This window comes from Excalfactoria chinensis, unplaced genomic scaffold, assembly GCF_039878825.1.
Source record: "Excalfactoria chinensis isolate bCotChi1 unplaced genomic scaffold, bCotChi1.hap2 Scaffold_85, whole genome shotgun sequence".
NCBI classification, from domain to species: Eukaryota; Metazoa; Chordata; class Aves; order Galliformes; family Phasianidae; genus Excalfactoria; species Excalfactoria chinensis.
Genome location: NW_027315717.1, coordinates 273,020 through 414,366, shown reverse-complemented (window position 1 = coordinate 414,366; position 141,347 = coordinate 273,020). Strand labels below are relative to the sequence as shown.

The following is a 141,347-nucleotide window of genomic DNA, read 5'->3' as shown; positions in this document are numbered from 1 at the left end:
GTGGTCATGGGGATGAAATCAGACATCTTCCGTGCAAGGGCTCAATGACTTCCACTCTCTGTCCTTTTTACCCCATCATGTTTGATAGAAGTAGTCTGCTTCTGGCCGCCTTCTTCCATTTAGTGTGCAGGATGCTCTTTCTTTATCGTAACCGCACAACCTACTTCATTGTGGGCCCACATACCTAACTTCTAACTTTGAGTTGTACTGAGGGCTTCATACCTGGACACAGTACTCCAGATAGGGACTCACAAGAGCACAGTAGAGAGGGACAATCACTTCCCTAACCCTGCTGGCCACCCCTCTCCTGATGGAGCCCAGGATACAATTTGCCTTCCGGGCTGCCAGAGCGCACTGCTGGCTCATGTTAAGTTTCTCATCCATCAGGACCCCCAGGTCCTTCTCTGCTGAGCTGCTCTCAAGGATCACTCCTCCTAGTTTGTACAGGTGCCTGGGTTTCTTCCAGCCCAAGTGCAAAACCTTGCACTTTGCTGTGTTGAACCTCATTTGGTTCACACAGGCCCAACTTTCATGCCGGTCAAGGTCCCCCTGAATGGCATCTCTCCCTTCCTCCACGTCTACTGCACCACTCAGCATTGTGTCATCAGCAAACTTGCTGAGAGTGCACTCAATTCCATCATCAATGTAATTGATAAAGCTGCTAAATAGCACGGGTCCCAAGACAGACCCCTGGGGCACACCGCTCGTTACCAGCCTCCACCAGGACATAGAGCCATTGATCACCACCCTCTGTCTGCAGCCTTTCAACCAATTTCCTATCCATCGAGTGGTCCTCCCATCAAAAACATATGCTTTCAATTTGGAGATGAGGATGTGGTGGGGAACCATGTCAGAGGCCTTACTCAAGTGCAGGTAAATGACATCGGTCGCCTTCCCTTTGTCAACCAATGCCATTGCTCTATCATAGAAGGCTACAAGATTGGTTAAACATGAGTTTCCCTTGGTGAAGCCATGCTGGCTTTCTCGCATCACATGCTCATTCCTCATGTGATTGAGGATGTCGTCCAGAAGGATGTGTTCCACAATCTTCCCAGGCACAGAGGTGAGACTCACTGGCCTTTAGTTCCCTAGGTCCTCCCTGCTCACCTTCTTGGATATGGGTGAACTACAGGTGAACTGCTCTGCCTGGATAATGGGTGCACAGAGTGGTGTGTTCACAGCCCCACAACAGAAAGCAGCTCTGAGAATTAAACCTTTTACGGACCTCTCTTCAACACTCTCCAAGGAATTCTCTCACCTGAATGGCTCTTGGGGACAGAGAAGGGAGGAAAGAAAGGAAGGGGCAAAGGAGATGTGAATTCCATCCTGACTGAGAAGTTTGAGTGAACATATTTTAAAGACCAGGTCATCACTCAGAGTTATAGTTTTCCAAAGGGTGGAGGGGCATCAGGTCCACTGCTTTGGCTTTCTAGCCAGATTTCTAGGTGTCATGGTTTTGTAATTTTTGCTATTGGTATTCCACATCTTAATATCATGTGGAGCACAGATGTGCTCCACACTTCCCTGAGGAGCACATGGGTGTGTGTGTGCTTCCAAGCTGTGCAACTTCAATTTCAAAGTAGGCTTCTCAGTCTTTGGAAAACTTTCTCTCTCTCTCTTTTTTTACTTGATTTATTAGCCTCAATTTCAATTAGATTTTATTAAATTTTGTTATCTTGTATTCCAATATCATAGTTAGTAAAATAAGTTTTCCTCCTTAGATTGTTGCTGTTTCTCTGTTAGCTTCCTTGATCCCAGCTCCCATCTCCCTACCCCTTTCTCTTTTTCCCTTCCCATTTTTTTTTGGAGGCCAGGGGGGCCCATAGGCCTACTGTTCCCTCCCCCATTTACCCCCCCCCATCACGGACATAGATTGATCTAGGTAACTCTGTGACAGGGACGTTTGCCTTTGATAGCTGAGACTTTTATCAGTTTCACCAGCTCCTTCAGCAGATTCTTTTGATCGTCCTAGTCTTCATCAGGTGTTTCTGATACTGCCACAGGTTCATCACGATTAATCACCAGGGACAATTCCTCCTGCAAGCCATCCTGGCTCTTCTCCATTTTATCTAGTATTTCTGTCATTTGGCAGATGGCAAGTATGGAGGCATGGGATGGTGGTAATTTTTGTTCCAATTTTTGAAGTGTTAGAATCAGTTCATAAATTGGGGGTCTTCTGTCTAGGTCTTCAAATCTATTAGTAGTTGCTACCAGAGAAATGGTATACCTCTCTGGTCTTGTTCTTGTATGCTTCCACCATATTTCCATTGTACTCGTCACTCTCTCAGGATCATGGTCTTGGTGTGGATCATTAGAAACAAATGTGGGATCTATGCCTTTTTCTCTCAAATACTGGATGCCTTTCTCAACAGTATTCCATCTTCTCAGCCCAGGCTCCAGCTCGACTTTGAAAGGATATCACAGTATCACAGTATCACAGTATCACAGTATCGTGCGAGTTGGAAGGGACCTTAGAGGTCATCAAGTCCAGCTCCTGGGATTCGAGCCCTCTGTGTAGCAGAGTGGCATTTCTGCCACTTATGCCATGGGGGGGATTCGAACTCCGGGCCTCTGGTGTTGCAAGCAGCAACTTATACCACTGCGCCACCGGAGGCACACAATCTTTACCTAACACATATCTTTACTTCACAACCAAGAACATTCTTTCCCAGAGGGTTGTGACTTCACCCAGACATCTACTAATCCCTCTGTCAATAGCTGAGTCTTGGGCAATGTTTCCTACTTGATGAGCTTCAGTACTATTTGGGGACACATTACTGGCCCCATTGTCCCAACATCAAAGCAACCAGGCGACAACAGTTTCATGCGGGTATCTCATAAACTCCTTTCTTGTGCCTTGGATTTCAGTCATTTTCAGGGGTTGGCAAATAGTGGTAACAGTGACTCCCTACCCATCACTCTGCTCTCCATGCCTCTTACTTCTCTCTGTTGCCTTTCTGGGTGCGAGTTTTTGAGGAGGGCCCCTCGCCTGGATCTTCCTCTTCTTCCTCCATTTCTTCTTCTTTCTGTTCCAGACATGAGGACACCTGTTTCCATTTCAGGCCTTCCACAGGGGCAACTAACACTGATACTGCTGCCGCCTGAGACTGACCAAGATCGACTTGGAGGTTTCCCGTTTTGGTTTGGGTCTCAGTTTGGAAAATCTCTCTCACCATAACAGTATTATACGGAGTTCGGTAAGCACAAGCTAAGCCCCAAATAAGTAATTCCTCCTCAGATCTTTCTGAGCTGCACCATCCCTTACTCAGATACTTGCTTCATTCCTGAGGGTCCCATGGGTGTTCAAGAGTAAAATCCCATGACACTGGGTGTCCCCACACTTCTAAGCTCTCTCCTAAACCTCTCCATATTCTGCACCACTCAGCATTCTCCAATTTTGGAGAAGGCTTCCCCCACAGAATGTAAATTACAATTACAAGGAATGCATTCAGGGAGACTGTCAACATGGTACCTAAGCTGGCACCCTGAACATGCATAAGGAACTGGGATGAGTACCTGGAGACCAGTCCAAACACTGTATTGTCAGTTACATTAACTAGGATGGAGAGGGACCAGGCAGGTATCTCCATCCATGCCCTTAACTGATTATAGGTATGTGCAACTCTGACACAGAACATGAGGAGCTTAAAAAGAAATCAGCAAGTTCCAAGGAACATAATGGTCCTTAGTCCTCTATACAATGCTCTTAAGATGAAGTAGATGCCCATAGTTGCTTGCATTCTCCATGAATAATTGTCGCGGGGTTACCCCTAAATGAAAGTCCATGGCTGGGCGGCACAGGCCCCAGGAAATTAAAAAAGGAGAGAGAAATAAACAAAGGGGAAAATAATAACAACAATAATAATTAAATAAAATGGAAGGGGTTTGCTGTGACCTGGCATGTGCTGACCACACGCTGTGGGAGAGGGGAAAGGGCAGAGAGTGAGCAGATAGTTTTAACAAAGAGAAAACACAGTGGCAACAATCTGAGGAGGAAGGGTTATTTATTAAATGTAACCAAATCAAACAAAACAAGAGAGAGAAGAGTACGCAAAACAGAAGTCAAACCACGATAGTGCAAGGGTAGCACGTGCTTTTCTGCGCAGGGAGTGGAGACAGCCAGAGGCAGAGAGCAGCTGGGATCTGGTCTGGAGTCCCACCCTTCTTAATCTTCATGCCAAATCCTCCGAGGATGCATCCCCTTCCCCCCCCCAAAAAAATGCCCCAAACGACGGTAACACAGAAAGAGGACATTAACTCTTTAACTTCCACTGTTCTGCATGATGATCTGTGGTGGAATAACGACAACAGAAATCACAACACCACCACACAGAGGCACTGACAGATGTGAACCTGAAAGCACAGACCCCAGCCAGGAGCCCAGGGATGGCCTGTCAGATGTCAGGAAGTCAGCGCACAGCTTGATGAACAGCCGTGTGCTTCCTGCTGGACTGTGGGTTTCTGAGAACATCCAACCCCAACAGCTCCAGAAATGTCTCACACGAAGGAGAACAGACAGAGTCACTGCACGTCCTTTATTCTGTTAAGATACACAGAGATCCTGGTTCATTATGTACAGTGCATTTGGGCTACACTACAGAGGCACAAGCTAAAGAGTAATTGACTTGAATAATGTTGTTTAAGTGAATAGCATTGCAGTATATATATATATATGTATAAAAAGAAAAAAGAATGAGTTTTAATAAATTACAGTTATAAAAACTGATCAAAACAAAAAGAAACAAAGAGTTTGCATCAGTAAAAAGCATGAATTCAAAAAGAAGGGCAGTTCAATATTTGTGAAACATATTTTGTCATCATTTTCCTCACTGCATCCTTGACTTCCTGGCTCCTCATGCTGTAGATAAGGGGGTTCACAGCCGGTGGTACCACAGAGTACAGAAGTGGCACAATCAGGTCCATGGATGTGGAGATAAATGAGGGGGGCTTCAGGTAGGCAAAAATGCCAGTGCTGAAAAACAGGGAGACCACAGCCAGGTGAGGGAGGCACGTGGAGAAGGCTTTGTGCCGTCCCTGCTCAGAGGGCATCCTCAGCACAGCAAGGAAGATCTGCACATAGGACACCACTATGAAAACAAAGCACCCAAAGCCTAAACTGACACTAAAAATGATAAGCACAACTTCCCTGAAGTAGGAGCCTGAGCAGGAGAGCTTGAGGATCTGGGGGATTTCACAGAAAAACTGGTTGACAACATTGCCTTGGCAGAGAGGCAGTGAAAACGTACTGGCAGTGTGCAGCAGGGAATTGAGAACCCCAGCGCTCCAGGCAGCTGCTGCCATGGTGGCACAAGCTCTGCTGTCCATCAAGGTCCCGTAGTGCAGGGGCTTGCAGATGGCAACGTAGCGGTCATAGGACATGATGGTGAGAAGGGAACACTCTGCTGAGATGAGGAAGAGAAAGAAAAAGATCTGTGCAGCACATCCTGCGTAGGAGATGGCCCTGGTGTCCCAGAGGGCGTCGACCATGGCTTTGGGGAGAGTGGTGGAGATGAAGCCCAGGTCGAGGAGGGCCAGGTTGAGGAGGAAGAAGTACATGGGGGTGTGCAGGCGGTGGTCGCAGGCTACGGCTGTGCTGATGAGGCCGTTGCCCAGGAGGGCAGCCAGGTAGATGCCCAGCAAGAGCCAGAAGTGCAGGAGCTGCAGCTGCCGCGTGTCTGCCAACGGCAGCAGGAGGAACTCGCTGATGGAGCTGCTGTTGGGCATCTGCTGTTCCTGGGCTTGGAGACCTGCTCAGAGCACAGAAGATAATGACCACTACAGATTATTCTCAGAAACTCTGTTCCTGCTGTACTATAAAAGTTCTCCTTTTCCCTTTGGAAAAAGTTCATTTAACTCCAGCTTCAACCATCTCTTTAGGAGTAGAAGACTAGGCAGTTCTTAATGTCTTCACATATTCTAATCATATCCCAGCCTCCTGGATATTTTCCTCTCTATTCCAGCAGCTCCTCGTGACTCCAGCCCCAGCCTCTGTGCAATTTAGTTTTTCTTAGAGAAATCAGCCTGTTTTCAGGACAAGTGTAGTATTAATGTCTGCAGAAAACAGCGATAGGAAGGAGAGGCTAAATGCACATTCTGTGCATTCTGTGTGACTGTTCACAAAACAACCAAAGGATTGAAGAAATATTTGGGAGTCTCAGAGCTGTGCTCAAAATTGACAGCCCCTTTTAGATTTCCGCAAACAATCCTTTTTGCCTTCCAGCAGAACAGGAAATGGAAAATCCCTGCCTTGGCTCTCCTCTTGCAAAGAACCCTTAAGAATATCCTGCTGTGCAGTGGAGCTGAGATCCCTTGCCCCAGGCAGCAGCTGTGGCAGCACAAGCCCCTCTACCGGGGGGCTCCTTCCCCCCACTCGTCTCCCCGCAGCACCCTGGACAGCTCCCCGGGCAGGCTGAGTGCTGAGCCTGGCAGGCGGCAGAGTCCCATAGCCGGCACACAGCCCCTGGGGCACAGCAGGGACCCTGCTCTGCACAACAGCCCTGGGCACCCGCCTGCAGCCCCACATGCACAGCCTGCAGCCCTGCTGCTACATGCAACCCTCAGGGCTGTGCTCTGATGTTGCAGCATGGAAGCCCTCAGCTGGAGCAGAAGGCTTTTTCCGCAATAAACAAACATGCAGTGCCTGCAGCCAGATCTGCTATGGGATGTCCCAGATTAAGTTAACCCTCTATGAAATGCAGCTGCACGGTCTGCAGTGAAACTTACCTTGTCATGGTCTGTGGGCAATGCTCCTGCAGTGAGCTCACAGCCTGCTCACACCGTACACATCCTGCATGCTCTCTCCCCTTTCTCTCCTCTCCTTCCTTTACCTGCAGGCTGTGCTGTGCACTAGAGCTGCTCCTGGGCACAGCTGTCTCTCTGCAGCCCTGCCCATTTTTAAGAGCTCCCTGTGTCCCAGGAGCCCGGCCCAGCTCAGCAGAAGAATATGTCATGTTTATCCTTCCCACTTGTCTCCCCTGAGATGTCCCTGGATCCTCATGGCAAACAGCTCCTGAAAGACAACAGCATCATGACAGTACATTAAAATCTGTTGAATTTAACACCAGATTTCTAGTGGTCAGTGACTAATTCCAGACATGTGGTGAGTCCTCCCAGAGAGTGTTTGCTGAAACTAAAAGGGAACACAGACAAGGACAAAGTATCATTGAATCATAGAATCACCATGGTTTCAGAAGACCTTAAAGAGCATCCAGTCCAACTGTTCACCTGCCACCAATAGCTCCCACTAATCCATGTCCCTCAACACAACATCCAGTCATTCCTTGAACACCTCCAGGTCCGGTGACACCACCAACACCCTGAGCAGTCCATCCCAGGTCCCAAAGTGCAGGACATGGCATTTGGCCTAGTGAATTTCATCCTATTGGCTTCAGCCCAGCTCTCCAGCCTGTCCAGATCCCTCAGTAGGGCCTTGCTAACTCCAGGCAGATCCACACTCCCAGTCAATTTGGTGTAATCCACAAACCTACATAGGATGCCCCCAGTGACCTCATCCCTGACATCAATAAAGATAGTGAAGAGGACAGGCCCCAGCACCAGACCCTTGGGGAACACCAGGGTGGCGCACAGGTAGGTGTCCATCTTGAGTATCTCCAGACAAGGAGACTCCACAACCCCCTTGAGCAGCCTGTTCCAGTGCTCAGTCACCCTCACTGTTAAGAACTTCTTGCACACATTATGCGGAACTTCCTACGCTCCAGTTTCTGTCCATTACCCCTTGTCCTGACTTCACACACTGCTGAAAAGAGCCTGGTCTTGCCACTTTGACCACCCACCTCAGATATTTCTAGACCTGGATCACGTCCCCTATCAGTCTTCTTTTCTCAAGGCTAAGCAGACCCAGTTCACATAGTTTTTCTTCATAGGGGAGATGCTCCAGGCCCTTTACCATCTCTGTAGCCCTTTGCATCACTCTTTCCAAGAGATCTGTGTATTTTTTTTATAATGATGAGCCCAGAACTGGTCACAGTACTCCAGATGAGGCCTTACCAGGACAGATTAGATGCGAAGGATCATCTCCCTCGACACCCTGGCCACCGTATTTTGTATGCACCCCAGAATGCCATTGGACTTTTTGGCCACAAGGGCACACTGCCGGCTCATGGCCAACCTGTTGTCCATCAGGATACCCAGGTCCCTCTCTGCAGAGCTCCTATACAGCAGCTCATCCCCCAACCTGTCCTGGTGCATGCAATTATTTCTTCCTATGTGCAAGAGTCTACACTTGCTTTTGTTAAACCTCATCTAGTTTCTTACTGCCCAGCTCTCCAGCCTGTCCAGATCTCACTGAATGGCAGCACAGACTTCAGGTGTGTCAGCCAATCCTCCCAACTACATATCATCAGTAAACTTGCTGAGGGTGGCCACTATCCCCTTGTCAAGGTCACTGATAAAGATGTTGAACAAGACCGGACTCAGCACCAACCCCTGGTATACTACCCAGGAGCTACTTACATGACTCCAACTGTACTCTGCACTGCCAACAGCAACCCTCTGTGCTCTGCCAGTCAGACAGTTCTCAACCTACCTCACTGTTTCCTCATCTTTCCCACTCTTCCTTATCTTTGTTATAAGGATATCGTGGGAGACAATATCAAATGGCTTGGTAGGTAGACGACATCTACCGCTCTCGCCCCCATCCACCCAGCTGGTGACAATGTCATAGAAGGCTGTCAGGTTGGTTGATCATGACCTCTCCTTTGTGGACCCATGCTGACTCCTCCTGACAACCTCCTTTTCATCCAGCTGTCTGGAGATGGCTTCCAGCACAAGCTGTTCCATCACCTTTCCAGGGACTGAGGTGAGGCGGCCTAGCCTGTAATAACCCAGATCTTCCTTCTTGCCCTTTTTGAAGACCGGAGTGACACTGGCTATCCTCCAGTCTTCAGGCACCTCCCCCATTCTCCAAGACCTCTCAAAAATGATAGAGAGCGGTTCAGCAATCACCTCTGCCAGCTCCCTCAGCACTCATGGATTCATCCCATCAGATCCCATGGCTTTATGAACATTGGTGTGGCCTAGGCGCTCACGGACCACCTCTTCCCTGACTAAAGGCAAGCCTTCCATTCCCCAGGCCCTCTCACTGGGTCTGGGATTCCTAAGGGAGAGCTTTTTCACTGAAGACAGAAGCAAAGAATGCCTTCAGTATCTCCAGCGTCTCAGCATCCCTCATTACCAGAATACCGCCCTCACTTAGTAGGGGACCCACAGTCTCCCTAGTCTTCCTTCTATTCATAACATACTTTATAAATAAATAAATAAATAAATAAATAAATAAATAAATAAATCTTTTTTATTTTTCTTTTTTAATGAGTGTCAACCAATTTATGTAATACTATGTTCTGTTTGCAAGGAACTGTGTGAGAGAGGTGGGCCAATCTGTGCTGTTTCTGGTGTTTATAACTGAATAATACAGACCCTTAATGGAAAAGTTATATGGTAGTAAGGGTGTATATGGATCTAAAAAACAGTATTGTTTGACAAACTGTTTTGATGGTATAAGAAAGTGTAATTGTTGATGGCATATGGAAATGTACTTGAGGGTGTGTGGAAGTGTAAATGAGGGTACAAATAGTGGAATAGTTTACAGAGGAAAAAAGGGATAAAGTGGAAGTGAGTTTATCTGCACTGACATGAGAGCAACTCCCGTCACCTTTCCCCTGCGAGCAGATCAGAGCAGAGTCACAGTGCCCATGTATCATGTAGTGTTATTCTGCTTACCAAATGGAGGAGGTCACAACAGAAGAGGCAAGCCTTCCTCTCTGCTCCATCTGTGGCATACTCTAAAGTTCAAGGCATTGCAAAGCTATGGCACATGTATGTTCTTTCACTGATGACACCTTAATTTGCTCTGGACTCTCATTTCAATTGCAACTAAATAACTCTGGGGTCATGCCCATTGACAGGAAGCTGGCAAATGTCTCCTTGTAAGGAAGAGCAAGAATGATGACATGGGCAATTATGGACCTGTCAGTCTCACTCCAGTGCCTGGTAAAATGATGGAGGCAATGGTGGTGGGAGTTATGGAAAAACAGCTGAAAGACAATTCTGTCATTGGTCGCAGCCAACACAAGTTCCTGAGGGGACGGTCCTGTTTCATCTCAGGTCCCTTTATGACACGGTTATCCATTTAGCCAACCAAGGTAATCCAATTGAAAATGGATGAAAACCTTAAGGAATTCAGTAGAGCTTTTGATACTATTTCTCACAGCATCCTTCTAGACAGAATGTCCTGCATGCAGCTAGACAGAAATAGAACGTAGTGGGTGAGCAGTTGGCCACAGGTCAGGCCCAAAGGTTTACAGTCAATGGGATCCATCGGGCAGGTAGATGGTCACTATCTGGGTTCCCCAGGGCTCCATTTTAGGGCCACTTCTCTTTCATGTTTTTGCAGATGACCTGCATGCAGGACTTGGAGTTGTTCTGAACAAATTTGCTGATTGGAGGTGCTGTTGCTTCCAGTGAGGGTGGAGAGGACTTGCAGAGAGATGTGGACAAGTCAGAGAAGTGGGTACCAGTTGGTCCTAAGCACCAAGTGCATAAAGCATAACAAGAACAAGTGCCTGATTGTGCACCTGGGTAGGAGCAACCCTGGACATACACACTGACTGGATATGGGACACTAGAGTGTCTGACTGAAAAGATTGGAGGTCATGGTCAGCATCAAATTGAACATGAGTCAGTGGTGTGCCCAGGCAGCCAGGAGAGCCAGTGGTCCATTGGAGTGCATCAAGCAAGGTACTGCCAGCTGGGTGAGGGAAAGGATTGTCCCTGTCTGCTCTGCATTGCTACAGCCACATCTGGAGCACTGGGTGCACTTCTGGGCAATGCAGAACATAAAGGACATCAAACTATGGGAGGGTGTGCAAAGGTGGGCACTGGAACTGAGAGATCTGAAGTTCACAGTTTCACTGGGATTGACTGCTTGTTCAGACTGGGCCCTTCTCAAATCCCACATCCTGTGATGAGACACAGGACACACATGGGACATGCACTTCATAGCATCCTTGCACGCCATGCAGAGCCTGGGATCTTCTGTCCCCATGTCTTTCTTTTAACATCATACAGACCTCCATTCCACTGCCCCAGGAAGGATCCTTAGTCAGCATGAGGTTCTCCCTGCCAAGTGTCTGGGGATCAGGGCTAGGCCTGTCTGCTTCATAAGAAAAAGCAGGGGTTTCTCAGCATCAGAGCCACCATGCCAGTGCCTTTGCCTGCCTGTACTCATGGCTTCCAATTTTCTGCTCTAACAAGTCCCTGGGGAAGCTTGCTTGTTAGTGTCCCTCAGTGGCCCATTAATACTCCAAGAAACTTCACTGTTACTTCTGCCTTTGTTTTGTTGAGCACTTTGTGCAGTCTTCTCTCTGCACTGGAGGTTGACAGACTCGGCTTCAAGTGCCGCCTGGGGCCCATTATCACCTGAAGAGCCTCCTGAGCCTTGTGCCTTCCTGACATCATCTTAAGGTATTCAGAACCAGTACAGCAAAATAGAGAGCAATATGGAGAGAGCTTAAAGTGGCCGAAGCCAGCAGTCGTTTACTGTTTATTTATTTATATTTGAGTTTAAACAAGTCATTAAAGCAGCACTGTGCAACTGGTATCAATCCGGAATGTTCCCAATGAGTTCTATTCTGTTACTATGTGGGCAAATGTCCTCCTCAACCTCCCCACCCTATTTCTACTCACATTGGCCCCATGGGACTTGCATCCCTTTTTTTCACATCAATCTTCTCCTCTGCATTCACCCGCTCAGTGTTAAAATTCATATGCACCAGCTCCAACTAGCTTTTCACAGAGAACCAGAAACACATGGTCCATGAAAGAATTCCTTTTGTTTTTGGCCAACAAACAGCAGGAAAAGTGTTGCAATTGAATGAACACTAAAACACAGTGATCAACTGCATGCCATGTCCATTCCGCTTCTGTTGAGGTTTGTCTTTCACTGGGAATATTTGTACAAGAAATGAGTTAGACACAGTCATGATGCTGTTGACTTTCAGGAGCTGTTGGCCGTCAGGACCCAGGGATATCTCAGGGGAGAGGAGTGGGAAGGATGAAAGTGTCATCCGATTCTGTTGTGCTGGGCTCCTGGGACTCAGGGAGCTCATACAAATGGGCAGTGCTGCAGAGAGACATCTGTGCCCAGGAGCAGCTCTTGTGCACAGCACAGCCGGCAGGTGACAGAAAGAGAGGAGAGAAAGGGGAGAGACCTTGCAGGATGTGAATGGTCTGAGCGGGATGTGAGCTCAGTGCAGGAGCATTGCTCACAGATCACGACACGGTAAGTCTCACTGCAGACCGTGAGCTGCTTTTCATAGAGGGTTAACTAAAAGCGGGACTAAGTGTGGATAGTTCTGAAGCAGAACTGGCTTCAGGCACTGCATGTTTCTTTTCAGGGGAAAAAGACTTCTGTTTTAGCTGAGGGTTTCCATTCTGCAGTATGAAAGCACAGCCCTGAGGGCTGCGTGTCTCAGCACAGCTGCAGTCTGTGCAGATGGGGCTGCAGGCGGGTGCCAAGGGCTGTCCAGCAGAGCAGGGTCCTTGCTGTTCAGGGGGAGATGTGTGAGTGGAAGGAGTCCCCCGGCAGGGCTTCTGCTGCCACAGCTGCTGCCTGTGGCAGAGAGATCACAGCTCCACTGCACAACTGAATGTTTGTAAGGGTGCTTTGCAAGAGGAGAGCCAAGGCAGGGATTTTCTATTTCCTGGTCTGAGGGAAGGAAAGAGGATTGGAGGGAGAAATCTAAAAGGGGCATTCAAACATAAACACAGCTCTGAGGCTCCCACATTCTTCTACAGTCAAATGCTTGTTTCGTGAACTATCACATAAATATCCAGGAGGCTGATATATGATTAGGAAAAGAGAAGGAATTAAGAGCTCCATAATCTTCCACTCCTTAAGTGATGGTGAAGATCATGAAAATAAATTCAAGCTCTGGAGTTAAATGAATATTTTTCATTTTTCTGTCATTCATAGTGTAGCAAGAGGAGTGTCTCTAAGAATGGTGTGGACTTGTCATTATCTTCTGCACTCTGAACAGGACTCCAAGCCCAGGATCAGCAGATGCCCAACAGCAGCTCCATCAGCGAGTTCCTCCTCCTGCCGTTGGCAGACACGCGGCAGCTGCAGCTCCTGCACTTCTGGCTCTTGCTGGGCATCTACCTGGCTGCCCTCCTGGGAAACGGCCTCATCAGCACAGCCGTAGCCTGCGATCAGCGCCTGCACACCCCCATGTACTTCTTCCTCCTCAACCTGGCCCTCCTCGACCTGGGCTGCATCTCCACCACTCTCCCCAAAGCCATGGCCAACGCCCTCTGGGACACCAGGGCCATCTCCTATGCAGGATGTGCTGCACAGCTCTTTTTCTTGTTCTTCTTCCTCTCAGCAGAGTTTTCATTTCTCACCATCATGTCCTATGACCGCTACGTTGCCATCTGCAAGCCCCTGCACTACGGGACCTTGATGGACAGCAGAGCTTGTGCCACCATGGCAGCAGCTGCCTGGGGCACTGGGGTTCTCATTTCCCTGCTGCACACTGCCAGTACGTTTTCACTGCCTCTCTGCCAAGGCAATGTTGTCAACCAGTTTTTCTGTGAGGTCCCCCAGATTCTCAAGCTCTCCTGCTCAGCCTCTTATCTCAGGGAAGTTGTGCTTCTCTTTTTTGGTTCCAGTTTAGTCTTTGGGTGCTTTGTTTTCATAGTTGTGTCCTATGTGCAGATCTTCAAGACCGTGCTGAGGATGCCCTCTGAGCAGGGACGGCACAAAGCCTTCTCCACGTGCCTCCCTCACCTCGCTGTGGTCTCTTTCTTTCTCAGCACTGTCTTTTATGCCTACCTGAAGCCTCCCTCCATCTCTTTTCCGTCCATGGACCTGATGGTGGCACTTCTGTACTCGGTGGTTCCTCCAACATTGAACCCTGTTATCTACAGTATGAGGAACAGGGAGATCAAGCACGCTCTCAGGAAGGTGTTGCAATGCACAATATTCCAGCTTCCATAAAGTGCTAATCTTCCTTACACAGTTCTCTGTTGTGGTTCTTTGTGTTTTATGCGCCTGTGATTGTTTGATTGCAGATGATACAGCAATCTGCAGAAAAATGTTGCAAATTATTTCACTTCTATCCTGCCTTCTTTCTGTTTTCTCACTCCAAGATCTCGTGTAAACAATGAATTGGATTCCCTGAACAGGTTAAGAGATAAATAAAAAGCTTTCAAAGTTGACTTTCCCTTCGCTCTTCTCTCTTCCTACCTTGTATGTGTCTGGTTCAGGTACAGCCTTAGCCACAGACAGCTGCACAGTGTAATCCTTTCAATCCTGCTCCCTTTATAGTGCCACACTGCTCTCAAGTCCTCACATATGTGCAGGCCTGAGAGGTCTTGCGTGTATCACTAAAGTCCTGTTTTCTCTACAGCAGCACTCTGGGACAGCAGTCAGTAGTCGGTAAAATGAATGGCTGTGCCAGGACTGGTCTCCTTGCTGGCACTGTCTTGGGGTTATCTAGATCAATCTATGTCCATGACAGATGGGGCAGTAGGCTTGTGGCCCCCTTGGGCCCCAACAAATTAAAAGGGAACAGGGTGGGCAGATGGGAGCTAGGCTCAAGGAAACCAACAGAACAGTGGCAATGACCTAAGGAGGAAAACTTGTTTTACTAACCATAATATGTGGAATACGAATAGAAAAACTACAAAACCATGACATTCCACACCCTGATTCTACATCATTACATCATGCTTAGAAAACATATCTATATACAAATAAACAATATTTAAAGTGCATTTCACACATAGGCCTGTATATATCTATATACATGGAATTACTGACTGCACTCCCCCAACATCAGATTCCCTTGTGGTACACATTGAACATGCCCATCTTTCTGCATTACCTACCAAGTGTACCCTGGTCCCTGGGCAAGAACAGTTCCACGGACAGGTTTGCCATTTCCAGAGGCTGGAAGGACCCAAACAGCTTTTCCCAACACGTTCTTTACATGTACAGCATGAACCTTATCTCCTTCTATAGTGTGTAGGGAGCTAGATTGGCTAGGACCATCACGATTGACAGATCCTCTAGTATTGACCAACCAAGTGGCTTCTGCCAGATGCTTCTCCCAGTGTATAAATGTTCCGCCACCCATTGCTTTCAACATAGTATTCAACAACCCATTGTATCATTCACTTTTACCAGAAGCTGGTGCACGGTAGGGGATATGATAAATCCACTCAATGCCTTTGACCCAAGTATTTCTAAGGTAATTTTTGAAAGGTGTCCCATTTTCAGACTCAGTTCTTTTTGGGGTGCCATGTTGCCACAGGACTTGTTTCTCAAGACCCAATATGGTGTTTTGAGTGGTAGCATGGGGTACTGCTTATCTTTCAAGCAACCCAGTGGTTGTCACCACCATGGTAAGAACATAAAGCTTACCACTGCGAAATCGTGGCAAGGGGAAATCATCAACCTGCCACGCCTCCCCATATTTATACTTTTGCCATCGCCCTTCATCCCAGAGAAATTTCATTCTCTTGGCTTGTTTAATTATGGCCCATGTTTCACAAGCTTGAATAACCTGAGCAATAGCATCCATAGCTAAGTCCACCCTTGGTCTCTTGCCCACTTATATGTTGAGTCTCTTCCTTGATGTCCTGAAGTCTCATGGGCCCACCGAGCTTGGAATAATCCACCCTTGTTCTGCTAGTCCAAGTCTGTTTGAGCCACCTCAGTTCTGGCAGCTCGATCAACCTGATGGTTATTTTGTTGTTCTTCAGTAGCCTTACTCTTAGGCACGTGAGCATCTACATGGCACACCTTTACAACAATATTCCTTATTCGGGCAGCAATATATTTCCACAGTTCAGCAGCCCAAATAGGTTTTCCCCTTCATTACCAGTTGTTTTGTTCCCACTGCTGTAACCAGCCCCATAAGGCATTTGCCACCACCCATGGGTCAGTATAAAGATGAAGCATTGGCCACCTCTCCCGTTCAGCCACATCTAGAGCTAGCTGAACAGCCTTTACCTCTGCAAATTGGCTTGACTCTCCTTTGCCTTCAGTGGCCTCTGCAACTTGTCATGTGGGACTCCATACAGCAGCTTTCCATCTGCAACGTTTCCCTACAATATGACACAATCTGTCTGTGAATAGGGCAAATTTCTTTTCATTTTCTGGTAGCTCGTTGTATGGTGGGGCCTCTTTAGCACGTGACACCTCCTCTGCAGGTGATGTCACAAACTTTTTACCCTCAGGTCAGTCCATGATCACCTCTAGGATTCCAGGACGGCTGAGTTTCCCCATCCGAGCTGGTTGTGTGATTAGTGAAATCCACTTACTCCAAGTGGCATCAGTAGAATGATTTGTGGAGGGAACCTGTCCTTTATAGATCCAATTTATTACTGGCAAGCGAGGTGCTAGAAGGAGCTGTACTTCTGTACCAACTACTTCAGAAGCAGCCCGAACACCCTCATACACGGCTAAGATCTCCTTCTCAGTTGGAGTGTAGCGCTCTTCAGACCCCTTATACGCTCGACTCCAAAATCCCAGGGGTCGGCCTCGGGTCTCTCCTGAGGCTCTCTGACACAAACTCCAAGTGGGACATTTCTCTCCAGCAGCAGTGTCGAGGATGTTCTTTACATCCTGTCCCGTCCGTACTGGCCCCAAGGCCACGGCACGGGCTATCTCTTGCTTTATCTGCTCGAAAGCTTGCTGCTGTTCAGGACCCCATGAGAAATTATTCTTTTTTAGTGTCACCTGATAGAAGGGGCTCACAATGTGGCTGTAGTTTGGGACATGCATTCTCCAAAAACCCACTACTCCCAAGAAAGATTGGGTCTCTGTCTTGTTGGTGGGCGGAGACATAGCAATGATTTTGTCAATCACATCTGCTGGGATGTGACGACGCCCATCTTGCCATTTTATACCTAAGAATTGAATTTCCTGGGCAGGCCCCTTCACTTTGCTGCGCTTAATAGCAAAACCAGCTTGCAAACGAATTTGGATTATTTGCTTTCCTTTCTTGAAAACTTCCGCTGCTGTATCACCCCACACAACAATATCATGAGTATACTGCAAGTGCTCGGGAGCATTACCCTGCTCCAAAACAGCTTGGATCAACCCATGGCAAATGGTTGGGCTGTGTTTCCACCCCTGGGGTAGACGGTTCCAGGTGTACTGAGCACCTCTCCAGGTAAAAGCAAACTGTGCCCTACATTCTGCAGCCAATGGGACGGAAAAGAAGGCATTAGCAGTGTCAGTGGTGGCATACCACTTGGCTTCTTTTGACTTCAGTTCATACTGGAGTTCTAGCATGTCTGGTACAGCAGCACTCAATGGTGGTGTGACTTCATTCAGACCGCGGTAATCCACCGTCAGCCTCCATTCTCCACTGGCTTTACGCACTGGCCATATGGGACTGTTAAAAGGCGAGTGAGTTTTGCTAATCACTGCCTGATTTTCTAGTTGACGAATTAACTTGTGAATGGGAAGCAAGGAGTCCCTATTGGTACAGTACTGCCGTATGTGCACCACTTTGGTGGCAATTGGTACCTCTTGGTCTTTTACCTGGAGCAACCCCACAGCAGAAGGATCATCTGACAGATCAGGTAAAACTGACAGCTGCTTAACACCGTTTGTCTTAACAGCAACTATCCCAAAGGCCCATCGATACCCCTTGGGATCCTTGAAATATCCCATCCTGAGGTAATCGATACCCAATATACATGGAGCCTCTGGACCAGTCACAATAGGGTGTTTTTGACAGTCTTTACCAGTGAGGCTTATTTTGGCCTCCAGTATAGTCAACTCTTGGGAGCCCCCAGTCACTCCATAGATATGGATTGATTGTGTCCCTTGGTGACTTGAGGGCATTAGGGTGCACTGTGCACCAGTGTCCACCAGGGCCCTATATTTCTGTGTTTGGGATGTGCCAGGCCACCTAATCCACACAGTCCAGTATACTCTATTGTCCCTTTCCCCCCACCTGGCTGGGGGCAGGGCCCCTCTATTGGTTACTTTGGTTGCTTGCAGCAACTGGAGCCTTCCATTTTTTGGAAGAGTTCACCTTGGTGGTGGATCTGCCTTGTAATTCTTTCACTTGTGCCTGGACTGCAGAAGTGGGTGATTTATGCCACTTCTTCATATCCTCCCCATGATCATGCAGGAAAAGCCACAAGGCACAATGTACGGCCTTACTGTTGTCATTTGCTCGGACATGAGGCTGTCCCCTTTTTATGACTGAGATATCTGATGATACAGGTTGGGAGGAAATCACGTTGTTTAGCTCTCCCAATAGGCACTCGTGGGAATCCTGGTCCCCATCATCTGGTACCACCATGGATCCATCAACAACAGGCACGGTAGTCAATCTATCTATAATATCCTTTTGTGTATCCTCCATTTTGTTTAACCTTTCAGTTACCTTGACAATGGCTGAAATATAAACTTCAACTTCTATAGAGCTTACAAATAACTCAAGATCATGAAGTCTACCAACCAGTTCATTCAAATGGGGTCTCCTTGCCTCTTTGCCATATATTATTGCAAGTGCACTGGCATGCTTTTCTGGTTCAGCCCTTGTAAATGCACGCCACATATTTTGCGTAACATGGATTGTCTCAGGATCATGTAATTGGTCTGGGTCATTATGAATGAAGTGGGGGCTGTGTAGCATTTCCACCAAAGCATTTTCTCTCAAATATTGGATACCTTTCTCCATATCAGTCCATTTCTTTTTCTCAGGCATCAAGTCATCTTTGAAGGGGTATCTTTCTTTTACTGCTAACAACATTTGCTTCCAGAGGGTGTAGGTCCGATCTTGGCATGTGCCAATACCTCTGTCCACACCTGAGTCCCTGGCAATGCCACCCAGTCAGCGAGCTTCATTGCCATCATCATGGTTTTGCAATGTTGTAATTTTTTGCTATCAGTATTCCACATCATAACATCACGATAAAGCATGTATAATTTTGACGAATGTGCTGTGCACAGAAAGAAGACTGCATGTCCCAGAGAACATCACTGTCAGTCATATGACACGGACTCTATATAATCTCACTTCAGTGCTGGACTCGCTCTCTTGGATCCTTCCAGCCATGGGGGAGTGTGTGGAAGCGTTCCAGCTGTTTTGCCTAGAGTTACAGTAGGCCTCTTGGTTTCGGGACTCATTCTCTCTTATTTTACTTGTTTCGTTAGCCTTAATTCCAATTATACTGTATTATTCTGTGTTATCCTGTATTCCGACATAGTATTTAGTAAATAAGTGTGCCTCCTTAGATCGTTGCTGCTGTATTTATTTTCCATTTCCCTTTTTCCCTTTTCCTTTTGGGATTGCGGCCCTGCAGGCCGTCTATTCCCCTGTCATGGGTGCAGGTAGATTTTAGGTTAACCCACGACAATGGCTTTTGTTCAGTCAGAGGGAAAATGAGCTATAAAAGCAGAGATAGGAAGGAGTTAACCAGCTTCCATTTGATGTGGGATGAGTCAATTCCTAAAAAAGCTGCATTTGCTGGCAACAGAGTGTATCAGGATGAGATGCAGAGATCGGGGGTGACTTCATCACTGACACAGTCCCCAGCTGTGGTGGCACTTGATGTAACAGCTACTTTAGCACGGGTTTGACTTGAGGCTTGTGGGCAGTCCTGTGGGCTTCAGTATGAAAGGCAGGTCCTTCCGTGTTGCTCGCGTTGAGGAGCAGTTAGGGACAGCCAGAAATAAGCTGTAAGCACCTTAGCATCTTACCTGGTGTGGGGAGCAGCCTTAGACCCTGCTGCACAGATACTGAGGAGGAGGCAGGGGCTGTGTCTTCTCATAGCAAGCAGAACCTGTTGTTCTCTCTCCTGCGTAGCTGTGGCCAACACGATAGCTTTGTCAGCTCTCACATGCAGCAGTTCACAACCCCCTCTGATTCACCAGAGCAGTCTTTCAAAGGTCTGTAGTGTAAAACACATCACCCTAAAGTTACAGATTCACCTCTTTGAAGAGATTTGTTTTTCGCATGGTCCCATTTGCAATACAGTTCCCCATATGACAGCAGGCTGAGCAGTGCTTACCATATGACAGCAGGCTGAGCAGTGCTTACCATACGAGTGATGCTATCTAAGCACATCCAAACCCATGATTGCTTCCGAGCAGACATGGAGAAATGGACATCAACAAACGCAATTCTGGTTTGCCAGGAAGACCTGGTGTGCAAGTTCTAACATGTACCACACAGCAGGCAGGAGAAAAGAAACTCCAGATTAGCTGAATTCCTTCTGCAACCAAACCTGTGTATTTGAAGGAGCCTGCTTCAGCACACAAGTGTTTGCAGGAGATCAGTCCTCATTGCTCAAGTGTTTGTCACAGGGAAGCAGAAATACGCTTTGGTGACACAGCTTCTTCATGGTTCAGCCTACAGTTTTGTGCTTTCTTGGCACCTGAGTGATGGATTGCTCTTTTCTGAATGAATCTCTTCTCAGAAAGGCCTTCCATGCAAGGGCTCTGGGGCTGTGTTAATCCAAGAAGAATTTTATAGAGCAGCAGCTATGGTTCAAGATAAGGACTTGACTGAGCAGATAAACAGAGTGAGAACCAAGGACACCTCTAGGAAAAGAATGAATGGCTCGTGGCTTTGAAGAGGGGTTTTAGGGTTGTTATTGCAGCAGCTTTTCTCCAATTAATGTGTGTGATTTTTGAACACCCTCGTCTGTCTGCTGTAAAAGTATGTCTTTTCGGGCAATAAAGTTGGAGGTTCTGATGTGCTCATATTGAGTCATGTCATCACTTCCCGCCTGTCTGGTATAGTGAACTGACTAGATTTTGGGACCAAACTCTGGGAACTCCACAGCAAGTGTTGCCCAAATAGGGACCCAGGATTGAAGGTCAGCATGTTCACAAAGTGTGAATCAGACAAAGAGCAGATACGTCAGGGGGCAGAGGCGCCTAGACTGACTGAGAGGGGTCTGCATGGTCCGGAGGACAAGTGGAGGATGCGTCCAGAGGATCTCCAATTTGGGTACTGCAGGTGGTGGGACGCGGAGCTGCAGTGCACCATGGAAAGAGAGGTAGCCCTAAGTCTTTTACAACACTTTTTAGAAAAGAGGGGAATTAAAAGGCTTAAGCATGTACCAGGGCTTATAGCCTTTGGGGCTGCAAAGGGTGATTTAACAATGACAAATCGTATATTAAGGTAGATGAATGGAGGAATTTCTGGGACTCTTTATGGAACTTAGTAGTTGATGATGATAAGACAGCAAAGAAACTGATGAAGCCATGGCAGGAGGTTATAAATAGTTTAAAAAAGTATAACGTAGAACAGCAAGAAGCTAGTGAGAGCAAAAGCAACTTGGACGATGGTGGGAATGGGAAAGTGTTAGAGGAAGATAGTAAAACCTTGAGAAGCTGCAGGACTTGGAACTGCATATGAAGGAGGCATTGGTCTTTCCGAGTGCTCCACCGATGTCTTCACAGCCCCTGTCTATGCTGCTTCCCCGCTCCACATAGCGATCCTCCATCTTTGCGTTGGTCTGGTTACTAAAGACGCAATATTGGTGGGACAGTGGCAAGCTGTGTCTCAGCTCGCTTGCCTGGTGATATGCAACCTTCAGGGAGCTGCTCGGTCGGAGCATATCAAGGATGGACCAGCCACTCAAAGTTTCCTCCAAGAATGAGGGCTTAAACATGTTACAGGCATTGCTCATTCTCCCATGGGACATGCTATCACTGAGCACACTCATCAAACATTGAAATCAATTCTTAGAAAACAAAAAAACAAAAAAACCAAAAACAAACAAACAAACAAACAAACAAACAAACAAACAAAAAAAAACGGGAGACACACCTCAAGAAAGTTTATGTAAGGCTTTGCTTGTACTGAATCTTTTGAATCGTGACCATACAGATACAGATCATGGATCATCATTGTGGGGCCTCCCCAATGCTCAAGGAGTGGCCAAGGGTTAATGCTTGGAATATGGCCACAGGACTTGGGAAGGTCCTTTACCACTGATAACTTGGAAGTTGTGGATATGCTTGTATTTCCACAGGGACTGGCCGTATGTGGGTTCCAGCATGATATGTTCGGCCTCATCTCAAGGCAGAAAATAGCATCCAGCCTTTATAGTAACTGGAATTGTGTGCCTCTTACAGAGTGGTATTGCTTTGTAACTTGTTGTGTTATAGATAATATTAGTAATGATTTGACATATTGTGTGATTTTCAGTGTTACCAGGGCAGTCACAAGAATTAGAATTTTAGGCAAATTTTAGCATTATCTAGGATGTGCGCCCCCAGTGGCGCAGTGGTATAAGCTGCTGCCTGCGGCACTGGAGGGCCCGGGTTCGAATCCCCCCTGTGGTGCAAGGGGTAGAAGTGCCACTTTGCTACACAGGGGGCTCGAAACCTGGGAGTTGGACTCGATGATCTCTAAGGTCCCTTCCAACTCGCACGATACTATGATATGTGTGTTTTTTTGTTTTGTTTTGTTTTGTTTTGTTTGTTGTTGTTTTCTTTTCTATGTTAGTAATAGATAGAATGTGAATTAATCAGGATTTGATGTAATCAATGCTAGAATCTACAGGAATAGACCTTTTAATAGCACTTTTAATGTGTTAGTACTGCTCGGCTATGATGTCATCAGCCTACTAATTAGGTTTTTACTAAATTTGCAAAAACAAAACCTGGAAAGGAATCCCGGGCAAAGGGACAACCCTGTATCATAGAATTAATGCTTCTCAGGGAGCTGGGTGCACTTGGTGGGTGATGCAGAAAGATGGGGATGTTCAATATGTACCACAAGGGAATCTGATGTTGGGGGAGTGCAGTCAGTAATTCCGTGTACATATATGTATACAGACCTGTGTGTGTAATGCATTTTAATTATTGTTAATTTTTATAAAGATATGTTTTCTAAGCAAGATATAGTGATGCAGAATAAGAGGTGGAATGTCATGGTTTTGTAATTTTTCCTATTGGTATTACACATATCATAGTTAGTAAAACAAGTTTTCCTCCTTAGGTCATTGCCGTTGATCTGGTTGTTTCCTTGAGCCCAGCTCCCATCTCCCTACACCGTTCCTTTTGCCATTCCTATTTGTTTGGGGTAAGGGGGCCCATGGCCCTACTGTCGCTTCTGTCATGGACATAGATCTAGATAAGTCCATGACAGTACCAGCAAGGAGACCAGCGCTGACACAGACGTTCATATTGCTGGCTACTGACTGCTGTCCCAGAGAGCTGCTGTAGAGACAACAGGGCTGTTGTTAAACACACAAGACCTTCAGGCCTGCTCAAATGCGAGGACTTGAGAGCACTGTGGCAGTGTAAAGAGAGCAGGAATGAAAAGAGCATGTTGTGCTGCTTTCTGTGGCTGTAGCTGCCCCAGACACAGGCAAGGTAGGAAGAGAGAAGAGCTAAGAAAAAGTCTATTGTGAAAGCTTTTTATTTATCTCTTAGCCTTTTCAGGGAATCTGCTTCAATGTTTACAGGAGCTCTTGAGATGAGAAAACAAAAATGAGGTAGGAAAGAAGTGAAATAATTTGCAACATTTTTCTGCTCAGATTGCTGTATCATACACAATCAAACAATCAAATATGAATAAAACATAAATAAAAATCACTGGGAATCATGTGAGGAAGTTGTGCCTATATTGAAGATAGAATATTGCATACTGCAACACCTTTCTGAGACCCTGCTTGATCTCCCTGTTCCTCATGCTGTAGATAATAGGGTTCAGTGTTGGAGGCACCACTGAGTACAGAACTGCCACAATCAGGTCCATGTATGGAGAAGAGAGTGAGATGGGCCTCAGGTAAGCAAAAATACCAGTGCTGACAAACAGGGAGACCACAGCCAGGTGAGGGAGGCACGTGGAGAAGGCTTTGTGCTGTCCCTGATCAGAGGGCATCCTCAGCACAGCAAGGAAGATCTGCACATAGGACACAACTATGAAAACAAAGCAGCCAAAGACCAAACTGACACTAAAAATGAGAAGCACAACTTCCCTGAGATTTGATTCTGAGCAGGAGAGCTTGAGGATCTGGGGGATTTCACAGAAAAACTGATTGACAACATTGCCTTGGCAGAGAGGCAGTGAAAACGTACTGGCAGTGTGCAGCAGGGAATAGAGAAATCCAGCGCCCCAGGCAGCTGCTGCCATGGTGGCACAAGCTCTGCTGTCCATCAAGGTCCCGTAGTGCAGGGGCTTGCAGATGGCAACGTAGCGGTCATAGGACATGATGGTGAGAAGGGAAAACTCTGCTGACATGAACAAAACAAAGAAAAAGAGCTGTGCAGCACATCCTGCGTAGGAGATGGCCCTGGTGTCCCAGAGGGCGTTGGCCATGGCTTTGGGGAGAGTGGTGGAGATGCAGCCCAGGTCGAGGAGGGCCAGGTTGAGCAGGAAGAAGTACATGGGGGTGTGCAGGCGCTGGTCGCAGGCTACGGCTGTGCTGATGAGGCCGTTGCCCAGGAGGGCAGCCAGGTAGATGCCCAGCAAGAGCCAGAAGTGCAGGAGCTGCAGCTGCCGCGTGTCTGCCAACGGCAGCAGGAGGAACTCACTGATGGAGCTGCTGTTGGGCATCTGCTGTTCCTGGGCTTGGAGTCCTGTTCAGAGTGCAGAAGATAATTACCAGTACAGACCATTCTTAGAGATACTCCTCCTCCTACAATATGACATGATTTCATTCTCCTACAACAGTGTACATTTAGCACCATTACTTGCATTTCATTTCATGTTGTTCAGCATTCCATAAGCAGAAGCAGCATTTGGAGCTCTAACCTTCCTCTTATTTTATTATATTATCCCGTCTTCCTGGATATTTTCATCTGTTTCATGTCTCATATCTTTACCCCAACTGCTCTTAGAACCCCAAACCCAGTCACTGTGCCTTTCAGCTTCAGTTAGAAAAAGCTGCCTGTTCCCAGGTTAAGTGAATTATTCATGTCTGCTGAAAATGATGATCGTTTCAATTGGTTCCATCCTTTGAGAAAGAGGAGACTGACAGCACATCATGTGTGACTGTTCAAAAAACAAGCAATTGATTGAAAAAAAAATTCTCAGAACTGTGACAGCCCCTTTTAGATTTCTGCCACCAATGTTTTCTCCCTTCCCTCAGACCAGGAAATAGAAAATCCCTGCCTTGGCTCTCCTCTTGCAAAGCACCCTTACAAACATTCAGTTGTGCAGTGGAGCTGAGATCTCCCTGCCACAGGCAGCAGCTGTGGCAGCAGAAGCCCTGCCGGGGGACTCCTTCCACTCACACATCTCCCCCTGAACAGCAAGGACCCTGCTCTGCAGGACAGCCCTTGGCACCCGCCTGCAGCCCCGTCTGCACAGACTGCAGCCGTGCTGGGACACGCAGCCCTCAGGGCTGTGCTTTCATACTGCAGAATGGAAACCCTCAGCTAAAACAGAAGTCTTTTTCCCCTGAAAAGAAACATGCAGTGCATGAAGCCAGTTCTGCTTCAGAACTATCCACATTTAGTCCCGCTTTTAGTTAACCCTCTTTGAATAGCATCTACATGGTCTGCAGTGAGACTTACCGTGTCGTGATCTGTGAGCAATGCTCCTGCACTGAGCTCACAGCCCGCTCTGACCGTTCACATCCTGCAAGCTCTCTCCCCTTTCTCTCCTCTCTTTCTGTCACCTGCAGGCTGTGCTGTGCACAAGAGCTGCTCCTGGGCACAGCTGTCTCTCTGCAGCACTGCCCATTTGTATGAGCTTCCTGAGTCCCAGGAGCCCAGCCCAGCAGAATAGGATGACATTTTCATCCTTCCCACTCGTCTCCCCTGAGATATCCCTGGGTCCTGATGGCCAACAGCTCCTGAAAGTCAACAGCATCATGTCTGTGTCTAACTCATTTCTTGTACAAATTTTCCCAGTGAAAGACAAACTTCCATAGATGCAGCTTGGTCATGGCATGCAGTTGATCACTGTGTTTTACTGTTCATTCAGTTGCAACACCTTTCCTTCTGTTTGTTGGCCAAAAACAAAGGGAATTCTTTCTTGGCCCATGTGCCGCTGGTTCTCTGCGGAAAGCTAGTTGGAGTTAGTGCAGAGGAGTTTTAACACTGAGCGGGTGGCTGCAGAGAAGAGTGATGTGAGGAAAATTGATGAAAGTCCCATGGGACCAATGTAAGCAGAAATGGGGTGGGGAGGTTGAGGAGGAAATTTGTCCACACAGTAACACAACAGAACTCATTGGGAACATTCAGGATTGATACCAGTTGCACAGTGCTGATTTAATGTTTTGTTTTAACTCAAATATAAATAAATAAACAGTAAACGACTGCTGGCTTCAGCCACTTTAATCTCTTTCTAGATATCTCCCCATTTTGCTGTACACGCTATGAAAATTTGAAGAGGATGACAGGAAGGCACAAGGCTCAGGAGGCTCTTCAGGTGATAATGGGCCCCAGGCGGCACTTGATGCCGAGTCCGTCAACCTCCAGTGCAGAGAGAAGACTGCACAAAGTGCTCAACAAGACAAAGGCAGAAGTAACAGTGAAGATTCTTAGAGTATGAATGGGCCCACTGAGGGACACTAACAAGCAAGCTTCCCAAGGGACTTGTTAGAGCAGATAATTGGAAGCCATGAGTACAGGCAGGCAAAGGCACTGGCATGGTGGCTCTGATGCTGAGAAACCCCTGCTTTTTCTTATGAAGCAGAAAGGCCACTTGGCACTTGAGGGAGAACCTCATGCTGACTAAAGATCCTTCCTGAAGCAGTGGATGGAGGTCTGTATGATGTTAAATGAAAGACAAAGGGACAAGAGATCCCAGGCTCTGCATGGGGTGCAAGGATGCTGTGAGGTTCATGTCCCATGTGTGCCCTGTGTGTCCTTGCAGGCTGTGGGATGTGAGAATGGCCAAGTCTGAACAATCAGTCAATCCCAGTGGAACTCTGAACTTCAGATCTCTCAGTTCCTGTGCCCACCTTTGCACACCCTCCCATAGTTTGATGTCCTTTATGTTCTGTGTTGCCCAGAATTGCACCCAGTGCTCCAGATGTGACTGTAGCAATGTAGAGCGGAGAGGGGTGATACTTTCCCTCACCCAGCTGGCAGTACCTTGCTTGATGCACTCCAGGGGACCACTGGCTCTCCTGGCTGCCTGGGCACATTGCTGACTCATGTTCAATTTGATGCTGACCATGACCTCCAATCTTTGCAGTCAGACTTCTCTAGTGTCCCATATCCAGTCAGTGTGTATGTCCAGGGTTGCTCCTACCCAGGTGCACAATCAGGCACTTGTTCTTGTTATGCTTTATGCACTTGGTGCTTAGGAACAACTGGTACCCACTTCTCTGACTTGTCCACATCTCTCTGCAAGTCCTCTCCACCCTCACTGGACGCAACAGCACCTCCAATCAGCAAATTTGCTCAGAACAACTCCAAGTCCTGCATGCAGGTCATCTGCAAAAACATGAAAGAGAAGAGGCCCTAAAATGGAGCCCTAAGGAAACCTGATAGTGACCATCTACCAGCCCGATGGATCCCATTGACTGTAAACTTTTGGGCCTGACCTGTTGGCCAACTGCTCACCCACTACGTTCTGTTTCTGTCTAGCTGCATGCAGGACATTCTGTCTAGAAGGATGCTGTGAGAAATAGTATCAAAAGCTCTACGGAATTCCTCAAGGATTTCATCCATTTTCAACTGGATTACCTTGGTCAGCTAAATGGATAACCGTGTCAGAAAAGGATTTGAAGTTAAACAGGACCGTCCCCTCAGGAACTTGTGTTGGCTGCGACCAATGACAGAATTGTCTTTCAGCTGTTTTTCCATAACTCCCATCACCATTGCCTCCATAATTTTACCAGGCACTGGAGTGAGACTGACAGGTCCATAATTGCCCATGTCATCATTCTTGCTCTTCCTTACAAGGAGACAACATTTACCAGCTTCCTGTCAATGGGCATGACCCCAGAGTTATTTAGTTGCAATTGAAATGAGAGCCCAGAGCAAATTAAGGTGTCATCAGTGAAAGAACGTACATGTGCCATAGCTTTGCAATGCCTTGAACTCCAGAGTATGCCACAGATGGAGCAGAGAGGAAGGCCTGCCTCTTCTGTTGTGACCTCCTCCATTTGGTAAGCAGAATGGTACATGGGCACTGTGACTCTGCTCTGATCTGCTTGCAGGGGAAAGATGACGGGAGTTGCTCTCATGTCAGTGCAGATAAAATCACTTCCTCTTTATCCCTTTTTTCCTCTGTAAACTATTCCACTATTTGTACCCTCATTTACACTTCCACACACCCTCAAGTACACTTCCATATGCCATCAACAATTACACTTTCTTATACCATCAAAACAGTTTGTCAAACAATACTGTTTTTTAGATCCATATACACCCTTACTACCATATAACTTTTCCATGAACAGTCTGTATTATTCAGTTATAAACACCAGAACCAGCACTGATTGGCCCACCTCTCTCACACAGTTCCTTGCAAGCAGAACATAGTATTACATAAATTGGTTGACACTCATTAAAAAAGAAAAATAAAAAAGATTTATTTATTTATTTATTTATTTATTTATTTATAAAGTATGTTATGAATAGAAGGAAGACTAGGGAGACTGTGGGTCCCCTACTAAGTGAGGGGGGTATTCTGATAATGAGGGATGCTGAGACACTGGAGATACTGAAGGCATTCTTTGCTTCTGTCTTCAGTGAAAAAGATCTCCCTCAGGAATCGCAGACCCAGTGAGAGGGTCTGGGGAATGGAAGGCTTGCCTTTAGTCAGGGAAGAGGTGGTCCGTGAGTGCCTAGGCCACACCAATGTTCATAAAGCCATGGGATCTGATGGGATGAATCCATGAGTGCTGAGAGAACTGGCAGAGGTGATTGCTGAACCGCTCTCTATCATTTTTGAGAGGTCTTGGAGAATGGGGGAGGTGCCAGAGGACTGGAGGATAGCCAGTGTCACTCCGGTCTTCAAAAAGGGCAAGAAGGAAGATCTGAGTTATTACAGGCTAGGCCGCCTCACCTCAGTCCCTGGAAAGGTGATGGAACAGCTTGTGCTGGATAACATCTCCAGAAAGCTGGAAGAAAAGGAGGATATCAGGAGTAGTCAGCATTGGTCCACAAAGGAGAGGTCATGATCAACCAACCTGACAGCCTGATATGACATTGTCACCAGCTGGGTGGATGGGGGGGAGAGCGGTAAATGTCGTCTACCTTGATTTCAGCAAGGCATTTGAGATTGTCTCCCACAATATCCTAATAACAAAGATAAGGAAGTGTGGTATAGATGAGTGGACAGTGAGGTGGGTTGAGAACTGTCTGACTGGCAGAGCACAGAGGGTCATCACTGGCAGTGCAGAGTACAGTTGGAGTCATGTAAGTAGCTCCTGGGTAGTATACCAGGGGTTGGTGCTGAGACCGGTCTTGTTCAACGTCTTTATCAGTGACCTTGACAAGGGGATAGTGGCCACCCTCAGCAAGTTTACTGATGATACGTAGTTGTGAGGATTGGCTGACACGCCTGAAGGCTGTGCTGCCATTCAGTGAGACCTGGACAGGCTGGAGAGCCAGGCGGTAAGAAACCAGATGAGGTTTAACAAAAGCAAGTGTAGAGTCTTGCACCTAGGAAGAAATAATTGCATGCACAAGGACAGGTTGGGGGATGAGCTGCTGGAGAGGAGCTCTGCAGAGAGGGACCTGGGTATCCTGATGGACAACAGGTTGGCCATGAGCCAGCAGTGTGCCCTTGTGGCCAAAAAGTTCAGTGGCATTCTGGGGTGCATGAAAAAGAGCATGGCCAGCAGGTTGAGGGAGTTGATCCTTCGCCTCTAAACTGCCCTGGTAAGGCCTCATCTGGAATACTGTGTCCAGTCCTGGGCTCTCCAGTACAAAAAAAGACAGGGATCTATTGGAAAGAGTTCAACAGAGGTCCACAAATATGGTGAAGGGTCAGAAGCATCTCCCCTATGAAGAAAGACTAAGTGAGCTGGGTCTGCTTAGCCTTGAGAAAAGAAGAATGATAGGGGACGTGATCCAGTGGCGCAGTGGTTTAAGCTGCTGCTTGTGGCACCGGAGGGCCCGGGTTCGAATCCCCCCTGTGGCGCAGGGGTAGAAGTGCCGCTTCGCTACACAGGGGGCTCGAAACCCGGGAGTTGGACTCGATGATCTCTAAGGTCCCTTCCAACTCGCACGATACTATGATACTATGATGATAAATATCTGAGGTGTGTGGTCAAAGTGGCAAGACCAGGCTCTTTTCAGCAGTGTGTGAAGTCAGGACAAGGGGTAATGGACAGAAACTGGAGCATTGGAAGTTCCGACAAAATGAGTGCAAGAAGTTCTTAACGGTGAGGGTGACTGAGCACTGGAACAGGCTGATCAAGGGGGTTGTGGAGTCTCCTTGTCTGGAGATATTCCAGATGGACACCTACCTGTGCGCCTCCCTGGTGTTCCCCAAGGGTCTGGTGCTGGGGCCTGTCCTCTTCACTATCTTTATTGATGTCAGGGATGAGGGCATTGGGGGCATCCTATGTACGTTTGTGGATTACACCAAATTGGCTGGGAGTGTGGATCTGTCTCGGGTTAGCAAGGCACTACGGAGGGATCCAGACAGGCTGGAGAGCTGGGCTGAAGCCAATAGGATGAGGTTCACTAGTCCAAATGCCATGTCCTGCTCTTTGGGACCTGGGATGGACTGCTCAGGGTGTTGGTGGTGTCACCAGACCTGGAGGTGTTCAAGGAATGACTGGATGTTGTGTTGAGGGACATGGATTAGTGGGAACTATTGGTGGTAGGTGAACAGTTGGACTGGATGCTCTTTAAGGTCTTTTGAAACCATGGTGATTCTATGATTCTATGATACTGTGTCCTTCTCTTGGTGCCCTTTTAGTTTCAGCAAACACTCTCTGGGAGGACTCACCACATGTCTGGAACTAGTCACTGACCACTAGAAATCTGGTATTAAATTCAACAGATTTTAATGTACTGTCATGATGCTGTTGTCTTTCAGGAGCTGTTTGCCATGAGGATCCAGGGACATCTCAGGGGAGACAAGTGGGAAGGATAAACATGACATATTCTTCTGCTGAGCTGGGCCGGGCTCCTGGGACACAGGGAGCTCTTAAAAATGGGCAGGGCTGCAGAGAGACAGCTGTGTACAGGAGCAGCTCTAGTGCACAGCACAGCCTGCAGTTAAAGGAAGGAGAGGAGAGAAAGGGGAGAGAGCTTCCAGGATGTGTACGGTGTGAGCAGGCTGAGAGCTCACTGAAGGAGCATTGCCCACAGACCATGACAAGGTAAGTTTCACTGCAGATGGTGCAGCTGCATTTCATAGAGGGTTAACTTAATCTGGGACATCCCATAGCAGATCTGGCTGCAGGCACTGCATGTTTGTTTATTGCGGAAAAAGCCTTCTGCTCCAGCTGAGGGCTTCCATGCTGCAGCATCAGAGCACAGCCCTGAGGGTTGCATGTCCCAGCACGGCTGCAGGCTGTGCATGTGGGGCTGCAGGCGGGTGTCCAAGGCTGTCCTGCAGAGCATGGTCCCTGCTGTGCCCCAGGGGCTGTGTGCCGGCTATGGGACTCTGCCGCCTGCCAGGCTCAGCACTCAGCCTGCCCGGGGAGCTGTCCAGGGTGCTGCGGGGAGACGTGTGGGGGAAGGAGCCCCCCGGTAGAGGGGCTTGTGCTGCCACAGCTGCTGCCTGGGGCAGGGGATCTCAGCTCCACTGCACAGCAGGATGTCTATGAGGGTACTTTGCAAGAGGAGAGCCAAGGCATTGATTTTCCATTTCCTGTTCTGCTGGAAGGCAAAAAGGATTGTTTGCAGAAATCTAAAAGGGGCTGTCAATTTTGAGCACAGCTCTGAGACTCCCAAATATTTCTTCAATCCTTTGGTTGTTTTGTGAACAGTCACACAGAATGCACAGAATGTGCATTTAGCCTCTCCTTCCTAAAAAGATAAAACTTATCGCTGTTTTCTGCAGACATTAATACTACACTTGTCCTGAAAAGAGGCTGATTTCTCTAAGAAAAACTAAATTGCACAGAGGCTGGGGCTGGGGTCATGAGGAGCTGCTGGAAAAGAGAGGAAAATTTCCAGGAGGCTGGGATATGATAAGAATATGAGAAGGCATTAAGAACTGCCTAGTCTTCTACTCCGAATGGGATGGTGAAGCTCGCAAAAGCTGGAGTTAAATGAACATTTTCCAAAAGGAAAGGAGAACTTTTATAGTATAGCAGGATGTGTGTCTTTGAGAGTGTTCTGGACTTGTCATTGTCTTCTGCACTCTGAACAGGACTCCAAGCCCAGGAACAGCAGATGCCCAACAGCAGCTCCATCAGCGAGTTCCTCCTGCTGCCGTTGGCAGACACGCGGCAGCTGCAGCTCCTGCACTTCTGGCTCTTGCTGGGCATCTACCTGGCTGCCCTCCTGGGCAACGGCCTCATCAGCACAGCCGTAGCTTGCGATCAGCGCCTGCACACCCCCATGTACTTCTTCCTCCTCAACCTGGCCCTCCTCGACCTGGGCTGCATCTCCACCACTCTCCCCAAAGCCATGGTCGACGCCCTCTGGGACACCAGGGCCATCTCCTACGCAGGATGTGCTGCACAGGTCTTTTGCTTTTTCTTCTTCCTCTCAGCAGAGTATTTCCTTCTCACCATCATGTCCTATGACCGCTACGTTGCCATCTGCAAGCCCCTGCACTACGGGACCTTGATGGACAGCAGAGCTTGTGCCACCATGGCAGCAGCTGCCTGGAGCGCTGGGTTTCTCAATTCCCTTCTGCACACTGCCAGTACGTTTTCACTGCCTCTCTGCCAAGGCAATGTTGTCAACCAGTTTTTCTGTGAAATCCCCCAGATCCTCAAGCTCTCCTGCTCAGGCTCCAACCTCAGGGAAGTTGTGCTTCTCATTTTTAGTGTCAGTTTAGGCTTTGGGTGTTTTGTTTTCATAGTGGTGTCCTATGTGCAGATCTTCATGGCCGTGCTGAGGATGCCCTCAGAGCAGGGACGGCACAAAGCCTTCTCCACTTGTCTCCCTCACCTGGCTGTGGTCTCCCTGTTTGTCAGCACTGGCATTTTTGCCTACCTGAAGCCCCCCTCTCTCTCTTTCCCATTTATGGACCTGATGGTGGCACTTCTGTACTCTGTGGTACCTCCAGCAGTGAACCCCCTCATCTACAGCATGAGGAGTCAGGAAGTCAAGGATGCAGTGAGGAAAATGATGACAAAATATGTTTCACAAATATTGAACTTCCCTTCTTTTAGGATTCATTATTTTTACTGATGCAAACTCTTTGTTTCTTTCTGTTTTGATCAGTTTTTATAACTGTAATGTATTAAAACTTATTCTTTTATATATATATATGTATATATACTGTATGTATATATACTGTATTGCTATTCACTATCACAACATTATTCAAATCAGTTACTCTTTACTTTTGTAGTGTAGACCAGGCGCACTGTACATAATGAACCAGGCTCTCTGTGAACCTTAACAGAATAAAGGATGTGCAGTGACTCTGTCTGTCCTCCTTCTTGTGAGACATTTCTGGAGCTGTTGGAATTGGATGTTCTCAGAAACCCACAATCCAGCAGGAAGCACACGGCTGTTCATCAAGCTGTGCGGTGACTTCAGCCTGCAACATCTGACAGGGCTCCTTACTGGGGTCTGTGCTTTCAGGTTCACGTCTGTCATTGCCTCTGTGTGGTGGTGGTGTGATTTCTGTTGTCGGTATTCCACCACAGATCATCACGCAGAACAGTGGAAGTTAAAGAATTAATGTCCTCTTTCTGTGTTACCGTCGTTTGGGGCATTTTGGGCGGGGGGGGGGGGGGGGATGCATCCTCGGAGGACTTGGCATGAAGATTAAGAAGGGTGGGACTCCAGACCAGATCCCAGCTGCTCTCTGCCTCTGGCTGTCTCCACTCCCTGCGCAGAAAAGCACGTGCTGCCCTCGCACTATCGTGGTTTGACTTCTGTTTTGGGTACTCTTCTCTCTCTTGTTTTGTTTGATTTGGTTACATTTAATAAATAACCCTTCCTCCTCAGATTGTTGCCACTGTGTTTTCTCTTTGTTAAAACTATCTGCTCACTTTCTGCCCTTTCCCCTCTCCCGCAGCGTGAGGCCAGCACAGGCCAGGTTGCAGCAACAACCTTTCATTTTATTTAATTATTATTGTTGTTATTATTTTCCCCTTTGTTTATTTCTCTCTCTTTTTTTAATTTCCTGGGGCCTGTGCCGCCCAGCCATGGACTTTCATTTAGGGGTAACCCCGTGACAATTATTCATGGAGAATGCAAGCAACTATGGGCATCTACTTCATTTTAAGAGCATTGTATAGAGGATTATGGGCCATTATGTTCCTTGGAACTTGCTGGTTTCTTTTTAAGCTCCTCATGTTCTCTGTCAGAGTTGCACATACCTATAATCAAGTAAGGGCATGGATGGAGATACCTGCCTGGTCCCTCTCCATCCTAGTTAATGTAACCGACAATACAGTGTTAGGACTGGTTTCCAGGTGCTCATCTCAGTTCCTTATGCATGCTTAGGGTGCCAGCTTAGGTACCATGCTGTCAGTCTCTCTGAGTGCATTCCTTGAAACTGTAATTTATATTCTGTGGTGGAAGCCTTCCCCAAAACTGGAGAATGCTGAGTGGTGCAGAATATGGAGAGGTTTAGGAGAGAGCTTAGAAGTGTGCGGACACCCGGTGTCATGGGATTTTACTTTTGAACAGCCGTGGGACCCTGAGAAATGAAACAAGTATCTGAGTAAGGGATGGTGCAGCTCAGAAGGATCTGAGGAGGAATGTCGACTCTGGGCCTTAGCTTATGCTTACTGAACTCTATATAATACTACTGTGGAGAGAGTTTCCAAACTGAGACCCAAACCAAAACAGGAAACCTCCAAGTGGATCTTGGTCAATCACAGCAGGCATCAGTATCAGTGTCAGTTGCCCCTGTTGTCATGGTTTTGTAATGTTGCTGTCAATATTCCACATCATAACATCATGTGCAGTATGGGTCATTAAAAGGTTCATACTCCAGTTCCGTGGAATAACAACGTCCCGAATACTCAGCTCTCAGAAGAAATCTACGTATCCCAGAGGACTTTGCGGCCAGAGATAAGTCATGATAGAAGAACAAATATAATTTCGCGCCCAGGCTGGAGCTCTCTCTCTCAGACTCACAGAGAGTGAGAAGCGTTCCAGTCGTGTCACCTAGAGTTTACAGTAGGCCTCTTGGTTTTCGGGCACTCTTTCTGTTTTGTTCGATTTATTTACCTCAATCATATTGTATTATATTGTGTTATCTTGTATTCCGATATCATTTTTAGTAAAATAAGTTTTCCTCCTTAGATTGCCACCACTGTTCGCTTTTCCCATTCCCCTTATCCTTTCCATTTTTTAGCCAGGGACCCTACGGGGTGGCTGCCCCCTATCATGGCCACAGGTAAATCTAGGTAACCTGTGACACTGCTTTATAACCAATCTCTGGATTATAGAGTTTGTTTCTGCAAGTCAGTCACAGCTGTGAAATGCCGTAAGGTCTGGAATTTGCAATAGATGAGGAATACAGCAAGAACTGTCTCTTCTGCTGAGCTCATCCCTGTGGTCAGGTAAATAACTCTACAGTCTCAGGTGCCCATTATTCACAGAAACACAGAATCACAGAATCACTGGGGTTGGAAGGGCCCTCCAGAGATCATGGAGTTCAACCCCCTCCGCCACAGCAGGTTCCCTACACCAGGTAGGCTCACACAAGGCCTCCAGGCGGGTCTCGAATATCTCCAGAGATGGAGACTCCACAACACCCTGGAGCAGCCTGTTCCAGTGCTCCATCAACCTTACCATAAAGAAGTTCTTGCACACATTCGTGTAGAAAATCTTATGACCTAGTTTCCCCATGTCCTGTCTCCACAAACTGCTGAAAAGAGCCTGGTCTCTCCACTTTGACCCCACACCTCAGATATTTATAGACCTGGATCAGGTCCCCTCTCAGTCTTCTTTTCTCAAGGCTAAACAGACCCAGTTCCCTAAGTCTCTCCTCATAGGGGAGATGCTCCAGGCCCTTCACCATCTTTGTGGCACTCTGCTGAACTCTTTCCAAGAGATCCCTGACTTTTTGTACTGCTGAGCCCAGAACTGGACACAGTACTCCAGATGAGGCCTTACCAGGGCAGAGTAGAGGCGAAGGATCAACTCCCTCGACCTGCTGGCCACGCTCTTTTTCATACACCCCAGAATGCCATTGGCCTTTTTGGCCATGAGGGCACACTGCTGGCTCATGGCCAATCTGTCGTCCATCAAGAAACCCAGGTCCCTCTCTGCAGAGCTCCTCTCCAGCAGCTCATCCCACAACCTGTCCTGGTGCATGCAATTATTTCTTACTAGGTGCAAGACTCTACACTTGCTTTTCTTAAACCTCATCTGGTTTCTTACCGCCTGGCTCTCCAGCCTGTCCAGGTCTTGCTGAATGGCAGCACAGCCTTCAGGTGTGTCAGCCAATCCTGCAAAGTACATATCATCAGTAAACTTGCTGAGGGTGGCCACTATCCCCTTGTCAAGGTCACTGATAAAGATGTTGAACAAGACCGGACTCAGCACCAACCCCTGGTATACTACCCAGGAGCTACTTACATGACTCCAACTGTACTCTGCACTGCCAACGACGACCCTCTGTGCTCTGCCAGTCAGACAGTTCTCAACCCACCTCACTGTTCCCTCATCTTTCCCACACTTCCTTATCTTTGTTATAAGGATATTGTGGGAGACAATATCAAATGGCTTGCTGAAATCAAGATAGACGACATCTACTGCTCACCCCCCCATCCACCCAGCTGGTGACAATGTCATAGAAGGCTGTCAGGTTGGTTGATCATGACCTCTCCTTTGTGGGCCCATGCTGACTACTCCTGACAACCTCCTTTTCATCCAGCTGTCGGGAAATGGCTTCCAGCACAAGCTGTTCCATCACATTTCCAGGGACAGAGCTGAGGCTGCCTAGCCTGTAATTGCCCGGTTCTTCATTCTTGCCCTTTTTGCAGACCAGAGTGACATTGTCTGTCGTCCAGTCTTCAGGCACCTCCCCTATTCTCCAAGACCTCTCAAAGATGATCGTGAGTGGTGCAGAAATCACCGCTGCTAGCTCCCTCAGCATCCATGGATACACCCCGTAATGTCCCATGGCTTTATGAACATCGGTGTGGCCTAGGCGCTCATGGACCAGCTCTTCCCTGACTAACGGCACTTCTTCCATTCCCTAGACCCTCATACTAATCACCAGGGTCTGGGATTCCTGAGGGAGAGCTTTTTCACAAAAGACAGAAGCAAAGAAGGCCTTCAGTATCTACAGCTTCTCAGCACACTCCATTACCATAACACCCCCCTCACTTCATAGGGGACCCACAGTCTCCTTAGTTTTTACTCTTAACATAGTCTAAAAAGCCTTTTTTATTATCCAATTTAGTAAGTGTCAACCCATTTATGTAATACGATCTACTGCCTGTGAGAAAGTGTGTGAGGTTGGTGGGCCAGTCAGTGCAGGTTCTGTGGCGAGATGTTTATAACTGAACAATACACACTGTTAATGGAAAGATAGATGGTACTAAGGCTGTTGATGGGAAGAACTGTATTGTTTGACAAACTGTTTTGAAGGTATAAGAAATTGCAATTGTTGATGGCATATGGAAGTGTACTTGAGGGTATGTGGAAGTATAAATGAGGGTTTTGTTGCCGTGACTCGGAAACCCCCAATTTCCCAGCTTCTTGCGGAACCTTTGCCAGAGCCAAAAGACCACCGTGACTCATCAAGAAACGTGGCAAAATGGCGTTTATTAGGGGTAATCAACACCTTATATACCTTACTACTTCGTCTACGCCCCCTAGGGCACGTTTGAAATGCGCGCCAATGTGATTCACAGGGCTTGAGACGGAAGAGGCTGAATTACTTCCTGGATTACTATCACCGTCACATCCCGAAAAAGCCCCGCTACCGCCTATATGCTTGTACTACAAGGTTCAGCCTCGTTAGCATCTACAACATCTCCCCGCCCCCCAAGACAACAATTTATCCCTTTTCAATGTGAATGCTAAAATCCCAAGTATAATCTACTATGAATTTGATATTGTTCTATATGTTCTATGCAATATACTTATACTATTGTACTCAGCTTAACTGAATTACTTATCTACTTAGTCAAATTTAACCTTAACAAAACTAAGATTGAACCTAATGCAATCCTAACAATTACTAATATATTACTCTTATCATAACTATATTACTCTATTAATATATTACTCTTAATATAACTTACTCTATAAATTTATATAAACCTTAATATCTATTAATATATTACTCTTAATATAACTTACTCTCTATAAACTTTATATAAACCTTAAAAGCTCTATCCGATATAATGAGTAGTGCAAGTTACATTTGTGCAAAAGAAAACAATACCACAATTAAATGAACTGTATATTAAGATAGTCCCTTTGATGTCTGAAACCATCCGAGAAACAGTTCTCATCCGTGATGTTTTCTATTCTTCTTCATTCTTCGTCATTCTTCTTTCTATTCTTCATCTTCATTCTTGCATGATGCATCTTCTCTGTATGGTGAACAGCAGTCAAAGTCTTCCATCCGTAGCCTCGATAGCGTCCATCAGCTCATCAGCACACGGCAACATGCACCATCATTACATTAACGTGTAATCGATATGTAGTGACTAGGTAACTAAAATTGCACTCTATAGTATAAGAGGTAAATGGCACGTAGAGTCTAAATAACTAAAATAACCCTATAAAATCACACCTTAAAAGAAATAATAAACATAAATTTGCTGTTAGATGAAACCTGACAACCTCAGAATAATCTAAAGGTTACCACTCTTGATGTTGTTCGAGCGGTGTTTATCACTGACATCAACAGCTTACATATAGGGTTAACGATGTGGTTCCTTGTCCAGCAATCTGCTTTATGGTCACTCAAGTACCTGATTCGGACTCCCCACCGACCGCCCCCATGAAGAGTGAACTTCTGCCCTGCTTATAAAATGAATATAAGGAACAGTTACAATCATCATCATATTTTACACTAAGATCTGGTTTAACCTTTCGTGATGGGACCCATATTATCTTTCCAGAGTCACAGTGTTTTACTGCAGCATAACCTCTGCCCCATACTAGTATTTTCCATCCTGCTTCCCACCCTTTTCCGTCTTCAGATTTCACTTTAACCAAAGGCCCTTCAGCCAGGATTTTAGGCCGCCAGTGTTTCTGCATTGGAGTTCGTTTACTGTCACCGCGTTCAAAGTGATTTAATGCATAGAGGGCTTTTGCCAGAATTTCTGATTGTCTGCTAACAGGTATCTTGTCTCTATACCCCTCTCCCTCCCCAAGGGCACGAATTTTATCTTTAAGGAGATGGTTTGCTCGCTCAACTATTGCTTGCCCTTGAGAGTTGCCAGGAATACCTGTTGTATGAGATATCCCCCATCGTGTCAACCATTGTTGAGTAGAATGAGAAGTGAAACAGGAGCCATTGTCAGTCTTTATATGTCTGGGTAACCCGATTGTCGCAATAGCGGTTGTCCAATGATATTGTGCTGCAGCAGAATTGGATTTAGCGTGCTGAGTAGCTATAATTACAGTAGAAGAAGTGTCTACGGTTACAGCCAACCATTTGCGGGGAGATAAACGGGGCTCCCAAGTAAAGTCAGTTTGCCAAACTTCTAGTGGGCTAAGGCCACGAGGATTAACCCCAGCCCCAATAACAGGTGCCGAATTACAGTGAGGGCATGACCGGACAACATCACGTGCTACAGAGAGTGGGATGGAGCATACCCTAGCTAAGGCACGAGCACCTATATGGAGGGTGGAATGCATATCATGAGCTTCCTGAACTGTGAAAATATGTGTGCTGGCAACTTTATCTGCTATCGCATTGCCTGTGGTAAAGAAACCAGGTACTTCGGAATGGCTACGTACATGTAAGACGGCAACAGGAGCTGTACGAGAAGCTAGAGCCTCCTCCAAGATTCCAGCGACCTCTGTGTTTGGAAGACCCTCCTGCCCCATCCGAGCTAGCAGTTTTGCTGCAAAAGCAGAATCAGTGACGATATTACAAGGTATTTTTCGCCATAAGCGCATTGCTGTCGCTACAGCCATTACCTCAAGCATCTGTACGCTGACCGCTCGGTTCGTGAAGACAGCAGTTTGCCAGTTGTTGTCAGAATCTTGCCAAACCACTGCCCCTTGCCCGGTGACTGAGGATGCATCTGTAAACAACGTAGGCCCCTCAAGCGGAGAAGTTTGCACCCGAACTCGCAGAGAGATACCAAGTGGTTTAGCCACATCAAAGACGGGTAAAGTGTCAGAGTATATCACTCACCCCCCAAAGTCTTGCAATACTATGAGGAGGATTTCTGGAAGTGGTTGCACATTACGAAATGAACCTTGTAAGTAAATAACATCAGGCTCTCGTTTTAGAACTCGCAATGAGAGCAATCGAGATTTTCTGAGTAGCATTGCTAACACTTCGAGCCATGAAGTAAAAGCACGTGTGGGCTGCACAGAGAACAACCACCACAGTGGCTGAGGCTTAGCTTTGAGGGAATGACCTAATACCGCAGCAGCTCCAGCTTCACATCTGCAGATAGCTATTTCAATATCTTTAGAAGAGTCCCATCTCACTAGAGAACCTTCCATACATTGCTGTAATATTTCTTGCCACGCCGTAGTCATTTCAGTAGTAATTTCTCGGGGCTCTTTTGGATCTGATCCCTTCAGCTGGTCATAGAAGGGTTTCATTAGATGGGGAGGTATCCCTAAAGCACTTCGAACCCATTGAAGGGCTCCCACTAGTCTTTGAACATCCCATAATGTCTTGATACGTGGTTGGATATTTAAACCCACAGGACGGACCATCTCAGGGCCAAATTTATATCCTAGATACTCCACCCCGGGACCCCTCTGCAACTTTTGTTCAGAGATGGTAAATCCAGCAGAAGTTAAAGTGTCTATTACCTGCAACTCGAGTTTCTGTAGTTCTTGTTCTGTAGGAGCAGCCAGTAAAAGGTCATCCATATAATGCAGGATTGTATACTGAGGAAAGTCTTTTCTGGTGGTCTCTAATACCTTGCCAACGACTAATTGACAAATGGTGGGAGAACATGCCATTCCTTGTGGGAGGACACGCCACTGGAACCTTTCAACAGGGCCTTGATTGTTAGGAGTAGGCACTGTGAATGCAAACGCCTCCCGATCCCTTTCCGCAAGAGGAATGGAGAAAAAGCAATCTTTTAAATCTATGGCAACCAACGGCCATCCCTTAGGAACTGCTGACAGCACTGGTCCTCCCTGTTGTACAGCTCCAAAAGGCACAAGTTGAGCATTTACTGCACGCAAATCATGCAATAGACGGAAGGCACCGGAATGTTTTCTAATAACAAAGACTGGAGTATTCCATTGACTAAGAGAAGGTTCTATATGACCTAATTGCAGTTCTTGATTAACCAATTGCCTAAGCGCCTTAAGTTTCTCATGAGGAAGGGGCCACTGATCTACCCAAACAGGGCGCGCATCTGTTTTCCACTGCAATGGGATTGCAAGAACAGTGGATAATTGGCAGACAGTGGCCCTTACTATAAATTTGTAATACGTGCACCCACACTTTTCAAGAAGTCTCGTCCCAAAAGAGTTCCCGGCACTTTGGCAATGAGCGGGACAAGCGAAGCAGGTCTCTCCAGTGAACCATCTCTATTGACTATGACTATTTCCACCTCTCCAAGAGATCTTCCAGTGGGGATGGTTCCTCCAACCCCTCTGATAATCTGTGAGGAGCCCACCGGCCACTCAGCAGGCCAATCCTTTTCCGATATAACAGTAACATCCGCTCCTGAATCAATAAGTGCTATAATTGAGACACAACAACAGCCAGGGAAATTAGGTGGTAAATCTACGTAAGAGATATAAGCCTTTACCAATGGGCGTTCTCTGCAATCCAAAGTTAAAGCCACGTTGGGTGTACCGTCTTCCTCGGGGGTGAGGCTGATGCAGGAGTCTCCAATGGCCCATTCTGTGGAATACGGGAGGGACCCTGGGCCCGGGGTACCCTCCCTCTGGAGTTTCCCTGCCGCTGAATTTTGAAACTCTTACATTGCAGTGCAGGGTGCCCACTTTTACCACACAGTTGACATACCACTCCTCGATCATTATCCTTTTCCTCTTCATCTAATAACTTACATTGGGCTTTAAGATGACCAAATTGACCACATCGAAAACAAGGACCCTTTGCAACCCTTGCTGCTTGTGGTAATACCGACATTGTTGCCATAGCATTCATAAAACCATCTTGAACAGCAACTGCAATCCCTTCGTTCGATAAGGGAGTTGTCTTTTGTTTGTCCAATACGTATTTAATAATCTCCCCTGGTGTAGTGATTTTACCAGGAGCAGCACGCAACAAAGTCTTAATATCTTCATGAGCTTTCTGCTTTAAACAATCCACAATAACAGGAGCATGAACAGCCTTAGGTAACTCTGATCCTTCTACCGCCTTAATCAGTCTGTCAGCAAACTCCTGAAAAGATTCTGCTGGACCTTGAGTTATATCTGACCAAGGAGTGGGTGGCTCAGCAGTGCGAGCAAATCTCCTGAATGCTTTCAATGCTGCATCCGTAGTTGCCAACAATTCTGGTGGGATCAGCATAATAACTTGAGCATGAGGATTATTCATTCCTTCAGCGGAACCACTGAGTCTCTGTACACTTGAGCCATGCAAAGGGTGAAAAGGGTCCCTTTCTGCAATTGCCATAATTCTTTTAAGCTCAATCATCCACTCCTCCTTCCATAGTGTATACTGCACTGATTTTAAAATCATACGCATAAGATTCTCAATATCATAAGGAAGCATAGGGCCCGCTGCGGTTAAAGCCTCCAGTGCATTTAAGGTTAGGGGCGATCTCAACCCCTTTTTCTCAACTGCCTCAATAAGGCGAGCAACCCCTTTTGGATCAAGAGGAATCCACACCGGACCCCTCCCCATCGCAACCACAGGATACGCCTCCAAAGTCCCCGACAAACCCTTATCTTCTGCTAACTCTCTAATCTTCATCCAATCTGTAACTTGACAATGCATATAATCGTCAGCATTTAAAGCAGGACCTACGCCACTTGAACCACCGTTGCCCAGGATAGCGCTATACATACGCTTCCTATCACCCGAGACACCGCCGCGACTCCCCCCCCCCACCGCTTAAATCGGAAGTGCCGCGACTCCCCCCCCCGCCGCTTGAATCGGGAGTGCGCTCAAACCCATCACCGTTTGAATCAACGACGCATCTATCCCCTCCACTATCTAAATTGACAACACGCCTGCCGCCGCCGCCCCAGTCGATGTTGCGGCTGCACCCCCCCTCGGGGTCTCACACCAGCACTCTCCATTCTTCTGAGCTGTACCGCTGCCGCACCCCCCGCCTCCCGGGGCGGTCTCACCGCAACATACTCCACCTCTCTGGGCGGCGCCACGATTGCACTCCCCACCTTTCGGGGCAGCGCTGCCGCACCCCCCGCCTCCCGGGGCGGTCTCACCACAACATACTCCACCCCTCTGGGCGGCGCCACGATTGCACTCCCCACCTTTCGGGGCAGTGTCACAGTGGCCTACTCCGCCCCTCTGGGCAGTGTCTTGGCTACCTTCCCCGCCTCCCAAGGCGGTGTCACACTGGAACCCTCCGCCCCTTTGGGCGGTGCCGTGGTCCCATTCCTCGCCCACCGGGGCGGCGTCACCACAGAGTTCTCCGCCCTCCGAGGCTGGATTCTCTGCGCATGCCTCTGATAACAAAGGATACAATGATCGCCGAGGCGTAGCCGGATATGGGGGTGGAGCGTCTTTTTCGCGGTCAGGAAGGGGCGCGGTCAGCTCGGAGTCGCCATCTTGGGGCTTATCCTTATTGGGGGGGGGTGTAGCCGGCACCGCCGGAGCGGCGGCTGGCTGGGGTTGCCGATCTTCTGGGTGCCTGGAAACAGAGTCTCCCTCCCCAGGCTGCCCGACCCGACCCCGATCCGGACTAAACCCAAGTAGCATGCGCGCATCCTCAATAAATTTCCCTTCCTCCCTAGCCGCTTTAAGAGCTTTTAGAATTAAACCCCAGGTTTTAAGCTCGGCAGCCTTGCGAGCATTCATTACATGCTGCGCCAAAGCAGTAGTAAGAGAATCCCATTTACGAAAATCGAGAATATCTTTGGGGGAGGAAAGTTCCCCCTCCTGCTCGAGACAGGAAAGCACAGCGGCAATTTCTTTTTTAGAAGGTGCCTTCTTATCACAATATAGCTTACACAATTGACTCACTGCCTTTATACTCTGCTCCATGATCCCCGCTCCAGTTACTCACTCAGGTTTCATACCGCGGAACAGCGCCCCGCTCGCCACGCCCCCGCTCGCCACGCAGTGGATTCTTGCTCTGAAAGAGAAAGAAGGAAAAGGAAACAGGTCCCCCGTCGTCCCCCCGGTGAACCTGATAAGCTAAAAGCACCTCGTCGTCCCCCCGAGCTGCTTTTAGGGGTGCACAGCCGTCCCCTCTGCACACCCTATAAAGTAATGAAGAAGAAGAAAGAATAGAAGTAAAAATAGAAAAATGCCTAGGAATTTAGGGGTTCCTCGCATGAGGCACCATATGTTGCCGTGACTCGGAAACCCCCAATTTCCCAGCTTCTTGCGAAACCTCTGCCAGAGCCAAAAGACCACCGTGACTCATCAAGAAACGTGGCAAAATGGCGTTTATCACGCCAACACTGACTGTCCACAAAAACACCAACTGACTGCAGAAATATTTGGGTGTTACATAGCTATGTTAAATTAGACATCCCCTTTAGATTTTTGCCCCAGTCCTTTCTGACTTCCCTCAGAACAGGAAATGGAAAATCCATGCCTTTACTCTTTTCTGGCAAAATACACTCAGAAACATTCAGCTGTGCAGTGGAGCTGTGATCCCCCTGCCCCAGGCAGCAGCTGTGGCAGCAGAAGCCCTGCCAGGGGACTCCTTCCACCCACACATCTCCCCCTGCACAGCAGGGACCCTGCTCTGCAGGACAGCCCTGGGCACCCGCCTGCAGCTGTGCTGGGACACGCAGCCATCAAGGCTGTGCTTTCATACTGCAGCATGGAAACCCTCAGCTGGAGCACAAGTCTTTTTCCCCTGCAAAGAAACATGCAGTGCCTGAAGCCAGTTCTGCTATGGGATGTCCTGCATTTTGTTAACCCTCTATGGAATAGCATCTACATGGTCTACAGTGAGACTTACCGTGTCGTGATCTGTGAGCAATGCTCCTGCACTGAGCTCACAGCCCGCTCTGACCGTTCACATCCTGCAAGCTCTCTCACTTTCTCTCCTCTCTTTCTGTCACCTGCAGGCTGTGCTGTGCACAAGAGCTGCTCCTGGGCACAGCTGTCTCTCTGCAGCACTGCCCATTTGTATGAGCTCCCTGAGTCCCAGGAGCCCAGCACAACAGAATAGGATGACACTTTCATCCTTCCCACTCCTCTCCCCTGAGATATCCCTGGGTCCTCATGGCCAACAGCTCCTGAAAGTCAACAGCATCATGACTGTGTCTAACTCATTTCTTGTACAAATTTTCCCAGTGAAAGACAAACCTCAACAGAAGCGAAATGGACATGGCATGCAGTTGATCACTGTGTTTTCCTGTTCATTCAATTGCAACACTTTTCCTGCTGTTTGGTGGCCAAAAACAAAAGGAATTCTTTCATGGACCATGTGTTTCTGGTTCTCTGTGAAAAGCTAGTTGGAGCTGGTGCATATGAATTTTAACACTGAGCGGGTGAATGCAGAGGAGAAGATTGATGTGAAAAAAAGTGATGCAAGTCCCATGGGGCCAATGTGAGTAGAAATAGGGTGGGGAGGTTGAGGAGGACATTTGCCCACATAGTAACAGAATAGAACTCATTGGGAACATTCCGGATTGATACCAGTTGCACAGTGCTGCTTTAATGACTTGTTTAAACTCAAATATAAATAAATAAACAATAAACTACTGCTGGCTTCGGCCACTTTAAGCTCTCTCCGTATTGCTCTCTATTTTGCTGTACAGGTTCTGAATACCTTAAGATGATGTCAGGAAGGCACAAGGCTCAGGAGGCTCTTCAGGTGATAATGGGCCCCAGGCGGCACTTGAAGCCGAGTCCGTCAACCTCCAGTGCAGAGAGAAGACTGCACAGAGTGCTCAACAAGACAAAGGCAGAAGTAACAGTGAACTTTCTTGGAGTATTAATGGGCCCACTGAGGGACACTAACAAGCAAGCTTCCCCAGGGACTTGTTAGAGCAGAAAATTGGAAGCCATGACTACAGGCAGGCAAAGGCACTGGCATGGTGGCTCTGATGCTGAGAAACCCCTGCTTTTTCTTATGAAGCAGACAGGCCAAGCCCTGATCCCCAGACACTTGGCAGGGAGAACCTCATGCTGACTAAGGATCCTTCCTGGGGTAGTGGAATGGAGGTCTGTATGATGTTAAAAGAAAGACATGGGGACAGAAGATCCCAGACTCTGCATGGCGTGCAAGGATGCTATGAAGTGCATGTCCCACGTGTGCCCTGTGTGTCCTTGCAGGCTGTGGGATGTGAGAATGGCCCAGTCTGAACAAGCAGTCAATCCCAGTGAAACTGTGAACTTCGGATCTGTCAGTTCCAGTGCCCACCTTTGCACACCCTCCCATAGTTTGATGTCCTTTATGTTCTGCATTGCCCAGAAGTGCACCCAGTGCTCCAGATGTGGCTGTAGCAATGCAGAGCAGACAGGGACAATCCTTTCCCTCACCCAGCTGGCAATACCTTGCTTGATGCACTCCAATGGACCACTGGCTCTCCTGGCTGCCTGGGCACACCACTGACTCACGTTCAATTTGATGCTGACCATGACCTCCAATCTTTTCAGTCAGACACTCTAGTGTCCCATATCCAGTCAGTGTGTATGTCCAGGGTTGCTCCTACCCAGGTGCACAATCAGGCACTTGTTCTTGTTATGCTTTATGCACTTGGTGCTTAGGACCAACTGGTACCCACTTCTCTGACTTGTCCACATCTCTCTGCAAGTCCTCTCCACCCTCACTGGACGCAACAGCACCTCCAATCAGCAAATTTGCTCAGAACAACTCCAAGTCCTGCATGCAGGTCATCTGCAAAAACATGAAAGAGAAGAGGCCCTAAAATGGAGCCCTGGGGAACCCAGATAGTGACCATCTACCTGCCCGATGGATCCCATTGACTGTAAACTTTTGGGCCGGACCTGTTGGCCAACTGCTCACTCACTACGTTCTGTTTCTGTCTAGCAGCATGCAGGACATTCTGTCTAGAAGGATGCTGTGAGAAATAGTATCAAAAGCTCTACTGAATTCCTCAAGGATTTCATCCATTTTCAACTGGCTTACCTTGGTCAGCTAAATGGATAACCGTGTCATAAAAGGACCTGAAGTTAAACAGGACCGTCCCCTCAGGAACTTGTGTTGGCTGCGACCAATGACAGAATTGTCTTTCAGCTGTTTTTCCATAACTCCCACCACCATTGCCTCCATAATTTTACCAGGCACTGGAGTGAGACTGACAGGTCCATAATTGCCCATGTCATCATTCTTGCTCTTCCTTACAAGGAGACAACATTTGCCAGCTTCCTGTCAATGGGCATGACCCCAGAGTTATTTAGTTGCAATTGAAATGAGAGCCCAGAGCAAATTAAGGTGTCATCAGTGAAAGAACGTACATGTGCCATAGCTTTGCAATGCCTTGAACTCCAGAGTATGCCACAGATGGAGCAGAGAGGAAGGCCTGCCTCTTCTGTTGTGACCTCCTCCATTTGGTAAACAGAATAACACTACATGATACATGGGCACTGTGACTCTGCTCTGATCTGCTTGCAGGGGAAAGGTGACGGGAGTTGTTCTCATGTCAGTGCAGATAAAATCACTTCCTTTTTATCCCTTTTTTCCTCTGTAAACTATTCCACTATTTGTACCCTCATTTACACTTCATCACACCCTCAAGTGCACTTCCATATGCCATCAACAATTACACTTTCTTTTACCATCAAAACAGTTTGTCAAACAATACTGTTTTTTAGATCCATATACACCCTTACTACCATATAACTTTTCCATTAAGAGTCTGTATTATTCAGTTATAAACACCAGAACCAGCACAGATTGGCCCACCTCTCTCACACAGTTCCTTGCAAGCAGAACATAGTATTACATAAATTGGTTGACACTCATTAAAAAAGAAAAATAAAAAAGATTTATTTATTTATTTTTAAAGTATGTTATGAATAGAAGGAAGACTAGGAAGACTGTGGGTCCCCTACTAAGTGAGGGCGGTATTCTGGTAATGAGGGATGCTGAGACGCTGGAGATACTGAAGGCATTCTTTGCTTCTGTCTTCAGTGAAAAAGCTCTCCCTTCGGAATCCCAGACCCAGTGAGAGGGTCTGGGGAATGGAAGGCTTGCCTTTAGTCAGGGAAGAGGTGGTCCATGAGCACCTAGGCCATACCAATGTTCATAAAGCCATGGGACCTGATGGGGTGCATCTGTGAGTGCTGAGGGAGATGGCAGATGTGATTGCTGAACCACGCTCAGTAATCTTTGGGAGGTCATGGAGAATGGGGGAGATGCCAGAGGACTGGAGGATAGCCAGTGTCACTCCAGTCTTCAAAAAGAGCAAGAAGGAAGATCTGGGTTATTACAGGCTAGGCTGCCTCACCTCAGTCCCTGGAAAGGTGATGGAACAGCTTGTGCTGGAAGCCATCTCCAGACAGTTGCATGAAAAGGAGGTTGTCAGGAGTAGTCAGCATGGGTCCACAACGGAGAGGTCATGATCACCAACCTGACAGCCTTCTGTGACATTGTCACCAGCTGGGTGGATGGTGGGGAGAGAGATAGATGTCGTCTACCTTGATTTCAGCAAGCCATTTGATATTGTCTCCCACGATATCCTTATAACAAAGGTAAGGAAGAGTGGGAAAGATGAGGAAACAGTGAGGTGGGTTGAGAACTGTCTGACTGGCAGAGCACAGAGGGTAGTTGTTGGCAGTGCAGAGTACAGCTGGAGTCATGTAAGTAGCTCTTGGGTAGTATACCAGGGGTTGGTGCTGAGTCCGCTCTTGTTCAACATCATTATCAGTGACCTTGACAAGGGGATAGTGGCCACCCTCAGCAAGTTTACTGATGATACGTGTTGTATTAGGCGAAATACGGGGATTTTGGGCTGTCACGCGACAGGCCCTCCCTAATTTCTGGAAGGATCGATGACGTGTACGAGAGATGCGTACACGAAGGGCGTAGGTTATATAAGTGTGTGTTTGCTTTAAGATATCGCCATTTTGCCACTCGCCCTCTTGGTGTTATTTCGGTAATTGGCCCAGCTGCGGACTTCTAGGGTCTTAAAGTCCTCAAATGGTGACCCGCCGACGTGATAAGCTGCGATTTACAACAGTGCAGACTGATAAGGAGACCTAGAAGACCTAGAAGAGACGGGGGCAGCTGTTCACATAACGGCAAGGATCCTACCATGGACGGCGTTTCACTTCCCTTTGCCGTGGGTGGTAGAAGCCCGGGACGGAGAGATCGTGGCCAAGATTCTTCGTCGGGGGAGAGAGAGAGAGCGCTCAGAATCCCCAGGACCTGTCTGAGAAGCGCCCGGGGGCGGCCGGAGACGTGGTCCGGGGCGACATGGAAGCCGTTATCAAGGTAATTCTTCATGCCTGTAAACTTCACTGTGGAAAGCAGACTCCTTCTAAGAAGGAGGTTACAACAGTCCTCTTGCTGCTGGAGAAAGAAGGACTATTAGTATCCCCCTCTGATTTATATAACCCTGACAACTGGGATAGAATTACGACCGCGTTATCTCAGCGAACGCTAGCCATCCGTAGGGTGTCGGAATTCAAGGTCTGGGGATTTATCTTAGAGGCGTTGAAAGCGGCTCGGGAGGAGAAACTCGCAAACCAGCGCGCTAGGGAGCTATTGGGGTTGGAGGCGGGGGGGAATCTTGTCTCTTCTGCAGGTTCGGAAGGGGCCAAAATGGCGCCGACCTCCTCGTCTCCACCCAGTGCTTCACCTTCGAGAACAATCCAGAAGGAAGTTGCGCAAGACCGCTCTGACCAGGACGACACCCAGCCCCCACCTCCTTATCCTGCTCGGAACCTATATCCTTCCTTGAAACCTTTTAGGGACGAAGGGGGAGGGCGGCCCCCTGAGGAATGTGGTGATGTCAGTAACGGAGCTGATAACAGCATGCGGGGGGTGGGCGGTACCTCCCCACCGTCAGGTTCTGCCTGCCAAAGTGTTCCCTCCCGAAAGGGGGCGGATCACTCCGCCCCACAAGATAGTGAGCGTGGCTGTGGGTGTGGTGATCTGAAGCGGGCAGCCCAAGAGCCCGCCCAGGGGGGATGTGGCCCCACAGCACCCCTCCTCGTGAGCCCGCCCACACTCACTGATTGGGCTCGGGCGACAGAAGATCTCCAGGCAGCCGACCCGGCAACAACAACTTTTGCCCTTCCGATAGTTGTAAAGCAGGAGGGCTCAGCATGGACCCCTCTGGATACCAAGGTGATTACTCGCCTTGCTGAATTAGTTAAGAACAAGGGTCTGCGTTCTCCGGTGACTATGTCGGCTGCTGAGGCTCTTATGGCCACAAGTCTTTTACCGTATGATGTGACCAACCTGATGCGGGTCATTCTTGAACCCGTGCAGTATACTCTGTGGTATGATGAATGGAATAGATTGCTTCAGGTTGTGGTGGCAGAGGCGAATCGCAATGCTGACCACCCAGCCAATGAATGTGAAGGTGAGGGCCGAGGGGCTAGAGTCACCCGGACCACTCTCCCTCGCCTACTGGGTTTAGCAGATGGTATGGTGGGATCTCCTGATGGCCAGGCAAGGACGCTTAGAGCAGGGGAGCTGGCTGCGCTTACAACTGCAGCCCTCACAGCCCTGCGGACAGTGGCTAAGGTCGCAGAGCCTGTGCTCCCATGGACTGACATCAAACAGGAGCCCTCTGAGTCATTCTCTGATTTTGCAAATCGTTTGCTTCGTGCTGTTGAGGGGTCTGACCTGCCCGAGGACGTTCAGTCCTTGGTCGTGATAGATTGCCTCAAGCAGAGATCGCTTCCGGAGATTCAACAGATAATTAGAGCGGCGCCTGGGACTTTGACCACCCCAGGGCAAATTATTAAGTATGTGTTAGACCATCAGAAAAGCACCCCACTGACTAGTGAGAGTTTTGCGACCGCATCCCCTCTCGACCCCTCTCCTTTGTCATTGGGGGGCGGGGAGTGCGGGCGCGCGGTTAATTCAAGTGGTTGGAGAAGTAGGCGTGTTCCAGACCCGGGGGGAGCGCAAACGTGGTGCTATCCCGGGGGGGGGAGTAGCCAGGTCCAAAGGGGACCGACAGGGCCCGCAGCTGCAAGTTGTTCGCTCGCTGTGGCTCCTGCTGCCTGCCTGTCATGCAGGGGACCGGGGCTCGATTCGCCGGCGCGGAGCCGCTCCGCCTTCCGGCATCGGGCTGCTGGCTGCTGCCGAGAGTTTCGTTTGCCTCTAGCTTTAAACACAGCGGAAACTTTAACGGTGCATGGCCCTGTGCTCCCTCATGACACTGAAAGCCTCGCATACGTGATTCTCAAGTGGGTGCAATACACACTCTGGAAAGAAGGGTGGATGACAGAGCTTGGGAGAGTGTTGGCTGCTGAGCAGGATGATTCCTTTCACCCTGTGCATGGTATAGGCATGCAGGGGAGGATTAGAGCAGAGTGCTTGGGATATAAATTTAGTCCTGAGATAATGCAGCTGGTGGGTCTTGATATTCAACCACATGTAAAGACACTATGGGATGTGCAGAATATGGTAGGAACCCTCCAGTGGGTTCGGAGTGCTTTGGGAATGCCTTCAGGATTGAGGAAACCCTTGTATGGTCAGCTAAAGGGATCCGATGCAGAAGAACTCAAAAATCGGTCTAACGAAAAGGCTGCAGTTTGGCAAAAGATCGTACAGAGCTGCATGGAAGGATCGCTTGTGCAGCATGAGACCCTTAGTCTCAGGGCGATGGTTTGTCAGGATTACAACAGTAGTTGGCAGGCTGCTGTCTTCACAAACAGAAAGGTCAGCATGCAGATGCTTGAGGTGATGGCTGCAACAGCTGCAGTGCACCTCTGGCGAATGATACCCTCTAACATTGTTGCAGATTCCATCTTTGCAGTCAAGCAGTTGGCCCGGATGGGCCAGGAAGGTCTCTCAAGTACAGAGGCTGCTGGAACTCTGGAAGAGGCCTTGGTCTTCCACACAGCTCCTGTTGCACCCTTACGTGTGTGTGGTCACTCTGGGGTGCCAAGCCTTTTTGCCACAGGTAATGCAATAGCAGATAAAGTTACCAGCACACCTGTCATTGGCCTGGGATCGCTGCAGATCTGGCAAATGGATGTCACCTGGGAGCCTTGCTTGTCTCCCTGCCAATGGTGGGTTATTGCTGTGAGTACCTCCTCTATTGTCATTATGACCACTCAGCATGTCAGGTCTGGCTCGACTGCAGTCCGATACCATTGGACAATCGCTGTTGCTGTGGTTGGTTTACCCAGTCACGTTAGGACTCACAATGGGTCCTGCCTCATTTCTCGCTTTACTGACTATGGGAAGTGGGATAAGAGTTCTTTCTTTACAGGAGCAGTCAATGGGGAATCTGGTACCTGAGGTTGTTCTGCTCCTGTTGGTCTCAGTGATAAGTATCGCTCGAACAACAAGTGCAGGGACCTTTGGGATTCAGTCTGGAATTGTTGGGTATCAGCCAACAGTAGATTCACACTTAATCTGTGGTTGCAACTTCACTTATCTCTTAAGGTGTGATCTTCTTATCCGATAGGTTGAGATTCTAGTTACCTAGTCACTACATATCGAGTACGCGTTAATGCAACGATGGTGCATGTTGCTGTGTGCTGATGAGTTGATGGACGCTATCGAGGATATGGACAGAAAGACTTTGACGGATGTTCACCATACAGAGAAGATACATCAGGCGTAAGAAGAATGAAGAGGGATGGAAAACATCGCGGACGAGAATTGGTTCTCAAAAGGTTCCTGACAACAAGAGGACTATTCAATCACTTGCTCCACACAGTTGTGGTGGTGTTTTCATAACATGGTTGTGCCTTATGCTACTAATTATATTATAGAGAGTTTGTTAAGGTTTAGTTAAGGGTTTATATAGAGTACTATATAATATTAGTTATGATAAGAGTGTATTTTAAGGTTATGCATAGTATGTTAAGGTATAGCAAATAAGACGGATAATTCAATAGAGTTTCTTTAGGTATGTCCATTAGAGTATAGAATACCATAGAATGCAGGATAAGCTTTAAGCATTGGTTAGGTTTATAGTGTCGCGTATTGTAACGGGTTAGGTTCTCTTAGCATGGGGAGGGGGAGATGTTGTATTAGGCGAAATACGGGGATATCGGGCTGTCACGCGACAGGCCCTCCCTAATTTCTGGAAGGATCGATGACGTGTACAAGAGAGGCGTACACGAAGGGCGTAGGTTATATAAGTGTGTGTTTGCTTCAATAAATCGCCATTTTGCCGCTCACCCTCTTGGTGTTACTTCGGTAATTGGCCCAGCTGCGGACTTCTAGGGTCTTAAAGTCTTCAGAGGTGTATTTTCCAACCATCAAATGAGTGTCAACCCATTTATGTAGTACTATGTACGGCTTGCGAGGAAGTGTGTGAGGGATGTGGTTCAATCACTGCTGCTTCTGTGGCAAAGAGTTTATAAGTTTATGGTTAAGGGAAAGTTGTATGGTATTAAGGGTGTTTATGGGAACTGAAGAACTGTATTGTTTCCCAAACTGTTTTGATGATATAAGAACGTGTAATTGTTAGTGGCATATGGAAGTGTACTTGAGGGTATGTGGAAGTGTAAATGAAGGTACAAATAGTGGAATAGTGTACAGAGGATAAAAGGTTTAATAGAAAGTGAGTTTGTCTGCACTGACATGAGAGCAACCCTCCTCACCATTCCGCCTGCAAGCTGAGCAGAGCAGAGACACTGTCCCCATGTATCAGGTACTGTTATTCTACTCACCAAATGGATGAGCTCACAGCAGAAGAGGCAGATCTTCCTCTCTGCTCCATCTGTGGCATACTCCAGAGTTCTAGGCATTGCAAAGCTATGGCACATCTATGTTCTGGCACTGATGACACCTTATTTTGCTCACGGCTCTAATTTCAGTGGCATCTAAAAAAGCCAGGGGTCATGCCAGCTTACAAGAAGCAGGCAAATGTTGTCTCATTGTAAGGAAGAGCAAGAAAGATGACAGGGGCAATTATGGACCTGACAGTCTCACAACAGTACTTGGTAAAATGATGGAGAAAGTGATGATGGGAGTGATGGAAAAAAACCCGAAGAACAATTCTGTCATTGGTCACAGAAAACACAACTTCCAGAGGAGAAGGTCCTGTTTAACTATCGGACTTGTTATGACAAGGTTAGCAAATTGGTTGATCAAGGGAAGCCAGTTGAAGTTATCCTTGAGGATTTCAGTAGAGCTTTTGATACTATTTCTCACAACACCCTTCAGAGCAGAATGTCCTTCATTCGGCTAGGCAGAAATATAACATGGTGGGTGAACAGATAGTCAATAGGTCAGGCCCAAAGGACTGTAATCACTGGGTTCCATCAGGCTGGTAGATGGTCACTATCAGGGTTCCCCAGGGCGCCATTTTAGGGCCACTTCTCTTTCATGTTTTTGTGGAAGACTTGCATGCAGGACTAGAAGATGTTCTGAGCAAGTTTGCTGATGAGACCAGATGAGGAGGTGCTGTTGCCTCCAATGAGTGGGGAGAGATGTGGACAAGTCAGAGAAGTGGGTACCAGTTGGTCCTAAGCACCAAGTGCATTAAGTATAGCAAGTGCCTGATTGTGCACCTGGGTAGGGGCAATCCTGGACATACACACTGACTGGATATGGGACACTAGAGAGTGGTCTGACTGAAAAGGATTGGGGGTCCTGGTCAACATCAAATTGAACATGAGTCAGCAGTGTGCCCAGGCAGCCAGGAAGCTCAGCGGTCCATTGGAGTGCATCAAGCAAGGCATTGCCAGCTGGGTGAGGGAAAGGATTGTCCCTGTCTGCTATGCACTGCTGCAGCCTCACCTGGAGCACTGGGTGCACTTCTGGGCACTGAAGAGCATAAAAGTCATCAAATTATGGGAGAGTGTGCATAGGATGTCACCAGAACTGAGAGATGTGAAGTTCAGAGTTACATTGGGATTGACTGCTTGTTCAGACTGGGCCTTTCTCACATCCCACATCCTGAGATGAGACACAGGGCACACATGGGACATGGACTTCACAGCATCCTTGCACCCCATGCAGAGCCTGGGACCTTCTGCCCCCATGTCTTTCTTTTAACATCATGCAGACCTCCATCCACTGCCCCAGGAAGGATCCTTAGTCAGCATGAGGTTCTCCCTGCCAAGGGCCTGGGAATCAGGGCTTGGCCTTTCTGCTTCATAAGAAAAAGCAGGGGTTTCTCAGCATCAGAGCCACCATGCCAGTGCCTTTGCCTGTCTGTATTCATGGCTTCCACTTATCTGCTCTAACAAGTCCCTGGGGAAGCTTGCTTGTTAGTGTCCCTCAGTGGGCCCATTAATACTCCAAGAAACTTCACTGTTACTTCTGCCTTTGTCTTGTTGAGCACTTTGTGCAGTCTTCTCTCTGCACTGCAGGTTGACGGACTTGTCAACAAGTATCGCCTGGGGCCCATTATCACCTGAAGAGCCTCCTGAGCCTTGTGCCTTCCTGTCATCATCTTAAGGTATTCAGAACCTGTACAGCAAAATAGAGAGCAATATGGAGAGAGCTTAAAGTGGCCGAAGCCAGCAGTCGTTTATTTATTTATATTTGAGTTTAAACAAGTCATTAAAGCAGCACTGTGCAACTGGTATCAATCCGGAATGTTCCCAGTGAGTTCTATTCTGTTACTGTGTGGGCAAATGTCCTCCTCAACCTCCCCACCCTATTTCTACTCACACTGGCCCCATGGGACTTGCATCACTTTTTTTCACATCAATCTTCTCCTCTGCATTCACCCACTCAGTGTTAAAATTCATATGCACCAGCTCCAACTAGCTTTCCACAGAGAACCAGAGGCACATGGTCCATGAAAGAATTCCTTTTGTTTTTGGCCAACAAACAGCAGGAAAAGTGTTTCAATTGAATGAACACTAAAACACAGTGGTCAGCTGCATGCCATGTCCATTTCGCTTCTGTTGAGGTTTGTCTTTCACTGGGAAAATTTGTACAAGAAATGAGTTAGACACAGTCATGATGCTGTTGACTTTCAGGAGCTGTTGGCCATCAGGACCCAGGGATATCTCAGGGGAGATGAGTGGGAAGGATGAAAGTGTCATCCTATTCTGCTGGGCTGGGCTTCTGGGACTCAGGGAGATCATAAAAGTGGGCAGTGCTGCAGAGAGACAGCTGTGCCCAGGAGCAGCTCTTGTGCACAGCACAGCCTGCAGGTGACAGAAGGAGAGGAGAGAAAGGGGAGAGAGCTTGCAGGATGTGAATGGTGTGAGCGGGCTGTGAGCTCGGTGCAGGAGCATTGCCCACAGACCATGACATGGTAAGTCTCACTGCAGACCATGAGCGGCTTTTAATAGAGGGTTAACTAAATGCAGGACATCCCATAGCAGATCTGGCTGCAGGCACTGCATGTTTCTTTACTGTGGAAAAAGCCTTCTGCTCCAGCTGAGGGCTTCCATGCTGCAGCATCAGAGCACAGCCCTGAGGGCTGCGTGTCCCAGCACGGCTGCAGGCTGTGCATGTGGGGCTGCAGGCGGGTGCCCAGGGCTGTTGTGCAGAGCAGGGTCCCTGCTGTGCCCCAGGGGCTGTGTGCCGGCTATGGGACTCTGCCGCCTGCCAGGCTCAGCACTCAGCCTGCCCGGGGAGCTGTCCAGGGTGCTGCGGGGAGACGTGTGGGGGGAAGGAGCAGCCCAGCAGGGCTTGTGCTGCCACAGCTGCTGCCTGGGGTAGGGGATCACAGCTCCACTTCACAGCAGGATTTATGTGAGGGTACTTTGCAAGAGGAGAGTAAAGGCAGGGATTTTGCATTTCCTTTTCTGAGGGGAGGCAGGAAGGATGGGCAGCAGAAATCTAAAATGCCGTCAATTTTGAGCACAGCTCTGAGACTCCCAAATATTTCTTCAATCCATCGGGTTTTTTTTGTTTGTTTGTTTTTGTTTGTTTGTTTGTTTGTTTATTTGTTTTTTGTTTTTTTTTTGTTTGTTTGTTTTTTGTTGTTTTTGTTTTGTTTTGTTTTGTTTGTTTGTTTTTTGAGCAGTCACACAGAAAGTGCTTTCAGCCTCTCCTTCCTAAAAGGATAAAGTCACTTTAACTTATCATTGCTTTCTGCAGACATTAATAGATGATTTGTCCTGCAAACTGTCTGATTTGTCTAAGACAATTTGAAGTGCACAGAAGCTGGAGCTGGGGCCTCGAAGAGCAGCTGGAGTAAAGAGGAAAATATCCAGAAGGCTGAAATGTGATTAAGAAATGAGAAGAAAGGAAGAGCACACTAACTTTCTATATGGAGAATCTCATGAAAAATAAATTCAAATTCTGGACCTAAATGAACATTTTCCAAAGGCAAAGGAGAACTTATATAGTATAGCAAGAGGAGTGTGTCTGAGATTGATTTGGACTTGTCATTATCTTCTGCACTCTGAGCAGGACTCCAAGCCCAGGAACAGCAGATGCCCAACAGCAGCTCCATCAGCGAGTTCCTCCTGCTGCCGTTGGCAGACACGCGGCAGCTGCAGCTCCTGCACTTCTGGCTCTTGCTGGGCATCTACCTGGCTGCCCTCCTGGGCAACGGCCTCATCAGCACAGCCGTAGCCTGTGACCGCCGCCTGCACACCCCCATGTACTTCTTCCTGCTCAACCTGGCCCTCCTCGACCTGGGCTGCATCTCCACCACTCTCCCCAAAGCCATGGCCAACGCCCTCTGGGACACCAGGGCCATCACCTACACAGGATGTGCTGCACAGCTCTTTTTCTTTCTCTTCTTCATCTCAGCAGAGTTTTCCCTTCTCACCACCATGTCCTATGACCGCTATGTTGCCATCTGCAAGCCCCTGCACTACGGGACCTTGATGGACAGCAGAGCTTGTACCACCATGGCAGCAGCTGCCTGGGGCGCTGGGCTTCTCAATTCCCTGCTGCACACTGCCAGTACGTTTTCACTGCCTCTCTGCCAAGGCAATGTTGTCAACCAGTTTTTCTGTGAAATCCCCCAGATCCTCAAGCTCTCCTGCTCAGCATCAAATCTCAGGGAAGTTGTGCTTCTCATTTTTAGTTGCAGTTTAGCATTTGGGTGCTTTGTTTTCATAGTTGTTTCCTATGTGCAGATCTTCCTTGCAGTGCTGAGGATGCCCTCTGAGCAGGGACGACACAAAGCCTTCTCCACGTGCCTCCCTCACCTGGCCGTGGTCTTCCTATTTGTCAGCACTGTCTTTTATGCCTACCTGAAGCCCCCCTCACTCTCTTCCCCATCCATGGATCTGAAAGTGGCACTTCTGTATGCAGTGGTTCCTCCAACACTGAATCCTATTATCTACAGCATGAGGAACAGGGAGATCAAGCACTCTCTCAGGAAGGTTTTGTAGTACACTCTGTTCCAGCTTCCATAATGTGCACATCTTCCTCACAGGATTCCCAGTGATGCTTCTTTATTTTTTATGTGGAATTGATTGTTTGTTTGTGTATGATAAAGGAATCCACAGAAAGGTGTTGCAAATTATTTCACTTCTTTTCTACCTACTTTCCATTTTCTCAGTCCAAGAGCTTGTGTAAACATGGAACCAGATTCCCTGAATATGTTAAGAGATAAATAAATATCTTTCAAAGAGGACTTTTCCTTAGCTTTTTTTCTCTTCCTTCCCTGTCTTGGTCTGGGGGAGGTGCAGGCACAGGTAGCCACACAACATCCTCTTTTCATTTCTGCTCTCTTTACACTGCCACTGTGCTTTCAGGTCCTCTCATTTGTGCAGGCCTGAAGGTTCTGTGTGTCTGACAACAGTCCTGTTGTCTCTACAGCAGCACTTCAGGTCTGCAGTCAGCAGCCAGCAATAAGAACAACTGTGTCAGAGTTGTTCTCCTTGCAGACACTACCACTACAAGAAGGCACTTTCAGAGCACATCCATAGAACTGGAAGCCTCTTCCAAAGCTGGTGTAAGGAATGTACCTTAGGAGCTGCTCCCTGAGAGAACCACGAGATCTGCTCGTGCTCTTCACTGTGTGACTGTTTCACATTCAAGAGTCCCAAGGAGATCTGTTAGCAACTTGGGGCAGTGCTGTGGTTTAAAGTTCATGGGTTGAGATAAAAGGAAAATGGTAATAATTACAACAAATATATTTATACATAAATAAAATATTTAGTTTATTTCCACACATATACAACATATGCATAAGCAAACATATATGAACAGATACTAATACATATGCATATCTGTTTACAAGTTCAGGACTTGTTGCAGCAGTTTTAACACACACAGGGTTCACTGTAGGAGCTGAAGTGGCTGTCAGGCTGTTGCAGGAGTTGGAGTGTCTGCAGAGCTCATTGTCAGGGCTGGAATCACCACAGGACATGTGACTGAAGTTCGAGCAGCCACTGGGTTCATTGGAGGGGTTGGAGCGACCGCAGGGCTGTACCTCTTGGCACAGTGCACCTCCCTTGGGAGGGTTTTGTTTCATTTTCTTATCGCAGTACTTGAAACAGCTACAGGACATGTGGCAGGAGTGACTGCAGAGCTCATTATGAGGGATGGAGTGACAGGAAGATCTGTCCAGAGCTTGGAGCAACTGCAGGATGTGTAGCAAAACCTTGGAGCTGCTACAGGGTCTGTGCCAGGAGTTGCAGAGAGTGCAGCACTGCCAGCTCTCTTCTCCTTGAGGATGCTGAAGAGTACTGAACACAGTTCAGTATGAGGGGGCCAGGCCCTGGCACAATTCAGTCATTTGAACCTGTTTGGTATTACCAGGGCCACAGCAGACCTTCCCCCAATATTCTACCCGTTTCTCAGGATCCTTCAGTTTCTCAGAGATGAAGTTCCTAAGCCCTGCTGGTGCCCACCGCTCCAGGCAGTTGCCCAGACCATCCAACACCCCTTGTCATGCAGAGCTGTCTCACCTTGGGGCAGATCCCACAGTGACATTCTCAAATAATTTTTTAGTCTGAGACACAACCCAACCTGATACACATTAATGACATGTAGCAATGGGAGCATGATGGTTGGAGCATCCCATGGATAGTCAAAATCCTCAAGAGCTGTTGTAACTACCTTTGGAGTTCCAGGGAAAGATAAGTGAGAGGAAGGCTGAGGGACAGCTGGAAAGTGTCCTCCCATCTCTCCTCCATAGCCAGGCACCCTAAGGAGACAATGTTTGACAGCTGCCAGTTTTATCGCAACATAAACCAAAGCCAAACAGCATAGCAAAATAAATACCCCAAACATGGCCCCAGAGTTGACAAACAGTGCAGAAGGGAAAACAAGCAGCAAGCAAGGAGCTGTGCAATGCAGCATCATGAGAAGTCTCAGTGAGCTCTACAAATAGGGAAACAATCAGCATCATGGCCAGCAATTCTCCAGCTCCTACAAAGCCCTGTGCTAACTTGCTCTGGACAGATGCGCTCAACCCTTGGAGCCCCACATCAGGCACCAAAAAGACAGTGGTGGCAGAACCCAGCAGGTGACTCAGCAGCACACAGTGCTTTGTGCACTGCCCTCTTCCCAGTGGGATGGGGAAGAGCACTGGGAAACAAAGTACAATTTGTGGGTTGAAATGGAGCTATTTACTAAGAGAGATACAAGGAGAGGTGTAATAGTTATCAGTATGAATCCATTTATATGGAACAGTAGGTAACAACTGATGCACAAGCAGTTGCTCAGCACCACCAGACTGATGCCCAGCTGGGCCTTGGGCAGCAGAAGAGAGTGAGATGAACTCCCACCCCTTTCAATACTCCTTTTACTCACTCTAATTTGGTACGGAACATCCTTTTGGCCACTTTAAGACAGCTGTCCTCATTCTGTTCCCTCCCAGTTCCATGTGCCCTCCACTGACCATGGCCTTGGCTCTGTACAACACTGCTTAGCAGCAGCTGTAAACATCAGAGTGTCATCAACGTTGTTTTTCTCCTAGAACCAAAACTGCACCAGAGCAGACAGTCTGAAGGAAACAATGCCATCCCAGCTGTAACTCAGATACCTGCCTGTCCCCCTCCTCTTGTTCTTCCTGATCAGGAAGCAAGGAACAGAATCTGCTGCTCTCCTCTCTGAGCTTTTTCCATCAGCTCTCAGCTGGCTCCTCTGCCATCCCCAGGCAGAGCTCAGTGCACTCTCACAGAGGGCAGCAGCCTTTCCTCATCTTCCTTGCCCATCCATCATGAAGAGTCTGAATCTGCTTTGCTACAGTTCAGAGGTGAGAATCAACCCACCATGTCTCTGTGAGCCAAACAAGACCCTAGGCCTGCAAATGCACAGCGATTTCAGTCTCGCTGAGTGAATGATTGTGGTCCTCTCCTTAGTGTAAAGACTAAGAAAGCATCCCCTTCCAGAAGCATGTTTTGATTTAGCCTGGCTGGGCCTTGCATCTACACCGTGGTACTGATGATCAGAAGGTGGCACACAGGTACAAGACGCATTATGGAACTCACAGTTGTTCATCAAGCACTGACACTATCAGGGCATGGATTTCCTGAAGGTCCTCAGCTGCATTTTCCAGCTGGCTGGGGGTGTGCTGGAGACCCCATGGAACTGTCATTCTGTTGTAATACAAGAAGAATTTTACAGAGCAACACCCATGGATCAAGATAAGGACTTCACAGAGCAGCAGCTACGGAGCAGGATAAACTGCATGAGAACCAAGGACACCTGTAGGAAAAGAATGAATGGCTCTCGGCTTTGAAGCTGGGGGGGAGGGCGGGAGGGTAGGTTTGTTATTGCAGTAGCTTTCCTCCAGTTATTGTGTGTGATTTTTGGACGCCCTCTTCTGTTTGCTATAAAAGTACAGCTTTGTGGGCAATACATGGATGCAGCTATATTTAACCTTATTGGTGTGTGGCTGTTTGTCCCAGCGCTCTGACTTTTTGCCCTCACACTCACCATCAATTGGCGCTCAATGTGGGGCACTTTAAGGTTGGACCTCAGAACTTCACTGAAGGAACGGGAGAGTGAAGTTGGAGAAACCGGGACCTGAGCTGATGTGACAGGCTCCCGAAGCACTGTCTGGAACAAAGATAGTGGGTAAACTGCGAGAGGACAGCGGTCGCAGCAGATGGTTGGCATTGGCTAGCGAAAAGCTGTAAGTGTTGTGGTAGCTGGAAGCGGGGTCGCATCCCGCCCTCTGAAAGCCACGATGGAGTGGGAAGCTGCGGAGAAACTGCTCATAAGTATTCTCTCTAAGAGAGGGGAGCAGGTATCTCCTATAGGCAAATCTGAGCTGGTAAAATGGGTTCGGAAGAGTGGACATCTTCAGGAGTTGGCACTGATGTTCAGCGTAACCATATGGTGAGAAATAGGGGACCGTATGTGGGACTCTGTTATCTTGGAAAATAAGGAACCTAAGCATTTGCAAGGCTTGGGTCCTACATGGAAGCTGATTATAAATACATCAAAGAATATGCAAGCCAAGCATCAGATTGCTGCTACAGTACAAGCCCTATCTGGACCTAGTGCACAGTCAAGGTCAGAATTTAACTCCGTTACCAGAAGTCTCATACTCAGTTTGCTCATCAGCCTCACAAGTTAGGGCTTCTGCAGAAGCTCTGAATACTCCCCTGACCTCAACCTCTTTGATGTCTCAGCAGGGCCAGTGGCAGCAAGTGAGGAAGGTATGGGGGGGGAGGAGTGTGCAGAGCAGCAAGAAGATCCTGAGAGAGAAAGCAACTCAGATAATGGTGGGAATGGGAAAGCGTTAGAGGAATATATTAAAACATTAACTGAGAATCTGCAGGACTTGGAACTGCATATGAAGGAGGCAACAGTCTCTACGAGCACTGATGTCTTTACAGACCCTGCCTATGCCGCTTTTACCCCTGACACAGCAGACCTCCATCTTCACGTTGGTCTGGGCCTATTAGAGATGCAATATTGTAGGGACAGTGGCAAGCTGCATCTCAGCTCGCTTGTCTGGTGATATACGATCAGCAGGGAGCTGCTTGGTGGGAAGTGCATGACTGGAAATTGTTACAACAGGCTCGTAGGACTGTGACTGACTATGGGATAAAATCCAAAGCTTCTAAGCAAATTATTCAATGGATTTTCACTGTGGATGTGCAAATGCAGCTGGACACTCGTAATATTGCTTGGTTGTTACTAACGCCATCAGAATATGTGTTGTTTATTCTGGAATGGATGGAAGGGTTTAAACAAATTGGACAAGGAAAAAACTCTTCTGACTGTTCCCCACTGCTCTCCCTCCCACCCTCGCTGCTGCTCCTCAGAGCCGAAAACAGTCCCTGCCCGGATTCGATCCATGGCTCCAACCCCCCCCGATGGTGAGGAGAAGAGAAATTGCGACCTCCCTGCACGCCCGTGCCTTCTGCTGCCACTCTGGCCCTAACGCTGGCGGTGCCACAGCTGCCTTCCACCCCACCCACGTCGCTCACTGTGACGCTGCCTCTCTCTGCTGCGTCTACATCATTTGCTGCTTCGTCTCTGCAGCCTACACATAACTTGGTTAAAAACAAGGATGGACCGACCAGTCAAACTTTCCTCCAAGAATGGGGGATTAAACACATTACATGCATTGCTCATTCTCCCATGGGACAAGCTAACACTGAGCGCACTCATCAAACATTGAAGTCCATTATTATACAAAAAAGGGGAACATGGGGGACACACCTCAAGAAAAATTATGTAAGGCTTTGCTTGTGCTGAATTTTTGAATCGTGATCATACATATACAGCTCGTGGATCAAGATAAAGACTTCACAAAGCAGCAGCTGCGGAGCAGGATAAACAGCATGAGAACCAAGGGCACCTCTAGGAAAAGAATGAATGGCTCGTGGCTATGAAGGGGTGTTTATGGTAGTTATTGCAGTAGCTTTCCTCCAATTAGTGTGTGTGATTTTTGGATGCCCTTATCTGTCTGCTGTAAACGTATGGCTTTTTGGGCAATAAATGGACGCAGCTATATTTAACCTTATTGTTGTGTGGCTGTTTGTCTGTGCATGCTGACCTTCTGCATTCAGGTTCTCCAACAAGCATATGTGAATATATGTTTTCTCATGCATATATTTTATATGTTTCAAAATATACGAAATATATTATAAATGTATAAATACTTTTACCATAATTATTCTTTTCTTTTTCTCTTTATCTCAGCCCATAAACTTTCAACCTCAGCACTGCCCCGAGTTGCTTGCAGATCTCCTTGGGACAGTTCAGTCTCACCAGGTCACACACTGAAGAGTAACAAAAGATCTCGAGGACTCCTAATGGAGCAGCTCCTGAGGTATATTCCTTACAAAAGCTTTGGAAGAGCTCTCCAGTTGTCTGGTCCTGCTCTGAAGGGGCCCTCTTGTTATGGCAGCGCCAGCAAGGAGACCAGCTCTGACACAGCAGTTCATATTACTAAGCACTGACTGCAGCCCCAGAGTGCTGCTGTAGAGACAAAGGACTGTTGTGAGACACTCAAGACCTTCAGGCCTGCACAAATGAGAGGACTTGAGAGCACTGTGGCAGTGTAAAGAGAGCAGGGAGGAAAAGAGCACATTGTGCAGCTGTCTGTGGCTGTACCTCCTCCAGACCCAGACAAGGCAGGAAGAGAGAAGAGCAAAGGAAAAGTCTGCTTTAAAAGCTTTTTATTTATCTCTCTACCTATTCAGGGAATCTGGTTCCATGTTTACATGAGCTCTTGGAGGGAGAAATTGGAGATTAGGTAAGAAAGAAGTGAAATAATTTTTTATTTGTAAGCTCAATAACATTTTTTTGCGGGTTAATATATCACACACAATCAAACAATAAACAATGCTTAAAACATAAGGAACCATCACTGGGAATCCTATAAGGAAGATGTGCACTTTATGGAAGCTGGAATAGTGCATACTGCAACACCTTGCTGAGAGCATGCTTGATCTCCCTGTTCCTCATGCTGTAGATAATTGGATTCAGTGTTGGAGGAAGCACTGAGTACAGAAGTGCCACTGTCAGATCCAGGAGTGAGGAGGAGGCAGAGGTGGGCTTCAGGTAGGCAATAGAGGCAGTGCTGACAAGCAGTGAGAGCACAGCCAGGTGAGGGAGGCACGTGGAGAAGGCTTTGTGCCATCCCTGCTCTGAGGGCATCCTCAGCACAGTCTTGAAGATCTGCACATAGGACACAACTATGAAAACAAAGCACCCAAAGGCTAAACTGAAACTAAAAATGATAAACACAACTTCCCTGAGGTAGGAGGCTGAGCAGGAGAGCTTGAGGATCTGGGGGATTTCACAGAAAAACTGGTTGACAGCATTGCCTTGGCAGAGAGGCAGTGAAAACGTACTGGCAGTGTGCAGAATGGAATTGAGAAGCCCAGCGCCCCAGGCAGCTGCTGCCATGGTGGCACAAGCTCTGCTGTCCATCAAGGTCCCATAGTGCAGGGGCTTGCAGATGGCAACGTAGCGGTCATAGGACATGATGGTGAGAAGGGAATACTCTGCTGAGAGGAAGAAGAAAAAGCAAAACACCTGTGCAGCACATCCTGTGTAGGAGATGGCCCTGGTGTCCCAGAGGGCGTTGGCCATGGCTTTGGGGAGAGTGGTGGAGATGCAGCCCAGGTCGAGGAGGGCCAGGTTGAGCAGGAAGAAGTACATGGGGGTGTGCAGGCGCTGGTCGCAGGCTACGGCTGTGCTGATGAGGCCGTTGCCCAGGAGGGCAGCCAGGTAGATGCCCAGCAAGAGCCAGAAGTGCAGGAGCTGCAGCTGCCGCGTGTCTGCCAACGGCAGCAGGAGGAACTCGCTGATGGAGCTGCTGTTGGGCATCTGCTGTTCTGGGCTTGGAGTCCTGCTCAGAGTGCAGAAGACAATGACAAGTCCAGACCATTCTCAGAGATACTCCTCCTGCTTTTATATGAAATGTTTTCATTCTCCTACAACAGTGTACATTTAGCACCATTACTTGCTTTTAATTTCATGCAGTTCATCACTCCTTAAGCAGAAGCAGCATTTGGAGCTCTAACCTTCCACATATTTTCTTATCTTATCCTGTCTCCCTGGATATTTTCATCTGTTTTATGCCTCATATCCTTACCCCAACTGCTCTTAGCGTCCCAAACCCAACCTCTGTGCCATTCAGTTTCAGTTTGAAAAAGCTGCTTGTTCGCAGGTTAAGTGAATTATTCATGTCTGCTGAAAATGATGATCATTTCAATTGGTCCCATCCTTTGAGAAAGAGGAGACTGACAGCGCACCATGTGTGACTGTTCACAAAACAAGCAATTGACTGAAGAAAAATTCTCAGAGCTGTGACAGCCCCTTTTAGATTTCTGCCACCAGTCCTTTCTGCTTTCCCTCAGAACAGGAAATGAAAAATCCCTGCCTTGGCTCTCCTCTTGCAAAGCACCCTCACAAACATTCAGTTGTGCGGTGGAGCTGTGATCCACTGCCCCAGGCAGCAGCTGTGGCAGCACAAGCCCTGCCAGGGGGCTCCTTCCACCCGCACATCATCCCCCTGAATAGCAGGGACCCTGCTCTGCAGGACAGCCCTGGGCACCCGCCTGCAGCCCCACATGCACAGCCTGCAGCCGTGCTGGGACATGCAGACCTCAGGGCTGTGCTCTGATGCTGCAGCACGCAAGCCCTCAGCTGGAGCAGAAGGCTTTTTCCACAGTAAAGAAACATGCAGTGCCTGCAGCCAGATCTGCTATGGGATGTCCCAGTTTAGATAACCCTCTATGATAGCAGCTACATGGTCTGCAGTGAGACTTACCGTGTCATAGTCTTTGAGCAATGCTCCTGCAGTGAGATCACATCCCGCTCAGACCATTCACATCCTGCAAGCTCTCTCCTCTTTCTATCCTCTCCTTCTGTCACCTGCAGGCTGTGCTGTGCACAAGAGCTGCTCCTGGGCACAGCTGTCTCTCTGCAGCACTGCCCACTTTTATGATCTCCCTGAGTCCCAGAAGCCCAGCCCAGCAGAATAGGATGACATTTTCATCCTTCCCACTCGTCTCCCCTGAGATATCCCTGGGTCCTCATGGCCAACAGCTCCTGAAAGTCAACAGCATCATGACTGTGACTAACTCATTTCTTGTACAAATTTTCCCAGTGAAAGACAAATCTCAACAGAAGCGGAATGGACATGGCATGCAGTTGACCACTGTGTTTTACTGTTCATTCAATTGCAACACTTTTCCTGCTGTTTGTTGGCCAAAAACAAAAGGAATTCTTTCATGGACCATGTGTTTCTGGTTCTCTGTGGGAAGCTAATTGGAGCTGGTGCATATGAATTTTAACACTGAGCGGGTGAATGCAGAGGAGAAGATTGATGTGAAAAAAAGTGATTCAAGTCCCATGGGGCCAATGTGAGTAGAAATAGGGTGGGGAGGTTGAGGAGGACATTTGCCCACACAGTAACAGAATAGAACTCATTGGGAACATTCCAGATTAATACCAGTTGCACAGTGCTGCTTTAATGACTTGTTTAAACTAAAATATAAATAAATAAACAATAAACGACTGCTGGCTTCGGCCACTTTAAGCTCTCTCCATATTGCTCTCTATTTTGCTGTACAGATTCTGAATACCTTAAGATGATGACAGGAAGGCACAAGGCTCAGGAGGCTCTTCAGGTGATAATGGGCCCCAGGCGATACTTGATGACAAGTCCGTCTACCTCCAGTGCAGAGAGAAGTTTGCACAGAGTGCTCAACAAGACAAAGGCAGAAGTAGCAGTGAACTTTCTTGGAGTATTAATGGGCCCACTGAGGAACATTAACAAGCATGCTTCCCAAGGGACTAGTTAGAGAAGATAATTGGAAGATATGACTACAGACAATGAAAGGCACTGGCATGGTGGCCTAGATGTGTAGAAACCCCTCCTTTGTCTTATGAAGCAGACAGGCCAAGCCCTGATCCCCAGACGCTTGGTAGAGAGAACCTCATGCTGACTAAGGATCCTTCCTGGGGCAGTGGGTTGGAGGTCAGTATGATGTTAAATGAAAGACATGGGGACAGAAGATCCCAGGCTCTGCATGGGCTGCAGGGATACTGTGAGGTTCATGTCCCAGCTGTGCCCCGTGTCTCATGGCAGGCTGTGGGATGTGAGAAGGGCCCAGTCTGAACAAGCAGTCAATCCCAATGAAACTCTGAACTTCAGATCTCTCAGTTCCAGTGCCTTCCTTTACACACCCTCCAATAGTTAGACGTCCTTTATGTTCTGTGGTGCCCAGAAGTGCACCCAGTGCTCCAGGTGAGGCAGCAGCAGTGCAGAGCAGACAGGGACAATTCTTTCCCTCACTGACCTGGTAATACCTTGCTTGATGCACTCCAATGGACCGCTGAGCTTCCTGGGTGCCTGGGCACACTGCTGACTCATGTTCAATTTGATGCTGACCAGGAACCCAATCTTTTCAGTCAGACACTCTAGTGTCCCATATCCAGTCAGTGTGTATGTCCAGGGTTGCTCCTACCCAGGTGCACAATCAGGCACTTGTTCTTGTTCTGCTTTATGCACTTGGTGCTTAGGAACAACTGGTACCCACTTCTCTGACTTGTCCACATCTCTCTGCAAGTCCTCTCCACCCTCACTGGAGGCAACAGCACCTCCAATCAGCAAATTTGCTCAGAACAACTCCAAGTCCTGCATGCAGGTCATCTGCAAAAACATGAAAGAGAAGTGGCCCTAAAATGGAGCCCTGGGGAACCCAGATAGTGACCATCTACCTGCCCGATGGATCCCATTGACTGTAATCCTTTGGGACTGACCTGTTGGCCAACTGCTCACCCAATACGTTCTGTTTCTGTCTAGCTGCATGCAGGACATTCTGTCTAGAAGGATGCTGTGAGAAATAGTATCAAAAGCTCTACTGAATTCCTCAAGGATTTCATCCATTTTCAACTGGATTACCTTGGTCAGCTAAATGGATAACCGTGTCATAAAAGAACCTGAAGTTAAACAGGACCGTCCCCTCAGGAACTTGTGTTGGCTGCGACCAATGACAGAATTGTCCTTCAGCTGTTTTTCCATAACTCCCACCACCATTGCCTCCATCATTTTACCAGGCACTGGAGTGAGACTGACAGGTCCATAATTGCCCATGTCATCATTCTTGCTCTTCCTTACAATGAGACAACATTTACCAGCTTCCTGTCAATGGGCATGACCCCAGAGTTATTCAGTTGCAATTGAAATGAGAGCCCAGAGCAAATTAAGGTGTCATCAGTGAAAGAACATACATGTGCCATAGCTTTGCAATGCCTTGAACTCTAGAGTATGCCACAGATGGAGCAGAGAGGAAGGCCTGCCTCTTCTGTTGTGACCTCCTCCATTTGGTAAGTAGAATAACACTACATGATACATGGGGACTGTGACTCTGATCTGATCTGCTCGCAGGGGAAAGGTGAGGAGAGTTGCTCTCATGTCAGTGCAGATAAACTCACTTCCTCTTTAACCCTTTTTTCCTCTGTAAACTCTTCCACTATTTAAACCCTCATTTATACTTCCACATACCCTCAAGTACACTTCCATATGCCATCAACAATTATACTTTCTTATACCTTCAGAACAGTTTGTCAAACAATACAGTTCTTCCCATCAACACCCTTAATACCGTGTATCTTTCCATTAACAGTCTGTATTGTTCAGTTATAAACATCTCGCCACAGAACCTGCACTGACTGGCTCACCTACCTCACACACTTTCTCACAGGCAATATATCGTATTACATAAATGGGTTGACACTTATTAAATTGGATAATAAAAAATGCTTTTTAGACTATGTTAAGAGTAAAAATTAAGGAGACTGTGGGTCCCCTACTAAGTGAGGGGGGTGTTATGGTAATGGAGTGTGCTGAGAAGCTGTAGATACTGAAGGCCTTCTTTGCTTCTGTCTTTTGTGAAAAAGCTCTCCCTCAGGAATCTCAGACCCTGGTGATTAGTATGAGGGTCTAGGGAATGGAAGAAGTGCCGTTAGTCAGGGAAGAGCTGGTCCATGAGCACCTAGGCCACACCGATCACAGAATCACAGATCACAGAATCACAGAATCACCCGGGTTGGAAGGGACCTCAAGGATCATGTAGTTCCAACTCCCCTGCCTAGCAGGGCCACCAAACATACGCCTTTACTAGATCAGGTTGCCCAGAGCCCCGTCCAACCTGGTCTTGAACACCTCCAGAGACGGGGCATCCACAACCTCCCTGGGCAGCCTGTTCCAGGACCTAACCACTCTCCTAGTAAAGAACTTCCCCCTAACATCCAACCTAAATCTTCCCTCTTTTAACTTAAAACCATTTCCCCTAGTCCTGCTATTATCAGCCCTTTCGAAGAGTTTGCTCCCCTCCTGGGAGTAAGTTCCCTTCAGGTATTGAAAGGCTGCAATGAGGTCACCCCGCAACCTTCTCTTCTCCAGGCTGAACAAACCCAACTCCTTCAGCCTGTCCTCATAGGGGAGGTGCTCCAGCCCCCTGATCATCTTCGTGGCCCTCCTCTGGACCCTTTCCAAAATCTCCATATCTTTTTTGTACTGAGGGCTCCACACCTGGACACAGTACTCCAGATGGGGCCTCACAAGAGCAGAGTAGAGAGGGACAATCACCTCCCTATCCCTGCTGACCACCCCTCTCCTGATGGAGCCCAGGATCCCATTTGCCTTCCGGGCTGCCAGAGTGCACTGCTGGCTCATGTTAAGTTTCTCATCTATTAGGACCCCTAGGTCCTTCTCTGCCGAGCTGCTCTCAAGGACAACTCCTCCCAGCCTGTACAGGTGCCTGGGGTTCTTCCGGCCCAAGTACAAAACCTTGCACTTTGCCGTGTTGAACCTCATTAGGTTCACCCGAGCCCAGCTTTCCAGCCTGTCAAGGTCCCTCTGAATGGCATCCGTTCCCTCCACCGTATCGACTGCACCACTCAGCTTGGTGTCATCAGCAAACTTGCTGAGGGTGCACTCCATTCCCTCATCGATGTCATTAATAAAGATGTTAAAGAGCACCGGTCCCAAGACAGACCCTTGAGAAACACTGCTCGTTACCCGCCTCCACCTGGACATAGAGCCATTAACCACCACCCTCTGTCTGCGGCCTTTCAACCTATTTCTTATCCATCTAGTTGTCCACCCATCAAGTTCACTTCCCTCCAATTTGGAGATGAGGATGTGATGGGGGACCATGTCAAAGGCCTTGCTCAGGTCCAGGTAAATGACATCGGTCGCCTTCCCTTCATCCACCAACGCCGTCACTCCATCATAGAAGGCCACAAGATTAGTTAAGCATGACGTTCCCCTGGTGAAGCCATGCTGGCTGTCTAGGATCACATGCTCGTTCTTTATGTGATCAAGCATGTTGTCCAGGATGATCTGTTCCATAATCTTCCCAGGCACGGAGGTGAGACTCACCGGCCTGTAGTTCCCCGGGTCCTCCCTGCTCCCCTTCTTGTAAATGGGAGTGATGTGACCCTTCCTCCAATCATCCGGGACCTCACCTGACAGCCACGACTTCTCAAATATGATAGAGAGCGGCTCGGCAACCACCTCAGACAGCTCCTTCAGGACTCTGGGATGCACGCCATCTGGCCCCATAGACTTATACTCATTCAGTCTAAGGAGGCACTGTCGGACTTGCTCTACCCTTACAGTGGGGAGGGATTTACCTCCTTGGTCCCCACATAGAGGTATGGGGGTGCAAGACTTAGGGACGTGAAAAAGACCAGAATCCTGGCCACCAGTAAAGACTGAGATGAAGAACTCATTCAGCACCTCAGCTTTCTCTTCATCTGTTGAAGCCATTTCTCCTTTTAAATTTACCAAAGTAGGTACGTCCGTTTTGGCCTGTCTCTTCTTGCCAATGTACCTGTAGAAGGTTTTCTTATTGTTTTTCACGTCCCTCGCCAAGTTCAGTTCTGCCTGCGCCTTGGCCTCCCTGATCCCACGTCTGCAAATCCGGACGGCATCCCTGTATTCTTCCCGGGTGACACAGCCTTGTTTCCAGAGCTTGTACACCCCTTTCTTCACCCTCAGTTCTCTCAGCAGGTCCTTGCTGAGCCATGCTGGTTTTCCACCTCTCCTGCCCACTTTCTTAATCAGGGGAATGGAGATCTCTTGTGCTGCCAGGAGGGCATCCTTGAAGAGCAGCCAGCTCTCCTCAACATCCTTGTCTTTGAGGGCAGCGCGTCAGGGGATCTTGGCCAGCATTCCATTGAGTAGCTTGAAATCTGCTCTTCTAAAGTTCAGTGTCCTGGTCCTGCTCTTTGCCAGGCCCACATCACTTGAGATCACAAACTCAACCAGGGCATGATCGCTGGAGCCTCTGATGATCTCCTCAGCGTTGGTGAGCAGCAGGTCCAGCAACGCTTGACCTCTCGTCGGTCTGTCCAATACCTGAACCAGAAAGCTATCATCAATGGATTCCAAGAGCCTTCTGGAGCTCTTGCAGCTCGCCGTGTGGTTTTTCCAACAAATGTCCGGATGGTTGAAGTCCCCCACCAGGACAAGAGCCCGTGAGTCAGACGCCTCACGCATCTGGAGCAAGAAAGCCTCATCAGCAGCCTCCCCTTGATCAGGTGGCCTGTAGTATACCCCTAATACCAGCTGACCTTTATTAGTCCCTTCTCTAATCCTAACCCACAGGCTCTCTACCTGTTCTTGACTGTTTTTCATGGGGAGCTCCTCACAGTTTATCCAATCTCTGACATAGAGAGCGACTCCCCCACCCTTCCTACCTCGCCTGTCTCTCCTAAAGAGTCTATAGCCATCGATGGCAGTATCCCAATTGTGGGAGTCATCCCATCATGTTTCTGTGATAGCAACAATGTCATAACTTTCAGAGTGCATCACAGTTTCCAGTTCCTCCTGCTTGTTACTCAGGCTCCGTGCATTAGTATAAAGGCACTTCAGCCGGGCTGTCCGTCTCACCACCTTCATAAGCGATCCAGGATCTGCTAGAACAGCAGCATCCCCAGCATCCCCCTGCCCTACTCCCTCCTGTTGCACTTTGCAATCATTGCCCGCGGAGTTTGGTACAATCCCTTGAATGAACCGTTCAAACCCAGTAGCCCTTATTTTGCCCCCTTCCCCCTTCGTTCCTAGTTTAAAGAGCTGTCAATGAGTCCCGCTAATTCTTCAGCTAATACCCTCTTACCCCTCAGGGACAGGCTGCGTGCATCAGCAGCCATCATGCCAGGTGCAGTGTAGATTGCCCCATGGTCAAAAAAACCGAAATTCTTGTGTCTGCACCAGCTCTTAAGCCATCTATTTAAGAGCTGGGTTTTTTGGATCCTCCCTGTACCTTTTCCTGACACCACGGGCGTAGAAGAAAAGATCACCTGCACCCCGGCTCCTTCAAGTATTCGCCCCAATCCCCTGAAGTCTTTCTTGATGGACCTCAGGCTTTCCTTGCCAACTTCCTCACTGCCAGCCTGAATTATTAAAAGTGGATAGTAATCTGAAGGCTGAATCAACCTAGAAATTTTCTTTGAAATGTCCCTGACCCGTGCCCCAGGAAGGCAGCACACTTCTCTTCGGGTAGGGTCGGGCCGGCATATAGGACCTTCTGTTCCTTGCAGAAGGGAGTCACCTACAACAATCACCCTTCTGTCCTTACGTGTAGAAGCAGTCTTGAGGCTTCGGGGTGACCGCTTCACCTGAGGCAACTTCAGGGGTGCACCTGCCTCCCCACTCTCACTAGTCCCCCCCTCAATTTCCAGGGCCTCAAACCGGTTTTGCAGAGGCACCTGGGGAGCCGAGGATGGTCGGGATGGGGGATGCCCCTTCCGCCGAGCAGGTACCCGTTTCCACTCCTCCTCCCTTCTCAAATTACTGCTGGGGGGAAGAGAGGACAGGGGGCTCGCTGCAGTGCTGCCAGCTGGCTGGTTCCCCTTTACCACCTGTGTATGAGGTGGCAGGGACTGACATGCTCCATTAGGAGCTTCGGCTGTGTGTTGAGAACTTGAAGCTGAGAGGGACTGACACCACCAGTCGATCTCCCTCTCACACTCTTTTATAGTTCTCAGCCTCTCCACTTCCTCCTTCAGGTCAACTACGAGGCTGAGCAAGTAGTTCACCTGGTCGCAGTGAACACAATCACTGCCTCCCTCACCCAGCACTGCAAGGGCCAGGCTCTGGCACTCAGTACAGCCAGAGACCTGCACTCCAGCATCTTGGGTTGGGGGTTCAGTCTGTGTTTCCGCAGACATTGTGGCAGCAACCTTCCTATAAGGCATGTGCAGGACCTCAGTCTGGGTCTCTGCAGGCTTCTTGGTTGCTGCCTCCCATTTCTGAGAGATTGGGACCCTTGTCTGGGCCTCCTCAGTATTTGTCTGGGCCTCCTCAGTATTCCTGGCAGCAGCCTTTCGCCGGGGAGCACCCATGTCGAAGCAGAATACTTACCACAGCTGAAACAGGAAGTCAAGAGGTGCACGAGCCCTGCCTCCTCCTAGCCGTCTCTGGCGGGCAGAGACTTCACAGAGACTAGGTTGTTCCTTTTCTTCCGTGTGGCTCCTCAAGGCTTTTTAAAGAAGAAGAAGCGAGGGTGGAGAGCCGTTGCCTTGGCAACGCCCCCTCCACGTGTAGCCTGGGAATGCCCCCTCCACGTGGGCCGCTCTCTCTTGAGCTGCCGGGCTGCTCCTGCCTCGGAAAGTCCCTGGATGAGGGAAGAGCCGAGCGAATCCCCTGGACACCCCGCGATAAACAGCCTCAGCTCTGCCAGGGGCAGCTCCGAAGCAGCGAACCACGGCGATCAAAAGGGTCTCTGACGGGTTTGCACCCGTTTAAATCTCCCGCTGTTGCCTTGGCAACGCCCCCCAATGTTCATAAAGCCATGGGACATTATGGGATGTATCCATGGATGCTGAGGGAGCTAGCAGCAGTGATTTCTGCACCACTCACGATCATCTTTGAGAGGTCTTGGAGAATAGGGGAGGTGCCTGAAGACTGGACGACAGACAATGTCACTCTGGTCTGCAAAAAGGGCAAGAATGAAGATCCGGGCAATTACAGGCTAGGCAGCCTCAGCTCTGTCCCTGGAAATGTGATGGAACAGCTTGTGCTGGATGCCATCTTCAGACAGTTGGAAGAAAAGGAGGTTATCAGGAGTCGTCAGTATGTGTCCACCAAAGGTAGGTCATGCTCAGCCAACCAGGTAGCCTTATATGACATTTTCACTGGCTGGGTTGATGGGGCAAGAGCGGTGGATGTTGTCAGCCTTGATTTCAGCACGGCATTTGATACTGTCCCCCATGACATCCATATAACAACTCAGATATTACAGACCAGGATCAGGTCCCTTTTAATCTTCTTTTTTCAAGGCTAAACAGACCCATCTCACTTAGCCTTTCTTCATAGGGGAGATGCTCCCGCCCCTTCACCATCTTTGTGGCCCTCAGTTGAACTTCTTCCAAGAGATCCCTGTCTTTCTTGTACTGGTGAGCCCAGAACTGGACACAGTACTCCAGATGAGTTCTTACTAGGGCAGAGTAAAGAGGGAGGATCAATTCCCGCGACTTGCTGGCCATGCTCCTTTTCATGAACTCCAGAATGCCATTGGCCTTTCTGGCCATGAGGGCACACTGCTGGCTCATGGCCAACCTGTTGTCCATCAGGACACCCAGGTCCCTCTCTGCAGAGCTCCTCTCCAGCAGCTCATCCCCCAACCTATCCTGGTGCATGCAATTATTCCTCCCTAGGCGAAAGACTCCACATTTGCTTTTGTTAAAACTCATTTGTTTTCTTGCTGCTCAGCTCTCCAGCCTGTCCAGGTCTCACTGAATAGCAGCACAGCTTTCAAGTATGTCTGCAAATCCTCCCAATCCTCCCAACTTTTTATGACCAGCAAATATCTAAGGGTGGCCACTACCCCTTTGTCAAAGTCATTGATAAAGATGCTGAACAAGACGGGACTTGTTTCAAGAACATTTATGATGCTGTTGTCTTTCAGGAGCTGATGGCCGTGGGGACCCAGGGTCATCTCAAGGGAGATGAGTGGGAAGGATAAAAATGTCATTCTTTGCTGCTGAGCTGGGCCAGGCTCCTGGGACACAGGGAGCTCATACAAGTGGGCAGTGCTGTAGAGAAACAGTTGTGCCCAGGAGCAGCTCTTGTGCACAGCACAGCCAGACAGAGAGGAGAGAAACTGGAGAGAACTTACAGGATGTGTACGGTGTGAGCAGGCTGTGAGCTCACTGCAGGAGCATTGCTCACAGAACACGACACGGTAAGTCTCTTGCAGTACGTAATGCAGCTGCTTTTGATAGAGGGTTATCTAAATGTGGGATATCCCATAGCAGATCTGGCTGCAGGCACTGTATGTTTCTTTACAGTGGAAAAAGCCTTCCGCTCCAGCTGAGGGCTTCCATGCTGCAGCGTCAGAGCACAGTCCTGAGGGCTGTGTGTCGCATCACAGCTGCAGGCTGTGCAGCCAGGGCTGCAGGCGGGTGCCCAGGGCTGCCCTGCAGTGCAGGGTCCCTGCTGTGCCCCAGGGGCTGTGTCCCGGCTATGGGACTCTGCCGCCTGCCAGGCTCAGCACTCAGGTGCTGCGGGGAGACGTGTGGGGGGAAGGAGCCCCTCAGCAGGGTTTGTGCTGCCACAGCTGCTGCCTGGGGCAGAGGGATCACAGCTCCACTGCACAGCAGGATGTTTGTGAGGGTACTTTTCAAGAGCAGAGCCAAGGCAGGGATTTTCCATTTCCCGTTCTGATAGGAGGGAGAAAGGATTGGAGGCAGAAATCTAAAAGGGGCTGTCACAGCTCTGAGTATTTTTCTTCCATCAAACAGTTGTATTGTGAAACACGTGATGTGCTTTCAGTCTCTCCTTTCTCGCAGGGTGGAACCAGTTGAAATTATCATCATTTTCTGTAGACATGAATAATTCACCTAACCTGCCAACAGGCAGCTTTTTCAAACAGAAACTGGAAGTCACAGAGGCTGGGGGCTCTAAGAGCAATTGGGGTAAAGACATCAGACATGAAACATATGGAAATATCCAGGGAGATGGGATAATATTAGAAAATCAAAGGATGTTTACATCTCCACACACTTCTTTTGCTTAAGCAATGCTGAACTTCATTAAATTAAATGCATGCAATGGTTCAAAATGAACATTGCCATAAGAGAGTGAAAACATTTCACAGTGCAGCAGAAGGAGTGTCTCTGAGAATGGTCTGCACTTGTCATTATCTTCTGCACTCTGAACAGGACTCCAAGCCCAGGAACAGCAGATGCCCAACAGCAGCTCCATCAGCGAGTTCCTCCTGCTGCCGTTGGCAGACACGCGGCAGCTGCAGCTCCTGCACTTCTGGCTCTTGCTGGGCATCTACCTGGCTGCCCTCCTGGGCAACGGCCTCATCAGCACAGCCGTAGCCTGCGACCAGCGCCTGCACACCCCCATGTACTTCTTCCTCCTCAACCTGGCCCTCCTCGACCTGGGCTGCATCTCCACCACTCTCCCCAAAGCCATGGCCAACACCCTCTGGGACACCAGGGCCATCTCCTACGCAGGATGTGCTGCACAGATCTTTTTCTTTGTCTTGTTCATGTCAGCAGAGTTATCCCTTCTCACCATCATGTCCTATGACCGCTACGTTGCCATCTGCAAGCCCCTGCACTACGGGACCTTGATGGACAGCAGAGCTTGTGCCACCATGGCAGCAGCTGCCTGGGGCGCTGCAGTTCTCTATTCCCTGCTGCACACTGCCAGTACGTTTTCACTGCCTCTCTGCCAAGGCAATGTTGTCAACCAGTTTTTCTGTGAAATCCCCCAGATCCTCAAGCTCTCCTGCTCAGACTCCTACCTCAGGGAAGTTGTGCTTCTCATTTTTAGTGTCAGTTTAGCCTTTGGGTGCTTTGTTTTCATAGTTGTGTCCTATGTGCAGATCTTCCTTGCTGTGCTGAGGATGCCCTCTGAGCAGGGACGGCACAAAGCCTTCTCCACGTGCCTCCCTCACCTGGCCGTGGTCTCCCTATTTGTCAGCACTGGCATTTTTGCCTACCTGAAGCCCTTCTCCATTTCCTCCCCATCTGTGGATCTGATGATGGCAATTCTGTACTCTGTGTTTCCTCCAACTCTAAACCCTATTATCTACGGCATGAGGAACAGGGAGATCAAGCATGCTCTCAGCATGTTGCAATACACACTTCACAATCAATAAAGTGCACATCTTCCTCACATAATTCCCTGTGGTGGTTCTTTATTTTTTAGACTAGTTTCTATTTTTGATTATTTGTGATACACTAATCTGCAAAAATACCCTGCAATTTATTTCACTATTTCTTTCCAATCCGTTTTCCATTTTCTCACTCCAAGGGCTCATGTAAACATGAAACCAGATTCCCTAGTTGGTTAAAAGGTACCTAAAAAGCTTTCAAAATAGACTTTTTCTTATCTCTTCTCTCTTCCTTCCTTGCCTGGGTTGTGTGCAGGTACAGCCATAGGCACAGGAGCACAACATGCTCTTTTCAATCTTGCTCTATTTACACTGCCACAATGCTCTCAAGTCCTCGCATTTGTGCAGGCCTGAAAGGTCTTGCGTGTATCACTAAAGCCCTGTTTTCTCTACAGCAGCACTCTGGGACAGCAGTCAGTAATCGGTAAAATGAATGGCTGCGCCAGGGCTGGTCTCCTTGCTGGCAATGTCTTGTAGTTATCTAGATCAATCTATGTCCATGACAGAGGGGGCAGTAGGCTTGTGGCCCCCCTGGGCCCCAACAAATTAAAAGGGAACAGGGTGGGCAGATGGGAGCTAGGCTCAAGGAAACCAACAGAAGAGCGGCAATGACCTAAGGAGTTTTACTAACCATAATATGTGGAATACCAATCGGAAAAACTACAAAACTATGACATTCCGCCCCTTATTCTACATCATTACATCATGCTTAGAAAACATATCTATATAGAAATAAACAATAATTAACATGCATTACACACACAGGTCTGTATACATATATATATAGACGGAATTAATAACTGCACTCTCCCAACATCAAATTCCCTTGTGGTACACATTGAGCATCCCCATCTTCCTGCATCACCCACCAAGTGCACCCAGGTTCCTGGGCAAAAAACATTCCACAGAGAGGTTTGCCAATTCCAGAGGCTGGAAGGACCCAAATAGCTTTTCCCAACATGTTCTTTACATGTACAACAGAGATCTTATCTCCTTCTATAGTGTGTAGGGGGCTGGATTGGGTAGGACCATCACGATTGACAGATCCTCTAGTATTGACCAACCAAGTGGCTTCTGCACAATGCTTCTCCCAGTGCGTAAATGTTCCACCTCCCATTGCTTTCAACATAGTTATCAATACCCCATTGTGTCATTCAATTTTACCAGAGCTGGTGCATGGTAGGGGATATGATAAATCCACTCAATGCCATGATCTTGGCCCAAGTATTTCTAAGGTAATTTTTGAAAGGTGTCCCTTTATCAGACTCAATCCTGTCTGGGGTGCCATGTTGCCACAGGACTTGTTTTCAAGACCCAGTATGGTGTTTCTGGCAGTAGCATGGGGTACTGCGTATGTTTCAAGCCACCCAGTGGTTGTCTCCACCATGGTAAGCACATAACACTTACCATTGCAAGATCATGATATAATCAACCTGCATTGCTTCCCCATGCTCCCCAGCTCCCCATGCCTCCCCTCCCATCTGCCTAGCCTGTAATTACTTAGATTTTTCCTTCTTGCCCTTTTTGAAGACCGGAGAGACATTGGCTATCCTCCAGTCTTCAGGCACCTGCCCCATTCTCCATGACCTCTCAAAGATGATAGAGAGTGGTTCAGCAATCACCTCTGCCAGCTCCCTCAGCACTTGTGGATACACCCCATTGGGTCCCATGGATTTATGAACATCGGTGTGGCCTAGGCGCTCTTGGACAAGCTCTTCCCTGACTAATGGGAAGTCTTCCATTCCCCTGACTCTCTCAATAAGCTCCAGGGTCTGGGATTCCTGACAGAGAGCCTTTTTGCTGCAGACAGAAGCAAGGAAGGCTTTCATTGTTTCCACTTTATAGCATCCCCCATTACCAGAACACCCTCCTCACTTAGTAGGGGACCTACAGTCTACCTAGCCTTCCTTTTACAATCAATATAGTCAGAAAATCATTTTTTTTTTATCCTTTATCACTTTTGCCAGATTTAATCCCAGGTGATCATTTGCCTTCTTCGTTACATCCATGCATGTCCAGACAGAATTTCTGTACTCTTCCCAAGTGGTCAGACCCTTTTTCCACATTTTGTTGACCTTCTTTTTCCTTTTGAGTTTCTGTGTGAGCTCCTTGCTCATCCACGCAGGTCTCCTGTCACCATTTCCTGATTTCTTGCTCACAGGGACACACTGATCCTGAGGTTGGAAGAAGAGCTGTTTAAATGCCGACCAGATCTGATTTCATTCAGGATGCCACGAATACTCCCATGCCCCGTCTGGCCTCCAGCTGATGCTCAGGAAGGAGGCAGCTCTCTCAGATGTTGTCTACCACAGCTTGCAGGCACTGCTGCACACATCCATGAGCACCACAGGCACCTTGTGCTCATCAAGTGTCTGTTTTTGAGCAAGTAACTTCCATCTTAAGAAACACTAAGGATTCAGACCTGGGGCTCACGCATGCAGGCAATTCCTTGTGCTCGTCTGCTTTGAGTCAAGAGGAATCCCATCTCCCATTGGTCTTTGGGAAGTGAATCTCCTTTCAACCCCAGGGTTTTACATCTGGAGATCAGACACCTGCACTGATTGCCTCAGCTGAATGACAGCCCTGCAAAGGGGGAGTCAGAGAGTCCCTGTCCTTGTCTGTGTGTCTTTTTTATTAAGGGCCAGGAGCAGAGCTTTCCAGGTCTGGCATTTACACATGATCACTGAGGGGACAGACAAGAACCATCCATAGGTGGATGATGTATGTGTATGGTAAGGGGAGCCTATAAATTGTGAGGAGACATCCTACACAGAGTATAGCCATCCGTGCTGCCCCTTGGGAGGTGAACTCACGGGTTAGGTTGCTGCTGGGGTAGGAAGAGTCCTTGGGGGAGTTCCTATGAAGGGGAGCTTTAAGTCATATGTATTGAAAAAAGAGCAAGTGCTCTCCCCCAGGTGGTTGGCTGTAGGTCAGACCTAGGCTGGTCTCTCCTACGGGTATGGGATATAGTGGCTATGCTCTCAAATGGTAACCTGGGATCTCCTAGCTGTAATCACAGGAGTTATAGGTGTATGACCATTATCATCATCTGCTACAAGTGTTTGGCACCTTGTATCTAATCACTGAAGGTTAAGCTGACTGGGAAAACTCTTAAAGTTTGGAACTGGTCGATCAGGGTACGAGAGATACTAAGATTCCAACTAAAAGACGTTGTCAGCATTGTGTATTACAAATAAACCGTGGTTTTTGATCTAAATGTCAGAGTGACTGTGGTGTGAGTGAGACACAGCATAGCTGCGGGGAGATTGTGGAGTGCCGATCCACAGTTCCTTCCTCCAGTGAGGGAAATGGCAGGAGGCGGATGAAGTGAAAGACTCTGTGTTGTCTGTCCACTCATGTACTTTATGCATATATGTAAGATGACAGGAGTCTGAACTCTATAGATTAGGAAGAGGGTCCTGAGGAGAGGTGTACATTCCATCCAACAAATGAGTATCAACCCATTTATGTAATACTATGTTTTGCTTGCAAGGAAGTGTGTGAGGGTGGTGAGCCATTCAGTGCTGGTTCTGTGGCGAGGTGCTTGTAACTGAACTATACAGTTTGTTAAGAGAAAGTTATATGGTATTAAGGGTGTTTATGGGAACTGAAGAACTGCAATGTTGGACAAACTTTTCTGATGTTATAAGAAAGTGTACTCATTAGTGGCATGTGGAAGTGTACTTGAGGGTATGTGGAAGTGTAAATGAGTGTAATAGTGTAGAGAAAAAGGGGTTAAAGAGAAAGTGAGTTTATCTGTGCTGGCATGAGAGCTATACCCCTGCACTGTTCCCTCGCAAGCAGAGCAGAACTCTCAGATTGAGAGAGTGAGCTGGGGTCCGAGACTGCTGCTGCAAAGAGCACTACTTGCAAAGGGGGAGGTGGAGAGGATAGGGCAAGGGAAGTGAGAAGAACCTTCATTGGCAGAGATCTAGGAAAACCAGAATCTCAGAGTTAACCCCAGAAGCCTCTTGAGAGGAGGAGGTGAAACTGAAATATGATGTTAGTAGTTTATGTTATAATGAGAGTTTGGAAAGTGAGGAAGTTGGGAAGGACTCAGGCTGGGGAAGGCAAAGATGAGCAAGGTGTAACAGGGACGTCATGACTGAAGAGAGGTTAGCAAGATAGAAAAAAGAAAACAACTGATTCAAAAACAGAGACAGTGAAGAAATTGGGAACAACAGCAGTTGTTTCTGTTGCAGTGCCAGGGTAGGGCCATAGGAACCAGAGGTTCCCCCAGGAAGAGGACGGGGGGGGCAGGGGGATGCATGCAGGATGAGCCTAGGGAGGGCTCTGCCATACTGGAATGAAAGCAGTGTGCAAACTGCAGTGGGACACTGGTGGAGAAATCCTACCAAGCTGAGTGGGAGGGATCCTTCTCCAATTGCAAAGTTTACCCTAGCAGATTCACTGGTGAAATTGTAGCGAGGGGAGCAGGATAAAGAGGGTTGTTTTCTGGTGCATATGGGTGCCTCTTACTATACCTATATGATTTTGTAACAGCAGTAGAAACTACTGCCCCAAAGTGAAAAGGCTTACTTTCTTAAGCCTTTACAATTTATTCTAGGTAAACAGGTAGGAATACACAAAGTTTTGTACGTGCCATATTCATCAAAGCCTTTGCAAGGGCAAGATTTAGATGAACAACTGGAAGTTGAAATAAAGCCCAAAGGAAAATTGGAGTCCGTGTGTCACGGGTTATCTAGATCTACCTGTGCCCATGACAGGAGCAACTATCCTGTAGGGCCCCTGGCCTTAAAGGGAAAGAAAAAGGGTAATGGGAAAAGAGAACAGCGGTGTCAGTCCAAGGAGGAAAACTTATTTTGCTAAATACAATATCAGAATACAAGATAACACAATATAATACAGTATGATTGAGGCTAATAAATCAAACAAAATAGAGAGAGAGAGAGTCCCTGAAAACCGAGAGGCCTACTGTGAACTCTAGATTACACGTCTGGAATGCTTCCCACTCTCCGAGAGTCCGAGAGAGAGAGAGCTCCAGCCTGGGAGCGAGATTATAGATGTCCTCCTCCCATGACTTATCTCTGACCACAAAGTCCTCTGGGATATGTAGTTTTCTTCTAAGAGCTGAGTATTCGGGACGTTGTTATTCCACGGAGTATGAACTTTTGAATGATCCATACTGCACATGATGTTATGATGTGGAATATTGACAGCAACATTACAAAACCATGACAACATCCCTCTCCCAATCTCTCCTTTTCTGGCCCCTCCCCTAAAGGCTGCTTGCCATGGTCATTACCATCTGCACAGCCCACCTCTCTTGGCTGGCACCTCTGCCCTGACCTAACAGCCACTTCAGTGCAGGAACCTCCACCCTGCAACCTTTCCCCAGGCTGCTCTCAGCGTCCTCAGGGCTGGCTCTTGGTTTTTCCTCCAGCAAGCCCCACTTCTTTGCCTGCCCTCAGTCTGTAGGGACCTGGCACTCTCAGTCCTCAGCCAGAAGGATGGCTTTAATGGCAGTGGTCTCAAATCAGCATCTGAAATCTTTCCTTGCTTAGAAAACATTTAGCTAAAAAAGAACTGGCAAGCTGGCTTTTAGAATTACCTTCTCTACACAACCTGATGCTTTAAAGCACAAACTCTCCTAGAAATGACCTGCCTCTGTGTAACAGTGTTAATCGATCTATGTCTGTGATGGGTGGGGCAGCTGACCCGTGGATCCCCTGACCTCCAAAAAGGGGAAGGGAAAAGGGACAGGGAGATGGGAGCTGGGCTCAAGGAAAGAAATGCAGCAGTGGCTATGATCTAAGGAGGAAAACTTATTTTTCTAACTATGATATCAGAATGCGAGATATCACTATATAATGCAACGTAATTGAAACTGAGGCTAATAAATCAAGTAAAATGCAAGGGAGAGAGAGGTTTCCAAAGCCTGAGAAGCCCACTTTGAAATGGAAGGCGCACGGCTTGGAAGCAAACCCACACCAGCTGCCAGGCAGTGAGAGACAGAGCAAGCTTCACTTCCATGACGTGTTTCCCTCCTGACCGTGAGCTCCTCTGGGATGTGTAGTTCTTCTTCTCTGTGCTCCACAGGATGTTATGATGTGGAATACCAATAGCAAAAATTACAAAACCGTGACACCTGTTTCAGTTGCAGTGGCTCATTAAGAAGCAGACCCATTAATTGCCCAGCAGCCAATTTGTATTTTCTCCCCTGGAAAGACACAGAGTGCAGCCACCCAAAGAGAGGCGCTCGAGCCCCACTTGTCCTTTAAGCAGACTTCATTCCCATGGAAAACTGAAGTAGCCATGTTTAGGTCAACTTTGCGTTTTGGCATTCCAGTGCTTGCAGTATCTCTTAGCAGTGCACAGATCCAAGGGTCTTGTGCTTTGACAGTACAATTGTTATTTAAACAATGTACAAAGCTAAGAAAAATACACCAGTGGTTTTAAAATTTTTTTAAAATTTTTTTGCTCACTTTTTTTTTTTTTTTTTTTTTTGAGTCAATATTGTAATTTTAAAATTGCAATTACAAAATTATGTGTGCCCCCGGTGGCGCAGTGGTATAAGGTGCTGCTTGCAACACTGGAGGCCTGGGGTTTGAATCCCCCCTGTGGCGCAAGTGGCAGAAATGCTGCTCTGCTACACAGAAAGGCTTGAATCCCGGGAGATGGACTCGATGATCACTAAGGTCCCTTCCAACTCGCACGATACTGTGATACTGTGAAAAGATTGAAATTAAAATCTTTTGTTACTTATCTATTAACAATATTGTATATTTTCTGAGATCCATCAAAGTCAGAATGACTTGTGTTGGAAGGGCCTCCAAGGATCACCAAGTTCCAAGCCCTTGTGACAGGGAGGTCCACTAACCTTCAGCAATAAGAACTGCTCCCAAAGTAATGCCTCCTCCTCTATTACCTGGGCAGTAAAATCAGAGGCAGGTGTTGAAGGTTTGGCTGTAGAGGCTGAACATTGCCAACAACATCCCATTAAAAACTGCTATTGTGTGACAGATGAAAGCAGAGGGGCAGCCTGACAGAATGGAATCTGACATGGAGGTGCACATGAAGCAAAGGTTTGCCACTGACTTCCTCCAAACAGAAAAAGGCTGCACTAGTTGACATTCACCAAAGCTTGATAAATGTTTCTGGAGACCAAACAGTGGATGTGAGCTGAGTGAAGCAGTGGGAGGTGTGTTTCAGCAGTGGTAAATATAGGTCACCTTTGCTGGTGCAGATGGTTATAAGCAGGGCACATAGGCTCCTCTTCCCTCCCCTCAGACTCCCATATCTGTTCTCCAGGATTCTCCTGACCTCCTCATGTCAGTCATCTCAGTAGGGGCAGCTTTGTACCTACCAGCCTATGCTCCAAGAATGGCTCCTGTAGGTGATGGGTAACTTTTCCCGGACCATGTGCAGGATTCCTCTACCACAGACAATCCTGCAGGCAGCAACCACCTCTGTGTATAAAATGGAAGAAGCCCTGGAGGAAGCTTGGAAACTTCTGGCATGATAACCCATATCCACAAACTTGTCCCGTGCAGGGTCTCACAAGGAATGAGGAAGAGGGGACCTGACAACCAGTGTGCAAACCAGCTGCTGCTGCTGGCCTCTCAGAGGAACCAACAGATGTGAGCCTGAAAGCACAGACCCCAGCCAGGAGCCCCGGGATGGCCCGTCAGCTGTTGCAGGCTGAAGGCAAAGCACAGTTTGATGATCAGTTGTGTGCTTCCTGCTGGGCTGGGGGTTTCTGAGAACATCCGACCCCGACAGCTCCAGAAATGTCTCACAAGGAGAACAGACAGTGTGTCTGGGCTACACTACAAAGGTACAAGCTGACTAGGAATTGATTTGAGTAATGATGTTTTAGTGAAAAACATTACAGTACTAAAACAATAATAATAATAACAATGATAATAATAATAAAAGAATAAGTTTTAATACATTAAATTTATAAAAATTGATCAAAACAAAACAAAGCAATTGAATCAGTAAAAAGCTGCATTACATGACATGAATTCAAAAAGATGGGCAGTTCAGTCTTCTTGAAACAAATTTGGTCCTCACTTTCCTCACTGCATCCTTGACTTCCTGGTTCCTCATGCTGTAGATGAGAGGGTTCATTGTAGGAGGTACCATGGAGTACAGAACTGCCACCATCAGGTCCATGGATGGAGAGGAGACAGAGGAGGGCTTCATGTAGGCAAAAGAGGCAGTGCTGAGAAAGAGGGAGGCCACAGCCAGGTGAGGGAGGCACGTGGAGAAGGCTTTGTGCCGTCCCTGCACAGAGGGCATCCTCAGCACAGCAAGGAAGATCTGCACATAGGACACAACTATGAAAACAAAGAACCCAAAGCCTAAACTGACACTAAAAATGATAAGCACAACTTCCCTGAGGTAGGAGCCTGAGCAGGAGAGCTTGAGGATCTGGGGGATTTCACAGAAAAACTGGTTGACAACATTGCCTTGGCAGAGAGGCAGTGAAAACGTACTGGCAGTGTGCAGCAGGGAATTGAGAAACCCAGCGCCCCAGGCAGCTGCTGCCATGGTGGCACAAGCTCTGCTGTCCATCAAGGTCCCGTAGTGCAGGGGCTTGCAGATGGCAACGTAGCGGTCATAGGACATGATGGTGAGAAGGGAAAACTCTGCTGAGGCAAAGAAGACAAAGAAAAAGATCTGTGCAGCACATCCTGTGTAGGAGATGGCCCTGGTGTCCCAGAGGGCGTTGGCCATGGCTTTGGGGAGAGTGGTGGAGATGTAGCCCAGGTCGAGGAGGGCCAGGTTAAGGAGGAAGAAGTACATGGGGGTGTGCAGGCGCTGGTCGCAGGCTACGGCTGTGCTGATGAGGCCGTTGCCCAGGAGGGCAGCCAGGTAGATGCCCAGCAAGAGCCAGAAGTGCAGGAGCTGCAGCTGCCGCGTGTCTGCCAACGGCAGCAGGAGGAACGCGCTGATGGAGCTGCTGTTGGGCATCTGCTGTTCCTGGGCTTGGAGTCCTGCTCAGAGTGCAGAAGATAATGACCAGTCCAAATCAATCTCAGAGACAGTCCTGCTATACTATAAAAGTTCTCCTTTCCCTTTGGAAAATGTTCATTTAAGTCCAGAATTTGAATTTATTTTTCATGTGATTCACCATATAGAAGGTTAGTGTGCTCTTTCTTTCTTCTCATTTCCTAATCACATTCCAGCCTTCTGGATATTTTCCTCTTTACTCCAGCTGCTCTTCGAGGCCCCAGCTCCAGCTTCTGTGCACTTCAAATTGTCTTAGACAAATCAGACAGTTTGCAGGACAAATCATCTATTAATGTCTGCAGAAAGCAATGATAAGTTAAAGTGACTTTATCCTTTTAGGAAGGAGAGGCTGAAAGCACATTCTGTGTGACTGCTCAAAAAACAACAACAAAAAAAAACAAAACAAAACAAAAACAACAAAAAACAAACAAACAAAAACAAAACAAAAAACAAACAAACAAACAAACAAACAAAAAAAAAAAACGATGGATTGAAGAAATATTTGGGAGTCTCAGAGCTGTGCTCAAAATTGACAGCCTTTTAGATTTCTGCTGCCCATCCTTCCTGCCTCCTTTCAGAAAAGGAAATGCAAAATCCCTGCCTTTACTCTCCTCTTGCAAAGTACCCTCACATAAATCCTGCTGTGCAGTGGAGCTGAGATCCCCTGCCCCAGGCAGCAGCTGTGGCAGCACAAGCCCTGCCGGGGGGCTCCTTCCCCCACACGTCTCCCCGCAGCACCCTGGACAGCTCCCCGGGCAGGCTGAGTGCTGAGCCTGGCAGGCGGCAGAGTCCCATAGCCGGCACACAGCCCCTGGGGCACAGCAGGGACCCTGCTCTGCACAACAGCCCTGGGCACCCGCCTGCAGCCCCACATGCACAGCCTGCAGCCCTGCTGCTACATGCAACCCTCAGGGCTGTGCTCTGATGCTGAAGCACGGAAGCCCTCAGCTGGAGCAGAAGGCTTTTTCCACTCTAATGAAACATGCAGTGCCTGCAGCCAGATCTGCTATGGGATATCGCAGTTATAGTTAACCCTCTATGAATAGCAACTGTATGGCCTGAAGTGAGACTTACCGTGTCATTGTCTGTCAGCAATGCTCCTGCAGCGTGCTCTCAGCCTGCTCACTGCATACACATCCTGGAAGCTCTCTCCCCTTTCTCTCCTCTCCTTCCTTTACCTGCAGGCTGTGCTGTGCACGAGATCTGCTCCTGGGCACAGCTGTCTCTGCAGCACCATCCTCTTTTATGAGCTCCCTGTTCCCCAAGAGCCCAGCCCAGCTCAGCACACCAGAGGATTTGAGTTTCTCTTCCTCAGTGCTTCCTCTGGAGATTTCCCTGGGGCTCCTGAGCTGAATGTTCCTGATAGACAGCAGGGTCATCTCTAAAAAAGGCTCTTGGATGTCGGATAAACTGGACAGACTGATTCCAGAAGCATAGTTTGGAGTTGAGGAAACAACCTCTCTAACCTGGAGTTAGGTTTTAAAGCAGGAATGCATGTATTCGACGCTGGGTGCAAAGGGGATCAGTTCTTCCTTGCACACCAGCAAGCAGAAGTGTTACTTATTTTACTGTAACGCTGATCCATATTCAGCAGATCTCCTGGAACTCATCTACATATTCATTATTTTCCAGGAAATCATTTACATTCTGTCCCTCCCTCTGGCACATGCGCTGTTTGTAGCTGGGTTCTTCCTGCAGTGGTCGTGGGGATGAAATCAGGCATCTTCCTTGCAAACACTCAATGTCTTCCTCATTCGGTCCCTTTTACCCCATCATGTTTGATAGAAGTAGTCTGGTTCTGTCTGGCTTCTTCCATTTAGGGTGCAGGATGCTATTCCTTTAATGTAACTGCTCATCCTACCTGTTTATGGGCCCATATACCTGTCTTCTACCTTTGAGACTAACTCTTTTACTGTATCAGGTCGTCCTAACAAATTGTTTTTGCCTAGCAGGAGTGTAAATGCCTCACCTGGAAAGCTCTGCTCCTGGCCCTTAATAAAAACAACACAGAGACAAGGACAGGGACTCTCTGACTCCCCCTTTGCAGGGCTGTCATTCAGATGAGGCAATCAGTGCAGGTGTCTCATGTCCAGATGTAAAACCCTGGGGTTGAAAGCAGATTCACTTCCCCACAGACCCATGGGAGATGGTACTCCTCTTGACTCGAAGCAGATGTGCACAAGGAGTTGACAGTATGCATGAGCCCCTGGTCTGAATCCTTGGCCTTTCTTAAGATGGAATGACTTGCTCAAAAACAGTCATTCAGTGAGCACAAGGTGCCTGTGGTGCTCATAGATGTATGCAGCAGGGCCTGCAGGCTGTGGTAGACATCTGAGAGAACCACCTCCTTCCTGAGCATTAGCTGGGGGCCAGACAAGGCATGGGAGTATTTTTGGGCATCCTGAATGACATCAGATGTTCGAGTAATGGGCACCTGAGAGTGCAGCGTTATTCAGAACAGATCGTTCTCTATTCTCCATCTATTGCAAATTCCAGAGCTTAAGGCATTCCACAGCTGTGACACACCTACATTTTCTCACAGTTGACATGTTTGTTTATTCTGGGCTCTCATTGGAATGGCAATTCCCTGGGGTCTCCAGCACACCCCCTGCCAGCTGGCAAGTGCAGATGAGAACCTTCAGGAAAGCCATGCCCTGGTAGTGACAATGCTTGCTGGACAACTTTCAGCCCCACAATGCGTCTCATAACTGTGCGCCAACATCTGAACACTAGTACCATGGTGTAGATGCCAGCCCCAGCCAGCCTAAATCAAATCCTTCTTCTGGAATGGGATCAAAGAATCAAAGAATCACAGAATCACAGAATGACCCAGGTTGGAAGGCACCTCAAGGATCATGAAGATCCAACCCCCCTGCCTGGCAGGGCTACCAAACTTCCACACTTAACAGATCATGCTGCCCAGAGCCCTGTCCAACCTGGCCTTGAACACCTCCAGGAACAGGGCATCCACAACCTCCCTTGGTAGCCTCTTCCAGAATCTCACCACTCTCCTAGTAATGAACTTCCCCCTAACATCCAACCCAAATCTTCCCTCTTTCAACTTAAATCCATTCCCCCTTGTCCTGCTATTATCGGCCCTTTCAAAGAGCTTACTCCCCTCCTGATTATAGGATCCCTTCTCGTAGTGAAAGGCTGCAATGAGGTCACCACGCAGCCTTCTTTCCTCCAGACTGAACAAGCACAGGTCCTTCAGCCTGTCTTCAAAGGGGAGGTGCTCCAGCCCCCTGATCATCTTTGTGACCCTCCTCTGAACCCTTTCCAAAATCTCCACGTCTTTCTTGTACTGAGGGCTCCACACCTGGACACAGTACTCCAGATGGGGCCTCACAAGAACCGAGTAGAGAGGGACAATCACCTCCCTATCCCTGCTGACCACCCCTCTCCTGATGGAGCCCAGGATCCCATTTGCCTTCCGAGCTGCCAGAGCGCACTGCTGGCTCATGTTGAGTCTCTCGTCCATCAGGACCCCCAGGTCCTTCTCTGCCGAGTTGCTCTCAAGGACCACTCCTCGCAGCCTGTACAGGTGCCTGGGGTTCTTCCGGCCCAAGTGCAAAACCTTGCACTTTGCTGTGTTGAACCTCATTAGGTTTATCTGAGCCCAGCTTTCCAGTCTGTTGAAGTCTCTCTGGATGGCATCCCTTCCTTCCATCGTATCAACTGTGCCACTCAGCTTGGTGTCGTCAGCAAACTTGCTGAGGGTGCACTCAATTCCCTCATCGATGTCATTAATAAAGATGTTAAAGAGCACGGGTCCGAAGACAGACCCTGGGGGGACACCGCTCGTTACCGGCCTCCACCTGGACATAGAGCCATTGACCACCACCCTCTGTCTGCAGCCTTTCAACCTATTTCTCATCCATCGAGTTGTCCACCCATCAAATCCACTTCCCTCCAATTTGGAGATGAGGATGTGGTGGGGGGCCATGTCAGAGGCCTTGCTCAGGTCCAGGTAAATGACATCAGTCGCCTTCCCTTCATCCACCATAGCTGTCATTCCATCTCAGAAGGTCACAGGATTAGTTAAGCATGACCTTCCCCTGGTGAAGCTGTGCTGGCTGTCTCGGATCACATGCTCATTCTTTATGTGATTGAGCATGTTGTCCAGGAGGATCTGTTCCATGATATTCCCAGGCGTGAGGTGAAACTCACCGGCCAGTAGTTCCCCGGGTCCTCCCTGCTCCCCTTCTTGTATATGGGAGTGACGTGACCCTTCCTCCAGTCATCCGGGACCTCACCTGACAGCCACGACTTCTCAAATATGATGGAGAGCAGATCGGCAACCACCTCAGCCAGCTCCTTCAGGACCCTGGGATGCACGCCATCTGGCCCCATAGACTTGTACACATTCAGTCTAAGGAGGCACTCTTGGACTTGCTCTGCCCTTACAGTGGGGAGGGATTTACCTCCTTGGTCCCCACATAGAGGTCTGGGGATGCAGGGCTTAGGGACGTGAAAAAGACTAGAATCCTGGCCACCAGTGAAGACCGAGGTGAAGAACTCATTCTGCACCTCAGCTTTCTCTTCATCTGTTGAAGCCAGTTCTCCTTTTCAATTTACCAAAGTAGTTACGCCTGTTTATGCCTGTCTCTTCTGGCCAATGTACCTGTAGAAGGTTTTCTTATTGTTTTTCACATCCCTTGCCAAGTTCAGTTCTGCCTGCGCCTTGGCCTCCCTGATCCAACGTCTGCAAGTCTGGACAGCATCCCTGTATTCTTCTGAGGTGACACAGCTTTGTTTCCAGAGCTTGTACACCCCTTTCTTCGCCCTCAGTTCTCTCAGCAGGTCCTTGCTGAGCCATGCCGGTTTCCTACCTTTCTTATTCAGTGGAGCCCACTTTCTTATTCAGTGGAATGGAGACCTCTTGTGCTTCCAGGAGGGCATCCTTGAAGAGCAGCCAGCTCTCCTCAACATCCTTGTCTTTGAGGGCAGCATGCCAGGGGATCTTGGCTAGCAGTCCATTGAGTAGCTTGAATCTGCTCTTCTAAAGTTCAGTGTCCTGATCCTGCTCTTTGCCAGGCCCACATCGCTTGAGATCACAAGTTGTCAAGTCCTTCACTGTGATTCCATCAATCCCTTCCTATCTCTGTCTAACTCATTTCTTGTACAGTTATTCCCTGTGAATGTCAAACCTCAATAGAAGCAGCTTGGACATGGCATGCAGTAGATCACTGTGTTTTACCGTTCATTCAATTGCATCACCTTTCCTACTGTTTGTTGGAAAAAAAAAAGAAAAAAAAAAAAAAAAAAGAAAAAAAAAAGAAAAAAAAAGAAAAAAAAAAAAGAAAATTAAAAAAAAAGAAATAGTGATGTGAGGAAAAGTGATGCAAGTCCCATGGGGCCAATGTGAGTAGAAACGGGGTGGGGGGGTTGAGAAGAACATTTTTCGACACAGAATAGAACGCATTGGGGACATCCTGGATTGATACCAGTTGCACAGTGCTGCTTTAAAACTTGTTTATACCCAGCTCTAAATAAATAGTCAGTAAATGACTGCTGGATTCTTCCTCTTTAAGATCTATCCAGGTACCCCTCCATTTTGCTGCACAAGTTCTGAAAACTTGAAGAAGATGACAGGAAGGCACAAGGCACAGGAGGCTCTTTAGGTTATAATGAGCCCCAGGGTGCATTTGATGCTGAGTCCATCAACCTCCAGTGCAGAGAGAAGTTTGCACAGAGTGTTCAACAAGACAAAGTCAGAAGTAACAGTGAACTTTCTTGGAGTATTAATGGGCCCACTGAGGAACATTAACAAGCAAGCTTCCCCAGGGACTAGTTAGAGAAGATAATTGGAAGATATGACTACTGGCAATGAAAGGCACTGGCATGGTGGCCTAGATGCTTAGAAACCCCTCCTTTGTCTTATGAAGCAGACAGGCCAAGCCCTGATCCCCAGACCCTTGGTAGAGAGAACCTCATGCTGACTAAGGATCCTTCCTGGGGCAGTGGGTTGGAGGTCAGTATGATGTTAAATGAAAGACATGGGACAGAAGATCCCAGGCTCTGCATGGGCTGCAGGGACACTGTGAGGTTCATGTCCCATGTGTGCCCTGTGTCTCATCACAGGATGTGGGATGTGAGAAGGGCCCAGTCTGAACAAGCAGTCAATCCCAATGAAACTCTAAACTTCAGCTCTCTCAGTTCCAGTGCCTTCCTTTGCACACCCTCCCATGGTTTAACGTCCTTTATGTTCTGTGGTGCCCAGAAGTGCACCCAGTGCTCCAGGTGAGGCTGCAGCAGTGCAGAGCAGGCAGGGACAATCCTTTCCTTCACCCTGCTGGCAATGCCTTGCTTGATGCACTCCAATGGACCGCTGAGCTTTCTGGGTGCCTGGGCACACTGCTGACTCATGTTCAATATGATGCTGACCAGGACTCCCAATCCTTTTCAGTCAGACCACTCTCTAGTGTCCCATATCCAGTCAGTGTGTATGTCCAGGGTTGCTCCTACCCAGCTGCACAATCAGGCACTTGCTATACTTTATGCACTTGCTGCTTAGTACCAACTGGTACCCACTTCTCTGACTTGTCCACATCTCTCTGCAAGTCCTCTCTCCACTCAGTGGAGGCAACAGCACCTCATAACCTGGTATCATTAGCAGACTTGCTCAGAGCATCTTCTAGTCCTGCATGCAAGTCATCTGCAAAAACATGAAAGAGAAGTGGCCCTAAAATGGCGCCCTGGAGAACCCTGATAGTGACCATCTACCAACCTGATGGAACCCAGTGACTATAGTCCTTTGGGCCTAACCTATTGACTAACTGTTCACCCACCATGTTATATTTCTGCCTAGCCGAATGAAGGACATTCTGCTCAGAAGGGTGTTGTGAGAAATAGTATCAAAAGCTCTACTGAAATCCTCAAGTATAACTTCAGCTGGCTTCCCTTGATCAACCAATTTGCTAACCTTGTCATAAGAGGTCCGATAGTTAAACAGGACCTTCCCCTCTGGAAGTTGTGTTGGCTGTGGCCAATGACAGAATTGTTCTTCAGCTGTTTTTCCATAACTCCCACCATCACTTTCTCCATAATTTTACCTGGCACTGGAGTGAGACTGACAGGTCCATATTGCCTGTGTCACCTTTCTTGCTCTTCCTTACAATGAGACAACATTTGACAGCTTCCTGTCAACTGGCATGACCCTAGACTTTTTTAGAAGCCATTGAAATGGGAGCCCAGAGCAAACTAAGGTGTCATCAGCAAAAGAACGTAGACGTGCCATAGCTTTGCAATGCCTTGAACTCTGGAGTATGCCACAGATGGAGCAGAGAGGAAGAAATGCCTCTACTGTTTTGAGCTCATCCATTTAGTAAGCTGAATAACACTACCTGATACATGGGGACTGTATCTCTGCTCTGCACTGCTAAGTTCGTAGAGGAATGGTGCGGGGGGTTGTTCTCATTTCAGTGCAGATGTGCTCACTTTCTCTTTTTCCTCTGTAAACTATTCCAATATTTGTACCCCCATTTACACTTCCACATACCCTCAAGTACACTTCCATATGCCATTAACAATTATACTTACTTATACCATCGAAGCAGTTTGTCAAACAATACTGTTATTTACTTCCCATAAGCACCCTTAATACCATATACCTTTCCTTTAACAATCCCTATTGTTCAGTTATAAACACTTCACTACAGAACCTGCACTGATTGAACCACATCCCTCACACACTTCTGCACAAGCAGTTGTCATGGTTTTGCAATGTTGTAATGTTGCTATCAGTATTCCACATCATAACATCATGTTAAGCATAGATAAGTTTGTCGAATCTGCTGCTCACAGAAAGAAGACTGAATGTCCCAGGGAACACCACGGTCAGTCATATGACACGGACTCTATATAATCTCACTTCAGTGCTGGACTTGCTCTCTTGGACCTTGCCAGCCAGGGGGGAGCCTTGTGGGAGCGTTCCAGCCGTTTCGCCTAGAGTTACAGTAGGCCTCTCGGTTTCAGGACTCACTCTCTCTTATTTTACTTGATTCGTTAGCCTTAGTTCCAATTATATTGTGTTATATTGTGTTATTCTGTATTCTGATATAGTATTTAGTAAATAAGTGTGCCTCCTTAGATTGTTGCCACTGTATTTATTTCCCTTTTTCCCTTTTCCATTTGGGATAGCGGTCCTGCAGGCCGTCTATTCTCCTGTCATGGGTGCAGGTAGATTTTCGGTTAACCCATGACAGCAGTACATAGTATTGCATAAATGGGTTGACACTCATTTGTCGGGTGGAATGTACACTTCTCCTCATGACCCACTTCCCAATCTATAGAGTACAAACTCCCGTCTTCTTACATACAAGCAGCAAGTACATATGAGTGGACAGACAACACAGAGTCTTTCACCTCATCCATCTCTGGCCATTTACCTCGCAGGAGGAAGGAAACACTGATCGGAACTCAGCACTCAGCATGGATGGCTGCACCCCGTGTAGGATGTCTGCTCAGGACATATGGGCTCCCCTTACCATACACATACCTGGTCCACCTCTGGATGGTCCTTGTTTGTCCCTGTAGTGATCTGTTGAGGAAGGGAGTCCTTCTGAGAAATGTCAGGGTGCGCCAGAAGTGTCTCCCTCTCAGCTGGTCCTGCCGCCGAATAGAGCTGGTTCCATCTGGGCCACCAAATTGACTTGAGGAATTAAACTCTATAACCCAGTGTTATATTATAAAGCAGGTATGCATTTATTCAAAGCTGGGTTCAAGGAGGATCACTCCTCCTGTCTTGCACACTAGGAAGCAGAAGCATTACATATTTCAAAGCCAAGCTCATACATATCCAATAGATTTCCTGGAACTCAACTACTTATTCATTGTTTCCAGTAACTCTTTTACATACTGCCTCTCCCTCTGGCACATGCACAGTTTGTAGCGGGTGGTCTCCCTCCAGTGCTCGTGGGGATGAAGTCAGATGTCTTCTCGCGAAGGCTCAAAGTCTTCCTTTCTCTGTCCTTTTTACCCTGTCATGTTTGATAGAAGTTGTCTGGTACTGGACACCTTCTTGGGCAATGTTCTCTTTAGTATGCAGGATGTTCTTCCTTTATGTTAGCTACACATCCTACTTGGTTTTGGGCCCACATACCTAACTTCTGACTATGAGATGAACTGTTTTACTGTATCAGTTTGTCCTAACAGATCGTGTTTGCCTAGCAGAAGTGGAAATGCCTCATCTGGAAAGCCCTGCTCCTGGCCCTTAATAAAAAAGACATGCAGACTGAAAGGAAGAATCAGGTAAATGGGGGCCTTTCATGAAGATGAAGTATCCTAGGCTTTGGGGAATGTCAGAAGAAAAGGACTAGTGGAACATGTCAACATTGCTATAGTTATAATACAGTTGGGATAACACAGCTGGGACAATACAGCTGGGTGTACAGCTAAGACAATACCGTTGGGGTATGCATAAGGGAAAGGTAGCCAAATAAACTGGCTTTGACTGATTGAGTAGAGGAACTGGGTCAAAGTAACCCAAGGAAGACTTCTGACTTCTTCCCAACGACCACCAGAGTGAGACCCCCACTACAGACTGCGCACGCGTCAGTAGGAGGGACAGCATGTACATGAGTTCCCAGAAAAACAATGAATATGTTAATGATTTCTTGGAAATTTGATGAATGTGTATATGCTTGCTCTACAACTTTCTAACGCTTCTGTCCATTGGTGCACATGATAGGAGGAGCCATCCCCCATGTGCCCAGCGCTGAATAAACACGTACCTACTTTGTAACTTAACTCTGGTTATAGAGTCAGATTCCGCACATCAGACAAGGACAGGGACCCTCTGAATTCCCCTTTGCAGGGTGTTCATTCAGCTGAGGCAATCAGTGTGGGTGTTTCATCTCCAGATGTAAAACCCCGGGGTTGAAAGGGGATTCAGTTCCCTACAGCTGTTCCAAATATTGTGATGAGAAAATGAATCAAGTTCTTCCCAAGGAAGATGCACTATGCCAGGAGGTACAGCCCTATGGTCACTCCAACCCCTCCAATGATCCCAGTGGCTGCTCCAAATTCAATCACAGGTCCTGTGGTGATTCCAGCTCTGGCAATGAGCTCTGCAGTTGCTCCAACTACTGCAATAGCCCAGCAGCCACTCCAGCTCCTACAGTGAACCATGCGGCTGTTAAAGCCCCTACAGTGGATCCTGGACTTGCAAACAGATACACATACATATTAGTATCTATTCATATCTATTTGCAACAGCATATATTGTATATATGTGAAAATCTATTATATATATTATATATGTATGCATATGCATGTGCCATAATAATTATCCTTCTCTTTTTCTCTGTCTTAGTAAATAGTTGTAACATAACGCGCAAATTCTAAACCAATGCACTGCCTCAAGTCCCTTCCTGATCTCCTCAGGACTCGTGAAACTAACAATGTCAGTCAGTGAAGAGCACCAGAAGATTTCGAGGTCTTCTCAGGGAGCAGCTCCTGAGGTATATTCCTTACACCAGCTTTGGAAAACGCCTCCAGTTCTCTGGTCCTGCTCTGAGGGGGCCCTCTTGTTATGGCAGTGCCAGCAAGGAGACCAGCTCTGACACAGCTGTTCATATTGCTGGCTACTGACCGCAGCACAGCAGTGCTGCTGTAGAGACAACAGGACTGTAGTCAGACACACGAAATCTTCAGGCTTGCACAAATGAGAGAATGTGAGAGCACTGTGGCAGTGTAAAGAGAGCAGGAATGAAAAGAGCACGTTGTGCTGCTGTTTATGGCTCCCTTCCCCGTAGCCAGACAAGGTAGGAAGAGAGAAGAGCTAAGGAAAATCTATTCTGAGTGCACTTAAAAATCCCTTAACCAGTTCAGGGAATCTGGTTCCATGTTTACATATGCTCTTGGAGTGAGAAATGGAATTTAGGTAGGAAAGAAGTGAAATACATTTGTATTTATAAGTTCGAGCATTTTTTTTATATTTTTATTTATTATTTATTTATTTATTTATTTATTATTTGTGGGTTGCTATATCACACACAGTCAAACAATCAAAGATGCATAAAACATAAAGAACCATCACTGGGAATCCTGAGACGAAGATGTGCACTTTCTGGAAGCTGGAATAGTGCGTATTGCAACACCTTCCTGATAGTGTGCTTGATCTCCCTGTTCCTCATGCTGTAGATAATAGGGTTCAGTGTTGGAGGAACCACTGAGTACAGAAGTGCCACTGTCAGATCCAGGAGTGGGGAGGAAATGGATGGGGGCTTCAGGTTGGCAAAAAATGCAGTGCTGAGAAACAGGGAGACCACAGCCAGGTGAGGGAGGCACGTGGAGAAGGCTTTGTGCCTTCCCTGCTCAGAGGGCATCGTGAGCACGGCAAGGAAGATCTGCACATAGGAAACAACAATGAAAACAAAGCACCCAAAGGCTAAACTGACACTAAAAATGAGAAACACAACTTCCCTGAGATTTGATTCTGAGCAGGAGAGCTTGAGGATTTGGGGGATTTCACAGAAAAACTGGTTGACAACATTGCCTTGGCAGAGAGGCAGTGAAAACGTACTGGCAGTGTGCAGCAGGGAATTGAGAACCCCAGCGCCCCAGGCAGCTGCTGCCATGGTGGCACAAGCTCTGCTGTCCATCAAGGTCCCGTAGTGCAGGGGCTTGCAGATGGCAACGTAGCGGTCATAGGACATGATGGTGAGAAGGTAACACTCTGCTGAGGCAAAGAAGACAAAGAAAAAGAGCTGTGCAGCACATCCTGCGTAGGAGATGGCCCTGGTGTCCCAGAGGGCGTTGGCCATGGCTTTGGGGAGAGTGGTGGAGATGCAGCCCAGGTCGAGGAGGGCCAGGTTGAGCAGGAAGAAGTACATGGGGGTGTGCAGGTGGCGGTCAATGGCTACGGCTGTGCTGATGAGGCCGTTGCCCAGGAGGGCAGCCAGGTAGATGCCCAGCAAGAGCCAGAAGTGCAGGAGCAGCAGCTGCCGCGTGTCTGCCAACGGCAGCAGGAGGAACTCGCTGATGGAGCTGCTGTTGGGCATCTGCTGTTCCTGGGCTTGGAGTCCTGTTCAGAGTGCAGAAGGTAATGACAAGTTCAGACCATTCGCAGAGATACTCCTCCTGCTACAATAGGACATGATTTCATTCTCCTACAACAGTGTACATTTAGCACCATTAGTTGCATTTCATTTCATGTCGTTCAGCATTCCTTAAGCAGAAGCAGCATTTGGAGCTCTAAACTTCCTCTTATTTTATTATATTATCCCATCTCCCTGGATATTTTCATCTGTTTCATGTCTCATATCCTTACCCCAACTGCTCTTACAACTCCAAACCCAGTCACTGTGCCTTTCAACTTCAGTTAGAAAAAGCTGCCTGTTCCCAGGTTAAGTGAATTATTCATGTCTGCTGAAAATGATGATCATTTCAATTGGTTCCATGCTTTGAGAAAGAGGAGACTGACAGCACATCATGTGTGACTGTTCAAAAAACAAGCAATTGATTGATTAAAAATTCTCAGAGCTGTGACAGCCCCTTTTAGATTTCTTCCACCAATTTTTCTCCCTTCCCTCAGACTAGGAAATAGAAAATCCCTGACTTGGCTCTCCTCTTGCAACGCACCCTTACAAACATTCAGTTGTGCAGTGGAGCTGTGATTTCCCTGCCACAGGCAGCAGCTGTGGCAGCAGAAGCCCTGCCGGGGGACTCCTTCCCCCCACACATCTCCCTGTGCACAGAGGGTCCCTGCTCTGCAGGGCAGCCCTGGGCACCGGCCTGCAGCCCCGTCTGCACAGACTGCAGCCGTGCTGGGATACGCAGCCCTCAGGGCTGTGCTTTCATACTGCAGAATGGAAACCCTCAGCTAAAACAGAAGTCTTTTTCCCCTGAAAAGAGACATGCAGTGCCTGAAGCCAGTTCTGCTTCAGAACTATCCGCATTTAGTCCCGCATTTAGTTAACCCTCTTTGAATAGCATCTACATGGTCTGCAGTGAGACTTACCATGTCGTGATCTGTGAGCAATGCTCCTGCACTGAGCTCACAGCCCGCTCTGACCGTTCACATCCTGCAAGCTCTCTCCCCTCTCTCTCCTCTCTTTCTGTCACCTGCAGGCTGTGCTGTGCACAAAAGCTGCTCCTGGGCACAGCTGTCTCTCTGCAGCACTGCACATTTGTATGAGCTCCCTGAGTCCCAGGAGCCCAGCCCAGCAGAATAGGATGACATTTTCATCCTTCCCACTCGTCTCCCCTGAGATATCCCTGGGTCCTGATGGCCAACAGCTCCTGAAAGTCAACAGCATCATGACTGTGTCTAACTCATTTCTTGTACAAATTTTCCCAGTGAAAGACAAACCTCAACAGAAGCGGAATGGACATGGCATGCAGTTGACCACTGTGTTTTAGTGTTCATTCACTTGCAACACTTTTCCTGCTGTTTGTTGGCCAAAAACAAAAGGAATTCTTTCATGGACCATGTGTTTCTGGTTCTCTGTGGAAAGCTAGTTGGAGCTGGTGCAAATGAATTTTAACACTGAGCGGGTGAATGCAGAGGAGAAGATTGATATGAAAAAAAGTGATGCAAGTCCCATGGGGCCAATGTGAGTAGAAATAGGGTGGGGAGGTTGAGGAGGACATTTGCCCACACAGTAACAGAATAGAACTCATTGGGAACATTCCGGATTGATACCAGTTGCACAGTGCTGCTTTAATGACTTGTTTAAACTCAAATATAAATAAATAAACAGTAAACGACTGCTGGCTTCGGCCACTTTAAGCTCTCTCCATATTGCTCTCTATTTTGCTGTACAGGTTCTGAATACCTTAAGATGATGACAGGAAGGCACAAGGCTCAGGAGGCTCTTCAGGTGATAATGGGCCCCAGGCGATACTTGATGCCAGGTCCGTCAACCTCCAGTGCAGAGAGAAGTTTGCACAGAGTGCTCAACAAGACAAAGGCAGAAGTAACAGTGAACTTTCTTGGAGTATTAATGGGCCACTGAGGGACACTAACAAGCAAGCTTCCCCAGGGACTTGTTAGAGCAGATAATTGGAAGCCATGACTACAGGCAGGCAAAGGCACTGGCATGGTGGCTCTGATGCTGAGAAACCCCTGCTTTTTCTTATGAAGCAGAAAGGCCAAGCCCTGATCCCCAGACCCTTGGTAGAGAGAACCTCATGCTGACTAAGGATCCTTCCTGGGGCAGTGGGTTGGAGGTCAGTATGATGTTAAATGAAAGACATGGGGACAGAAGATCCCAGGCTCTGCATGGGCTGCAGGGACACTGTGAGGTTCATGTCCCAGCTGTGCCCCGTGTCTCATGGCAGGCTGTGGGATGTGAGAAGGGCCCAGTCTGAACAAGCAGTCAATCCCAATGAAACTCTGAACTTCAGATCTCTCAATTCCAGTGCCTTCCTTTACACACCCTCCAATAGTTAGACGTCCTTTATGTTCTTCAGTGCCCAGAAGTGCACCCAGTGCTCCAGGTGAGGCTGAAGCAGTGCAGAGCAGACAGGGACAAACCTTTCCCTCACTGACCTGGTAATACCTTGCTTGATGCGCTCCAATTGACTGCTGAGCTTCCTGGGTGCCTGGGCACACTGCTGACTCATGTTCAATTTGATGCTGACCAGGAACCCAATCTTTTCAGTCAGACACTCTAGTGTCCCATATCCAGTCAGTGTGTATGTCCAGGGTTGCTCCTACCCAGGTGCACAATCAGGCACTTGTTCTTGTTATGCTTTATGCACTTGGTGCTTAGGACCAACTGGTACCCACTTCTCTGACTTGTCCACATCTCTCTGCAAGTCCTCTCCACCCTCACTGGACGCAACAGCACCTCCAATCAGCAAATTTGCTCAGAACAACTCCAAGTCCTGCATGCAGGTCATCTGCAAAAACATGAAAGAGAAGTGGCCCTAAAATGGAGCCCTAAGGAACCCTGATAGTGACCATCTACCTGCCCGATGGATCCCATTGACTGTAATCCTTTGGGACTGACCTGTTGGCCAACTGCTCACCCACTACATTCTGTTTCTGTCTAGCTGCATGCAGGACATTCTGTCTAGAAGGATGCTGTGAGAAATAGTATCAAAAGCTCTACTGAATTCCTCAAGGATTTCATCCATTTTCAACTGGATTACCTTGGTCAGCTAAATGGATAACCGTGTCATAAAAGGACCTGAAGTGAAACAGGACCGTCCCCTCAGGAACTTGTGTTGGCTGCGACCAATGACAGAATTGTCTTTCAGCTGTTTTTCCATAACTCCCACCACCATTGCCTCCATAATTTCACCAGGCACTGGAGTGAGACTGACAGGTCCATAATTGCCCATGTCATCATTCTTGCTCTTCCTTACAAGGAGACAACATTTACCAGCTTCCTGTCAATGGGCATGGCCCCAGAGTTATTTAGTTGCAATTGAAATGAGAGCCCAGAGCAAATTAAGGTGTCATCAGTGAAAGAACGTACATGTGCCATAGCTTTGCAATGCCTTGAACTCCAGAGTATGCCACGGATGGAGCAGAGAGGAAGGCCTGCCTCTTCTGTTGTGACCTCCTCCATTTGGTAAGCAGAATAACACTACATGATACATGGGGTCTGTGACTCTTCCCTGCTCTTCTCTGCTCTGCTCTTCTCACAGAGGAGTGGTGCGGGGTGTTGCTCTCATGTCAGTGCAGATAAACTCACTTTCCCTTTAACTCCTTTTCCTCTGTAAACTATTCCACTATTTGTACCCTCATTTACACTTCCACACACCCTCAAGTACACTTCAATATGCCATCAACAATTACACTTTCTTATACCATCAAAACAGTTTGTCAAACAATACTGTTTTTTAGATCCATATACACCCTTACTACCATATAACTTTTCCATTAAGGGTCTGTATTATTCAGTTATAAACACCAGAACCAGCATTGATTGGCCCACCTCTCTCACACAGTTCCTTGCAAACAGAACATAGTATTACGTAAATTGGTTGACACTCATTAAAAAAGAAAAATAATATTTATTTATTTATTTATTTATGTATAAAGTATGTTATGAATAGAAGGAAGACTAGGGAGACTGTGGGTCCCCTACTAAGTGAGGGGGGTATTCTGGTAATGAGTGATGCTGAGACGCTGGAGATACTGAAGGCATTCTTTGCTTCTGTCTTCAGTGAAAATGATCTCCCTTAGGAATCCCAGACCCAGTAAGAGGGTCTGGGGAATGGAAGACTTGCCTTTAGTCAGGGAAGAGGTGGTCCGTGAGCGCCTAGGCCACACCAATGTTCATAAAGCCATGGGATCTGATGGGATGAATCCATGACTGCTGAGGGAGCTGGCAGAGGTGATTGCTGAACCGCTCTCTATCATTTTTGAGAGGTCTTGAAGAGTGGGGGAGGTGCCTGAAGACTGGAGGATAGCCAGTGTCACTCTGGTCTTCTCAAAGGGCAAGAAGGAAGATCTGGGTTATTACAGGCTAGGCCGCCTCACCTCAGTCCCTGGAAAGGTGATGGAACAGCTTGTTCTGGATGCCATCTCCAGATAGCCGGAAGAAAAGGAGGATATCAGGAGTAGTCAGCATGTGTCCACCAAGAGGAGGTCATGCTCGAACAACCTGGTAGCCTTCTATGACTTTTTCACTTGCTTGGTCGACAGGGCGAGAGCGGTGGATGTAGCCTACCTTAATTTCAGCAAGGCATTTGATACTGTCTCATATGACATTCTTACAACAAAGCTGAGGAAGTGTGGGATAGATGAGTGGACAGTGAGGTGGGTTGAGAACTGGTTGACTGGCAGAGCACAGAGGATCGTCGTTGGCGGCGCAGAGTCTGGTTGGTGACCTGTAAGTAGTGGTGTTCCCCAGGGGTCAGGGCTGGGTCCAGTCTTGTTCAACATCTTTATCAGTGACCTTGATGAGGGAACAGTGGCCACCAACATCTAGTTTGCTGATGATACGTAGTTGGGAGGATTGGCTGACACGCCTGAAGGCTGTGCTGCCATTCAGCGAGACCTGGACAGGCTGGAGAGCTGGGCGGTATGAAACCAGATGAGGTTTAACAAAAGCAAGTGTAGAGTCTTGCACCTAGGAAGAAATAATTGCATGCACCAGGACAGGTTGGGGGATGAGCTGCTGGAGAGAAGCTCTGCAGAGAGGGACCTGGGTATCCTGATGGACAACAGGTTGGCCATGAGCCAGCAGTGTGCCCTCGTGGCCAAAAAGTCCAATGGCATTCTGGGGTGCATGAAAAAGAGCATGGCCAGCAGGTCAAGGGAGGTGATCCTTCACCTCTAAACTGCCCTGGTAAGGCCTCATCTGGAATACTGTGTCCAGTTCTGGGCTCTCCAGTACAAAAAAGGACAGGGATCTCTTGGAAAGAGTTCAACAGAGGTCCACAAATACGGTGAAGGTTCGGAAGCATCTCCCCTATGAAGAAAGGCTAAGTGAGCTGGGTCTGCTTAGCCTTGAGAAAAGAAGACTGAGAGGGGACATGATCCAGGTCTATAAATATCTGAGGTGTGGGGTCAAAGTGGCAAGACCAGGCTCTTTTCAGCAGTGTGTGAAGTCAGGACAAGGGGTAATGGACAGAAACTGGAGCGTAGGAAGTTCTGCAAAAATGTGTGCAAGAAGTTCTTAATGGTGAGGGTGACTGAGCACTTGAACAGGCTGCTCAAGGGGGTTGTGGAGTCTCCTTGTCTGGAGATATTCAAGATGGACACCTACCTGTGCGCCTCCCTGGTGTTCCCCAAGGGTCTGGTGCTGTGGCCTGTCATCTTCACTATCTTTATTGGTGGTGTGGATGAGGTCATTGGGGGCATCCTATGTAGGTTTGTGGATTACACCAAATTGGCTGGGAGTGTGGATCTGTCTCGGGTTAGCAAGGCCCTACTGAGGAATCTGGACAGGCTGGAGAGCTGGGCTGAAGCCAATAGGATGAGGTTCACTAGGCCAAATGCCATGTCCTGCACTTTGGGACCTGGGATGGACTGCTCAGGGTGTTGGTGGTGTCACCGGACCTGGAGGTGTTCAAGGAATGACTGGATGTTGTGTTGAGGGACATGGATTAGTGGGAGCTATTGGTGGTACATGAACAGTTGGACTGGATGCTCTTTAAGGTCTTTTGAAACCATGGTGATTCTATGATTCAATGATATTGTGTCCTTCTCTGTGTGCCCTTTTAGTTTCAGCAAACACTCTCTGGGAGGACTCACCACATGTCTGGAACTAGTCACTGACCACTAGAAATCTGGTGTTAAATTCAACAGATTTTAATGTACTGTCATGATGCTGTTGTCTTTCAGGAACTGTTTGCCATGAGGATCCAGGGACATCTCAGGGGAGACAAGTGGGAAGGATAAACATGTCATATTCTTCTGCTGAGCTGGGCCGGGCTCCTGGGACACAGGGAGCTCTTAAAAATGGACAGGGCTGCAGAGAGACAGCTGTGCCCAGGAGCAGCTCTAGTGCACAGCACAGCCTGCAGTTAAAGGAAGGAGAGGAGAGAAAGGGGAGAGAGCTTGCAGGATGTGTACGGTGTGAGCAGGCTGTGAGCTCACTGCAGGAGCATTGCCCACAGACCATGACAAGGTAAGTTTCACTGCAGACCGTGCAGCTGCATTTCATAGAGGGTTAACTTAATCTGGGACATCCCATAGCAGATCTGGCTGCAGGCACTGCATGTTTCTTTACTATGGAAAAAGCCTTTTGCTCCAGCTGAGGGCTTCCGTGCTGCAGTATCAGAGCACAGCCCTGAGGGCTGCATGTCCCAGCACGGCTGCAGGCTGTGCATGTGGGGCTGCAGGCGGGTGCCCAGGGCTGTCCTGCAGAGCAGGGTCCCTGCTGTGCCCCAGGGGCTGTGTGCCGGCTATGGGACTCTGCCGCCTGCCAGGCTCAGCACTCAGCCTGCCCGGGGAGCTGTCCAGGGTGCTGCGGGGAGACGTGTGGGGGGAAGGAGCCCCCCGGCAGGGCTTGTGCTGCCACAGCTGCTGCCTGGGGCAGGGGGATCACAGCTCCACTGCACAACTGAATGTTTGTAAGGGTACTTTGCAAGAGGAGAGTAAAGGCAGGGATTTTCCATTTCCTTTTCTGAGGGGAGGCAGGAAGGATGGGCGGCAGAAATCTAAAAGGCTGTCAATTTTGAGCACAGCTCTGAGACTCCCAAATATTTCTTCAATCCATTGTTTTGTTTTGGTTTTTGTTTTTGTTTTGTTTTTTTTTTTTTGTTTTGTTTTTGTTTGTTTGTTTGTTTTTTGTTGTTTTTGTTTTGTTTTGTTTTGTTTTTTAAGCAGTCACACAGAATGTGCTTTCAGTCTCTCCTTCCTAAAAGGATAAAGTCACTTTAACTTATCATTGCTTTCTGCAGACATTAATAGATGATTTGTCCTGCAAACTGTCTGATTTGTCTAAGACAATTTGAAGTGCACAGAAGCTGGAGCTGGGGCCTCGAAGAGCAGCTGGAGTAAAGAGGAAAATATCCAGGAGGCTGAAATGTGATCAGGAAATGAGAAGAAAGGAAGAGCACACTAACCTTCTATATGGTGAATCTCATGAAAAGTAAATTCAAATTCTGGAGTTAAATGAACATTTTCCAAAGGGAAAGGAGAACTTTTATAGTATAGCAGTACTGTCTCTGAGATTGATTTGGACTTGTCATTATCTTCTGCACTTCGAACAGGACTCCAAGCCCAGGAACAGCAGATGCCCAACAGCAGCTCCATCAGCGAGTTCCTCCTGCTGCCACTGGGAGACACGCGGCAGCTGCAGCTCCTGCACTTCTGGCTCTTGCTGGGCATCTACCTGGCTGCCCTCCTGGGCAACGGCCTCATCAGCACAGCCGTAGCCTGCGACCGCCGCCTGCACACCCCCATGTACTTCTTCCTGCTCAACCTGGCCCTCCTCGACCTGGGCTGCATCTCCACCACTCTCCCCAGAGCCATGGCCAACGCCCTCTGGGACACCAGGGCCATCTCCTACACAGGATGTGCTGCACAGGTTTTTTTCTTTCTCTTCTTCATCTCAGCAGAGTTTTCCCTTCTCACCATCATGTCCTATGACCGCTACGTTGCCATCTGCAAGCCCCTGCACTACGGGACCTTGATGGACAGCAGAGCTTGTGCCACCATGGCAGCAGCTGCCTGGGGCACTGGGCTTCTCTATTCCCTGCTGCACACTGCCAGTACGTTTTCACTGCCTCTCTGCCAAGGCAATGTTGTCAACCAGTTTTTCTGTGAAATCCCCCAGATCCTCAAGCTCTCCTGCTCAGCCTCCTACCTCAGGGAAGTTGTGCTTCTCTTTTTTGGTGCCAGTTTAGGCTTTGGCTGCTTTGTTTTCATAGTGGTGTCCTATGTGCAGATCTTCCTTGCTGTGCTAGGGATGCCCTCTGAGCAGGGAAGGCACAAAGCCTTCTCCACGTGCCTCCCTCACCTGGCTGTGGTCTCCCTCTTCCTCAGCACTGCATTTTTTGCCAACCTGAAGCCCCCATCCATTTCCTCCCCACTCCTGGATCTGACAATGGCACTTCTGTACTCAGTGGTTCCTCCAACACTGAACCCTATTATCTACAGCATGAGGAACAGGGAGATCAAGCACGCTCTCATGAAGGTGTTGCAATACGCACTGTTCCAGCTTCAATAAATTGCACATCTTCCTCACATGATTCCCAGTGATGGTTCTTTATGTTTTATGCGTCTTTGACTGTTTGATTGTGTTTGATATAGCAACCCACAAAAAATGTCATTGAACATATAAATAAAAATTTATTTCACTTCTTTCCCACCCAATTTCCGTTTTCTCACTCCAAGAGCTCATGTAAACATGGAACCAGATTCCCCGAATAGGTTAAGAGGTAAATAAAATCTTTCAATATAGACTTTCCTTAGCTCTTCTCTCTTCCTGCCTTGTCTGGTTCTGGGGGAGGTACTGCCACTGACAGCAGCACGACGTGCTCTTTTCATTCCTGCCCCATTTACACTACCACAATGCTCTCAAGTCCTCTCATTTGTGCAGGCCTGAAGGTCTTGTGTGTCTCATGACAGTCCTGTTGTTTCCACAGCAGCACTCCAGGACTTCAGTCAGTAGCCGGCAGTATAAACAGCTGTGTCAGAGCTGGTCTCCTTGCAGGCACTGCTGTAACAAGAGGGCCCATTCAGAGCAGGACCAGAGAACTGGAGGCCTCTTCCAAAGTTGGTGTAAGGAATATACCTCAGGAGCTGCTCCCTGAGAAGGCCACAAGATCTTTTGGTGCTCTTCACTGCGTGACCAGGTCAGTTTCAAGAGTGCCAAGGAGATCTGTAAGCGACTCAGGGCAGTGCTGTGGTTTAAAGTTTATGGGTTGAGATAAAGAGAAAATGGATAATAATTATAGCAAATGTATTTATACATATATAATATACTTATTATATTTTCAAATGTATGCAACAGATGCAGTTGCAAACAGATATGCATAGATACTGACACGTATGCATATCTATTGCAAGTCCAGGACTTGTTGCAGGGGTCTTAACAGCCTCAGGGTTCACTGTAGGAGCTGAAAGGGCTGTCGGGTTGTTGCAGGAGTTGGAGCAATTGCAGAGCTCATTGCCAGAGCTGGAATCACCACAGGACCTGTGACAAAGTTGGAGCAGCCACTGGGCTCATTGGAGGGGTTGGAGCGGCCACAGGGCTGTACCTCCTGGCACAGTGCACCTCCCAGCCTCCTACCTCAGGGAAGTTGTGCTTGTCATTTTTAGTGCCAGTTTAGTCTTTGGGTGCTTTGTTTTCGTAGTGGTGTCCTATGTGCAGATCTTCCTTGCCTTGATGAGGATGACTTCAGAGCAGGGACGGCACAAAGCCTTCTCCACGTGCCTCCCTCACCTGGCTGTGGTCTCCCTGTTTCTCAGTACTCTCTTTTATGCCTACCTGAAGCCCCATGGATCTGATGGTGGCAGTTCTGTACTCAGTGGTGCCTCCAGCAGTGAATCCCCTCATCTACAGCATGAGGAACCAGAAAGTCAAGGATGCAGTATGGAAAGTGATTACCAAATGTGTTTCACAAACATTCGACTGCCCGTCTTTTGGAATTCATGACATGAAATGCAGCTTCTTACTGGTGCAAACTCTTGGTTTTCTTTTGATCAACTTTTGTAACTGTAATGTAGTAAATCTTATTCTTTTTTTTTTTTTTTTTTTTTTTTTTTTTTTTTTTTTTTTAATACTGTAATATTTTTCACTAAAACATCATTACTCAAAACAGTTCCTCTTTAACTTGTAACTTCATAGTGTAGCCCTGATGCACTGTAGATAATGAACCAGGCTCTCTGTGAACCTTAACAGAATAAAGGACGTGCAGTGACTCTGTCTGTCCTCCTTCTTGTGAGACATTTCTGGAGCTGTCGAGGTCGGATGTTCTCAGAATCCCACAGTCCAGCAGGAAGCACACGGCTGTTCATCACACTGTGTGGTGACTTCATCCTGCAACAGCTGATGGGCCATCACTGGGCTCCTGGCTGGGGTCTGTGCTTTGAGGTTCACGTCTGTCAGTGCCTCTGTGTGGTGGTGTTGTGATTTCTGTTGTCGGTATTCCACAACAGAACATCATGCAGAAGAGTGGCACTCAAGGATTTAATATCCTCTTTCTGTGTTACCACCATTTGGGGCATTTTGGGTTCCTGGCGGGGGGTGTGTGTGTGGGCTTAGCATCCCTGGAGGACTTGGTGTGAAGAGGAAGCAGGGTGGGACTCCGGACTGGATTCCAGCCGCTCTCTGCCCTGGCTCCTCATGTTCTGCGTCAGAGTTGCACATACCTATAATCAATTAAGGGCATGGATGGAGATACCTGCCTGGTCCCTGTCCATCCTAGTTCATGTAACTGACAATACAGTGTTTGGACTGGTCTCCAGGTGCTCATCCCAGTTCCTTATGCATGCTTAGGGTGCCAGCTTAGGTACCATGCTGTCAGTCTCTCTGAATGCATTCCTTGAAACTGTCATTTACATTCTGTGGGGGAAGCCTTCCCCAAAACTGGAGAATGCTGAGTGGTGCAGAATATGGAGAGGTTTAGGAGAGAGCTTAGTAGTGTGTGGACACCCAGTGTCATGGGATTTTACTTTTGAACAGCCGTGGGACCCTGAGAAATGAAACAAGTATCTGAGTAAGGGATGGTGCAGCTCAGAAGGATCTGAGGAGGAATGTCGACTCTGGGCCTTAGCTTATGCTTACTGAACTCTATATAATACTACTGTGGAGAGAGTTTCAAAAATTGACCCAAACCAAAACGGGAAACCTCCAAGTGGATCTTGGTCAATCACAGCAGGCATCAGTATCAGTGTCAGTTGCCCCTGTTGTCATGGTTTTGTAATGTTGCTGTCAATATTCCACATCATAACATCATGTGCAGTATGGGTCATTAAAAGGTTCATACTCCAGTTCCGTGGAATAACAACGTCCCAAATACTCAGCTCTCAGAAGAAATCTACGTATCCCAGACGACTTCGTGGCCAGAGATAAGTCATGGGAGGAGGACGTATATAATCTTGCTCCCAGGCTGGAGCTCTCTCCCTCTCAGACTCATGGAGAGTGGGAAGTGTTCCAGCCGTGTTGCCTAGAGTTCACAGTAGGCCTCTCGGTTTTTGGGCACTTTCTCTCTCTGTTTTGTTTGATTTATTTACCTCAATCATATTGTATTATATTGTGTTATCTTGTATTCCGATATCATTTTTAGTAAAATAAGTTTTCCTCCTTAGATTGCCGCCGCTGTTCTCTTTTCCCATTCCCCTTTTCCTTTCTATTTTTGGGCCAGGGGCCCTACGGGGCAGCTCAACCCCCTCCGCCACAGCAGGTTCCCTACACCAGGTAGGCTGACACAAGGCCTCCAGGCGGGTCTCGAATATCTCCAGAGATGGAGACTCCACAACACCCTGGAGCAGCCTGTTCCAGTGCTCCATCAACCTTACCATAAAGAAGTTCTTGCACACATTCGTGTAGAACATCTTATGACCGAGTTTCCCCATGTCCTGTCTCCACAAACTGCTGAAAAGAGCCTGGTCTCTCCACTTTGACCCCACACCTCAGATATTTATAGACCTGGATCAGGTCCCCTCTCAGTCTTCTTTTCTCAAGGCTAAACAGACCCAGCTCACTTAGCCTTTCTTCATACGGGAGATGCTCCAGGCCCTTCACCATCTTTGTGGCACTCTGCTGAACTCTTTCCAAGAGATCCCTGACTTTTTGTACTGGTGAGCCCAGAACTGGACACAGTACTCCAGATGAGGCCTTACCAGGGCAGAGTAGAGGCGAAGGATCAACTCCCTCAACCTGCTGGCCACGCTCTTTTTCATACACCCCAGAATGCCATTGGACTTTTTGGCCACTAGGGCACACTGCTGGCTCATAGCCAACCTGTTGTCCATCAGGATACCCAGGTCAATCTCTGCTGAGCTTCTCTCCTGCTACTCATCCCCCAGCCTGTCCTGGTGCATGCAATTATTCCTCCCTAGGTGCAAGACTTTACGCTGGCTTTAGTTAAACCACATCTGGTTTCTTAACGCCCAGCTTTCCTGCCTGTCCAGGTCATGCTGAATGGCAGCACAGCCTTCAGGCGTGTCAGCCAATCTGTCCAATTTCATATCATCAACAAACTTGCTGAGGGTGGCCATTATCCCCTTGTCAAGTACACTGATAAAGATGTTGAACAAGACCAGACCCAGCACCAACCCCTGGGGAACACCACTACTTACAGGTCCCTAACCGGACTCTGCACCACCAGTGACGACCCTCAGTGTTCTGCCAGTCAGCCAGTTCTCAACCCACCTCACTGTCCACTCATCTATCCCACACTTCTTAGGCTTTGTTATAAGGATGTCATGGGAGACAGTATCAAAAGCCTTGCTGAATTCAAGGTAGATGACAGCCACTGCTTTCCTCCCATCAACCAGGCCATGGAAAAAGTCATAGAAGGCGACGAGGTTGGTCAAGCATGACCTCCTCTTGCTGGACCCATGCTGACTACTCCTGGTAACCTCCCTTTCTTCCAGCTGTCTGGAGATGGCATCCAGCACAAGCTGTTCCATCACCTTTCCAGGGACTGAGGTGAGGCGGCCTAGCCTGTAATAACCCAGATCTTCCTTCTTGCCCTTTGAGAAGACCGGAGTGACACTGGCTATCCTCCAGTCCTCTGGCACCTCCCCCATTCTCCAAGACCTCTCAAAGATTACAGAGCGGGGTTCAGCAATCACATCTGCCATCTCCCTCAGCACTCACGGATGCACTTCATCAGGTTCCATGGCTTTAAGGACCTTAGTGCTGCCTAGGCACTCATGGACCACCTCATCCCTGACTAAAGGCAATCCTTCCATTCCTCAGACCCTCTCACTAAGCTCCAGGCTCTGGGATTCCTGAGGGAGATCTTTTACACTGAAGACAGAAGCAAAGAATGCCTTCAGTATCTCCAGCGTCTCAGCATCCCCTGTTACCAGAATACTCCCCTCACTTAGTAGGGGACCCACAGTCTCCCTAGTCTTCCTTCTATTCATAACATACTTTAAAAATAAATAAATAAATCTTTTTTATTTTTCTTTTTTAATGAGTGTCAACCAATTTATGTAATACTACGTTCTTCTTGCAAGGAACTGTGTGAGAGAGGTGGGCCAATCTGTGCTGGTTCTGGTGTTTATAACTGAATAATACAGACTGTTAATGGAAAAGTTATATGGTAGTAAGGGTGTATATGGATCTAAAAAACAGTATTGTTTGACAAACTGTTTTGATGTTATAAGAAAGTGTAATTGTTGATGGCATATGGAAGTGTACTTGAGGGTGTGTGGAAGTGTAAATGAGGGTACAAATAGTGGAATAGTTTACAGAGGAAAAGGAGTTAAAGGGAAAGTGAGTTTATCTGCACTGACATGAGAGCAACCCCCAGCACCACTCTTCTGTGAGAAGAGCAGAGCAGAGAAGAGCAGAGAAGAGACACAGACCCCATGTATCATGTAGTGTTATTCTGCTTACCAAATGGAGGAGGTCACAACAGAAGAGGCAGGCTTTCCTCTCTGCTCCATCTGTGGCATACTCTGGAGTTCAAGGCATTGCAAAGCTATGGCACATGTACGTTCTTGCACTGATGACACCTTAATTTGCTCTGGGCTCTCATTTCACTTGCAACTAAATAAGTCTGGGGTCATGCCCACTGACAGGAAGCTGGTAAATGTTGTCTCCTTGTAAGGAAGAGCAAGAATGATGACATGGGCAATTATGGACCTGTCAGTCTCACTCCAGTGCCTGGTAAAATTATGGAGGCAATGATGATGGGAGTTATGGAAAAACAGCTGAAGGACAATTCTGTCATTGGTCGCAGCCAACACAAGTTCACGAGGGGATGGTCCTGTTTAACTTCAAATCCTTTTCTGACACGGTTATCCATTTAGCTGACCAAGGTAATCCAGTTGAAAATGGATGAAATCCTTGAGGAATTCAGTAGAGCTTTTGATACTATTTCTCACCGCATCCTTCTAGACAGAATGTCCTGCATGCAGCTAGACAGAAACAGAACGTAGTGGGTGAGCAGTTGGCCAACAGGTCAGTCCCAAAGGATTACAGTCAATGGGATCCATCGGGCAGGTAGATGGTCACTATCAGGGTTCCTTAGGGCTCCATTTTAGGGCCACTTCTCTTTCATGTTTTTGCAGATGACCTGCATGCAGGACTTGGAGTTGTTCTGAGCAAATTTGCTGATTGGAGGTGCTGTTGCGTCCAGTGAGGGTGGAGAGGACTTGCAGAGAGATGTGGACAAGTCAGAGAAGTGGGTACCAGTTGTTCCTAAGCACCAAGTGCATAAAGCATAACAAGAACAAGTGCCTGATTGTGCACCTGGGTAGGAGCAACCCTGGACATACACACTGACTGGATATAGGACACTGGAGAGTGGTCTGACTGAAAAGATTGGGTTCCTGGTCAGCATCAAATTGAACATGAGTCAGCAGTGTGCCCAGGCACCCAGGAAGCTCAGCGGTCCATTGGAGTGCATCAAGCAAGGTATTACCAGGTCAGTGAGGGAAAGGATTGTCCCTGTCTGCTCTGCACTGCTGCTGCCTCACCTGGAGCACTGGGTGCACTTCTGGGCACCACAGAACATAAAGGACGTAAAACCAAGGTAGGGTGTGCAAAGGAAGGCACTGGAACTGAGAGATCTGAAGTTCAGAGTTTCATTGGGATTGACTGCTTGTTCAGACTGGGCCCTTCTCACATCCCACAGCCTGCGATGAGACACGGGGCACAGATGGGACATGAACCTCACAGTGTCCCTGCAGCCCATGCAGAGCCTGGGATCTTCTGTCCCATGTCTTTCATTTAACATCATACTGACCTCCAACCCACTGCCCCAGGAAGGATCCTTAGTCAGCATGAGGTTCTCTCTACCAAGGGTCTGGGGATCAGGGCTTGGCCTTTCTGCTTCATAAGACAAAGAAGGGGTTTCTAAGCATCTAGGCCACCATGCCAGTGCCTTTCATTGCCTGTAGTCATATCTTCCAATTATCTTCTCTAACTAGTCCCTTGGGAAGCTTGCTTGTTAATGTTCCTCAGTGGGCCCATTAATACTCCAAGAAAGTTCACTGTTACTTCTGACTTTGTCTTGCTGAGCACTCTGTGCAAACTTCTCTCTGCACTGGAGGTTGATGGACTCAGCATCAAATGCACCCTGGGGCTCATTATAATCTGAAGAGCCTCCTGTGCCTTGTGCCTTCCTGTTATCTTCTTCAAGTTTTCAGAACTTGTGCAGCAAAATGGAGGGGTACCTGGAGAGATCTTAAAGAGGAAGAATCCAGCAGACATTTACTGTCTATTTATTTAGAGCTGGGTATAAACAAGTTTTAAAGCAGCACTGTGCAACTGGTATCAATCCAGGATGTCCCCAATGCGTTCTATTCTGTGTCGACAAATGTTCTTCTCAACACCCCCACCCCGTTTCTACTCACATTGGCCCCATGGGACTTGCATCACTTTTCCTCACATCACCCTTCTCCTCTGCAGTTACCCGCTCAGTGTTAAGTCTCCTTTGCAGCAACTCCAACTGGCTTTCCTCAGAGAATCAGCTGCAAACGGGCAAGGAAAGAATTCTCTTTTTTTTTTTTTTTTTTTTTTTTTTTTTTTTTTTTTTTTTTTGCCAACAAACAGTAGGAAAGGTGATGCAATTGAATGAACGGTAAAACACACTGATCTACTGCATGTCATGTCCAAACTGCTTCTATTGAGGTTTGACATTCACAGGGAATAACTGTACAAGAAATGAGTTAGACAGAGATAGGAAGGGATTGATGGAATTACATTGAAGGACTTGACAAGTTGTAATCTCAAGCGATGTGGGCCTGGCAAAGAGCAGGATCAGGACACTGAACTTTAGAAGAGCAGACTTCAAGCTACTCAATGGACTGCTAGCCAAGATCCCCTGGCGTGCTGCCCTCAAAGACAAGGATGTTGAGGAGAGCTGGCTGCTCTTCAAGGATGCCCTCCTGGAAGCACAAGAGGTCTCCATTCCACTGAATAAGAAAGTGGGCTCCACTGAATAAGAAAGGTAGGAAACCGGCATGGCTCAGCAAGGACCTGCTGAGAGAACTGAGGGCGAAGAAAGGGGTGTACAAGCTCTGGAAACAAGGCTGTGTCACCTCAGAAGAATACAGGGATGCCGTCCAGACTTGCAGACGTTGGATCAGGGAGGCCAAGGCGCAGGCAGAACTGAACTTGGCAAGGGATGTGAAAAACAATAAGAAAACCTTCTACAGGTACATTGGCCAGAAGAGACGGGCCAAAACAGGTGTACCTACTTTGGTAAATTTAGAAGGAGAACTGGCTTCAACAGATGAAGAGAAAGCTGAGGTGTTGAATGAGTTATTCACCTCGGTCTTCATTGGTGGCCAGGATTCTAGTCTTTTTCATGTCCCTAAGACCTGCATCCCCAGACCTCTATGTGGGGACCAAGGAGGTAAATCCCTCCCCACTGTAAGGGCAGAGCAAGTCCGAGAGTGCCTCCTTAGACTGAATGTGTACAAGTCTATGGGGCCAGATGGCGTGCATCCCAGGGTCCTGAAGGAGCTGGCTGAGGTGGTTGCCGAGCCGCTCTCCATCATATTTGAGAAGTTGTGGCTGTCAGGTGAGGACCTGGATGACTGGAGGAAGGGTCACGTCACTCCCATATACAAGAAGGTGAGCAGGGAGGACCCGGGGAACTACAGGCCGGTGAGTCTCACCTCCGTGCCTGGGAAGATCATGGAACAGATCCTCCTGGACAACATGCTCAATCACATAAAGAATGAGAATGTGATCCGAGACAGCCAGCACGGCTTCACCAGGGGAAGGTCATGCTTAACTAATCCTGTGACCTTCTGTGATGGAATGACAGCTATGGTGGACGAAGGGAAGGCGACCGATGTCATGTACCTGGACGTTAGCAAGGCCTCTGACATGGCCCCCCACCACATCCTCATCTCCAAATTGGAGGGAAGTGGATTTGATGGGTGGACAACTCGATGGATAAGAAATAGGTTGAAAGGCCGCAGACAGAGTGTGGTGGTTAATGGCTCTATGTCCAGGTGGAGGCCGGTAACGAGCGGTGTCCCCCAAGTGTCCATCTTGGGACTGGTGCTCTTTAGCATCTTTATTAATGACATCGATGAGGGAATTGAGTGCACCCTCAGCAAGTTTGCTGACGACACCAAGCTGAGTGGCACAGTTGATACGATGGAAGGAAGGGATGCCATCCAGAGAGACCTCAACAGACTGGAAAGCTGGGCTCGGGTGAACCTAATGAGGTTCAACACAACAAAGTGCAAGGTTTTGCACTTGGGCCGGAAGAACCTCAGGCAACTGTGCAGGCTGGGAGCAGAAGTCCTTGAGAGCAGCTCGGCAGAGAATGACCTGGGGGTCCTGATGGACGAGAGACTCAACATGAGCCAGCAGTGCACTCTGGCAGCCCGGAAGGCAAATGGGATCCTGGGCTCCATCAGGAGAGGGGTGGTCAGCAGGGATAGGAAGGTGGTTGAACCTCTCTTCTTGACTCTTGTGAGGCCCCATCTGGAGTACTGTGTCCAGGTATGGAGCCCTCAGTACAAGAAAGATGTGGAGCTGTTGGAAAGGGTCCAGAGGAGGGCCACGAAGATGATCAGGGGGCTGGAGCACCTCCCCTATGAGGACAGGATGAAGGAGTTGGGTTTGTTCAGCCTGGAGAAGAGAAGGTTGCGGGGTGACCTCATTGCAGCCTTTCAATACCTGAAGGGAACTTACTCCCAGGAGGGGAGCAAACTCTTCGAAAGGGCTGATAATAGCAGGACTAGGGGAAATGGTTTTAAGTTGAAAGAGGGAAGATTTAGGTTGGATGTTGGGTGGAAGTTCTTTACTAGGAGAGTGGTTAGGTCCTGGAACAGGCTGCTCAGGAAGGTTGTGGATGCCCTGTCCTTGGAGGTGTTCAAGACCAGGTTGGACGGGGCCTTGGGCAACCTGATCTAGTAAAGGCGTATGTTTGGTGGCCCTGCCAGGCAGGGGGGTTGGAACTACATGATCCTTGAGGTCCCTTCCAACCCGGGTCATTCTGTGATTCTGGGTATTTTCAAGGAGTGTATATGTCCAGCCTCAATAGGCAGCTGTCCACCATACATCATTCCATACACTACAAGAGTCCCTCATTCACATCAAAACTATCAGTTGGTCCCTGTGTTACTGTCAAATTTTACATTTTCCAGATAATTATCAGGATAACGAATGGGTACAGCAGTAAATACTCCTCGTTAAAACATGGAAAAACTTTTGTGAGCATTAGTTCTATAGAGGTTATAATACTCTCCCACTTACATATACAATTTATTCACCTATCTGAGGAGAAGTTAAAGGTTAGTTAAAATAATAGTACAATATATATATATACATATAGAAAAACTTGTCATGATTTCCTTCTAATTCTTCTCTTTTAAAGGTTTTTCTGTGGCAACAGTTCCCACGCCTCAGGGCTGGTGGGTGCCTTTACCAGTGTGTATGAGTCCATCCTTTCTCGGCATCCTCACAGCTGTTTCAGTCATTAGAAGTACTTGGAACGGTCCTTCCCAGTCAGGCTGCAGCTTTGTCTCCTTCCCCGTCTGGATCAGGATCCAGTCCCCAGCTTGAAATAGGTGAACTACAGATTTCAAAGATGATGTTGGTGCTAATAGTCCTTGGATCCTGGTCAGTAGCAGTTACTGCATAAACTGCCTTACAGTCTCCTTGTCTCACAGAACTGCAGCTGTCAGAACCCACTTTGGACCCCACAGGACCCACCAGGACCCCCATAGAAGTACGCAGGTCTCCCATAGGACCCATCAGGACCGCCTTAGGAGAAAACAGGACCCCCATAGGACCCATCAGGACCCTCTTAGGACCCATAGAACCCACCAGGAACTTCTACATCTTCTAGGGGTTTGTCCTTCAGGTCTGACTGACCATCTGAAATGTGCAGCTCCAGTTGTTTCAAAGCAGTCAGGAGATACTGGTACTCCAGGTGTTCCGCAAAGGAAAGATACTGGGTTGACAATATTAGTTACAATTATTTCTACATCATCCTGCTCTGTCAGGATGGGCCTGGTATTTCAGGGATCTTTGGGGTGAGAGCCAATGTCCCCCTTTTGCCTCCAATACAGTAAACACTGTATGAGATATTAAAACTGGCATCCTTTGGCCCAATGTAGATTTACAGGCTTCTTGAATATTGAGCACCAGTGCAGCCACCGTCCTCAGACACCCTGACCGTCCCTTACTCACTTCATCAAGCTGTTTGGAGCTTTACGACCAGTCCATGGCTGTGCATCCGCAGTCAGCACCATCCTGTCATTCCTGGGAATGTATGGAGTTCCTTGGCAATGTGCGGCTCAGGGCTTTGGCAGATGGCTTCTTTCCTGGCGATCCTTAAGGTTCAAAGTCCAGCTGTAATCTCCCAGATATGTCACTTGCTGTTGAGTTATTTGTGCTTTCCGTCAACCAAGAAACTCAGCAGACTCACAGACCATTGCACCGCTCTCTTTTGTTGCTGTGGCATCCACCTGCTGCAATTAAGTTCCACCCTGGGCTGGAGGATCCCAGGTCTCAGGCTCACGAGTTGACCAGTTCTCAACAATCATTAAGCTGTTCTCACAGCCCTGGGTAACACTGTGCTGGTTCACTGAGTCTCTTCTCCCCAGATTGGCCAAACCAGGCAGAAGAGACATGCTTCAAATCCAGAAGGTAAACTCCACCTGTTCATTCCTTAACTGGGTTAATGAGGTGCATGGATTTGCCACCACTGAGTGTATCCACTCAACAATTCCATTACTTGCCCTCAAGTCTTGTACCAAACAATTGCACTTGCGATCTAGCAATAGGTTGCAGAATATACTAGCAATAGGGTTCAGGCACTGGAAATCAATGAGGATGTGAGTGGAGAGAGGATGGAGAACCTGCCTAAAAGATTAGATTGTTGCACATGGGAGTCAATGGGAGTAAATGGGAATCAGTGGGGGTCAATGGGAGTCAATGGGGGTCAATGGGAGTCATTGGGGGTCAATGCGGGTCAGTGGGAGTCAATGGGAGTCAATGGGGGTCAATGGAAGTCAATGGGAGTCAATGGGAGTCAATGGGGATCAATGGGAGTCAATTGGAGTCAATGGGAATCAATGGGAGTCAATGAAGGTCAGTGGGAGTGAATGGGAGTCAATGGGAATCAATGGGGGTCAATGGGAGTCAATGGGGGTCAATGGGAGTCAATGGGGGTCAATGGGAGTCAATGGGGTACAATGGGAGTCAATGGGAATCAATGGGGGTCAATGGGAGTCAATGGGGGTCAATGGAAGTCATTGGGGGTCAATGCGGGTCAGTGGGAGTCAATGGGGGTCAATGGGGGTCAATGGGAGTCAATGGGAGTCAATGGGAGTCAATGGGAGTCAATGGGAGTCAATGGGGGTAAATGGGAGTTAGTGGGAGTGAATGGGAGTCAGTGGGAGTCAATGAGGGTCAATGGGGGTCAATGGAAGTCAATGGGAGTCAATGGGAGTCAATGAAGGTCAATGGGAATCAATGGGGGTCAATGGGAGTCAATGGGAGTCAATGGGAGTCAATGGGAGTCAATGGGGGTCAATGGGAGTCAATGGGAGTCAATGGGAGTCAATGGGAGTCAGTGGGAGTCAATGGGAGTCAATGGGAGTCAATGGGGTCAATGGGAGTCAGTGGGGGTCAATAGGAGTCAATGGGAGTCAATGGGAGTCAATGGGAGTCAATGGGAGTCAATGGGGGTAAATGGGAGTCAATGGGGTCAATGGGAGTCAGTGGGGGAAAATGGGAGTCTATAAGAGTCAATGGGAGTTAATGGTGGTCAATGGGAGTCAATGGGGGTCAATGGGAGTCATTGGGGGTCAATGCGGGTCAGTGGGAGTCAATGGGAGTCAATGGAAGTCAATGGGAGTCAATGGGAGTTCAGTGGGAGTCAATGGGGGTCAATGGGAGTCAATGGGGGTCAATGGGAGTCAATGGGAGTCAATGGGGTCAATGGGAGTCAATGAGGGTCAATGGGAGTCAATGGGAGTCAATGGAGGTCAATGGGAGTCAATGGGAGTCAATGGGAGTCAATGGGAGTCAATGGGAGTCAGTGGGGGTCAATTGGAGTCAATGGGGTCAATGGGAGTCAATGTGGGTCAATGGAGGTCAATGGAAGTCAATGGAGGTCAATGAGAGACAATGGGAGTCAATGGGAGTCAATGGGGGTCAATGGGAGTCAATGGGAGTCAGTGGGGGTCAATGGGAGTCAATGGGAGTCAATGGGAGTCAATGGGAGTCAATGGGGGTCAATGGGGCTTAATGGGAGTCAATGGGGGTCAATGGGAGTCAATGGGGTGCAATGGGAGTCAAAGGGGGTCAATGGGAGTCAATGGGGGTCAATGGGAGTCAATGGGGGTCAATGGGAGTAAAAGGGGGTCAATGGGAGTCAATGGGAGTCAATGGGAGTCAATGGGGGTCAATGGGTGTCAATGTAAGTCAATGGGGTCAATGGGAGTTAATGGGAGTCAATGGGGGTCAATGGAGTTCAATGAGGGTCAATGAGAGTCAATGGGAATCAATGGGGGTCAATGGAAGTTAATGGGGGTCAATGGGGGTCAATGGGGGTCAATGGGAGTCAATGGGGGTCAATGGGGATCAATGAGAGTTAATGGGGGTCAATGGGGGTCAATGGAGGTCAATGAGAGTCAATGGGAATCAATGGGGGTCAATGGGAGTTAATGGGGGTCAATGGGAGTCTAGGAGGGTCAATGAGAGTCAATGGGGGTCAATGGGAGTCAATGGGAGTCAATGGAGGTCAATGGGAGTCAATGGGGGTCAATGGGAGTCAATGGGAGTCAAAGGGGGTCAATGGGAGTCAATGGGAGTCAATGGTGGTCAATGGGAGTCAATGGGTGTCAATGGGGGTCAATGGGAGTAAAAGGGGGTCAATGGGAGTCAATGGGGGTCAATGGGAGTAAAAGAGGGTCAATGGGAGTCAATGAGGGTCAATGAGAGTCAAAGGGGGTCAATGGGAGTCAGTGGGGGTCAATTGGAGTCAATGGAGTCAATGGGAGTCAATGGGGGTCAATGGGAGTCAATGGGAGTCAGTGGGGGTCAATGGGAGTCAATGGGAGTCAATGGGAGTCAATGGGGGTCAATGGGGCTCAAAGGGAGTCAAAGGGGGTCAATGGGAGTCAATGGGAGTCAATGGGGGTCAATGGGAGTCAATGGGAGTCAATGGGGGTCAATGGGAGTTAATGGGAGTCAATGGGGGTCAATGGGAGTCAATGGGAGTCAATGGGGGTCAATGGAGGTCAGTGAGGGTCAATGAGAGTCAATGGGAATCAATGGGGGTCAATGGAAGTTAATGGGGGTCAATGGGGGTCAATGGGGGTCAATGGGAGTCAATGGGGGTCAATGGGGATCAATGAGAGTTAATGGGGGTCAATGGGGGTCAATGGAGGTCAATGAGAGTCAATGGGAATCAATGGGGGTCAATGGGAGTTAATGGGGGTCAATGGGAGTCTAGGAGGGTCAATGAGAGTCAATGGGGGTCAATGGGAGTCAATGGGAGTCAATGGAGGTCAATGGGAGTCAATGGGGGTCAATGGGAGTCAATGGGAGTCAAAGGGGGTCAATGGGAGTCAATGGGAGTCAATGGTGGTCAATGGGAGTCAATGGGAGTCAATGGGGGTCAATGGGAGTAAAAGGGGGTCAATGGGAGTCAATGGGGGTCAATGGGAGTAAAAGAGGGTCAATGGGAGTCAATGAGGGTCAATGAGAGTCAAAGGGGGTCAATGGGAGTCAGTGGGGGTCAATTGGAGTCAATGGAGTCAATGGGAGTCAATGGGGGTCAATGGGAGTCAATGGGAGTCAGTGGGGGTCAATGGGAGTCAATGGGAGTCAATGGGAGTCAATGGGGGTCAATGGGGCTCAATGGGAGTCAAAGGGGGTCAATGGGAGTCAATGGGAGTCAATGGGGGTCAATGGGAGTAAAAGGGGGTCAATGGGAGTCAATGGGGGTCAATGGGAGTAAAAGGGGGTCAATGGGAGTCAATGAGGGTCAATGAGGGTCAATGGGAGTCAATGGGGGTCAGTGGGAGTCAATGGGAGTCAATGGGAGTCAATGGGAGTCAATGGGAGTCAATGGGGGTCAGTGGGAGTCAATGGGAGTCAATGGGAGTCAATGGGGGTCAATGGGAGTCAATGGGAGTCAACGGCTAACTCCTATTGACTCCTATGGGGGTCCTGGAGAGTCCTGATGGGTCCTATGGGGGTCTATGGGGGGCTTATGGGGGTCTATGGAGGTTTATGGGGGGGTCTATGAGGCCCATTGTGGGTCTATGAGGTCCTATGAGGGTCTATGAGGGCCTATGGGGGGCCTTTGGGGGGTCTATAGGGGCCTATGGGGGTCCTGAGTGCTCCTATGTGGGTCTGTCGGGTTCTATGTGGGGTCTATGGGGGCCTGAGGGGTCAATGGAGCCTTATGGGGGGTCTATGGGGGTCCTATGGGATTCTATGGTGTTCTATGGGGGGACTATCGGGGCCTATGGGATTCTATGGTGGTCTATAGAATTCAATGGGGCTATTATGGGGACCTATAGGGGTCTGTGGGGGTCTATTGGGGCCTAGGGGGGGGTCTGTGGGGTCTTATAGGGGGTCTATAGGAGTCTATGGGGGCCTATGGTAACCTATAGGGTTCTATGGGAGTCTATGGGGGCCTATGGAAGCCTATAGGGTTCTATGGGAGTCTATGGGGGCCTATGGGGGCCTATAGGGTTCTATGGGAGTCTATGGGGGCCTATGGGGCCCTATGGGGGTCTATAGAATTCGATGGGGCTATTATGGGGGCCTATAGGGGTCTGTGGGGGTCTATTGGGGACTAGGGGGGATCTGTGGGGTCTTACAGGGGGTCTATGGGAGTCTATGGGGGCCTATGGTAACCTATAGGGTTCTATAGGAGTCTATGGGGGCCTATGGGGCCCTATGGGGTTCTATGGGGGTCTGTGGGTGGCCTATGGGGCTCATTGGGGTCTGTGGCAAAAGGTTGGGGGGGAAAAGGGATTTTGGGGTGAATAGCGGCAATAAAAGGCAAAAAAAAAAAAAAAAAAAAAACGAGTTAAAAAGGAGGAGTTTGAATGGGGGGAGGGAGGGGAGGGAAGGATGCCGGTTGCCATGGCAACGGGAGGTGGGACGGTTGTCATGGAGATGGGTTTGATTGACAGGAGCTGCCATGGCGAACGGGGGGTGGGAAGGACTGGTTGCAATAGCAGATCTATGGGGCTGGATGTACATCTATGGGGCTGGACGCACATCTATGGGGCTGGATGCACATCTATGGGGCTGGACGCACATCTATGGGGCTGGACGCACATCTATGGGGCTGGATGCACATCTATGGGGCAGGACGCACATCTATGGGGCTGGATGCACATCTATAGGGCTGGATGCACATCTATGGGGCTGGATGCACATCTAAGGGGCTGGATGCTCATCTATGGGGCAGGATGCACATCTATGGAGCTGGATGCACATCTATGGAGCTGGATGCACATCTATGGGGCTGGATGCACATCTATGGGGCTGGATGCACATGGGGTCCTTATAGATCCTATGGAGTTCTTGGGGGGACCTGAGTGCTGTTATGTGGGCCATCAGGTCAACCCTTAGAGCCCTATGGGAGCACACAGCCATCAGGTCAACCCATTGAGCCCTATATGAGCACGCAGCCATCAGGTCAACCCATAGAGGCCCAATGTTCTAGAATTAGGGTCCCTTAATTAGGGTCCGATAATTAGTGTCCATTAATGAGGGTCATGCCAGGTGAGGTAAGAAGGACGTGACAGGGACAGCTGTGTTGTTACTGTCTATTTATTGGGATTTTGGGGGATAGGGGGGAGGGGCTTCTCCCACCTCCTATAGGATAATGTGGGGGGGGGGGGCATCTCCCATCTCCTATAGGATTAATTGGGGGGGGGGCTCTATAGGCATCCGTATGGCTCTATAGGTATCCATAAGTCTCTATAGGCATCCTTAAGGCTCTATAGTTATCCATAAGGCTCTATATGTATCCATAAGGCTCTATAGGTATCCATAAGGCTCTATAGGCATCCTTAAGGCTCTATAGTTATTCATAAGGCTCTATATGCATCCATAAGGCTCTATAGGTACCCATAGGGCTCTATAGGCATCCTTAAGGCTCTATAGGTATCCTCAAGGCTCTCTAGGCATCCATAAGGCTCTATAGGTATCCTCAAGGCTCTATAGGTACCCATAGGGCTCTATAGGCATCCTTAAGGCTCTATAGGTACCCATAGGGCTCTATAGGCATCCTTAAGACTCTATAGGTATCCATAAGTCTCTATAGGCATCCTTAAGGCTCTATAGGCATCCATCAGGCTCTATAGGCATCCTTAAGGCTCTATAGGCATCCATAAGGCTCTATAGGCAGCCTTAAGGCTCTAAAGGTATCCTCAAGGCTCTATAGGCAGCCTTAAGGCTCTATAGGTATCCTCAAGGCTCTATAGGTACTCTTAGGGCTCTATAGGCATCCTTAAGGCTCTATAGGTACCCATAGGGCTCTATAGGCATCCATAAGGCTCTATAGGTGTCCTCAAGGCTCTATAGGCAGCCTTAAGGCTCTATAAGCATCCATAAGGCTCTATAGGTATCCATATACTTTGAAAGCTGAATGTTTATAAGTCCATGGGGCTGGATGGGTTGCACCCTAGAGTGCTGAGGGAGTTGGCGGATGTGGTCGCAGAACCACTGTCCATCATTTTCCAGCAGTCTTGGCTGACTGGGGATGTCCCAGTGGATTGGGGGCTGTTGAATGTGATGCCCGTCTTCAAAAAGGGCCGGAAAGACGATCCTGGCAGCTACAGGCCCATCAGTCTCACCTCGGTGCCTGGGAAGGTTATGGAAAGGATAATCTCAGGTATCATCATGGATGAACTAAAGGTCAGCCAAGGGATCGGGCCTAGTCAGCATGGATTTATGAATGGTAGATCCTGCCTGACTAACCTGATTTCATTCTATGACTCGGTGACCCTCTTAGTAGATGAGGGAAAGCTGTCGACGTGGTCTACCTGGACTTCAGTAAGGCCTTTGACACTGTCCCCCATAACATTCTGGTAGAGAAGCTGGCTGCCCGTGGTTTGGATGGGCGCACGCTCCGCTGGGTGAAGAACTGGTTGGATGGCCGGGCCCAGAGAGTTGTGGTCAATGGAGTGGAATCCAGTTGACGGCCAGTCACAAGCGGCGTCCCCCAGGGCTCGGTGCTTGGGCCGCTTCTGTTTAACATCTTCATTGATGATTTGGATGAGGGGATTGAGTGCACCCTCAGTAAGTTTGCAGACAACACTAAGCTGGGAGGGAGTGTTGATCTGCCTGAGGGGAGATGGGCACTACAGAGGGACCTGGATAGACTTGATCGATGGGCCAAGGTTAATGGCATGAGTTTCAACAGGGACAAGTGTCGGGTCCTGCATTTTGGTCATAACAACCCCAGGCAACCCTACAGGCTTGGGGAGGTGTGGCTGGAAAGCTCCCAGACGGAAAGGGACCTTGGTGTGCTGATGGACAGTGGGCTGAATATGAGCCAGCAGTGTGCCCAGGTGGCCAAGAGGGCCAATGGCATCCTGGCTTGGGTTGGGAATGGTGTGGTGAGCAGGACTAAGGAAGTCATCCTGCCCCTGTACTCAGCATTGGTGAGGCCTCACCTCGAGTACTGTGTCCAGTTTTGGGCACCTCAGTACAAAAAAGTCATGGAGGTGCTGGAGCAGGTCCAGAGAAGGGCAACGAGGCTTGTGAAGGGCTTGGAAAATCGACCCTATGTGGTGAGTCTGAGGGATCTGGGACTGTTTAGTCTGGGGAAAAGGAGGCTGAGGGGAGACCTTATTGCCGTCTGCCAGTACCTGAAAGGTTCTTACAGTGAGAGTGGGGCAGGTCTCTTCTCACTGGTGACAAGTGACAGGATGAGGGGAAATGGCCTCAAGTTGCGCCAGGGCAAGTTCAGGTTGGATATTAGGAAGAACTTCTTTACAGAAAGGGTAGTTAAACACTGGAGTGGGCTCCCCTGGGAGGTGGATGAGTCACCATCCCTGGATGTGTTAAAGAGCTGTTTGGATGTGGTACTCAGGGATATGATTTAGCAGACAGTTGTTAGAGTTGGGGTACTATGGTGAGGCTGTGGTTGGACTTGATGATCTTCGAGGTCTTTTCCAACCTGGGTCATTCTATGATTCTATGACTCTATGAAGCTTGGAAACTTCTGACGTGATAACCTACATCCAAGAACTTTTACTATGCAGGGTCTCACAGGAAATGAGTAAGAGGGAATGTGACAAGCAACACGCAAAGCAACTGCTGCTGCTGGTCTCTAAAAGGCATTGACAGATGTGAGCCTGAAAGCACAGAGCCCAGCCAGGAGCCCAGGGATGGCCCATCAGCTGTTGCAGGCTGAAGGCACCGCACAGATTGATGAACAGCCGTGTGCTTCCTGCTGGACTGTGGATTGTGGGTTTCTGAGAACATCCAACCCTGACAGCTCCAAAAGAAGGAGGACAGACAGAGTCACTGCATGTCCCTTGTTCTGTTCAGGATCACAGAGAGCCTGGTTCATTATAAAGAGTATTAGTGGGCTAATGTACAAAGGAACAAGCTGAATAGGAACTGACTTGAGTAATGATGTTTTGGTGAAAAACATTACAGTATTTTAAAAAATGAGTAAGAATAAACTACACATACAAAATGGAAAACAATTAAGAGAGCTTGATTTAGTAAAAAGCTGCATTACAAGACATGAATTCCAAAAAATGGCCACTTCACTGCTTTTGAAACACATCTGACCATCACTTTCCTCACTGCATCTTTGACTTCCCTGTTCCTCATGCTGTAGATGAGGGGGTTCATTACTGGAGGCACCACCGAGTACAGAAGTGCCACCATCAGGTTCATGGATGGAAAGGACAAAGTGTGGGGATTCAGGTAGGCATACATGCCAGTGATGATAAAAAGGGAGACCACGGCCAGGTGAGGGAGGCACGTGGAGAAGGCTTTGTGCCGTCTCTGCTCAGAGGGCATCCTCAGCACAGCCATGAAGATCTGCACATAGGACACAACTATGAAAACAAAGCAGCCAAAGACTAAACTGGCACTAAAAATGAGAAGCACAACTTCCCTGAAATAGGAGCCTGAGCAGGAGAGTTTGAGGATCTGGGGGATTTCACAGAAAAACTGGTTGACAACATTGCCTTGGCAGAGAGGCAGTGAAAACGTACTGGCAGTGTGCAGCAGGGAATTGGGAAGCCCAGTGCCCCAGGCAGCTGCTGCCATGGTGGCACAAGCTCTGCTGTCCATCAAGGTCCCGTAGTGCAGGGGCTTGCAGATGGCAACGTAGCGGTCATAGGACATGATGGTGAGAAGGGAAAACTCTGCTGAGATGAAGAAGAGAAAGAAAAAGAGCTGTGCAGCACATCCTGCGTAGGAGATGGCCCTGGTGTCCCAGAGGGCGTTGGCCATGGCTTTGGGGAGAGTGGTGGAGATGCAGCCCAGGTCGAGGAGGGCCAGGTTGAGCAGGAAGAAGTACATGGGGGTGTGCAGGCGCTGGTCGCAGGCTACGGCTGTGCTGATGAGGCCGTTGCCCAGGAGGGCAGCCAGGTAGATGCCCAGCAAGAGCCAGAAGTGCAGGAGCTGCAGCTGCCGCGTTTCTGCCAACGGCAGCAGGAGGAACTCGCTGATGGAGCTGCTGTTGGGCATCTGCTGTTCTGGGCTTGGAGTCCTGTGCAGAGTGCAGAAGACAATGACAAGTCCAGAACACTCTCAAAGACACACATCCTGCTATACTATAAAAGTTCTCCTTTCCTTTTGGAAAATGTTCATTTAACTCCAGCTTTTGCGAGCTTCAGCATCCCATTCGGAGTAGAAGACTAGGCAGTTCTTAATGTCTTCTCATATTCTTATCATATCCCAGCCTCCTGGATATTTTCCTCTCTATTCCAGCAGTTCCTCATGACCCCAGCCCCAGCCTCTGTGCAATTTAGTTTTTCTTAGAGAAATCAGCCTCTTTTCAGGACAAGTGTAGTATTAATGTCTGCAGAAAACAGCGATAACTTTTATCTTTTTAGGAAGGAGAGGCTAAATGCACATTCTGTGCATTCTGTGTGACTGTTCACAAAACAACCAAAGGATTGAAGAAATATTTGGGAGTCTCAGAGCTGTGCTCAAAATTGACAGCCCCTTTTAGATTTCTGCAAACAATCCTTTTTGCCTTCCAGCAGAACAGGAAATGGAAAATCCCTGCCTTGGCTCTCTCCTCTTGCAAAGAACCCTCACAGACATCCTGCTGTGCAGTTGAGCTGTGATCCCCTGCCCCAGGCAGCAGCTGTGGCAGCACAAGCCCCTCTACCGGGGGGCTCCTTCCCCCACACGTCTCCCCGCAGCACCCTGGACAGCTCCCCGGGCAGGCTGAGTGCTGAGCCTGGCAGGCGGCAGAGTCCCATAGCCGGCACACAGCCCCTGGGGCACAGCAGGGACCCTGCTCTGCACAACAGCCCTGGGCACCCGCCTACAGCCCCATATGCACAGCCTGCAGCCCTGCTGCTACATGCAACCCTCAGGGCTGTGCTCTGATGCTGCAGCAAGCAAGCCCTCAGCTGGAGCAGAAGGCTTTTTCCGCAATAAACAAACATGCAGTGCCTGCAGCCAGATCTGCTATGGGATGTCCCAGATTAAGTTAACCCTCTATGAAATGCAGCTGCACCATCTGCAGTGAAACTTACCTTGTCATGGTCTGTGGGCAATGCTCCTTCAGTGAGCTCTCAGCCTGCTCACACCGTACACATCCTGGAAGCTCTCTCCCCTTTCTCTCCTCTCCTTCCCTTACCTGCAGGCTGTGCTGTGCACAAGAGCTGCTCCTGGGCACAGCTGTCTCTCTGCAGCCCTGACCATTTTTAAGAGCTCCCTGTGTCCCAGGAGCCCGGCCCAGCTCAGCAGAAGAATATGTCATGTTTATCCTTCCCACTTGTCTCCCCTGAGATGTCCCTGGATCCTCATGGCAAACAGCTCCTGAAAGACAACAGCATCATGACAGTACATTAAAATCTGTTGAATTTAATACCAGATTTCTAGTGGTCAGTGACTAGTTCCAGACATGTGGTGAGTCCTCCCAGAGAGTGTTTGCTGAAACTAAAAGGGCACCCAGAGAAGGACAAAATATCATTGAATCATAGAATCACCATGGTTTCAAAAGACCTTAAAGAGCATCCAGTCCAACTGTTCACCTGACACCAAAAGCTCCCACTAATCCTTGTCCCTCAATACAACATCCAGTCATTCCTTGAATATCTCCATGGTCAGTGACTACACCAACCCCATGGGCAGTCCATTCCAGGTCCCAAAGTGCAGGATGTGACATTTGGTCTTGTTGAACCTCATCCCACTGGCTTCAGCCCATCTCTCCAGCCTGTCCAGATCCCGCTGTAGGGTCTGGCTAACCCCAGGCAGAACCACACTCCCAGCCAATTTGGTGTCATCTGTGAACTTACTGAGGGTGCACTCAATGCCCTCATCCAAGTCATCAATAAAGATACTGAGAAGGACAGGCCCCAGCAATGAACCCTGGGGAACAACAGGTAGGTGCACAGGCAGGTGTCCAGGCAGGTCTTGACTTTCTCCAGAGAAGGAGACTCCACAACCCTCCTGGGCAGCCTGTTCCAGTGCTCCATCACCCTCACCACAAAGAAGTTCTTGCTCACATTTTTGCGGAACTTCCTATGCTGAAGTTTCAGCCCATTTTCCCTAGTCCTGTCACCACGTGTCACTGAAAAGAGACTGGCCTCGACACTGTGGCCCCCACACCTCAGATATTTATAAACCTGGATTAGATCCCCTCTCAGTCGTCTTTTCTCAAGGCTAAACTGACCCAGTTTGCTTAGCCTTTCTTCATAGGGGAGATGCTCCAGTCCCTTCACTACCTTTGTGGCCCTCTGCTGGGGTGTTTCCAAAAGGTCCATGTCTTTTTTGTAGTGCGGAGCCCAGAACTGGACACAGTTCTCCAAATGAGGCCTTACCAGGGCAGAGTAAAGGGGGAGGATCACCTCCCTCAACCTGCTGGACACGCTCTTTTAATGCACCCCAGAATGCCATTGGCCTCTTTGGCCACGAGGGCACACTGCTGGCTCATGGCCAACCTGTCGTCCAGAAGGATACCCAGGTCTCTCTCTGCTGAGCTTCTCTCCTGCAACTCATCACCCAGCCTGTCCTGGTGCATGCAATTATTCCTCACTAGGTGCAAGACTCTACACTTGTGTTTGTTAAACCCCATCTGGTTTCTTACTGCCCAGCTCTCCAGCCTGTCCAGGTCTCGCTGAAGGGCAGCACAGCCTTCAGGCGTGTCAGCCAATCCTCCCAACTTTGTATCATCAGCAAACTTGCTGAGGGTGACCACAATCCCCTTGTCAAGTTTGCTGATAAAGATGTTGATCAAGACTGGACCCAGCCCTTACCCCCATGGAACACCACTACTTACAGGTCACCAACCAGACTCTGCACCGCCAACGACAATCCTCTGTGCTCTGCCAGTCAACCAGTTCTCAACCCACCTCACTTTTCACTCATCTATACCACACTTCCTCAGCTTTGTTATATGGATGTCATGGGGAACAGTATCAAATGCCTTGCTGAAATCAAGATATACTACAACCACCGCTCTCACCCCATCCACCAAGCCAGTGAAAATGTCATAGAAGGCTACCAGGTTGGTCGAGCATGACCTCCCCTTGGTGGACACATGCTGACTACTCCTGATAACTCCTGATTGTGTGCTCCGGTGGCACAGTGGTAGAATTGCTGCTTGCAACACTGGTGGCCTGGGGTTTGAATCCCCCTGTGGTGCAGGGGGTAGAAGTGCCGCTTCGCTACACAGAGGGCTCGAAACCCGGGAGTTGGACTCGATGATCTCTATGGTCCCTTCCAACTCACACGATACTGTGATACTGTGATAACCTCCTTTTCTTCCAGCTGTCTGGAGATGGTGTCCAGCACAAGCTGTTCCATCACCTTTCCAGGGACTGAGGTGAGGCGGCCTAGCCTGTAATAACCCAGATCTTCCTTCTTGCCCTTTTTGAAGAACAGAGTGACACTGGCTATCCTCCAGTCTTCAGGCACCTCCCCCATTCTCCAAGACCTCCCAAAGATTACAGAGAGTGGTTCAGCAATCACCTCTGCCAGCTCCCTCAGCACGCATGGATTCACCCCATCAGGTCCCATGGATTTATGGACCTTTGTGCTGCCTAGGCGCTCACGGACCACCTCATCCCTGACTAAAGGCAAGTCTTCCATTCCCCTGACCCTCTCACTAAGCACCAGGCTCTGCAATTCCTGAGGGAGATCTTTTTCACTGAAGACTGAAGCAAAAAATGCCTTCAGTATCTCCAATGTCTCAGCGTGCCCCATTACCAGAATACCCCCCTCACTTAGTAGGGTACCCACAGTCTCCCTAGTCTTCCTTTTATTCACAACATACTTTAAAAAAAAAGGAAAACAAACAAACAAACAAACAAACAAATTGCTTGCAACCCATGCAGAGCCTGGGACCTTCTGTCCCAGTGTCTTTCATTTGACAAGTGATGTAGAATATGGGGTGGAATGTCATGGTTCTGAAATTTTTCCTATTGGTATTCCACATTTCATAGTTAGTAAAAAAAGTTTTCCTGCTTAGGTCATTGCCGCTGCTGTTTTGGTTTCCTTGGGCACAGCTCCAATCTCCCTACCCCATTCCCTTTTCGCTTCCCATTTGCTGAAGGCCAGGCATCCCAAGGGCCTACTTTCCCCCCTGTCATAGACATAGATTGATCTAGATAACAGCACTAAAGTGCTAGCAAGGAGACCAGTTCTGACAGTTCATGTTGCTGGCGACTAACTGCTCTCCCAGAGTGCTGCTGTAGAGAAAGCAGGATGGTTGTCAGAAAGAAAAAGACCTTCAGGCCTGCACAGCTATGAGGACTTGAGAGCACTGTGGCAGTGTAAATAGAACAGGAATGAAAAGAGCACACTGCGCTGCTGTCCGTGGCTGTACCTCCCCCAGACCCAAACAAGGTAGGAAGAGAGAAGAGCTAAGGAAATGTCTATATTTAAAGCTTTTTATTTATCTCTTGACCTGTTCAGAGAATCTGGTTCCATGTTTACATGGGTTCCTGGAGTGAGGAAATGGAAATTAGGTAGGAAAGAATTAGTGAAATAAATTGCTTTTAATAATAAACTTTTTAAATAAACTTTTCTTGCAGATTACTGTATCACAAACAATCAAAAATATGATCAAACCTAAACATAAAAAACAATCACTGGGAATTGTGTGAAGAAGATGAGCACTTTATTGAAGCTGGATTAGTGCGTACAGCAACACCTTCCTGAGAGCATGTTTGATCTCCCTGTTCCTCATGCTGTAGATAATAGGGTTCAGTGTTGGAGGAACCACTGAGTACAGAAGAGCCACAGTCAGGTCCAGGAGTGGAAAGGAAATGGATGGGGGCTTCAGGTGGGCAAAAAATGCAGTGCTGAGAAACAGGGAGACCACAGCCAAGTGAGGGAAACATGTGGAGAAGGCTTTGTGCCGTCCCTTCTCTGAGGGCATCTGCAGCACGGCCATGAAGATCTGCACATAGGACACAACTATGAAAACAAAGCAGCCAAAGACTAAACTGATAGTAAAAATGAGAAACGCAACTTCCCTGAGATTTGATTCTGAGCAGGAGAGCTTGAGGATCTGTGGGATTTCACAGAAAAACTGGTTGACAACATTGCCTTGGCAGAGAGGCAGTGAAAACGTACTGGCAGTGTGAAGCAGGGAATTGAGAAGCCCAGCGCCCCAGGCAGCTGCTGCCATGGTGGCACAAGCTCTGCTGTCCATCAAGGTCCCGTAGTGCAGGGGCTTGCAGATGGCAACGTAGCGGTCATACGACATGATGGTGAGAACGGAAAACTCTGCTGAGAGGAAGAAGACAAAGAAAAAGATCTGTGCAGCACATCCTGCGTAGGAGATGGCCCTGGTGTCCCAGAGGGCGTTGGCCATGGCTTTGGGGAGAGTGGTGGAGATGCAGCCCAGGTCGAGGAGGGCCAGGTTGAGCAGGAAGAAGTACATGGGGGTGTGCAGGCGGCGGTCGCAGGCTACGGCTGTGCTGATGAGGCCGTTGCCCAGGAGGGCAGCCAGGTAGATGCCCAGCAAGAGCCAGAAGTGCAGGAGCTGCAGCTGCCGCGTGTCTGCCAACGGCAGCAGGAGGAACTCGCTGATGGAGCTGCTGTTGGGCATCTGCTGTTCCTGGGCTTGGAGTCCTGTTCAGAGTGAAGAAGATGATGACATGTCCACACCATTCTCAGAGACACTCCTCTTGCTACACTATGAATGACAGAAAAATGGAAAATATTCATTTAATTCCAGAACTTGACTTTATTTTCATGATCTTCACCATCACTTAAGGAGCGGAAGATTATGGAGCTCTTAATTCCTTCTCATTTCCTAATCATATATCAGCCTCCTGGATATTTATGTGACAGTTCACGAAACAAGCATTTGACTGTAGAAGAATGTGGGAGTCTCAGAGCTGAGTTTATGTTTGAAGGTCCCTTTTAGATTTCTCCCTCCAATCCTCTTTCCTTCCCTCAGACCAGGAAATAGAAAATCCCTGCCTTGGCTCTCCTCTTGCAAAGCAGCCTTATAACATTCAGTTGTGCAGTGGAGCTGTGATCTCCCTGCCACAGGCAGCAGCTGTGGCAGCAGAAGCCCTGCCGGGGGACTCCTTCCACTCACACATCTCCCCCTGAACAGCAGGGACCCTGCTCTGCTGGACAGCCCTTGGCACCCGCCTGCAGCCCCGTCTGCACAGACTGCAGCCGTGCTGGGACACGCAGCCCTCAGGGCTGTGCTTTCATACTGCAGAATGGAAACCCTCAGCTAAAACAGAAGTCTTTTTCCCCTGAAAAGAAACATGCAGTGCCTGAAGCCAGTTCTGCTTCAGAACTATCCACATTTAGTCCCGCTTTTAGTTAACCCTTTATGAAAAGCTGCTCACGGTCTGCAGTGAGACTTACCATGTTGTGATCTGTGAGCAATGCTCCTGCACTGAGCTCACATCCCGCTCTGACCGATCACATCCTGCAAGCTCTCTCCCCTTTCTCTCCTCTCTTTCTGTCACCTGCAGGCTGTGCTGTGCACAAGATCTGCTCCTGGGCACAGCTGTCTCTCTGCAGCACTGCCCACTTTTATGATCTCCCTGAGTCCCAGAAGCCCAGCCCAGCAGAATAGGATGACATTTTCATCCTTCCCACTCGTCTCCCCTGAGATATCCCTGGGTCCTGATGGCCAACAGCTCCTGAAAGTCAACAGCATCATGACTGTGTCTAACTCATTTCTTGTACAAATTTTCCCAGTGAAAGACAAACCTCAACAGAAGCGGAATGGACGTGGCATGCAGTTGACCACTGTGTTTTAGTGTTCATTCAATTGCAACACTTTTCCTGCTGTTTGTTTGCCAAAAACAAAAGGAATTCTTTCATGGACCATGTGTTTCTGGTTCTCTGTGGAAAGCTAGTTGGAGCTGGTGCATATGAATTTTAACACTGAGCGGGTGAATGCAGAGGAGAAGATTGATGTGAAAAAAAGTGATGCAAGTCCCATGGGGCCAATGTGAGTAGAAATAGGGTGGGGAGGTTGAGGAGGACATTTGCCCACACAGTAACAGAATAGAACTCATTGGGAACATTCCGGATTGATACCAGTTGCACAGTGCTGCTTTAATGACTTGTTTAAACTCAAATATAAATAAATAAACAATAAACGACTGCTGGCTTCGGCCACTTTAAGCTCTCTCCATATTGCTCTCTATTTTGCTGTACAGGTTCTGAATACCTTAAGATGATGTCAGGAAGGCACAAGGCTCAGGAGGCTCTTCAGGTGATAATGGGCCCCAGGCGATACTTGTTGACAAGTCCGTCAACCTCCAGTGCAGAGAGAAGACTGCACAAAGTGCTCAACAAGACAAAGGCAGAAGTAACAGTGAACTTTCTTGGAGTATTAATGGGCCCACTGAGGGACACTAACAAGCAAGCTTCCCCAGGGACTTGTTAGAGAAGATAATTGGAAGCCATGACTACAGGCAGGCAAAGGCACTGGCATGGTGGCTCTGATGCTGAGAAACCCCTGCTTTTTCTTATGAAGCAGAAAGGCCAAGCCCTGATTCCCAGACCCTTGGTAGAGTGAACCTCATGCTGACTAAGGATCCTTCCTGGGGCAGTGGATGGAGGTCTGTATGATGTTAAAAGTAAGACATGCGGACAGAAGATCCCAGGCTCTGCATGGGCTGCAAGGATGCTGTGAAGTCCATGTCCTATGTGTGCCCTATGTCTCATCACAGGATGTGGGATGTGAGAAGGGCCCAGTCTGAACAAGCAGTCAATCCCAATGAAACTCTAAACTTCACATCTCTCAGTTCTGGTGACATCCAATGCACACTCTCCCATAATCTGATGTCTTTTATGTTCTGCGGTGCCCAGAAGTGCACCCAGTGCTCCAGGTGAGGCTGCAGCAGTGCAGAGTACACAGGGACAATCCTTTCCCTCACTGACGTGGTAATACCTTGCTTGATGTACTCCAATTGACCGCTGAGCTTCCTGGCTGCCTGGGCACACTGCTGACTCATGTTCAATTTGATGTTGACCAGGACCCCCAATCCTTTTTCAGTCAGATCACTCTCCAGTGTCCCATATCCAGTCAGTGTGTATGTCCAGGATTGCCCCTACCCAGGTGCACAATCAGGCACTTGTTCTAGTTATACTTTATGCACTTGGTGCTTAGGACCAACTGGTACCCACTTCTCTGTCTTGTCCACATCTCTCTCCACTCATTGGAGGCAACAGCACCTCATAACCTGGTATCATCAGCAAACTTGCTCAGAACATCTTCTAGTCCTGCATGCAAGTCATCCACAAAAACATGAAAGAGAAGTGGCCTTAAATGGCGCCCTGGGGAACCCTGATAGTGACCATCTACCAGCCTGATGGAACCCAGTGACTATAGTCATTTGGGCCTGACATACTGACTAACTGTTCACCCACCATGTTATATTTCTGCCTAGTCGAATGAAGGACATTCTGCTCAGAAGGGTGTTGTGAGAAATAGTATCAAAAGCTCTACTGAAATCCTCAAGTATAACTTCAACTGGCTTCCCTTGATCAACCAGTTTGCTAACCTTGTCATAAAAAGTCCGATAGTTAAACAGGACCTTCCCCTCTGGAAGTTGTGTTGGCTGTGACCAATGACAGAATTGTTCTTCTGGTGTTTTTCCATCACTCCCATCATCACTTTCTCCATCATTTTACCAAGCACTGTTGTGAGACTGTCAGGTCCATAATTGCCCCTGTCATCTTTCTTGCTCTTTCTTACAATGAGACAACATTTGCCTGCTTCTTGTAAGCTGGCATGACCCCAGGCTTTTTTAGATGCCACTGAAATTAGAGCCCAGAGCAAAATAAGGTGTCATCAGTGCAAGAACATAGATGTGCCATAGCTTTGCAATGCCTAGAACTCTGGAGTATGCCACAGATGGAGCAGAGAGGAATATCCGCCTCTTCTGCTGTGAGCTCATCCATTTGGTGAGTAGAATAACAGTACCTGATACATGGGGACAGTGTCTCTGCTCTGCTCAGCTTGCAGGCGGAATGGTGAGGAGGGTTGCTCTCATGTCAGTGCAGACAAACTCACTTTCTATTAAACCTTTTATCCTCTGTACACTATTCCACTATTTGTACCTTCATTTACACTTCCACATACCCTCAAGTACACTTCCATATGCCACTAACAATTACTCGTTCTTATATCATCAAAACAGTTTGTGAAACAATACAGTTCTTCAGTTCCCATAAACACCCTTAATACCATACAATTTTCCCTTAACCATAAACTTATAAACACTTTGCCACAGAAGCAGCAGTGATTGAACCACATCCCTCACACACTTCCTCGCAAGCAGTACATAGTACTACATAAATGGGTTGACACTCATTTGACGGTTGGAACATACACCTCTTCTCAGGACCCTCTTCCTAAACTCTAGAGTACAAACTCACGTCTTCTTACATATAAGCAGAAAGTACATATGTGTAGACAGACAACCAGAGTCTTTCACTTCATCCGTCTTCGGCCATTTCCCTCTCAAGAGGGAGGAACTGTGGATCGGGGCTCCACACTCACCCCTGAGCTATGCTGTTTCTCACTCACACCACAGGTACTCTGACATTTAGATCCAAAACCATGGTTTCTTCATAATACACAATGCTGACAACATCTTTTAGCTGTAATCTTAATAACGCTCATACCCTTCTAGACCAGTTGCAAACTTTAAGGTGTTTCCCAGTCAGCTTGACCTGTAATGATTAGATAGACAGTTATGAACACTTACAGCAGATAATAATAATGGCCATACAACCTATAAGCCCCATGATTACAGCAAGGAGAACCCAGGTTACCATTTCACAGGATATCAACTATATCCCAGTCCTGTAGGAGAGACCAACCTAGGTCTGTCAACTTGCCAACCTGTTGGCAAACATGAAGATAAAAGGTCAGTGGGCACTGAAAAGCAGCCATACACCAATATGGTTAATTATTGCTGTGTCCATTTATTGCCCAAAAAGCCATACTTTTATACCAGACAGACGAGGGCTTCAAAAAATCACACAGACTAATTGAAGGAAAGCTACTGCAATAACAACCCTAAAACCCCCCTCCAAAGCTGCAAGCCATTCATTCTTATCCTAGAGGCGTCCTTGGTTCTCATGCTGTTTATCCTGCTCCACAGCTGCTGCTCTGTGAAGTGCTTATCTTGATCCATGGCTGCTGCTCTGTAAAATTATTCTTGTATTACAACAATTCCACCTTTTTTTTTTTTTTTTTTTTTTTTTTTTTTTATTATTATTATTTTTATTAATTAGCAAGCTACTGCCTATAGAATAACAACGCTACTTATACTAATAACATAACCATTTTAACTCAGTCAAGGCCTTGACTGACAGTACTCTAAAAGTGAAAATAGCAACAAGTCAAACACGGCATAACAACATTACTGTTAAGCCCACTAAAAAGAACAAACATGTTTGCTCTGCAACCTAAGTTTCTTCAACCTGGAAATAAATCCATGAGGGTCCCATTGTGTTAATCTGTATCTAGTTAGGAAAATTCTTCATAATTCATCTACTCTGTTATATTGATTTTTAATGACCACTAAAATTTGTGCAACAAATGCTTTTAGGATGCTAATAACCATGTATTTGCGCTAATAATGATTATAATAATGATTAATGATCATGCAGCTTTATGAAGTAGCATGTCAAATAGAACCAATATCAGAGGACAAATGTGCTAGAGTGTCACTAGGGGCATTATTACTTATTGACCCTTGAGAAACAGCAAACCGGGTTGGTGGTGGATGCGACAGGCAGTGCCAGCAGGGCGTCCCCTGCTTCAAAGTGCACCTTTCCTCTCTCACCCATCACAGATTCTCTCCTGCTTTCAGGGCTTGTAGGATTTCTTCCAGTTGTACACCATATCCTCTTGGCCAGTGCGTGATACAGAGCCCAAGTGGAACACCTGCTTGGAAAACAAATTAAACTATCAAATTTAGCTGTCTTAGCGTGCACCTTGGCCTCACATGATGCATGGTCATATCTTAAAACTTCTGATTAGTAGGGTAAAAGAGAGGTATTCATTCTGTGAGACAGGGTCATCTCTTTGCCTGGGATTCCTTTCCAGGTTTTGTTTTGCAAATCAGTAGAAGTTAATTAATAGACTAATAACATCATAACCGAGCATTACTAATATACTAAAAGAGCTATTCCCATAGATTCTAGCGCTGATCACATCAAATTATGTTTAATATGCTTTTGATCTTCTACTAAAATAGAAGAAGCACACAACAACCTGGATAATGCCTAAAATTCTAATTCTTGAGACTGCATTGGTAACACAGAATATCACACAATATGTCAAACCATTACTAAGATTATCTATAACACCTCAAGTTTCAAAGCAATACCACTAGGCAAGAGACACACAGTTCTAGTTACTAGAAAGGCTGGATGCTAAGTCCAGTCCTAATGACTCCCATTTACTTTCAAAAGCACCTTTTGGGTGAGCAATGGGACTGCCCTGGCCACACTTTGCCAATCAAAAGGGATTTTGAGCTTCTCCTGTATCATCTCCAATAGGGCTTTTCATGTGGGACATTCCAATCCTGAAGCAGCTATTTCGGCGACGCCTGAACAGGGGCAAAACTATATTGAGCATGGGAAGGGGGAGATGTTGTAGGCGTTACTGAGGATTCGGGATGAGATGTTGTAGGACCCCCCCCCACTGTTCCGTCCCCTACCTTGTGATGATACTGAAGTCCATCTTTGCTTCTGTCTTCAGTGAAAAAGCTCTCCCTCAGGAATCCCAGACCCTGGTGCTTAGTGAGAGGTTCTGGGGAATGGAAGACTTCCCTTTAGTCAGGAAAGAGGTAGACCGTGAGCAACTAGGCCACACTGATGTTCATAAATCCGTGGGACCTGATGGGGTGCATCCATGGGTGCTGAGGGAGCTGGCAGAAGTGATTGCTGAACCACTCGCTATCATCTTTGAGAGGTCTTGGGGAATGGGGGAGGTGCCTGAAGACTGGAGGATAGCCAGTGTCACTCTGGTCTTCAAAAAGAGAAAGAAGAAAGATCTGGGCAATTGCAGGCCAGGCAGCCTCACCTCTGTCCCTGGAAAGGTGATGGAACAGCTGGTACTGGATGCCATCTCCAGACAACTGGGAGAAAAGGAGGATATCAGGAGTAGTCAGCATGGGTTCACAAAGGGGAGGTCATGCTCAATCAACTTGGTAGCCATCTGTGACACTTTCACTGGCTGGGTGGATGGGGGGAGAGCGGTGGATGTTGTCTACCTTGATTTCAGCAAGACATTTGATACTGTCTCCCAGGACATCCTTTGAACAAAGCTGAAGAAGTGTGGGATAGATGAGTGAACTGTGAGGTGAGTTGAGAACTGGCAGACTGGCAGAGATCAGAGGGTTGTCGTTGGTGGTGCGGTGTCTGGCTGGAGGCCTTTAACTAGCGGCGTCCCTTAGGGGTCTGTGCTGGGTCCGGTCTTGTTCAACATCTTTGTCAACGACCTTCACGAGGGAATAGTGACCACCCTCAGCAAGTTTGAGGATGACACTAATTTGGGACGATTGGCTGACACACATGAAGGCTGTGCTGCCATTCAGCAAGACCTGGACAGGCTGGAGAGCTGGGCAGTAAGAAACCGGATGAGGTTTAACAAAAGCAAGTGTAGAGTCTTGCACCTAGGAAGAAATGACTGCATGCACCAGTACAGACTACGGGAAGACCTGCTGGAGAGGAGCTCTGCAGAGAGGGACCTGGGCATCCTGGTGAACGACAGGTTGGCCATGAGGCAGCCTGTGCACTTGTAGCCAAAAAGGCCAATGGCATCCTGGGATGCATGAAAACGAGCATGTCCAGCAGGTCAAGGGAGGTGATC

General features: G+C 48.1%; 10 protein-coding genes across 10 annotated transcripts; 4 read left to right on the top strand and 6 right to left on the bottom strand.

Annotated features, from left to right (window-relative positions):
- Window positions 1-4,773: 4,773 nt before the first annotated feature.
- On the bottom strand, window positions 4,774-5,724 carry LOC140265358 (olfactory receptor 14J1-like). Its single transcript, XM_072361273.1, has one exon. The coding sequence runs from the start codon at window positions 5,722-5,724 to the stop codon at window positions 4,774-4,776; it is 951 nt and encodes a 316-aa protein (XP_072217374.1).
- A 7,354-nt stretch (window positions 5,725-13,078) lies between these two features.
- LOC140265357 (olfactory receptor 14J1-like) lies at window positions 13,079-23,132 on the top strand. Its single transcript, XM_072361271.1, has 2 exons — window positions 13,079-13,981; window positions 23,004-23,132. The coding sequence occupies exons 1-2, from the start codon at window positions 13,079-13,081 to the stop codon at window positions 23,130-23,132; spliced, it is 1,032 nt and encodes a 343-aa protein (XP_072217372.1).
- Window positions 23,133-23,609: 477 nt separating this feature from the next.
- On the bottom strand, window positions 23,610-24,566 carry LOC140265356 (olfactory receptor 14A16-like). Its single transcript, XM_072361270.1, has one exon. The coding sequence runs from the start codon at window positions 24,564-24,566 to the stop codon at window positions 23,610-23,612; it is 957 nt and encodes a 318-aa protein (XP_072217371.1).
- A 16,425-nt stretch (window positions 24,567-40,991) lies between these two features.
- On the bottom strand, window positions 40,992-44,045 carry LOC140265355 (uncharacterized). The gene is made up of 3 exons (XM_072361269.1): window positions 43,598-44,045; window positions 42,047-43,078; window positions 40,992-41,990 (listed from the first exon to the last, which is right to left on the bottom strand). The coding sequence occupies exons 1-3, from the start codon at window positions 44,043-44,045 to the stop codon at window positions 41,602-41,604; spliced, it is 1,869 nt and encodes a 622-aa protein (XP_072217370.1). The 3' UTR covers window positions 40,992-41,601.
- Window positions 44,046-50,603: 6,558 nt separating this feature from the next.
- Window positions 50,604-106,650, top strand: LOC140265376 (uncharacterized). The gene is made up of 3 exons (XM_072361292.1): window positions 50,604-51,965; window positions 104,335-104,397; window positions 106,644-106,650. The coding sequence occupies exons 1-3, from the start codon at window positions 50,623-50,625 to the stop codon at window positions 106,648-106,650; spliced, it is 1,413 nt and encodes a 470-aa protein (XP_072217393.1). The 5' UTR covers window positions 50,604-50,622.
- Window positions 77,409-78,338, top strand: LOC140265425 (olfactory receptor 14J1-like). Its single transcript, XM_072361347.1, has one exon. The coding sequence runs from the start codon at window positions 77,409-77,411 to the stop codon at window positions 78,336-78,338; it is 930 nt and encodes a 309-aa protein (XP_072217448.1).
- Window positions 86,343-87,293, bottom strand: LOC140265353 (olfactory receptor 14J1-like). Its single transcript, XM_072361268.1, has one exon. It carries the CDS (start codon window positions 87,291-87,293, stop codon window positions 86,343-86,345), a length of 951 nt encoding a protein of 316 aa, XP_072217369.1.
- LOC140265442 (olfactory receptor 14J1-like) lies at window positions 89,581-99,337 on the bottom strand. The gene is made up of 2 exons (XM_072361362.1): window positions 98,435-99,337; window positions 89,581-89,694 (listed from the first exon to the last, which is right to left on the bottom strand). The coding sequence occupies exons 1-2, from the start codon at window positions 99,335-99,337 to the stop codon at window positions 89,581-89,583; spliced, it is 1,017 nt and encodes a 338-aa protein (XP_072217463.1).
- Window positions 106,651-106,978: 328 nt separating the features above from the next.
- On the top strand, window positions 106,979-111,113 carry LOC140265375 (olfactory receptor 14C36-like). The gene is made up of 4 exons (XM_072361290.1): window positions 106,979-107,794; window positions 108,316-108,319; window positions 109,207-109,367; window positions 111,057-111,113. The coding sequence occupies exons 1-4, from the start codon at window positions 106,979-106,981 to the stop codon at window positions 111,111-111,113; spliced, it is 1,038 nt and encodes a 345-aa protein (XP_072217391.1).
- A 16,457-nt stretch (window positions 111,114-127,570) lies between these two features.
- LOC140265374 (olfactory receptor 14C36-like) lies at window positions 127,571-128,536 on the bottom strand. Its single transcript, XM_072361289.1, has one exon. The coding sequence runs from the start codon at window positions 128,534-128,536 to the stop codon at window positions 127,571-127,573; it is 966 nt and encodes a 321-aa protein (XP_072217390.1).
- Window positions 128,537-141,347: the final 12,811 nt, after the last annotated feature.

What these genes read in the sequence shown, in the direction of transcription:
- LOC140265358 (XM_072361273.1), bottom strand. Translation starts at nt 5,724, where the DNA reads ATGCCCAACAGCAGCTCCATCAGCGAGTTCCTCCTGCTGCCGTTGGCA.
- LOC140265357 (XM_072361271.1), top strand. Translation starts at nt 13,079, where the DNA reads ATGCCCAACAGCAGCTCCATCAGCGAGTTCCTCCTCCTGCCGTTGGCA. An exon ending in TCAAGCACGCTCTCAGGAAG is followed by an intron (nt 13,982 to 23,003) that starts GTGTTGCAATGC and finishes TTTCCTCCTTAG; the next exon opens with GTCATTGCCGTTGATCTGGT.
- LOC140265356 (XM_072361270.1), bottom strand. Translation starts at nt 24,566, where the DNA reads ATGCCCAACAGCAGCTCCATCAGTGAGTTCCTCCTGCTGCCGTTGGCA.
- LOC140265355 (XM_072361269.1), bottom strand. Translation starts at nt 44,045, where the DNA reads ATGCTACTTGGGTTTAGTCCGGATCGGGGTCGGGTCGGGCAGCCTGGG. An exon ending in CTGTGACACTGCCCCGAAAG is followed by an intron (nt 43,079 to 43,597) that starts GTGGGGAGTGCA and finishes GTCAAGTTACAG; the next exon opens with ATTGGATGAAGATTAGAGAG. An exon ending in CCGGGCCCAGGGTCCCTCCC is followed by an intron (nt 41,991 to 42,046) that starts GTATTCCACAGA and finishes CCCCCGAGGAAG; the next exon opens with ACGGTACACCCAACGTGGCT.
- LOC140265376 (XM_072361292.1), top strand. Translation starts at nt 50,623, where the DNA reads ATGTCGGCTGCTGAGGCTCTTATGGCCACAAGTCTTTTACCGTATGAT. An exon ending in GCAGAAGAACTCAAAAATCG is followed by an intron (nt 51,966 to 104,334) that starts GTCTAACGAAAA and finishes AAACCAGATGAG; the next exon opens with GTTTAACAAAAGCAAGTGTA.
- LOC140265425 (XM_072361347.1), top strand. Translation starts at nt 77,409, where the DNA reads ATGCCCAACAGCAGCTCCATCAGCGAGTTCCTCCTGCTGCCGTTGGCA.
- LOC140265353 (XM_072361268.1), bottom strand. Translation starts at nt 87,293, where the DNA reads ATGCCCAACAGCAGCTCCATCAGCGCGTTCCTCCTGCTGCCGTTGGCA.
- LOC140265442 (XM_072361362.1), bottom strand. Translation starts at nt 99,337, where the DNA reads ATGCCCAACAGCAGCTCCATCAGCGAGTTCCTCCTGCTGCCGTTGGCA. An exon ending in TCAAGCACACTATCAGGAAG is followed by an intron (nt 89,695 to 98,434) that starts GTGTTGCAATAC and finishes TCTGGCCCCCAG; the next exon opens with CTAATGCTCAGGAAGGAGGT.
- LOC140265375 (XM_072361290.1), top strand. Translation starts at nt 106,979, where the DNA reads ATGCCCAACAGCAGCTCCATCAGCGAGTTCCTCCTGCTGCCACTGGGA. An exon ending in TGAAATGCAGCTTCTTACTG is followed by an intron (nt 109,368 to 111,056) that starts GTGCAAACTCTT and finishes TTTTTGGGCCAG; the next exon opens with GGGCCCTACGGGGCAGCTCA.
- LOC140265374 (XM_072361289.1), bottom strand. Translation starts at nt 128,536, where the DNA reads ATGCCCAACAGCAGCTCCATCAGCGAGTTCCTCCTGCTGCCGTTGGCA.